Source organism: Botryllus schlosseri, chromosome 7 (genome assembly GCF_051294905.1).
Source record: "Botryllus schlosseri isolate E-star chromosome 7, Bs_hap1, whole genome shotgun sequence".
NCBI lineage: Eukaryota > Metazoa > Chordata > Ascidiacea > Stolidobranchia > Styelidae > Botryllus > Botryllus schlosseri.
Genome location: NC_137242.1, coordinates 8722145 through 8866323, shown reverse-complemented (window position 1 = coordinate 8866323; position 144179 = coordinate 8722145). Strand labels below are relative to the sequence as shown.

At 41.0% G+C, this 144179-nt stretch overlaps 7 protein-coding genes and 3 pseudogenes across 14 annotated transcripts; 5 read left to right on the top strand and 5 right to left on the bottom strand.

Annotated features, from left to right (window-relative positions):
• Positions 1-1182: 1182 nt before the first annotated feature.
• On the bottom strand, positions 1183-16066 carry LOC145442592 (large neutral amino acids transporter small subunit 2-like). 4 transcript variants are annotated; one of them, XM_080320546.1, is made up of 14 exons: positions 15906-16066; positions 14867-15051; positions 14742-14799; positions 12319-12532; positions 10526-10668; positions 10340-10465; positions 10046-10157; positions 7715-7759; positions 5558-5681; positions 5013-5116; positions 2278-2374; positions 2069-2218; positions 1819-1999; positions 1183-1501 (listed from the first exon to the last, which is right to left on the bottom strand). In XM_080320546.1, exons 2-14 carry the CDS (start codon positions 14960-14962, stop codon positions 1443-1445), a joined length of 1509 nt encoding a protein of 502 aa, XP_080176672.1. In that variant the 5' UTR covers positions 14963-15051; positions 15906-16066; the 3' UTR covers positions 1183-1442. The 4 variants fall into 4 exon arrangements, with proteins under 4 accessions (XP_080176672.1, XP_080176671.1, XP_080176670.1 ...); XM_080320545.1 differs by lacking the exon at positions 15906-16066 and adding an exon at positions 15527-15662; XM_080320544.1 differs by lacking the exon at positions 15906-16066 and adding an exon at positions 15404-15531.
• A 769-nt stretch (positions 16067-16835) lies between these two features.
• On the bottom strand, positions 16836-18479 carry LOC145442593 (uncharacterized). Its single transcript, XM_080320548.1, has 3 exons — positions 17330-18479; positions 17154-17247; positions 16836-17043 (listed from the first exon to the last, which is right to left on the bottom strand). Exons 1-3 carry the CDS (start codon positions 17389-17391, stop codon positions 16906-16908), a joined length of 294 nt encoding a protein of 97 aa, XP_080176674.1. The 5' UTR covers positions 17392-18479; the 3' UTR covers positions 16836-16905.
• A 4276-nt stretch (positions 18480-22755) lies between these two features.
• Positions 22756-23409, top strand: LOC145443480 (glutathione S-transferase pseudogene; annotated as a pseudogene).
• Positions 23410-32254: 8845 nt separating this feature from the next.
• On the top strand, positions 32255-33464 carry LOC145443029 (glutathione S-transferase Mu 1 pseudogene; annotated as a pseudogene).
• Positions 33465-36019: 2555 nt separating this feature from the next.
• On the top strand, positions 36020-36688 carry LOC145443479 (glutathione S-transferase 2 pseudogene; annotated as a pseudogene).
• Positions 36689-54741: 18053 nt separating this feature from the next.
• On the top strand, positions 54742-55125 carry LOC145443478 (glutathione S-transferase 2-like). The gene has a single exon (XM_080321442.1). It carries the CDS (start codon positions 54742-54744, stop codon positions 55123-55125), a length of 384 nt encoding a protein of 127 aa, XP_080177568.1.
• Positions 55126-59840: 4715 nt separating this feature from the next.
• Positions 59841-62317, bottom strand: LOC145443382 (uncharacterized). 4 transcript variants are annotated; one of them, XM_080321356.1, is made up of 9 exons: positions 62156-62317; positions 61980-62099; positions 61105-61236; positions 60926-61045; positions 60736-60864; positions 60558-60677; positions 60375-60494; positions 60199-60315; positions 59841-60137 (listed from the first exon to the last, which is right to left on the bottom strand). In XM_080321356.1, the coding sequence occupies exons 1-9, from the start codon at positions 62175-62177 to the stop codon at positions 60052-60054; spliced, it is 966 nt and encodes a 321-aa protein (XP_080177482.1). In that variant the 5' UTR covers positions 62178-62317; the 3' UTR covers positions 59841-60051. The 4 variants fall into 4 exon arrangements, with proteins under 4 accessions (XP_080177482.1, XP_080177484.1, XP_080177485.1 ...); XM_080321358.1 differs by lacking the exon at positions 60375-60494; XM_080321359.1 differs by lacking the exon at positions 60736-60864.
• A 5658-nt stretch (positions 62318-67975) lies between these two features.
• LOC145442506 (cytosolic phospholipase A2-like) lies at positions 67976-91229 on the bottom strand. The gene is made up of 19 exons (XM_080320440.1): positions 91059-91229; positions 86908-86989; positions 86683-86837; positions 84383-84496; positions 83079-83119; positions 82880-83015; positions 82174-82310; positions 81892-82029; positions 81738-81831; positions 80268-80382; positions 79977-80198; positions 73895-73932; positions 73757-73835; positions 73002-73071; positions 72807-72940; positions 72571-72740; positions 71672-71888; positions 69852-69982; positions 67976-69778 (listed from the first exon to the last, which is right to left on the bottom strand). The coding sequence occupies exons 1-19, from the start codon at positions 91122-91124 to the stop codon at positions 69713-69715; spliced, it is 2205 nt and encodes a 734-aa protein (XP_080176566.1). The 5' UTR covers positions 91125-91229; the 3' UTR covers positions 67976-69712.
• Positions 91230-111465: 20236 nt separating this feature from the next.
• On the top strand, positions 111466-129611 carry LOC145442657 (uncharacterized). Its single transcript, XM_080320631.1, has 16 exons — positions 111466-111763; positions 113858-114008; positions 114224-114332; positions 117044-117223; positions 117925-118112; positions 118169-118353; positions 122588-122853; positions 122922-123110; positions 123198-123412; positions 123508-124199; positions 124268-124509; positions 124918-126167; positions 127585-127697; positions 128351-128480; positions 129042-129147; positions 129229-129611. Exons 1-16 carry the CDS (start codon positions 111551-111553, stop codon positions 129452-129454), a joined length of 4455 nt encoding a protein of 1484 aa, XP_080176757.1. The 5' UTR covers positions 111466-111550; the 3' UTR covers positions 129455-129611.
• A 377-nt stretch (positions 129612-129988) lies between these two features.
• Positions 129989-134031, bottom strand: LOC145442658 (uncharacterized). 2 transcript variants are annotated; one of them, XM_080320633.1, is made up of 5 exons: positions 133068-134031; positions 132161-132362; positions 131639-131760; positions 131376-131494; positions 129989-130252 (listed from the first exon to the last, which is right to left on the bottom strand). In XM_080320633.1, the coding sequence occupies exons 1-5, from the start codon at positions 133117-133119 to the stop codon at positions 129989-129991; spliced, it is 759 nt and encodes a 252-aa protein (XP_080176759.1). In that variant the 5' UTR covers positions 133120-134031. The 2 variants fall into 2 exon arrangements, with proteins under 2 accessions (XP_080176759.1, XP_080176758.1); XM_080320632.1 differs by having other exon boundaries at positions 131636-131760; positions 133068-134030.
• Between the last annotated feature and the right edge of the window lie 10148 nt (positions 134032-144179).

Genomic DNA, 144179 nt, shown 5'->3' with positions numbered 1-144179 from the left:
GTATATTACGTTGTATGATAACTGCAGTGAAGAAACCTTGTATACAAACAGCAAAGTTGTATTTAAGCTCTCATACTCGATTCGAAATCGATGGACATGTTGGTCGGATATATAAATTTGGATCATCATGGCAGTAGGATGATTTTGTGAGATTACACTGCCGTTGATGATCGAGGCCCTTCGCAGTCTGATACAAACGCCAAGCGTTTAAACGCGGGAAAGGAACGTAGCCGCATGGTGGTCAGTTCTGCTTATTGTACAAAATGTTTCGCCCAGGTGGTCCTGCTTCGATCCCGCGTTGAAGGTTATTCTGGGCTCCTCTTCCCCCGTGTCGCTGTTCTTACAGCGACAAAAAAAAGCCCAGAAAAAGACCCCGATAAAAGAGCGCACTCACAGAGAATGGACAGAGCAAGAAAGAGCAGAGGCATCCGAGGTGGATGCCAGCAGTTTAAGAGACCACCACTGCAACCGTCACTGGTCGTTCGGCATCCTCCTATCCGTTCACTACAACGCATTGTACATTTTGTGTGTCTTGTTCAGATAAAAATACAATCTGACGATTATTGGACGAATTCGGACAAAACATCCTTGGTCGAAGCCACCATACTAATATTTCCGTGATCCGCCGTCTCTCGAGGCGAGGTATTCCTATCTCAAACCCGGGCTTTGGAGTGGACGTGTACGTTAAATTGCTCTAGCTCCGGACCTCATTGAGAGTACTGTTCCGGCCCCATCGAATAAATCGGCTACTGGACCAATAAGTAATCAGTAACCTATCATCGGTCGCGGCTATGAACATGCGACTGCTCTGCTGCCAAATCACCAACCGCGTGTTCAGCTCAAAAATGTGGCAACATAGGAAACGCTTCATATCATATCACAAAATGCTACTAGAATGCTTGCAATACCAACATATAGTTTGATGGCATTGATGGTTAACTGTTGGGAGATTTCTCAAATATGAAATCGGACTATACAGAGCAGCAGCTATAAATTGGAGGTAAATCGCGTAGAGCGCGAAACATTTTTTCAGTTGACCGCAGCTTCGCGCCTCCCTTCAGATGCTTTCAAGCCCCAGTTTGAGAACCACTGGTCTTGACACTGCTTCCCGAGCCTAAACCGCGTATATCCCTAACCTATACCCAGCACAGCCCGGGGTCATCCGAAAATACGCATCGCCCGTCACATAAACCACCAAACACCGTAATGTATATTGATAAATAGATTAGTATCGATTTCACCAACAGCGTTTTTGGTGAGCGGCAGACACAAAAATTCGAAAGAAGCCATCAGCGAGGAAGTGATAACGCATAAGGCAAAGAAAGCTCAGGCAAATCAGTGTACACGTAGAAGAAAGACTAACGAAATATTCTCCACCAAAGCGGGGAGATGGCAGCGCCGTAGACGCCTTGGACGCTCGCGTACAAGAAAAGACAGAGCGTTTAGTCTGTTTTCTCCGGCAACGCCAGGCAAATTTTCTGGACGAACACAGTGATGGAGCCTAGAAAGAAAACATTGCTCGGATGATTAATCGCAAAAAGAAATGGATTCACGCACTCATCCATGGGCTGCATTTCAAGGGACATCGGTAACTGCTAGGGCTGAGTACAGCGGGGAAAAACTATAGAAGTCATACATCTCGCTGATGACACATCTAATGGGTAATATAATTTCAGGAACCGCTTGAGCAAGTATTGCAAGTAATAAAATCCGACTGGAGTACTCAGAAAAAGTTAATTACTGAACACCTCTGGAAACGTGCCGAGAAGACGTGCTTATCGGGCGCAAAAATTCAGATGAAATAACTAAGCAACTCACGTTTACACCTGACGAACCACGCCGGGTGCTTGTCTCCGAACTTAACGAAAAGTAAGAAAACCGGAATGCCGGTAAGCGTGATCAGTGTCCCGATTACGCATTCCCAAAACGCGCTCACGAAAGACAGCACCAGGATGAAGACGCATATCAGACAGAACACGATTGGCAGCGCGATGTTCAACTGAAAATCGAAGGGAAATATTACGATGCCGCGTCACTCGCGTATCACGCGAACGTACGAACGCATCACCTTGATCGGTCTCTCCAAGTCTGGAAATTTAAACCTCCAGTACACTTGACCGGCGATGGCCACCCCGTACCAGACCCAGTTGGCGAAGCCCACGTAGTTGATCAGGGATTCGATGTCGCTCGTGACCAGCATCACCAGCGACAGCCCAGCCTGGAGGGAGAAAAAGGTGGGCGGCTGATCTTAAAACTTGCGATACTGGCGATACGTACGGTGCATAACAAAGCAGGTATCGGGGTGAAGTTCTTGAAATTGATGAGGGCCAGGCATTCGGGCATGTGCGATTCCCGAGCGCCGACGAAGAAACAGCTGTAACAAAGAGAACGCAGATTGTGGCTAGGAACGGAACAGTAAACATCGGGGATGAACAGCAATGAAGTTTTAATATTGACACATCGCGGACCGATATTCGGGCCAGATATCTGTCTCTCTCGGCATTGGTCAAGCGCGGCCTATATTTGGCGGAACAGCCGCCCAGCGAGGTCGTCAACACTAAAACTGCATGAAGCATGGGGGCTTCGAGTACTGTTCGATTGATTTGAGATCAAAATTGTTGAAGAATCTTAAAATCCGCGACCACAAAGCAGCGCAAAAGAGCAGAATCACCGCTCTCGCGAGTTTACCGTAAGTCTTTAAGTGCGTGCCGCTGAGACTTAGCGCAGATACCCCGACACAAAGAAATAATAGATGATGTCGTTCAGCGATGTTTAATCAAACAATTTACAAGGTGTGCAGACTGCCGAGTAAGGCAATATTTCAAAAGACATTCCAAATTCCGCTAAAAGCACCCAAGTCCTTTGTGTAATTATTTACCAGGATCGCCCCACGCATTTGTGCGTGCTGCGTGGCCTCGCGGCAGGTCATGAGCAATAAAAGGTGACGAAGTGAAGCGGAGAACAAAATATTTTCGAAATGAACTATTTCGAGTTCGGAATATTTCTCTCGACTTCAATTTTAGCCGCGGCAGCCAAAAAACGACACGCACAATAGATACCAGTGAATTCGACACTACATGTGAATTCGCCATTAGAAATTCAAAAACTATTACTATCACGAAAGCGATGCATCAATATTGTGTCAAAATATTTAAAAATTGAGGTATAGCCGAATATGAGCGTGAATTGTGATATACCGGGCTTCGTGAATTTGCCATCATAAATTCAATAACTATTATTCTGAAAGCGATGCATCAATATTGTATTTATAAATTCGAAAATGACTGTTTCGCATAGCCTGAGCGTAAATGGTGGCATACGACTCTAGGTGAATTCGCCACATGACACTTGGTATGTACATATTACTGTGTAAGGGTTAGGAAACAGGGATAGGTTGGTTTTAGGGGCTGGGTAGCTTGGGATTGCGAATTCGGAGCCGGCGAGTGCCGAATTCAACATGTCAAATTCACTGGTGACGCAAGGGAACGACAGTAAAACCCAAAAACCCTAAAAACCCAAACGCAGCGTATTGGAACGAGACAAAGCCTCTGTGGACGGGAATCCAGACGCCTCGTAAAACCGTACATCACACGGTAACATGCAAATGCTACACATCAGTTTTAACGATCTACGTTCAGGATATGAGTAACCGAGCGATGTATTCACAGTACCGAGCTATTCGAAAGTGACCATTGCGACCGACGCCTGTTTCGTCAGTACATAGCGAAAGAGCACCCATCGGACTATATTCGGCGGACTTCGTAGCGTTTGATCATTCCGTTTTGAAGTTTGATTGCGCAACTACGCCGTGTAATTATTACTTGGAAACTTTTATTTTACCGCTACCTCGGCGGTTGAACACCGCAAGATAAGGGTTTGCCCGAAAGCCACTCCCTTTTTATTGCTTGTTGATGGTATGCCTTATCTTGTTACTTTTTAACCCAGTTTCTCCGATTTTGCATCGTTTTGATTATATCGCAGGCCAGGACGGGTGTTCGATTGATTGACTATGCTAACTCTCTTTGCTATCCCATCCTATGCTATCACGGTGACGAAATTTCACATTTATTGTCATTCGCTACTACCACATAAGTCCAATTTTACAGTTCCTTCTGTTACGGAAAGTGATTGAAAGTAGACAGTACTGCTAACCGGTTGAATTCAAACGCTATACCTAAAATACTATCCAGTCAACCTGGATTACCAAGCTGAGATAACGATGAGAATACATCCGTCAATGATACACAATCACATGCCTATCCTACATCAAATACCCAGAAGCGAGAGGTCGCAAAGATGACGGGGACACACGATGCGTCTACCTTAACCTGTGGATAGATACGCAAACCCGTCGTCATGCTTGCTTGCCCAGAGAAAATTACTACTAAGCAATCTGAACGCAACATAATTGCTAATCCCATAGGTGACGACCCGAGCGCTCAAATCAAGTAAAGTTGATCTCATTTGAAAGCTACTGTCGCGACGATTCTTAAAATCTACATTAAAATTTCATCGAGGCAATGGAACCACGCTGAAATAGCCTTCAAAGTCTGAAAATCGGCATTGTTCTAAATAATCACAGCAACGCAGCATAATGAACACAACAACGGCCCTTGCGTGCATGCGATTGTTCAGAACAATGCCGATTTTCAGACTTTGAGGTTTATTTCGTGAGGGTTCCGTTGCCCTGATCACATTCTAGTTAATATTTTCGAAATGAGTGCGACAGTAGCTTTCAAATAAGACCAACTTTATTTAATTTGAGCGCTCGGGTTGTCACCTATGGGATTAGCAAATATGTCGTGTTCATATTGCTAAGCAGTGATTTACTCTGGGCAAGCAAGCGTGACGACGGGTGTTGCGTTTCTATCCGTAGGTTAGTTATCTATGGCGTTTCCGATGCATAGCAATCTCGCGTCGAACCCGAAACCCAACATGAGTCTAAAAGTCGGCCTACTTACACAGCAGGCTCCAACGCCGGAAGCAATACAGTATCGTGAATAAACGCTTACCGTGACGAAACCAATAGCGATCCATTCACGCCTCCAAACGTAGACATGGCTACGGATATCGGAATAATCCAAGCCATGACGCCCAGCAAATTATTCCCCAGCGTCTACGAAAAGAGAAAATGGATATTACACTTTATCGCTTAGGTGTTAATTATCGACAAGAATTCAACAAGTTCGATACAATATTCCGTACCTACAAGCTTAGGGCCCTCAATTGGTTACATCACAGCATGCATAACACGTTGTACAAAGATACACAAATTAGCGGCAATAAAATTTCTATAAAGTCTAATCAACACACGGCATTGTCATAAACTGCAATGCAATAGGCTAGGTCGGAAAAATACCCAATTACATTTTTTGTACAACAAGCATTATATTCTTTGCGGTTGCATAAAAGGTACATATTGGAATTTTCAACGTCTCCCATACTTTATGACGTCATCACCAATAGTCGATTTGTATCTTAAAACTTGATTCTGAATCTAATCACACCATGTACTAGATTGGCCATCCCTAGTGTTAAGAGCGAAAACGGATCTTACCACAGCGACGGCGTCGGAATTGAGTAAATCGGTCGGAGACATGGCCGAAAAGTAAGCAATGTTGGCCAGGATGTAAATTATGGTCACGAGCGGCATAGATATCAGTATTGCACGCGGTAGATTCCTGGAATAGGAAAGCGTTTATGATCCCACACGCGCACAGCAAGCGGTCGAGCTTCATAGCTTCGCAGAAGTAGATCATTCCATGCTTGCGATCAATGGCAATCACTTTAATCCAATAGAAAACCCTCTCGACAAGGAAAGGTCATTAGTGCGCGAGTGGGGCTGGTTTAGGCCGTATTGTGAGCGAGTTCGTATCGATCGCACAGGCGTAGTTCATTAACGATTGTTTAACCCTATAAATGTAGGACTAGCGGGGCAAGAAGTCAAATCACGAGTCCATGATGACGTCTTAATCAAATTATGTTACGACAAAAGGAGCGTCCCTGAACTACCGTAGCTGGTTATTTAACTGGATTCAACGCCTACGGATATTACGTTTTCGGTGTAATATTACGCTGAAATGTTCTGGACTGACTATCACGTCAGTAATTTCCGATGTCTTCTGATGATTTTACAAGTGATACGGGAATATATCTAGACTTCAACGCCAGTCTCATCGACGGTTGCACGGCCGATTGCTACAGCATCGATAACTCATCGTTGCGGACAAATATCACATTTTAGCTATAGGCGGTCCAATGGTAGTAGACAGTCCACATATCAGGGCCTCGGCGTTCATGACCAGGCACGTTCCATTAAATCTAACAGGCTGTGATTTACCTCTATTGCGGTAAACGCATCAATAAGGCACTCGTGCTTCGGGCCTGTGGATCAAGTACATACGCAACACGACAGAATCCCACGAGAGCAATGATAGATGAACCCCGCGGGCATACGTGCAACAGTTACGGGCATTTAGTCAAACTTTCAAGGGCGGCGTAAATATTGGGTAGTATTGTCTTATTCAACCGATGGCATTTGCAATTTTACAACTCGATATTAGGGCTGGGCAAAATCGAGTACCTGGGTGATTCGATTCTGAATCACGTAATATGCTTCGAGTCGAGTCGAGTAATCGAGTATCACTCATTATGACGTCACAACAGGATGTACTATGTCGAAGTCCGAATATGAACCTTTTATGCCACCTCAAAGAACGTAATGCCTGTTATCCATCACATTAAAGATACTTTGGTATTTTTTCGACCATACCGATTTCATTGCACTTCTTAACAATTTTGTTGGATGATGATGACTTCGGAAATGTGTTATTTCCAGTAACGTTCGTAGCTTTAAACTGTGCCTGGTATGCTCAAACACGGCCAATCAAGGTTTCACGGCTTCCTCAGTGGAAAATAGTATCAAAACTATAATTCTCGTCAGTAAATTAACTTACAGTTGGGAGGACCGTATAATTTCAGTACTCGAAAAAATCGTATTTTACTACTCGACTCGAATCATTAAAATTACTACTCGATTCAGATTCGAGTACTCGAATCATTTTGCCCAGCCCTACTCGATATACAGGTTAGTATTCGTGACACAGTTTAGAATCGACCGTTAACCCATAAATTGTAGGCAGACTAAGGAATTGCCTAAGGCAAGATTTGAAGGACACGCACCGAAACAACAACAGTGTCGATAACTGATTTCACGCAAGTTCCTTACTGGTAATGCGTGAATCAGGCGGCGAGTATTGACCACCTTATGCCAGCATGGTATGGCAACAGCCGTAGCAGCGCCGTAGTTTCATCGAAATAACGGTCAATTGCGGTCGGACTATTTCCGTCGGGACAGCACACTGTGTTTAAAGACTTCTAAACAGCGGGCAGCCAGATTTAAATCAAGCCGTAATGCCCCTAATCACGTAGTGCAAGCTCATTAATAGTAATTGCCCTGCGATTGAGCTTTCCCATGATTATCTCGCGCTGCATTGATTGCCAATCTCGCGCATATGCGCAAATTATGACTAATCAATGAATCGATGGCATGCCCATTCCACTAAAACCAGATATCGAATTTAGAAACAAAGTGTGAATAAGCATAATATGCCATAGGTATCGGGTAAATAAGGTTGAAAAAGAATAAATGAAGAAAGGCGACCAATGCAATGATCATCCGATTGTCAGTTTTTACTGCAGCAAAAACACAGACCTGTAAGGGTTGATCATTTCTTCCGTAATGAAGTTCAAGTAGTTCCTGTCAACAAGAAATAGTCGTGGGTTATGTAACATTGGCAAGGCGATTTGATTGAAGCGTGACAACAGCGAAAAATACACAACAATTCAGGTTGACACAGACGCTTACTGAGCAGAAAATCATATCGTCTCTGCCTGCCGTATCAAAGAGGTTTTGCTTCCAGGACCACATCCATTGCAGCAGAATTCAACTCTCTGCGAGAATATTCGTGTCAAGAGGTAACGGCGCGGTAACGGGCATATATGAATAGAGATTACTTTTCAGAAGAGCAGGAAATACAGCACTGCGAGGTTTTGCGTTACGGTATTAGCACAGAATTGGACCCCAGTAAACAAACTTGAACAAAGAACATGTTTCTAAGTAGATTACGTAGCCCGTGGTTAAATCTGAGTTACTTTGCGAATGACACGGTCAAAAACAATTGGGCTAGGTTATATTCCTTTCCAGTGTATATACTTTCGGTCCGCTTTGGGTCACGGACATTCATTGACCATTGTGTATTCGACATGAGCCGGCCACTATATTGGAATCACAAGCCGCCAGGGCGATTTCATACATGCACTCGTACTATACTTGAACGCTGCAAGGAATGATAGTTTTTGACGGCCCAACACTAAAATTACACATCAGTGTGTCAAGTAATGGATATCGCTTCGGCGTTAATTGGCAAATGGACATCCGACACGGTCGCGGCCTGTCGTTGATATCTTATTGACAAACGGAAACGACCCAATGAAACACACGGCCGGCTTTTGTGCCGTATATGGTACCTCGTAAGGCTCGCATGCATTCGGAGCATGCTCGGGATCACTGCTCAGGTGCTCAGGCGGCGATAAGAGCAATTCAACTCGACTGTATTTCATAATCGATATGAACAGAAGCGTTTGTAGTGTTGTGTTTAGCACTTGACGATAGCTGACGCTACGCGATACAGCCTTAATCCGCGACGAAGCCACTATAGACACCGCGTTTTCCCAACCGATTCTACCGGATCAAAACCCGAACAAAAAGCATATTCCCAGGACTGTCCATAAAACCCGTGACGCAATCCGTCGGTTTATAAAACCTATCACAAAGGGGACGAGTCGTTTGCGTATCGAAAGATTACCCCGCACGAATGAATATGCCTACACAATGAGGCACGTATGGATTACACTGCATAAAATATGCATAAACAAATGAATTACAAACGACTGCAACAAGGATTGGCATTTCCTGTCTTAGCAATCCGGTATGCATATCCGCGCTATGCCAGACAGTCTCACGACACATGTTAACACCACGAGAGAAGACCATGTTGCATATTGCTTATACATTGCTTCGCGGAAGAGCGACTGTACGATTTCAACCCAAGAAAGGCCGATTAATTGCAAGATATACGCAACTGAATTCAAAATCTTCAGAATTGGTCATTGCTTACATACAAAAACGCGTTGAATAATGACACCTCTTTACGAAATCAGGGAGCGTACGCATGATCAACAGCCAATACGGCAGCATTTGGTGGAGAGCCCACCCTAAACCCAATCCGACCAAGCATGGTGGAAAAGTGGATCACGCGCTGTCACCCGCTTTGATCACGTGATGTACGCGTGCCCTCACATCTGTATATCATAACTTACTCTCGCATTGAGTGAGACATTCGTTTTCAAAAATATTACTACGTTCACATTCAGTGAAATATTCGTTTCAGAATTTATTAATACAATATTTTTGCATCGCTTCCATAATAATGGTTTCTAATTTTTAATGCCGAATTCACTGGAAATCGTACAGTAAGTACACATTATCGTTAGTATACCATACATAGGATGTGACCGATTCTACAACTCTATGAAATACGCTTCTTTAAAATTCGGGTTGAATCTGTGTCTGAATATTTCGCGAAGGGAAGGCATAGATTTGCCAGGGACTGAGCACAGGTTTGGAATTGAATCAGGGAAAAAATGGACTTTGAGATTTTCCTGGAATTTGGACCGGATAAGAATTGACGAATTTTGAGAAGATGGTGTTGGATCTGGATACGAGAGTTATAATTTTCAATTTTTGTGTTGCTTCCGTGTACATTCGAGTTACGACCGGGTTTAGAAGTGATATGACTAAATGTTCCGCAACTACATTTTAAGATGTTATTCTCGATCATATCGGATGGATTGAATATTTTTATGGCACGTAACGGCTGTGAGTTGGTATCGCTACACCAAATGTAAATAAATGCACACTCGCTACGCTACAGAGGTAAATCTTCATTCTTGTATAGTCGGTACAACGCAAGGCCAAGCTTACCATCCGGCGTACGCGAAAAATCCTTGGTAAGCCGCAATCGCGATTTTATCGGCACTCACAGGTTCGCCCACAGGCTCCATCACCACCGCCGGGTCCAAGTATTTGGCCTCGCCTAAATTGAAAAGTCACGTGATAGCCAAGTACACCCATTCAGACTTGGCCAAATAGATAATTCTGGTCGAATTACAATAGCAAGAGCCAAATGCCGGTAATTCTAATCTAATTTTGAAAGTTTAATATGTTCCAACTTCAATTATAATCCAATTTTTGTTCTGCGATATACCTTAACCTTACCTTTGAATATTTGCACGAACCCGCAAATAATAATAAGAATCAGCGCTCCGAGTTTGGCAAACGTGAAAATGTCCTGCACGAGAGTGGCCCACCGCACGCTCTTGCAGTTCACCCAGGTGAGGATACCTGTATTTTCGCGAGGATGTCAACACGTGGCGGCGGAATCGGCGGAAAAGTCAACCTTACAAATGCATACGGCCGCCAGCAATCGCACAGCGGAATCGGGGGCGTCGCAGGTTTCAAAAAACGGGAACACCGCGTACTTCGAAAAGGTAAGTGCGATCACGGCCTGGTTGGTGGGGTAGATGATGAGCACGGCAATCCATAGCCTGAACACGAAGGTAAACGATTATATACTTGAATTAGGGATGGTGTGAACGCGAGTTTCACGTTCGCGTTTTGTGTGTGAACCTTAGACAGTTAGAGGTTTACGTTCAAAAACGAACCTTGGTAGGTTCTGCACTGTGAACCTTTTTCAGATATTACAATTTTCACTTAATTGTAACATCTTTGGTGGAAATTTACTGCATTTCAACTGCTGGCAGCATGAAAAAATCAACACTAAACGAGCATGCACCTTGACAATCTCGAAAATTTTACTTGCTATGTTTCAAAAGTTTGCTCGAAATATCCACCTTTCCGATTGTGAATATATAGTGACTCTCTGCTGTGAGCATGACCCGTAACCGTAATAACGCAACAATAAGAGCGAAATACACTAGATGTAGTAAGTGAATGATGCTTATTCAACCAATCAATAGAATTGACTTCGTTTTCTGATGTAAAAATCTAGCAGGTGTAGGGGTCAATCTTGACTACATATGTTTATTGTATCTTAAAAACAAAATCTGTGCGATTGGGGTGTTGGCTATTGCAGTATAACTTGTTTATGGGGTAATATCGGTAGCAAGTATAGAAACGCGATTTACACTCTTCTCAATATCAACATCGCAATACTCAGACGCTGAATACATTATCCGGTGAGACCTAGACCGTTAAGGCGTAAGCTTATATTCCCTTGCAAGTCCTCGTTGAAATTGTTGGCAAAGCGAAGGAAGATATGGATTTTATGGGATTATTATATCATTTGATTGCCCCAATTGATACATTTAGCGACGATTAAAAGGTCAAGATGTACTTCGGCATTGTGGCATTATGTGGCCAGAGTCGTCGCAAGGTATTGTGTACATTAATATAGGCTATCACTTCACTGAAATGTAGGGTTGGAATTAGCAATATGACATCACGTGACGTCATGAGTTTCACGTTCGCGTTCACACGAACCTGAAACTTTCAGAGGTTCACACCATCCCTTAACTCGAATATCACTCACAACAGTATTGATGAGGTTGGCAAGTTCAAATACGTACCGATAATGCGGCCATAAATAAAACAATGTCAGTTCTGCATCGCAGTAAAGATAATTTCATATTTTTAGACCATGCCTATTTCATTGCACCTTTTGATAGTAATTTACACTAACGCGATATTATCTTCGTACTATATATTTTAGATGTGACACGATAATTCGAAGTTCCAGGACTTCCACGGCCTATCATTTCTATAATCGGAAAAAATCGTCGACTAGGATATCAGCGACATCGTCTCGGTTAAAACGTCACGGTCAGCCGCCAGCCTCCCAAGATTATGTCGCCACATGATCAAACGTTGTCTTGCAAAAAGCCTAGAACGACAACACTAACTGTCGACATGTCCCAAATCGTTATAATATCGGCCTGGTGTAAAATGACCATGTTGTATAAACACCATGAATTCTTAAACAACAAAATGACACAAGTTTGATATCGATATTTTCCTGGAATGTGAGCAAGATGTGCACATAATAATTTACATCAGTCTGTTACCTCGTGTGCGATTCATGAACTGTTCCAGTGCCTCAACTTGAAGTACATTAACAGTGCAAATCACGACAGAGCGCTTTCGGTAACCGGGAATTTTCCCAAGAAAAAGCACATTACCTCAAAAACGCGAGGAGAGATCCGAATATCTTCAATATGTAGGCGTAGTCTCCGCCAGACTCTAAAATAGTGGTACCGAGCTCGGCGTAGCACAGGGCCCCGATCGTGGACAGAATTCCGCACACTGTCCACACGATCAGGGCCATGCCCACGGACCCGGTGCTCTTCAGCACGCCCTTGGGCGAGACGAAAATACCAGATCCAATGATATTTCCTGTGAAAAAGGACATACTTTTATATTTGTGAAAAGAATAACACCCTACCCGCGTATTACAAAAGCTTAGAACGAAAGTGGGCCGTGCTACAAGTCAATTGATGAGGGATCATGATAAAGTGAGTAGGCCTGGTGTAAAATGACCAATGCAGTCGTACCACCATGAATACCAAAATAACAGCAATCGTACCGGTCTCGTGAGTGACAGAGACAGCGATGACATGGTCCAAGACACGCGACTGCTCACCATTTTGAATTCACCCGCTAATTTTTGAGGAATGTACCGGTTATTGCAATGAATGTAAGGTGTAGGTACCACACGAATTCAATTCTGGAGTTGGACTATCCTCTACCTCACACGGATGCGATATTTCATGTCCGCGAAAAAAAACATTTTAGCACGTCTTATAACATTTGGCCTCGTTAGACACGCGAGAAATACCGTTTCAGCGATACCGAGCACGCTAATATTACCAGCGGCAAAATAATACCCGGGGAATCCCAAGACCTCACGCGCTTGTTGTAAGAGAACTCGCGGGAATACACCACCGGGACAGGGCATAGGAAACCGGCAGGCAACGGCGAACGTTGAAACATCTGTCGAATTCGGATATCGGTAGCAATAAGCGTATCGCGGTCACGAACCAAGCAATCCCTTTGATTTAAAACTTCGCTGCCTCCGGCCAACACAATGGAGGTTAATTACGGTGAGAAGACGCACGGTGTACTATCAATACTGAAAATCTAAATTACAGTCGAAACTTCAATGTCACCGTGTAAACTTATCATAATTTGCGAATTTCGGATAATACAGCGCGTTGCAATCCGTTAATGTTTGATTCCTCTATGGCATCACAGGCGCCTAAGCATTATGCGCCACTTCGTATATTCGCTCACTTTGCGAGGTCACGAGGTCAAGTGTTCGTCACGTGACAGTCATCGGATTTCCACGTAGCGTGGGCCAGCCATAATGAGAATACGCTGCGAGCAACTGTCACAAACATTTGTGTTGTAAAACGCGCCAACCTTGGGTCGCAAAGTTTGCCATGTCGTACCAGTGTGATCATATATGCTGCCGTCCGCCGATTTCATTAGCCTAGCGATTTCGGTCATCGTTTATGCAGTAACAGTGTAACTAACGCATGAAAGCCAGCATAACAGTTTCTGGATGAAACCTAAGCGCGTGTGACATTAAACGACACCGAATTTCCTAATTTCTTCACCAACCTCAATCGATAAACGAAACGAGACCACCGCGTGTACTGCACTTTATAGTTTACTAGAGACGTCAGTCAGTAAGAACAAATGGAATGAATACGACCAGCTGGGTGACATTGACAATCCGAAATTTGTCACGGATCATTTGAAAACAGCATATTGCGCAGACGCAGCAGGGACTGCGATACATTATTTCGTGATTCACGCACGAAACGCGAAACAGCTGGAATTTCTTATCGCAAAACTTGGACTTTGAGCGGTGATGGCAGTGTACGGCTACTTGTCGCATATACATTGAATCAAACAAAGTATGCAGGTCACTCCAAAATTTTCAAGTCGAAACTATAAGCGGCTCTTCGTCGGGAGAGCAACAAATACCACCATTTCCATATCATCAACGGGGAACTTATGATGCGCACTCCCTCGATTGAAAAGTAGTGATATCTGGGATTATCCTTCTTAATTCCTTGAAGTAGACAGCAAACGATGTATCAAAGCTAGGGTAGCGTCAATATTACTGATTACTCGATCGTTTCATGTCGCCTGGGGGCATCTCCACGGGCACTGCATCAAGCAGATGCACTTGCTAGCGGTGTTGAATATCTCGTTAGATCCACATCACGTTAGGTATAGCGTAACGGTGGGAAAGCGACGATTATTCTTTGTCCGGGTTGAAAAACAACAAATACGTTGGGACATTGTTCAGAAAATGCTCTCGCTACTTAGCAATGGCTACCAATTCGCTAGAGTCGAATGAACGCATACTATCAAGAAGATCTACTCCACTAGATCTTTGGTCGAGACGATGACAAGAAAGTCATTACTGCCTAACAATCACTGAGGTTGTATTGTCGCAGCATCGCGAGACGGGGTGAACGACCCTTGAGTATTACATCGTGAATACTGTGTATTCACGAGGTCACGGTGGTAACTTGAATGGCTAGAAGAGCCCTGAAGGCGAGTGGAATGTAATACAATGCACGTCACTCACCGACAATTATGCCAACTCCATTCATCACAGTTATGGTCCTTTTAAGCCTGATGCCATCCTATGCGATAGAACATATCATTGAAACTTGACGTAACACGGATGATTAGAACTAATCAAACTCTTACATCACTGCTGTTATCTAGTGCGTCAACCTTGCTCGGCCTTTTCGGGGTATCTTCCACTAGTCCGTCACCAGCAGCGTTTCGGCTGCTCTCTGCCATTAGGACAGTTCGCTCCCGAACCGAACAATTTCGACTAACTGTGACACGCAGACCCACAGAACGTGACGCGACTGTTCGCTACCGTATAGCTGCAACAGAAATCCTTTTATGATCCAGCTAGCGATCGAATAGCGGTCAGCAAACCCGAGGGAATAAGTTGATTTCACCTAGACTGTGTTCGCATATTTCGAAAAATGCTTCATAATAACAAGGTTCTATTCATCTGATAGATCAGTACCGCAGCAATTTGGAATAGATCAACCATGACCTTAGCGTAGAATGAGAGACTCGAGTTGACGCCTGACACAACACTGAGCGTTGGAACATTCTTTTGATGCTAGCGTTAGAACTACAAGGATTGCAAAATATAGACGATCAGCCTTGCCTAATATAATATTCCACGTATTCAAGTCGTTAGCCTGCGTCTATTGACCAACTCACATTAGCTATTCCTCTTTCACAACATACCATGGAAGTGCTAAAACGCATGCGTCGTTACTGGCGAGACTTCACGTACCATTTAACGTAGCTGCGACAAATATCTTGTGTCGTACCCTTACTAACCAGGCTATGAAACTCGATCCGCTGTGAAGATCCTGGCCTGATAATGATACATGTCGAAAGATTGCGTCAGGCGAATCAACATACTGACATACTGACTACTCTATACGAACGAATGTAAAGCAGTCGCTGGATAGCAAGCTGAATGCGGGTGGCAGGCCGAGATCGTAATGTGATGATAATGAGGCTCTCGTAGCGTGTTTACGTCACTTATTACGTGTCAATGACAACGCGCAACAACACAAGTGAACTCATTCATAAAAAATTCAAGCAAAAAGGAATGGCGAAAATGTCTTGTTAAATTCTGGTCGGAATCCGTATACAACTATCCAATCCATACATGCGTTGTAATAAGACGGCACGACGACTAGGCGAAACTTACCGTTGCTTATGCCACTGTGAGCTGTTTCTAACCGAAGCCTCGACAAATGAAATGTCGAGTTGAGCTAGATAACAAGGCATGTGTAGCATTCCGATGGGACAGCTATAAATGTACTAACAGCTCTGATGACAATACTATGGTGCATTTAAGTTAGTTGCCGAAAGTCCGAAATGGCGCGAAAAGATGTTAGAGGCCTTCCAATATATCGAATCGGCACCACATATATTATACCTTGAGTGCATGTACCATCGTAACTGTGACTCCTTAGTGTGGGTATGAGACATTTCAGCACGCGATACAACGAAAAACCCCAGTTGAGCATGAGTCATTTGAGCACATGGCCTTCTGAACTCCAACCATAACCCTGAGGTGATCATGCAGTAACGAAGTACTACTTTTGCGAAGTATTCAAGTAGATTTTGCCTACTTGATTCTAGCGATTATGGTTTTAGACTACTTCTACTTCACAGTTCTCAGATTTTGGACAAAACTTGGCCTATAATACTTTTTACCTTTCTTGGGAATTGCTACACTTCTACTTGTATTTTAGTAAAAATTAGCGACCATATTAGTGCCAAACTGCCCAATGTTCTCAAAAGCAGAATATACTACGTTATTATACGAAGCTTCTGTCGTTTTCTCCCTTCGAAGTTGCGCGGGACTGGTTTACGATCATGTAGTATCTAGGTCACCAGGATTACATTTGCCAGATGCTGCTGACGGAGAAGATAGGCTGTGCGCCAGTACGCATTGATCTAGCGCGAAATTACACCGACAATATTTACTGCTCGCAAGTCGCAACTCGCAACAACGCCGATGCAGAGTCACGCAGCACGTTCCAGGTTTTCGAAGATCTTTGGCGTCATCTACCGGCACCACTGTAACTTGTCTATGATGGGTGGTCTCGTAAACTCCAAACTCCAAACTTGATTAACCAAAGAACTCACAAATTTATTGCTCTTCAGTAAATAATTCCAACAATGTAAAATTACCATCGCCATCACTTTATTTGGCTTAAAATATCAGCATCAGCGGCAAGCTTTGCAACTATGTTAAGAAACTCTACGAAGTCCACGGAGTCACTGTTATCTTCATCGAATTTGTCGAAGAGATCATCAACTGAGGCATCTTTACTGCGCTAAAAATCAATATATATGCGTTCATAAGGGCACAAATTTCAATGAAGTTTGGTAGACGTTATCTTATTACCAGTGAGTTGTTTTCACGGAGAGATTAAATCTAAGCTACCTCCAAATATCCCTTGAATTGTTCCTCCAGTAGCTTTTTCATTTCGCTCCTTTCCAACCTATTCGCGCAGCCACCGTTTCCAGAGTTAGCGTATCTAGATTTGAGGATCTTATTAGTGAAGCGACGATTCATACATGCACCTGTTAGTCTGTCACTCGTTAGCATATTTGTCTTACCTTTGAAAGGTTTTCAATATCATATTAAAACCTGTTTGGAAATCATTATCCGACCGTGACATTCTGTGGATCTGGTTTTGATAGGCTGTTTAAACTATAAACTGTATGAATGAAACGAATGGAATTGTCTGGAATCCAATCAGTAGATTTCCGCACCCATGCTTAGAGGCTGCTTTATACATAGTTGAACAATGGAAAACGAAGCAATGCTTTGGCAGACATGATGGAGGCCTGCACTATCTCACCGATGGATTGGTCGTATGTTGGTCAATCAAACAACCCGAATGAGTTGATGAATCCGACAATACAATTATACATTCTTACAGTTTATATCAACGACCGTGAAGTACGTCCATACAGATATAGCTCCTCTGACCAACCAGACTGCCTTTTTGTACCGTACTCGGATGATTACATCACAATTTTTCTCGGGTAATCCAACCTGCACAGGCTTAAAACAACGAGAAGTGACTTTTATTCAAGCGGCGACAAGCCCTTCAAATATATAGGTACACTGATCTCTCTGCGAAGCCGATTAATTTGCAGATATTGTCATTAGGCCAAACGCAATCGACAATAAAATGTTGAATCAATCGCCTCCATTCTGTCAATGATATATTTATGACGTACTGTATCAAACATGCCCATTTCGACTGTCATAACGGATATGCAACATACGACACACAAAGGGACAGGTTCCCTTAATGATATATGATTAAAACATGGAGAGATCAATGTGGAATAGGACAGTATTCACTCCAGCGAATTTACTGAAAAGTTTGAAGTATATTTTTAGAAGTTAAACGCGAGATGGCGCTGGATGGATGACATATATGCTCCTATCAATATATGTTCCAGGCGGCGAAATTAGTGGTGGTTAAAAACAACAGTGTCAACACCCAACCACTCATTCCCCGGCGACGTTTCGAGCTTAATTTACAGTCCAGCAATTTCTAGTCCACCTTACTTCTTTTTTGTTTTTGTTTAGTATGCATGCTGTGCCGACATCTTCTATGGTCAATTAGTCATTTGGATTCCTGGACGGACTGTCTATAGCACGGCCCACTCCCGTTCCAGGTAGTTCTAAGAAGCGGATCGGATGGCTATGAGAAGTACAACAGCTCTACTTCCTATCTATACCGAAGTGCATGATTTGCAGGACACTTTTTCAATTTTCAGACTTGCAAAACCGGGGAAGAATTCTCAAAAAACGGTAAATTTTACGGACTTTGTGGTCGGTTGCCTATAAAAAAGGTCAACTTTCCGCCAAGCTCCAGAAATACCCGCCGGAGCGTCACTTCGGTGCTGATTTACGGCATATCAGTCGCATTTTGCTGTAAATATGACCTAAATTCTCGAAAAAGAGGACAAAATCTCAAAAAAGAGGACAAAAGGGCGTCCTCCGAGGACACTTTCAAAAAAGTAAAAAAGAGGACAAATCCTCTTAAAAGAGGACGTATGGTAACCCTATCCAACACGAGCCTCTGAGAAACATATATTTCGGATATATTTATGGAAAATCATTACATTCGATATTCCGCCTTAGTTCTATGGTCATGGTCAACGCGTGAATCACCAACGAGATCATAGTCACGATAGCATAAGGACATACGCTCAACGCCTCGATATCTAGATGATATCGCTCTATCAACCAAGATTACGAGTATTCTGGATCAAGTCAATGTGTATCCTTTTAAAATAAGATGATTTGCCCCTTAATAATACTATTAACTTGATTATAAGCATTTACATATATATATATCTTACCTAACATTTTCACTATCATTTCCAAAACTCACAAGGCAGGTCCGAATTAGGACACATCCACCATCGCAAACCTACCCGCGCCTAACTGAATGCGGTGACTGCGAAAGGTGTTATAGTGACTTTATATATGCTAAACCGCATAGTAACTAATCCGTTGCCTTATAATATGTAACGATCCGCGAAATTCACTCTTTTAGCAAGCTTTTAGTAACTAAGTTACCAATATACCGGTTTCACGTCCAGTACGAATTTGTCTGAAAACGCGTCAGAGCTTTCAGGTGTGAGTTGCTATAGAAATCGATATGCGTTGTACGCCTCAGCACAGAGTTGTCTGAAATACTGTACAATCAATACAGTCACTTTTCCACTAAGTCTACGGAAAAGTGAGATTTGGCTGGTAATTTTTCCGATTCATCTGTATCTTTCTCACTGTTATGAATTTGAAGCAAGTCAAAACCGCCGTAATCTTGTCAAATCCGTGTAGCGTTGTAGTCTGATGCAGTGGCTGCCAACCTTTTCTGGTGTTGGAGACGCATTTCAAACTTCAGAATACGGTATAGAGCTTCGTGCTAATACGCAAGTACTTATGAGGAACATTTTAAAGCATGTCAATGCACAATGGATATAGACGTCTATAAATTCTATTTCGGTTATTTTAGCATTGACAGACGCAGATTGATGGGTCCTATTCAATGTCTGCATGCAGCTGCAGGTGAATATACGCGGAGTTATATTGGACTTACTGCGATTTATACTTGACCATTAGCCGTTATTTTGATGTAAGTAAAATTGTCAGGGCGCATAAACAATCTATAAATATCTATTACCAGCAGAACTCTAGATATATCGCGTTATGTGACAGGTATTCGTCCATGCCTCTTGACGTGTGTAGGAATTCTCTACCCAATTTTCACAAGCGGCTTAGACATAACTAATACACAGGCATGATTGTTTTGGCGAATTAGTCATATAAAACGCTACATGGTCAATAATATCAAACGAAACCACAGAATGTGCAAACAAACAACAAGGAAAGGCGTAAGAGTTTCATATAGGGTTGAATTTAAAACAAAAAATCAATTTAAAACAAACATGTTTAAAACAAGGCCCTAATTTAAAAGATGTTTTTTATTGTGTTTTTTTTGTGTTTTTTAAAGCCATGACATGACGAATATTTAGTTGTGTCGTCATAGTGGCTTGACATTGACAATTGAAAATATAGGGTAAACATAGCTCCTCCGACGAAATATCTGTACTATTAATGTTGAACTGACTATTTTAAGGGTTCCAACCATCCCACATCATATACGTCGGCTATATCGGGTGGTAATTGTCCGTAGGCTCATACAACATGTTTTTTGGAAAGTATTCACACAATTATGGCATAATTTTACAACTTGAAAAAAACACAATTTTTTTTAAATGCCTTTGTTTGGAACACTGTTTAAAACATGTTTTAAACAAAGGGTTTTAAAACACCGTTTGCTTTAAATGCAACCCTAGTTTCATAGGCTAATATTATCAAACGAAACCACAAAATCTGCACTGTGCAGTATCCACTCGGGATCAGTGTCAATAAGGTATAAGAAAAAAACACTCAACAACTGATTGTTAATAGAACTACCTTGTTTGCACTGTATCACTGCTTCTAAACGCAGGTCAGTTAAATTTCTCCTGAATTCAATTTCTCCTAACGAATTATGGAAAAATCAGCTTCACCAGTAAACCAATCCCTCCGGCTACGACTGGCACTTCGAAATTCAGAGTCCGAAAAAAATCCGGCTGGTGAATTGACGATTCAATGTCCGAAATATTCCTGCTTGAACCATAGTGATTGTACACATTCCAGTGGAACTTTCCTGCTAAAATCCAATATTCAATGCAAATTCAAATCCAGATAATCCGGCTCTGGAACCAGATCGTTACCACTAGATCGTGATCGGATCAGGATTCGTATTTCTTTTGCCCAAGTGCCGTATCCGGATCAGGACAGGTTTCTTAATTCTGGCGTATACGAAAGTGACTTTGCAGTTTTTGTTGTTATGTTTGTTTGTGGTATTCATGGTGTTTGTCGACTACTATACTTATTTACACCAGGCCAATTTTCTTCATATTTATTCTGTAGCTGCCGACTTGTAGCACGGCCCACTTCTAGTCTTTTTATAAGACACCGATTGCGCGGATGAGATCTCGAGAAGGAGCCTAGATAAAACTTCAACACTCAGGTATAGGAATTCTGGAGTCGACCTGTTTACTTTGATGTTTGTATCAACTTGAACTCGGCTAGTTTCACCACAATTTCGGCAAACTTATTCAAATTATTCGTCGTTTGTACTGAAGTAGAAGTAGGAGTACTGTCGCAAGTTTATACTCAAGTAACTGTAGAAGTGGCAATTTCCAAGTAATAAATAAATGAGTTTTTTAGGCCTAATTTTGCCAAACTGTTGAGCAGAAGTAGAAGTAGTATAAAGTCGTGATCACTTGAGTGGCCTACGTAGTGCAAATAGTCAAAACCGTCAGTACAAAATTGCAAGTATAAAAGGTAAGTAGTTTTGGATAAAGAAAATGGAATACAAGTGTAAGATTGCTTGTTTCATCCACATTATTGGCGCTTTTTACAACTTGGGTCATTCGCGCCCAGCACGGAAGTTGCGGTCTTTTTTGCCGCAATCGTTCCAGACTTCGGCTCTTCCTCTGGTCTTTTCAAGGCGTTGTACTTACATCGGGATCGGAGGAGCCAGATAAACTCTCGACTCATAGAAACATTGCAGAGCCGAGACTAGAACCAGCGACTTTTGGTGCAGTGACTGCAGTGTTTAACCAACTGCGCCACTCGCTTCCCTCGAGAAAGTGCTCGAAACATGTAAGGACTTGAGTAAGTAGGAAAAACATTATTGAGTAGGCTACTCTGATAAAGTAGAAGTACTTCGTTACTGACCAGTGACCACCTCTATCGACGACAGGGGCAATAGATGCCCCTTCATGCTCACCCTCTAACAGGATTTTCTTTAGATCCGACTCACAAATAATCATGATCCGTACCTCTCTATGGATTGCTTTCTCTTGCGCCCATCAGGTGTCCATTCACCATACTCAGTGCTAGACACTTGGTGGCCATGACAATACTTCATAATATATTTGCACCTCTAATGGGTGTCGCTCACTGATCCCAGATGAAGAACCCTCGCTTTACACGCGTGCTTTTCTCGCTTGCAACGCGGTCCTGTCGAGGTTTTTACATAACAAAATTATTAAATCAAGTTTTCAAAATGTCGTATTTTTGGTATTAAACATTCTGCAGCGGTTTTGCAATAATTTCCAAAAATAATCATGACTGATAATAGCCGTTATTTTACCATTGATATTCAGAAATTGACGGGAATTATTTACAGAAACAATCAACAACAGACTATTATATCTTTGTGGAATTCACAGGGGCCAATGAAAGCCACAAGAAGTCTAGCTTCGAGCCATGATTGGGAATCGGTCCTGAAGCAACGTTACCCGAATGATCACGCCAACGCCGCCCGCAGTCTAGTTAAAAACAAGTTTGAACAGGATTCGACGCTCAATAATCGTGACGCGTTTTCCATATAAATAATACTCGCTTAGCACGCGATGATTGATATATTGTACTGTACAAAAGCAACAGCTTGAGTATGATACTTGGTTACTGGGATTTTCGTGGTTTGGCAGAGCCTGCGAGGCTGATGCTTAATTTCAAGGGTGTGGACTTCGAAAACAAAAGATACAAAGATGTTACCGATTGGAAAGCCGAAAAATACGCTCTTGGATTCGATTTCCCTAACTTGCCGTATCTCATTGATGGAGATATCAAGCTAACTGAGAGCGTGGCAATATACAGGCACCTCGGCCGGAAGACGGGACTGTTCCCAAGAAGCGAAGCGGAAAATCGCGATTGTGATGTTATAGAAAGTGTTGCCAACGACTTGAGGCTGAGAATGAGCCTGATGGCGTATCTCACACCAGACATAACTAAGAATCTACAAGACACCCAATCGTTCTGTATGGAGAGAACTGGCCAAGTTGATCGTTTTCTTTCGGGAAAGCAATTCGTAGCCGGCGAACAGTTAACTTACGTGGATTTCATGCTGTTTGAGTTCCTGACTCGAATCGAAATCCTGTTCAGTGGCATTTACGAGGACAAGACTAACGTTAAACGTTACGTGCGATGTTTCAGCGCTTTGGATCCGATTGACCGATACCTAAAATCCGAGTCATATAAGACATTTCCGATCAACGGACCCGAAGCCAATTGGGGCGGAAAATGTTATGACGACAGAACGTGGTAGACAGCTTTGTCATCAGTACATTTTCACGTCATTGATTGTATATCGCGTGCACGACTGCACGTATTGCTGTCATGCGCCTTTCTTATGCCTTCCGTAACTCTTAATGTCGATTAAATAGCATACACAATGCATAAAACTGTTCATGTTAATTTACGGGATCTCTTTAAGAGGATGACGTGTGAGACTTCTAATTGCGGGTAACCTGAGCCACGGCGTCATTGCACCATCAGTCCAATACCCAATGTCACATGTTATGACTTGTGAACACATCTTGCGATAATTGCTGCCTATAAATGCCGCAAAGTTCGCCACCAGCATACAATTTGTTTGGCGGCTTGGTCCGCATCATCATTCAATCTATTTGTACCACAAGTCAATTATACCGAAGTGCATGTAGAAAAACAGTGAAGAGAAGCGGTAGGTTGGTTATAGGGTGTCGTGGTGCTGATGATTTATGAAAATATGCAGCTACGTTACAATTAGGTGATAGGCTGTTATCACTTGGTTCATGCCAATCAAACAAATAAACATTATACACCATCGGTCAATCATTGTTGTCAATCAATCTGTCAATCGTTTGAAAATCAATTATGATTGACATTGCATTGTATTGTATTAATAGGGCACAACACAGTGGAGCTTATCGCCTTTTAGGCCTCGTGCTCCACGACACAAATTTCATAATATTCAAGCATAGTGTCCTATATGGTGTCGACACAAGCAAATCGCACGGTTCGATGAAATTGTATCACGTCACAGTTTCCATTTGGCTACAGGCAATTTGACGGTGATTTTTGACCGACTTGCCGAGCATCAAATTTGATAAAACGGGTATCAATCGAAAGCTGCCGCCGCACTGATTACGAAAATATAAATTTTATTCCGCTCGCGGCCCTGGAACCCCCACAATCAGCCTCTAATTTTTCATTGTTATGGAGATTGGCATTGGGACGCAACAATGCTGTCTGGCGAAACGACAGACGCAACAATACTGTCTGGCTCCCTTTTTCTCGAGCACCTGTCTCGTTTCGCTAGACAGCATTGTTGCGTCCCAATGCCAATCTCCATAACAATGAAAAATTAGAGGCTGATTGTGGGGGTTCCAGGGCCGCGAGCGGAATAAAATTTATATTTTCGTAATCAGTGCGGCGGCAGCTTTCGATTGATACCCGTTTTATCAAATTTGATGCTCGGCAAGTCGGTCAAAAATCACCGTCAAATTGCCTGTAGCCAAATGGAAACTGTGACGTGATACAATTTCATTGAACCGTGCGATTTGCTTGTGTCGACACCATATAGGACACTATGATTCAAGGGTCTTTGGTGTCTTATGTTCTCGGGAACGTCTTTCAGTTTCAGCCTCTCTCGCACTATACTCGCAGTGATTGTTCGGTCGCTCTCACTCCGATGGGTCCCGATGGTGGTCGTTGCTGCCGACTTGTAGCTCGGCTAACTTTTTACGTCGGCGACGAGGAGCTCAGATAAACCTCCGACACGTAGAAGGTTGCTAGAACAGGGATTCGAAACCACTTCCATTGGTGTCGTGACGCTGGTGTTTAACCAACTGCGCCGCTCGCTTCCCCAATTATGATTGATATAATGCCATGCTCTCTTTATATATATATTATATATAAATCGAAAAGTAAATGGACGAGTTCGTCATTATGTTTTGAATTCCGACTGTCATTATTATTGTCGAATAACGTCACTGCAGTGTGTCGTTCACGTGACTTTAAAACAGTGGTTCTTAGCCTTGCCACCGGCGCCCCCCAAGGGGCGCTGGCGATTTTGAAGGGGGTGAAAATGCTCAGGGGGCGATATGGGGGGCGCTGGGCTCAGGGGGGCGATAAGGGGGCGCTGAAGAAAAATGGCTTCGCAGTAGATGACGTGGTAGTAGGACATATCCTTAAGGAGTATTCAGAACAAATTAACATCACAGAAAACATGTCCAATCCCGACATTTTTGGTCGCGCTACGCGACGATGTTCGCTACATATGTTTTCATAAATGTACTGGGTTATTATAATTCATATATAACAAATTGCGCGTACTTTTAGATCGCCAATTTCCCGTTATTTAAAACACTGCCGTCATGCTTGCTAGGGTTATTTTCAACAAAATGTTTCGAATTAGGTATTATATTCCACAGCGCACAGCGTATGAAAATCGAAGAAGGAGGCACTGTATATGACTTTTGATTGAGAGTGAGAGCCCCTTGTACATAACATAAGTTTTGAAGCTTTGTGCACGAAATGAATAACTAAATATATTTGTATTTGAAAGCTACAAAATTAAATCGTCAGAATATTTCTTCAACGTATCATAAAGGATGATATTATTTCGTGTTGTGGTTCACAACCTCACATGAACGTTATATAATATGAGTTGCTTTGTTTGGAATACATTTATGTTAAAATCAATAACTGGGTACAGTACTAAATTCAATGTGAGCAGATATACGCATCCCATTCTCAGTTGACTTACTTATAGTTACACAAAGCACTAAGACAAAATCCGAACCACAGGCTATATGAAACCGTACCCGATTGTTGTTTTAACAACCTTGATTAGACCCTGAATATACCAATTATTACATATTATTATATGGTTTATTATAGTCGAATGGTCCTCGAGTGCGATTAAAGCGCGAAATATTTCCAATACTAAAGTCTCAGACCTACTGTACTTTGACCTCTTACCAAGACCGAAACTGCTGCAACCCAAACCCCCGATCCGTTAGCTCGAAGGGTGCCCTAAATTTTTTCGGTGAATGAACATAGATCATGTTATGGCGACTTACCCACGGAAGAATACGCATAATTATAGAAAATAGAAACACGCATTTCGGCGTCGGCAATTACCACGCCACGATGTACGAAGACATATGAAGTTCCGGTGGATATGGGACTCCAAGAAGTTGGTCAAAAAGATCGTCAGCGAGAAAACTTTAGCCGAAGAGGATTGCCCTTATGTTGAGCATAAACTTCGATGTAGATAAGTCTAATTGTCCATATGTGATTAAATCGCTCGTGCCGAATTATCATGTCGTCGCAATCTGCACCCCACAGGACAAATAACATCCATCACAAAAAATTGTTTGCCAGTGACGAAATACTAACTTTAGTTTAATACGTTTATGCGTTTCAATATCTTTGACTGTATAGCGGACAAGAGGTAACAAAATAACATGTAACGATTTAATTGTACCAACGGGCACGCCCGAATATGTTAAATTATCAATTACGTGGCCTTCATTTTCCAATACAACAGCTCACTCAGCGCTACTGGTAAATCTGATTACGTGGGCTGAGAGGATAGAAAGTTTATAGTGACATATATATGCATTATGCAATTACAACCTATTTCAGTCAGGCATTATATAAAATTTTGGCTCCTAGGGCGACCAGGCCACATAAACTTTGCTTACCATTGAAATCACGCGACAGGGTTCTTGGGTGCGAAGACCACACGAGTTTGGTTTATCACGCTATGGGTGACCAAGATAATCATTTGTTTAGAGGGGCTGACAAAGTGCTGTTACGGCCCTCCATCTGACCCATTGTCTTTATTACAGTCCATACAATATGAGGTGGGGGGCGCTGGAGCACGATAATTTTTGAAAGGGGGCGCTGGAAGAAAAAAGGTTAAGAACCACTGCTTTAAAACGTTTGAACGGACAAGGATATTTATAATTATAACGACATCAATGTCATACCTAATTCATATCGCTTATATGTAGATATCTCCAGTTTGGTGGTTTGGCAATGGAAGCACTTCGTAGTGTTTATATCAGTGGTTTTTATCTTTACTAGGGTGCGGAACACTACGCTAATCTGCAAGCAAAAATCTACCACAATACACGTTTAACTACAGATCTAATACATTACCATACCTACCGGTTCACGGAATTAACTTTGCAGCAGCAGGGTATTAATAGAACAAAACCATTAATATATAATTTTCACACAAAACCAAAACATTGTTATGAATATTTATTGGGAATCAGTGTGACTTCGGATGATCCTTTTCAGATACCAGTTCAGTCACGCGTGGTTTCACCAGAGAAGTGTCATCGCATTGTTCGGTCGAAACGCAACAGCGTAATCCCAATTACAAATTAAGTTATAAATCAGGGGTCTCCGACACGAGGCCAGCGACCTGATTCGAGATTTCAGAAGAACGCTTAGTAAAGCAATTTGAAATGATGAAATTGTTTTTTCTCAATATTTCTCACTAGCTGATATACGGCTTCGGCAATGGCAAAAGCATTCCATATGGAGGAAGAATTAGCTGATATGAATGGGCAATTGGGCATATTGCCTTGACGTGTCGGCAAACCACCGTTTGTTGGTTATTTATGTTGTCGCAAAATTAATTGTTAAATCCTATACGTTCTTATAGTTCTTACTTACTTAGCTTACGTTCCTTTTTTACTTAACCTACGTTGTTATTACGTTCCTTCGGTTGTATGTTGATTTTAGTGTACGACGTGCCAGCTATGTACATTTCGTTGTATGTTGATATCACCGTACTACGTGCCAGCTATCTTCATTCGGTTGTATGTTGCTGCTGCTGGTGTCCGGTCAATACCGAGAAAACCATTACCGAGAATGCCATTACCGAGAATCGACACCACCGAGAATGGACATTACCGAGAATGGACACCACAGAGAATGGACATTAGCGAGACTGGACACCACAGAGAATGGACATTACCGAGAATGCAATATATGCAATGCAGGCATGTTATGCATATGAACAGGTCGTGTGTGTGCATCACGGCGTTGCCACATTCGGTATCGATGTTCACTTGTTCTGGTATAAATTTATTGGCAGCGTCGGTCCCAGTAAGCTATATTCTTGACATTAGCCATTCTCGGTAATGTCCATTCTCGGTGGTGTCCATTCTCGGTAATGTCCATTCTCGGTAATGTTCATTCTCGGTAATATCCATTCTCGGTAATATCATTCTCGGTAATGTCCATTCTCGGTAATGGTTTTCTCGGTAATAGTATAGAATCGCTGCTGCTGTACTAGGTGTCTGCTATCTTCGTGTAAACTGTATGTTGCTGTTCTACGAGTCAGCTATCCTCATTTGAATCCGACTTGAACGTGTTATTAAACTGGTGGGAAACATGTATGAATAACAAGGATTAGGCATTAGAAACCGTAGATAATCCATTAGACAGGCTTCTGCACCTATAATTGACAGCAGAGGATTCAGACTGCCGCGCAGAAACAAGTTTTTCAGCAAATACCGTCTCTTGCGAACCCCAATATCGATTCTTTTGTCGCTGAAAAGTGTCGTGAGGTATTGTGCGCAGCTCATAGTTCAAAATAGAAAAGGGATGAGCATGATATGTTTTACATGTATTTCATGTAAATTATTATTTATTTTGTGGTGACTATGCCCGTCACCCATGTTAGAAAGCACTGTGTTGTATTGACGTAGTAAGGTTTTAAAGACGTGGCCTATTGAAATCATGCGGCCCGCGGCCTCTGCAAAGTTTGAAAAGTGACCCGCGACCCGTTTCGAGTTGGGGATCCCTGTTATAAATAATGGAGATAGAATAGGATGAGAATTGGATTTCGAACCCAAACATCGCTTGCGTACGCCACTGCTGCACACTTGCACAGTGTACAATGTACAAAATTGTACGTACATACATGCACATCGGACACCAGTACCACTACTGTACCACTACTGTACGAGTACTACCACTACTCGACTACTCGGGCCTAATTATCTGCGACCAATTACCTGGCCAAGACAGGCGTGTCATCACAAATCATATGTACGAGTTTGGTGTTTGTCACTGCCTTGACTTCCAAGGAATCCCTAAGAATGGCTCAGTGAACGCGTAATGGGCATGAAATATAAATATATTCTCGTTTGACGCCGTTTCCGCCTAAGCAATTCAAGGTCATGTTTCTGTTGACCGTGTAAGGAAGCTCTGTCAGCGTCACTTAATCATTTTACTTCCTATCCAGCCGCCGTCTACACAGCACATACCACCACGATTTACCGTAAGATTGCTGAGTCAGTACGCTTTACCAATCTACCACATAGTTTGATTGTTGTCGTCGGTAACATGCGCCGAAACAGACAATGTTCACGGAGAGCAGAAATTACGGTAACATTCCCGAGAACAGGTCGTGTTCACACCTATTTAGAGTTGCCGCGAACATATGTTCATTAAGTCGCTGTTCCGGTAAATTCGCGGGGAATCTTGGCCAGTATGAGCATTGAACATGCTCCCCCGTAAATGTTGATAGTTACGAAATCATGTCAGTGGGGTGTTCCAGTTGTTATATGCTTCGACTTGGTGAGGAGCTCAGTGTCACTGATTTGTAGAAAGCGATATGTCTATTGTCAACCGAAGCTTACAAAGACCATCGGGAGGCGTCCTGGAATGAATAGAACTGCAGATCATCTGCGTATGAGGAAGTCGGGTTGTCTTTATGATTGGTGTATAAGCTATAACTAGTTTGAACTATGTAATGAAAATGAATGATGCTCTTGCTTGACCAGACTGTGTCTGCTCTGCTGGTTCATTTTGTTCAAGAAAGAAATAACAACTCAATGCACAGTACCACCTATTTTCATCAGGATCATCCAGGCGGCCAGCAAATAGATCAGATATAAGTTACACTTGCCCAGAGTTGGTCAGTAACGAAGTACTCCTACTTTTTGGAAGTACTCAAGTAGTTTCCCTCTACTTCTGGCACTTACTCAAGTAGATCTGATTTTCTCTACTTCTACTTCGTATTATTTGTGATCTACTTACTTACTTTTCGCTATTTTCAGTTTGTCAAGTAGAAGTGGTTTATTCCCCCAATACGAAAGATAGCCTGAGGAATTTCGGGGCTGTTTTCACGGAGTACCAACATTTAATATTGATATAAGTCAAGTAAAGCCCAGAAATTTTGTTGCTATTCGCGCACAGTATAGTTATGGAGTGAGAAATATGTTTTCACGAAAGTACCAGTGAATATAATTTAGGTACCGGCGGGGCCTACGATAACTTATCGTTATCGTTATCGTAGGCCCCGGTACCGGATTGCTTGGTTCCGCTGACACCGCATTGTCGCCCATATCAAATATATTTCATCACAGTAAATATGGCCCACCATAACGTTTGAAACTACCGTTTTACGATCCAGAAATTACCTATCATATCGTAATCTAGCAGCCCGTTACGTGTCTTGCTAATCTGGAAAATCCAGCCTTTTTGAACGTTACACCTGTTTTAGCAGATCAACTTTGAAGCTTTATGGACAAAAGACATGAAATATATTTCCAGCTTCTTAGAAGTGGTATTTGTATTTCACTTTCAATTACGAGTATCACACTTTGATTTCTAATTATTTTCAGTTCTTTCGTCTGCAGAACATGCATGTTGAAGTCAAAAAGCAAGTGTAGTAATGCCTCTATTTTCCGAAAATAAAGCTACACTAAATATAACTTTTACGATCCACAATATTTGTTATTAACGTATACTAATCGCGCAAAGTGATGGAACCGTATTCGATACAACTTCTACGTATAGCTCTTCTCCTAAACTTGGGGCCTTATAATATGGGGTGGGGCGCCATGCCATGATATTCTCTAAAACGGGGTCTTCTAGTAAACAAAGGGTTAGTATCGCATTTTCATATAAATACTATAATTTGCATCCCATGATTCGAAAGAATGCTTATTTTGTCGGAAATTGCTACCTCCTGGATGCATCAATACGAATCAAGCTCTTTGTACCCTGTGCATAGCTCAATTCTCAGCTTTGGACAGTCCATGCGAACGAATTAGGACTGTTTTCAAAACTACTTACTTACTTGAGTAGATTTAAAGTCAGTCAATTCTACTTCTACTTCAAGTAGTTTTAGGTGGCTTGTTGAAGAAGTACTTCTACTCGTACTTGAGTAGATTTTTCGTCGCTACTTCTACTTCTGCTTGAGTAGCTTTCTTGACTACTTTGACCACCTCTGCACTTGCCTAACGTTGAATAACAGAGCAAGGACTTGGTAGTATAGCTTCATGAGAACGTACTTTAAAACCAAATAATGATTCATTTCCATCCTTAAATTAGGAAGAGTGAAGGCAGAGGCGAGAACGCAGTTATGGCTTGGATGAGTGAGTACTGAGTAGTCATGGTTAACCAATCCGTTTGTACAATTTCAATTGTGGTTAGTGAGTCAGAGCTAAATACATCATTTCTGCTGTGTTGCCGCTATCAATGCAGATGTTACCAAATCCTATATTCAGTATATGAAGGTGACTAACCTCCGCACAACATCTCCCTCACATGCCTGTAACGAAATTGCCATGAGTTTAAATTAGCTGCCCAATTAGTGTTAAGTCATGAATTTTCCAGGCAACTCGCCCAATTAGTAACTGCATCATTTGGAGATCGTGTTGCCTTTTTGGCCCTGCTCTCTTTACAAAACCAATAAAAAAAAGCTGGCTATGATGTGAGCAATGAGCAATGAGCATAGAGAAGAAATATTCAAGAAAAATGCCTCCCCATTTCATTAACCACGAAGATCTAAGTTTCTGCAGATAGCCGACTTCGAAATATACGCAGCTTGAATGAACAGACTGTTACCGTAAGTAAGTGAAAGGTTTGATTGACAGCATTCTGGGAACAAAGCTGTTCACTGTTCAATGTTCAATGTTCCTCTTCATTGTTCATACTCAGTCCGCCCGTAAAATTTCCGAAAATAAGCGCGTTCATACCGCCTCGGAAAACCAGTATCATATTCACATAAAGGGGTTCCGCTAAGCATTTTTGAGAAAAGTTATTCCCAGAACCACGACATGAATAGTTACGGTGGCGTAGAGTAGTACACAATAAGTAGCACCAAGGATGTAATATCAGCTAATGGATATATGTCAATTGTGTAAATGTATGTTTTACTTTGGAATAGTGTAAGACACTGTTGTTTTCATATAAAGTATGAACGCATTGCCATATAGCTGATCCGTTCATGTGCTTTACATACTTGAAGCTAAGCCAGCTTCGCGCGCCTGTTTGCCTTGATTGCCCGCGGCGTCGTTTATTTTCATTTTCATCGCTACACTTCCTATTTCGATCAGGTTCGTGCCTAGGATACCAGACCAGGCAATTATACAATCGAGCAATTTTCTAATTAAAGAAGAGCGGCAAGTAATCCTATACCTACCAATATGAAGCTTGGTTATTGGGATCTTCGAGGCAGGGCTGGGCCAGCACGGCTAATACTGGCATACAAGGGAGTCAATTACGAAGACGTGAGGTACAAAGTCAGCGTTAGCGATCCATCTCAAAGCCCATGGTTCACAGTGAAGGAATCGTTCGGATTCGCGTTTCCCAATCTACCATACCTTATCGATGGCGAAGTGAAGCTAACGGAAAGCTGGGCTATCACGCGATACTTGGCCCGTAAATTTGACCTGGCGCCAACTAGCGATACTGAAGAGCAAAATTACGATATGGTAGCTGGGGTGATTCAAGATCTAATTGTTTCAATTGCTACTCTAGCGTACGGCAAAGACATAGCCGATAAGCTGGATAACACGCTGATTAAGCAATTGGCAAAATTCAAATTGTTGGATAAATTCTTAACGGGTCGGGTTTTTGTGGCAGGCACTAGATTGACATACATTGACTTTGTGGCGTACGAAGCCATGGACTGGCATCGTCTGCTGTATACGGATATATTCAGCGACCTCAGTAATTTGCAATCTTATATGAAACGCTTTGAAACTCTGCCAACAGTTGCTGCTCATTTTAATTCTGACAACTACAAGAAGTTTCCGATATTTTCTCCACTTGCAACTTGGGGAGGCAAAGATCACGACGACAGGACCTGGTGACGAAGAAAGTAGAATCATTCTCGACTGAATGGGAATGAATCGTCATATCCTTTGATAAATACGCGAAATCGGGACGAAAGTCTTCAATGCAGTAAAATCTGTACGCATATACGAAACAGTTGAACGTCAGCATTGTGAAATGAATAATACATCATGCCAGATAGAAACTATTTCCTTTTCCCAATAAATTATACGTACGTCATATCGCGAAATATATGACTATGTGCAGGGTGCACGGCAATATAGTACAAAGAACAAGAGAATATCATGCGGTCCTACCACAGGAGTCGAGTGTAGGTACGACGGTAGAATAATATAACGAGGTTGTCAGTAAGGAAGTGTCTGATTCTACATTTTCGGAGTACTCCTGCAGGTTTTATCTACTCGCGCTACTGAGCCCAGTGATAGGGTGTAGAATGCGAACACATTTGAGTTTGAGACCTCTGACTTAAATGATATGTTTCGATTTTTGAATTCCCACGCGCTGCTGCAAAGCGAAAGTCACAATTTATTCACCAGCGCTTTTAGAAGCACTTACGACGACGAGGTGGACTTTTTGGAGTTGGCTGCGAAAATTGTCATGCCACATACTTTCGAATTAGGGATCATATAAATCAGAAGATTGCTAGCTTTTCGTACAAACCAATATGAGGTCTCTAGGACGTACAAAAATTAGGATATGATCATATGAAGTTGTTCAACTTGAGATTTTAAAAGGGTTTAAGAAGCTGCGGTGCGGAGCGTTTGATCGTAGTGCAACAGCGTTTGATGTTTTACAGTGGTTAGTCAATGCAAAGCTACTTGATTCGACACCACATTTAAGCTCATGTCTGAAACTTTATCTGACCATTGGTGTTTCAATTGCGAGCTGTATGAGGAGCTTCTCAAAGCGCAAACTGATTAAGCCTTATTTACGTTCTAACATGAATGATGATCGGTTATCAGCTCTATCCATTCTGTCTATAGAAAGAGACTACGTTCAAAAACTTGAATTTAAGGATGTTATCCCTGATTTTGCTTTGAGGCCGCTATTGAGTTTCTATTTGCACAATACATTCGTTCGCTATTTCTTGTCTTTATTATTTTTGGCCTTATGAACGTTGAGACGGTGAGGCTGAGACGCGGCATACTATTTGTAATTATTTTTACTGACAAGATTGCTTGAACATGAATCTATGTCGAAATTTTCTGCGGTCTACTTATTGGGGGCGGCATTTTTAGCGAGAGCCAGGGGCGGCAGCTCATGCTGCTACGCCAGTGCATATATAGGCCTAGTAATATGAATTTCCTGTTCGAAACGGAGCAAGAGGGCATACATTGCGCTATATCATGAAACTAGGTTACTGGGATCTCCATGCACTAGCGAAAAACTTACTACAGTCTTTTCAAATCATTCGATTGGGCAACATCGCAATTTCTACCACAGGCGCTATAATGAGCAGGGTATAAGTAAGTATTTCGGGTAGCCCAGAAGAGCCATTCGCGATTCGCGAATCAAGAGACCGAACGTTATTTTTCCTTTTACGACCTTTTTACCCCTTTGATTTTGATTCGTTGTCGCTTTGTGGCCTCATCTGCAAATCTAAACACATTCTTGGAATCGGCAGGTTGCTTTCATCTCAGGAAGTTTTGCTGATTGCGGGCCTTCGGTAAAATCTCAATATATATGCTACGTGGGTATTTGATAGCGTTATTTACCTATTCCGAGTAATGATCATAAACCCGATAAATATCCGGGTTTGTATATTGAAACCCGATCTGTAAACACTAACCAATTCCCGGATATTCAGAAGCAACATGAAAACAATTCCCGGATATTCAGAAGCAATATGAAAACAGAGTGGAATGCCGGCTATCATTGTGATACTATATTGCAGAATAGAATCACTAAGCCGTTCACCGTCATTAAAAATGATCAGGCAGATAAGGATATTTATAGTATCAATTTGATCAACGCTATACCTACTTGGCATGGCGTGTATGTCTTCAGTTCCAGAAGCTGCAGGGCACAATGTGAATATTCATAAGGATTATATTTGCCTATATATTATTTGACCATTTGGAAATGATCACACCTCGGAGTATTTAAATACATTGCAGCGGATTCGCAGATATTCGCAGAAGTCTGTTGAAGTGGGCATGTAATGTTAATATATGATCTGATCTCTTTTGATATTATAGATAACAAACCTACCGCAGGTTAGTTATCGATTGATTGATATCCATTTACGCCTGGACAAACAAGGTTATGCTTCATTGACGATGCGTCTGAGCGTTGTCGGCATCAGCCGTTTTTTCCTTACGTAACGTAGACTTGTAGAGCACCGGTTCAAATCGTACGCTTTATTATTGTGGTATCACTCGGCGTGATTGAATTCGCTTTTATTGAAAACGTAGCGAAACACTTCTACCTAGTAACAAGCAGACTGAGGTTATGTAATAAGCGAAGAGAATATCCTACCAACCAGGATATATGTTTTAATTTGTAATAGTGTAGGGTCTGCTACTTCCAAATAGAGTATAAGCAAAACACATTCCAATATCACAGAGACAGTCGTGTGCTTTATATATTTGTGACGTAACTGCTGCTAAGCTCAGATATCCTTGAATATCTTCGCCCGAGGTGTAGCTGTAGCTTGTCCACCTTCATCTTTAAACTTTATCTCTATTCCCACCAGGTGACCTCGGAAAATAGCAGGTAATAGGGCAATCGATGTGACCTGTGATTTAAGAAGAGGAACAAAAATCCGATAAAGTATGAAGCTTGGCTATTGGGATATTCGAGGCAGGGTTGGGCCAACACGGCTCATGTTGGCATACAAGGAAGTCGATTATGAAGACGTGAGATACAAATTCAACGTTTCTGATCCAGCTGAAAGGCAATGGTCTAAAGAAAAGGAAACGTTCGGATTCGCATTCCCCAATTTACCGTATCTTATCGACGGAGACGTGAAGCTAACCGAAAGCTGGGCGGTCATGCGCTATTTGGCTAGAAAGTTCGACCTGGTGACAACTAGCGATTGCGAGGAGCGCGATATTGACATGGTGGCCGGGGTGCTTCAAGATCTAATCGCCGCAATTGGTACTCTGGCGTACGGCAAAGAAGTAGCGGAAAAACGGGAAGGCACGCGGACTACGCAACTGGCAAAATTCAAATTGCTGGATAAGTTTTTGGCGGGACGGGATTTTGCGGCTGGCGCCAAATTGACGTACGTGGACTTCGTGGCGTACGAAGTCATGGATTGGTACCGCATGCTATATCCGAGTATATTCACCGACCTGAATAATTTGCAATCGTACATCAAAAGATTTGAAGCTCTGCCAACAGTAGCTGCTCACATTAGTTCTGATAAATACAAGAGATTCCCGATATTTGCTCCAATGGCTTCTTGGGGAGGCAAGGATCACGACGACAGGACCTGGTAACGAGTAAAATAAAATCTCCATCGAATGGCTGCGAATGAACTGACCGCTGACCTTTATAAAAATTCGGCATTTTGACTTACAGTGTTCAACTCAGTAAAATTTACTACAACACAAAAGCAGTTTACCGTCGGCATTATTATAGATTTTGCACGTCATGCCCGCAAAATGCATATCTCCGTTTCCTTTTCGCAATAAACAATAATCTGTACAGATTGTCGTGAAACGTAGGCTACATATTAGTGCGGAGCATGGACCGGAGCCGGATTGGATATACGGCCGCATTTTTATCAATTTTGGCTGGAGCCGGATCAGTACTGTTTCTGATACCACCGGAGCTGGAACAGTACTTTTTGGATCCGGGTATAATCTTTATTGATAAGCATGACTTTTGTAACTAAATAACTACTAACCAACCACACACAAGTAACCGCCAAGCTAGTCCGAAAATAAACGAGCCATATTTATAAATTCACGGAACCACAGTACCGTGTAGGGCGGATCCGGATTTTATGTCCGGCCAGAGCTGGATTAGTACTTTTCCTGATAGGGCCAGAGCTGGAGCAGAGAATTTGTCGATCCGCTCCGGACTACTATAGGCTACTATGTATACCAGTGGTCGGGAACCTTTTTTTTTCAAAGAGCCATAATGGACCTAGTTTTTCCATTTGAACTCCAAAAGAGTCATGCATGCAAATCAGCTGTTACGTCACAATTGAAAATTCGTGACGTCATGGTAGCACCAATTCGAACTCACTACATGGGATCCGTCGAGTGCGCCACATTTTCTCAGAAAAAATGGTATTTTTATTGTACGAAAATAAAGCTCGAAACGAGAGGTAAGGCACAGACGGGCCAAACCCCACTATTGATAACGCAATCCATCGTAAATAGCTCAGAATTTATTATAACTGATATTAATCGAATGTAACTGATACACTGATTCCGAAAATCAAAATACTGATCGACTTCTCCATTCTTAAAGTATTCGACCAATCAAGAACGTGGATAGCTATGGCGTTGTTTGTCATTCGAGTTTGTAATTGTGAATGTCACGTCCACGGCAGTTCATCTTTCACCGTAGATTAGAAACACAATGTGTATTTGAAAACTGCGTTGTGATATGGACGTTGCCATGTCTGTTATGCTCTTTGATTATTCAACGTATTGCACAATCCAAGATTTCGAGTCGGGTACCTAGAATTCGCCAGAGGTTTTGGTCGCTGGCGCGACAGTAACTTGAATTTGAGGATTTTCGAAAGAGGGGGTCCGAGCCCCTAAACCTGAAGACAGCATTGTCTTAAACTCTCAAGGACGTGTTTAATTGTTTAAACTGCCTCGAGAATAATTATTCTGGCCGTGATGAAAATTTACTAACAAGTCAATACGGTACAAAAATAAATATATGACAAAGAGCCATATCTTATACCCAAAAGAGCCATATATGGCTCGCGAGCCATAGGTTCCCGACCACTGCATATACAGTGTGCTCGTGGGAGGATTAAGAATGACGCAATACAATCGAATGTGGTGCGGCCACACCATGTAGCAGTGTTGAAAAGACTCCATCATGACTCGCCTCGAGGCAACTTTTTCCTATGACTTTTTTTGATTTGACTCGGCGTTTTAGAATAACGGATTCACTCGTGACTCGGAGTGAAATTTACGAGTCAATTTCAAGTCATCAAGTAATTATTGTCGATAAAGTCGCTCCACCTTGTATGCGTTCGGTTTCGTAACTTATATCTGCGCTGGTGCGAACTGCTAGAGCAACCAGTCATCAGTGGTGGTCCGTTATACTGAGCCTCCATTGGTATATCTTAAACTTGTTGACTGCAAAGGAAGTGATCAGAGCTCATAGTTTACGTTTTCGTAAAGTATATACATAGTAGCAAAGTAATCTAACAGAAATGTTAGGCCTGCCATATTTTCAAATCCCCATGAGAGGACAAGTAAAACGGAAGCAGTATTGTCAGGTTTGAGTTTCATAAAGTTTGCATTTTTTTGGTAGTTACAGGCCAAAAACTTTACAATAACAGACACAACAACAATAAATTCAAACTTATTTTTAAATGGATTATTCGTATCTGGCAGACAAGCGCGGGATGCGTCTCCCATAAAAGTCTCATTAAAGGTATAAGCAAACTAACCGCATGAAGACATTTGAGACAAATCCTCAAAGGACCATTCACTTCTCCTGAGAAAATAGAATAAATCATCCTAAAAGAGGGCATATGGTAGCCTCAGCATTTTTCGCATTTCGAGTTAGTTGCTTATACACCATTCAACAAAGACTTTTAAGTGAGACGTTGTATATATTTACCGTAAAATACTGCATAGCCATGAAACAAGCTGAGTTGATGGTTTTCCAACGAATTGCCCTGCCTGCTCTACCTTCTTGATTGCTACTGCTGCATACAGTTTTCGACGTTCTCTGTAACGTGTGGGCCTTTATACATGCGAGTGGTGTTTTAAAACACTTGTGTTTAGTAGTTTTCAAAAAGCTGTATAATTATGTCGCAATTGTGTCAATACTTCCGAAAAGAAAACAGCATTCAGTATAAGCCTGAAGACGATTTGCACCAGATCTAGTTGACCTATGCGATATGGAATGGTTAGAACCAGCAAAATCATCGTTGGATGTTTTGATGATCATGACCACCGATCATAAAAGTGCTGCATACCGACAAATTACTGGTTGAACATATTTTTTGTCCGTTTTTTTCGTCAAGGAACCATATTTTCTCTATATTTTCAATTGTCAATATCAATCAATTATGACGTTAAAATTAAAGATTCGTGACGCTGTGACTAAAGAAACATGTTTTCAACATGCTTGTTTTATATTGTTTTCATCAAAGATTTAAAGTCAATCGTAAGAATCATACTTTCGGGTCTGAAAGGGTGGGGTCACCACCACAGATGGGGATCTGAAAGTACGACTTGCCACCGCGGGTTTTCGATACGACATGCCACCTCAACATAAGACACGATGGCGTCATGCCACCGATCGTACTAACTACTTGTGTAACTTTTGTTTTGCTTCATTTTTGTAGCTTTTGCTGGAACTAGGAAGGAAATGTAAAACATCATCAAAGTCAATCGTAAGAATTATACTTTCGGTTTTCTTGCCGACAAAAATGTCCTCTTTTTGGGAACCAAAAGTATATGGTAAGCCTCGCAGTTTTGAATGCGATCCATGTTTCATATAATAATATCTACGTATAGATAAATATTGAATTGGGATATCACTTTCTATTGTCATTAGTGTGTTTGCCGAACGACTTTAGTTAGTTTGATCTGTATCCACAAATAGAATTTTCAATCATGACGGGGCATTTTAGTGATGTACGTAAGGCAGCGACTTGGGTAACATTCAGTACCATATAGTGTTCGTTGGAACGTACCAAGAGTGCTTACACTGCGCTATATCATGAAACTAGGTTACTGGGATATACGTGGCCGCGCTGGATGCGCGCGTCTTATGCTGGCGTACAAGGGAACAAAGTACGAAAATGTGCAATATACGTTCAACAAATCTGATATAAATCAATGTCAGTGGTTCAAGGAGAAGGAATCTCTTGGACTCGCGTTTCCGAATCTTCCTTACCTGATAGACGACGACGTAAAGCTGACAGAGAGCGGGGCAATAAACCGATATCTGGCGCGTAAATTGGACCTGAGTAGTATAGTAGATCTCTCGCATGACGCAATGGGTTCTTATGGGCGGGGTGGTGACTCGTATTGAAAACCCGGGGTGGTGACTCGTACTTTCAGACCCCCCTTGTGGTGGTGAGTCGTAATGGGTTCTTATGGACGCGGTCGTGATTCGTACTTTCGGGTATAGGCTGCGGCGGTGACTCGTATTGAAATACTCGTGGTCGTGATTCGTACTTTCGGGCATAGGCTGCGGCGGTGACTCGTATTGAAAACTCGGGGTCGTGATTCGTACTTTCAGGTATAGGCTGCGGCGGTGACTCGTATTGAAATACTCGCGGTCATGACTCACCTTTTTTGCTATAGGCGGTAGCGGTGATTCGCCCTTTCGGGTATAGTCAACCCTCGCGCTGTGTTGAAGAAGTATCAGGAATAGTAAATAGTCACGTGATTGATTCTTAGTTAATGTGTATATTACAAATTATTAAATATGACCGATTCGAGTTAATCCCAACGTTTGCGGTGAGTACGACAATGATATATCGTTATTCTTATGGACGCGGCGATGATTCGTACTTTCGTTGATAGAATGCTAGCGGCATGTCGTACTTTCACCAAAAAGGGTGTGAAATAGTTTGCTAAATCTAGGAATCAGTCGCTTGGTTTACCACGGAACCGGCGTAGACGGCGATTCTAATACCAACAATAGCCGCGTTCACATATTAACACTCCAAATAGGTGTGAAATAGTTTGCAAACCCTGCGTTCGCTGACAAGATAATGTCTCAGACATACGCGACTTGATGTTACAGGCATATCGATCGCTCACGCGGTGAAATTTTCGTAAGCAGTTTGACACAGAGCTTGATTTCACTCGTACGATTTAATAAGTAACGAATAACAGACCGCCAGTGTCGGTAACTTGAATAGCGACAAATTGTCACTTATTTCCGCTCTAACCCTAATCCTTTGTGAAGTGAACGCTTATTCAAAAGGGTGTGATATCATTTCAAAATCCTACGACACTCACAGGGTAATGCTTCAGACAAAGCGATCCCTCATGCCCGCTCACAAGGTAATATTTCCGTAATTAGTTTGTCACAGAGTCGTCGCAGACGGTGATTCGTAAACCAACAATTTGACACTTTCTGGTATGGTCGCTATATGTTTTTGACACTTTGTCCGTGTTTGACTTTAGTTGTATTATAAGAATCATGCGAATATTCAAGCAATGTATCAATTGAATGAAATGAAACTCACTACACAGCTCAAGTTGATTCGTATTTGAATGTGTTGATCCGGTACAATTCTAATTAATTTGAGAAATCTTTTTAACGTGATCTTCTGATTCGACCGTAACCTGAATATTACTGACGCCGACTTTCAGTCACATTGAATTATTCACACATTCCACGCCGCTGTTTTAACAGTTATAGAATCAATACCAACTATCTCTAACCCGATAATATTCAATCATTTTGGTAATTTACCAACTTTAAATCCATTCGCGGATGTACTAAAGGTAAATCCAAATAATCCAAAATGAAATATTTGGACTTTGACATAGTCTGAATTGAAATAGATTGACAAACATGACTACCAACTTTCCCGCAGTCCCATTTCGATATTATATGCACATTGATTTGAAACAAGTAATGAAACATTACAACTCTATTCGCGATCCCGCTTTCCGTTTGTCAAAGAGATATTTTAACATCTTACCATACTCAAAATAATTCTTCACAACATTGACAATTGTTAAAAATCTAGTTTTCACTTACTTGATTATATCACTACAACTCACAAACTTGAATTAATTCATCCTGGCTGTATTCGTATGATCGGTCTTTTTTATTCGATTGTAAAGGTCGTTACTATTCTGAAGACAAAGTATTTACTAATCGGTACATATACGATTTGACTTGGACATATTATATTTTGAGTATACGAGATTTGAATGTCCGAACAATAACTGAGAATTAATTTATCACAATTAAATCCGTATATTACAGCGTAAAAGATATTGGGGGGTCAGCAACTCTGTACGGTCGTAGTTACAACCACATTAACTAATCTACCCAGGCAACTCGTCATGATCATTCCTGAAATCAACACAAACACGACCACTGACTTGAGTTAACCGCGAAACAGCATCAAGTTTTAAATCCGCTTGCAGCTGACGGATTATTCGAATGCATCGATGGAGAATATTATTGAACTCGTCGGTATTGTTACTTCAACAAATTACACCGACTGCGAAAGTTAATATCGAAAGACTTGATCACATATTTGTTGATCACAGACATGACAAAAAAACATTACCGAGATTTTATAAACTAGTCATATTACTCTACACATCTATCAATATCAAAATGCGAGTCATCCAATTTTTCTACTAAAGTAACATTGCACTTTCGGATTCGGTATAGTCATACAAATTGTATTAAATCCAACATCAAAACAAAAGGATTTTTTTTTAGTTTATTGAAATCAAATCATTCGTCTTCGACTTGTGCTTTTCTAGATTGCACGCAACAATTCGTTACGAATGAGCTGTAACCAAAGTTAAGAATTCTTTGTGTCCACAGATATAGAAGATGAATATAGCTAACACAATCGCGAATCGATGTTTCAGAGTATTTCACGGATGTAATAAACTTGTTAGTGTCGCCTATCTAAAAGTATGCATGCGTTCGATTTTCATACCGACTGTTGCGATGTTTAGGATTCGTTTACAATGATCAAGAGTGAGGATTTAACATCAATGTCGTTACTGGAGGTATTCACAACAGAGAATCGAAACATTACACAGTGTGAAAATATATCTCTGATATCAAAGCACTATCCCAAGTACACGATTAATACTCAACTCCGTTCACGCTTTCTATAGAACGTGCTAAATGTAAAATATCACGAGGTTGCACTCTAAGACTTTGATCATTACAAAAGTAAATTGAATATGTTTGCTCGACGCATTCAATTCAACTAGAAATGTCTAGTGCACAACAATCGTAATATTAAGGAAGTACTTGCTACACTGTAATTCACTAAACGTGTTTTGCATTGTTGTTCATTTGTAGCATTGATTGAAATTGAACCCTCAAATAATAATTCCCGACACGAAACCAAACCGCTGAAAGTCGTTACCAACACAAAGAAACACTTTGTACGATGTTTGCCAAATGTACCCTATGGCTAGGTGTACTAGAATTATTTGTGTAACACATACACCGACAATGTAATCGAAAATTTTTCCGTTGTCATTCGCTAAAGTAAATGTCATCACAATACTCTGTCACTAAAGATCTTACTTGTATCTGATTGAATCACCGATAATTAACTCGCTAAATCAAACCATAAGGAAATTTCACTCACTCGACGGATATGAAACAGCGTCGCTTAATCGGTCTATATCGTTTTTCTAAATGCAAATCATATCCACCCAGCAGAGAACAATTTTCACTCGCTTGGTAATGAAACCGAAGTCTCCATTTGATATTTTATTTTTGGTCAAATACTTTGCAATGAACACATTTGAGTGGCTGAGCTTTACATCATCAAGCTGCCATCTGTAAATCAAGATTACATCCAACTTGTAACTGTATCGTTTAACTACCAGGTTGCATCAGTTTGCTATTTTTGTCATTCAGTGACTGCTGAACATACCAAACGATACACATTCACTTACGAAATACTGTGTTGATCGTAATTTCCATCATCGTGATAATCGCAGTACATTTGTTTCGAGTTCATAACAACCGACTACTTCTCTATGACATGACGAATTTTTGAAAAGTTAAACTTAGAAGATTGGTGCATCTCGCGAAAAATAATATACCACTCATATTGATACTGTTACTCCATTGACCGGTATTTTCAAACGAGTCGATTTTCAACCGTGCAAAATTTATTACTTGAGTTGTCCCGCTTACTATATTTAAATGTAAACTCACCCGTCTTTCAACAACAAACAATGATAAAAAAGTACACAAGCAAACACAACAAGTTTTACTTTTGTAGGACACTAATTATTATTCCACGCATCTCATTTCACACTAAGTGTATATGAAAGATATTCATGGTACACGAATATATTCGCTCATGCTACGAACATCCGCAATGATTGGTGACGCTTTCACACTATTTCGATTTAGTGTAACAAAAACAACAACAACAATTTTCACTCTCTTGACTTATGAAAACAACAGACGAACCTTCATTCAATATTTTGTTTTTGTCAACTAGTTACTTTTTCATGAGACCCCCACTACTCTTACAAAAATACGAAAGATATTTACATCACACAAAGTAATCAACTTTACTCGATATTCCCACATTACGAAACTAAAGAATGGGAATGGTTGGTTTGGCTCTACAAACTGTTTCGTTACCTCAAGACCTTTATTGTCTGAATGGTTGTTCATGTGTCTTAAGAACCGAATAGTTCAACACAGCACTAGTATTAACAGAAACACCAGAGTTGTTTACACAAAAGTTGTATGTGTGCAGTATACAAATATCATGTGTAAGTCCAGCACAATTGTGGTATCCATACGAGTTAAGTTAACACAATTTACGACACCGAGGTCGCCTCATCTTTCGTAAGGCAACAAACCAAGGCTTCAGGATATGTCCATGTCATAGCAATAAATCAGCTACGCCAACAACAGAGTACATATGTCTTCTAGTTACGGTGCTTACATCTTACACACAAATCGACCTACTTTGCTAACGAAAAGTGCTGAGTCATCACATGGTTGTCCTCACTAGTAAAACATATTATCATACAAAATGATCGTTATAGTTTGCACACCAATGGTACATCGTACAAGTAACAAGTCTCGAGAATCCAGTTATTCAAAAAAACGTGAAAGTGTTCCTACGCCAAGTCGGTATGTTGACGAAAGCATATACTGTAATATCATGATCGATTTACATTCGTTGGTCACAAAATGTCACTACTCTAAATAATTATTTTTCGCTCAAAAGCCTACTTGTCACCATGTGTTTCATTAAGCACGAGTTCAAGAAACCTGCTACGATATGAATTGTTATTTTTATGTTGTGTAAATAGGTAATAATTTTAGTAACATTATATCAACATCATCGAGTTGTGCGAATAGATTTACATGTGGTCTTGTGGTTTTCGTCGAGACATACAGCACGAACTAACTGTAGACTCCTCTCTGTTGTACAGCTACTCGGTAATCGAAATGCATTAACATGTAAACAGCGATCTTGTTTCGTCGCACCAAAAATATGTTCACTGTCGCGATAATCCTTTTCACACTCGTAATAGTATACCAACGTCAAGCGATAACGTTTAACAAGACCAACGACACTGAACCCACGACGTTTACCTATGTAAAATTACCACTTTCACTTGCCAGTCCATCGTTTACCTGACTAAACATATTATTTTCCTTTGGAGATCTGACGTTTACCCAGAGTAAGAAACCATTTTCACTTGTAAATATTTTTTTCCTCAGCTAACAAACCTTTTTTCACTTGGAAATATATTTTTTCTCTGGTTAACAAACCTTTTTCCCTGAGCAACACACCATTTTGACTTGGTGGTCGTCGTTTACCCGAGTAAAAATATCATTTTCTTTTGGAGATCCGGCGTTTACCCAGTGTAACAATACATTTTCACTTGGCCATCTAGCTTTACCTAGAGTAACTAATCATTTCTCCTGGGTAACAAACCCTTTTCGTCTGGAAAACTATCATTTGCCTGAGTACCAATACAGTTTTCACTTGGAAATCTATCTTTCACCTGGGTAACAATACCATTTTCGTTTGGAAAACTATCATTTACCTGGGTACCAATGCCATTTTCGTTTTGAAAAGTGACAACTACACCAGTCAATTTGATATTTTTTGTATATTGTTACAACAGACAGTGACAAAATATACACCAACAACGACTCCGATACATTTGTGTAATCGCATATTCACTTGTTCTGGTGCATCCCATCAAAACCCTCAGTTACCCACATGTAATGCGCTGTACATCGATGTGAATGTTTTGGAAAATTGGACAATAGGCATCGATAGTTCTGTGATGTCCGGGTTCGTGCTTTGGATTTTCCAGAGTCAAAATGTCTGAATAAAACACCTCCTTGACGACGGTTGGTATGTGGATAACGGTGTTCGGAAAACGGTTGGATTTATGTCACCCATCGCGATAACAACTCCAGGTCGAGTTTTCCTCCCACATGTTTACTATATTGTGTCTTTATTGGTCAATGTATGTCTCGACATTCAGTTTGAAATCGGAAACCCTGATAAAGTACGTAACCGGATCCGGATATCAACTGTGAATCGATAAACCAATGAACAATATTCAAAGTAAACATGTTACATTCCACGAAAAAATACCATCCAGACATACGTCGCGCTTGTTTGCCCACAACATTATACGCGTAAATGGAGGTGTGTGACATTGCATGCAATGTGTTGGTATACAAACATCGGGGAGTAAGCCTTCGATCCACAGACATTATCATAGCCGGTAATTTTGATGCAGATCGAATGTCACCCGATAACAATACCAATAAGCCACATTGCAATGACTCTGAGTCAATCTGAAGCGTGACATACAGACACACAAACACCGAACCGTAACATGGGTTATTCGCACGACGGTGAAAGTGAACTATACAGCATATACCAATAGAGCGTTCACAGTCAAATATGTGAACCATGCACAATCATATACCCAGATTTTTGTTGGATACGTACGAAACCAATAAATCGATACATTTCTGTTCCTTCTACATCAATAATACAAGCGTCATTCCAATGCATCGCTCGAATGTGAGGTTCGTCGGGTGTAAAATCCATGTCAAATAACACCAAAGTGTGCTTTCCGTGTTTTATTATTTCCACCGACGCTTCTTGTCTGTGTCGTAACACTATGGTGCGGGGAGTTGAAAAACGATGGATTGCGAAACGGTTTGACATGTTCTTCGATATGACCAGCAGAATTGATGTCAATACCCTTGTGATGATGTCGTTTCAAAATGTTACCGAAATGACGAGCGCAACCTCGATCTCTTGTGGCGATGACCGTTTCGAAATGTCACCGGATGAACTGGACCCTTACAAAAGTGTGTTTTATGATTGCGTGTGAAATCACGAGGTAGTGTTCTATTGTGGTGTACGATTGCAGATTCCACAGAAACACACCTTATTGGATCGCAGTATCAGTCCGGGATTTGCACGATATTTATCTGGAGTCGTTATGTGGGAGTAGCGACATCCATGCATCGTGACTGAAAGACTGATCGCAATCATTTCGAGCACCGTACTTCGATAGTTCACCTAGATCAAACGCTGTAGTCTCAGCAGAAAACTTCGGTGTCGACAACACGATGGATATTGACCGATGATTCCAATTGATCTGGGTGGTCCGTCTACAGATAGGATCATGACTATCTTGTAATGTTACAACACGATAACACCATCGAATAAATCAGTGAACGGTGTCGAAATATCGATGTAATAGCGCGGACTCAGAGTCATTGCAATGTGGCTTATTGGTATTGTTATCGGGTGACATTCGATCTGCATCAAAATTACCGGCTATGATAATGTCTGTGGATCGAAGGCTTACTCCCCGATGTTTGTATACCAACACATTGCATGCAATGTCACACACCTCCATTTACGCGTATACTGTTGTGGGCAAACAAGCGCGACGTATGTCTGGATGGTATTTTTTCGTGGAATGTAACATGTTTACTTTGAATATTGTTCATTGGTTTATCGATTCAGAGTTGATATCCGGATCCGGTTACATACTTTATCATTTCCGATTTCAAACTGAATGTCGAGACATACACTGACCAATAAAGATACAATATAGTAAACATGCGGGGGGGAAAACTCGACCTGGAATTGTTATCGCGATGGGTGACATAAATCCAACCGTCTTCCGAACCCCGTTATCCACATACCAACCATCGTCGAGGAGGTGTTTTATTCAGACATTTTGACTCTGGAAAATCCAAAGCACGAACCCGGACATCACAGAACTATCGAATCCAAAACATGCATTTCGGTGTACAAGAGGATATTGCATGCGGGTAACCGATGATATTGATGGGTTGCATCAGCACAAGTGAATATGCGATTACACAAATGTATTGGAGTTGTTGTTGGTGTATATTTTGTCGCTATCCGTTGTAACAATATACAAAAATATCAAATTGTCAGGTGTGTTTGTCAGATTTCAAAATGAAAATGGTTTTGTTACTCTAGGAAAAGCTAGATGACCAAGAGAAAATGTATTGTTACACTGGGTAAACGCCAGATCCCCCAAAGGAAAATGATATTTTTATCCAGGTAAATGACGGACCACCAAGTGAAAAAGGTTTGTAACCCAGGGAAAAATATATTTCCAAGCGAAAAAGGTTTGTTACCTGGGGAAAAAATATATTTCCAAGTGAAAAAGGTTTGTTACCCAGGGAAAAAATAGATTTCAAAGTGAAAAAGGTTTCTTACTCTGGGAAAAAATAGATTTCCAAGTGAAAATGATATGTTTAGCCAGGTAAACGACGGACTGCCAAGTGAAAACGGTATTGGTACTCAGGTAAATGATAGTTTTCCAAACGAAAATGGTTTGTTACCCAGGGAGAAAATATATTTTTAAAAGAAAATGATTAGTTACTCTAGGTAAAAGTATTTTTCCAAGTGAAAATAGTTTTTTGTTGTAGGAAAAAAAATAGATTTGTAAACGACAAGGGTTTGTTACTCTAGGAAAGGATAGATCGCCAAGTGAAAATGATAATTTTACACAGGTAAACGTCAGTTGTCCAAACCCGTATGATATTTTTGACTTGGGTAGGTATCTTGCGTTCAACGCTGGTAGTGTGATTGGTCTTGTTAAACGTAGTTGCCGAGTTGTACAATATACTTTTCGTGCGTGTACAATTACGAAGGGGTGGCAAATGAAATTGCTATTATGATCGTCAGAAGATTGTTGTTGTTTGTTGATTTGATTTGTCGGAGTAGCAAACCTATCATTCTCATACGACAAGAAAAATCATTACCGCGAATACATGTAACTGGCTCGCTCGGTCTCGACCAATGCAAAATAGATGATTCGTTTTTTGAAACCGTAGCGAAGACCACATGTAAATCGATGCGATAGACTTCTATCCCCTTACATTCAGTCGTGTCGTGTCCGTTTTAATATTTCTTGACTACATCGGAATGTCTATGTTGTAGAAAGTAAATACTTTTATGGAGTTGTGTGTTTAATGAAAGCGATTGGTTACAAGTATGTGTTGGGGAAAGAAAATTTATTTTTCTGTATGTGATGAAATGAAAATAGATTCGTGGTTTTAATTGAATTGTGACTGTGCTGTTTTAATGCACTTTTCAACAGGTAGACTTGACACTGAACAACAATTCGACTCACAAAAAATGTTTGTTGTATGATTTGTCACCGGTGTGCAAAGGGTTAGGAATATTTTTGATTTACTGCTATGGCATTGACATAACCCTCTGAAAGTGAGTATGCTTTTCTTTCACGAAAGTTTACGTGGCTCTGTTGTAATAAATTTGTGTTAACTAAACTCGGATGGATACCACAATTGTGCTGGCCTTGCACCACCAATCATTCTACAGGTTTGTAGCATGAGCGAATATTTTCGTGCATCATGAATATCTTTCGTATACACTTAGTATGAAATGAGATGTGTGGAACAATAACTAGTGTCGTACAAAGTGTTGTGTTTGATTGCTTACTTTTTATCAATGTCTTTGTGATGTTAAAAGACGACTGAGTTTTCATTTACATTAAGCGGAGAAACTCATGTAATAAATTTTACTCATTTGAAAATCGACTCGCGTGAAAATACCGATCAATGGAGTAGCAATATCAATGTGGGTGGTATATTATTTTTCGTGATATGCACCAACCTTCTAAGTATAACTTTTCAAAAATTTATCATGTCATAGAAAAGTTGGTTTTTATGAAATCGAAACAAATATACTTCGATTATCACGACAAAGGAATTGAGATCAACGCAGTATTTCGAAATGGTATGTTCTGCAATCGCTAAATATCAAACTGTGCATACAACTCGGTTAGGTAAACGACCCAGTTACAAGGCGGATGTATTCTTGATGTACAGATGGCAGTCTGATGATGTAAAGCTCAACCACTCTAGCGATTCGAAGCAATTGTACTTCGATTATTATGATGATGGAAATTACGATCAACGGAGTATTTCGAAGTGACTGTGTATCGTTCGGTATGTTCACCAATCGCTAAATGTCGGTTAATTAAACGATACAAATGACAGCTTGATGATGGCAAAGCTCAACCACGCAAATGTGTTCATTGCAAAGTATATTTGACACAAACAAAATATCGAATGGAGACCATCACATTGGTTTCATTTCGAGTGAGTGAAAATTGTTTTCTGTTGGCCAGGTAGGACACATTTGACAAACATCGTGCACATTGTATCTTCGTGATGGTAACGACTTTCAGCGGCTTGGTTTCATGTCGGGAATTATGATTGGGGGGTTCAAAAACAATCAATACTACAAATGAACAACAATGCAAAACACGTTTAGCAAATAACAGTGTGGCAAGTACTTTTTCGATATTACGATTGTTGTGTACCAGACACTTCTAGTTGAATTGAATGCATCTAACAAACATATCACAATTTACTTTTGTAATGATCAAAGTATGTGAAATGGTGCGAACGGATTAGGTATTATTCAAGCGGCGGTATGTCAATTCACCTAGTGTGATATCTTGACACCGGGTAATGCGCGAAAGTGTTTCAATTCTCACCGCGGATTATGATGATAAAGTATTGTACCGGTTGTTAATCAGCAAACGAAATTGTCGTTTCATCTTTAGTCTTGGGTACTGGAAATATTTTCTGATATCCGCAATACACAGAGTGATTTTTACCAAGGTGGAGTAATTTTCCTATCAAGAACATTTCAGACATACATAGTTTTACAGCTTAATGTGTTAATAACATTGGTACTGAAAAGTTTGTTGCTGTCATAACATTTACCATAACGCCGGGTCTAATTAACGCAAATAATTTAATAATAAAGTAATGATCAACTATTACAAATCTCATATGTCAAATCAATGTGTCAATCTTATGTTCACAGCATGATAACTTTGAATATAACACCATTGTTCGATTGTAAGAAATGAATTCTCAACTACGTTGGTCGGACTTTCAAATCTCGTATACTCAAACATATTATGTTAATCTCAAGTCGCCGACGCTGAGAAGTAATTACTTTTGTCTTACAAAATATACCGAGTAGTAATTAGTTTGTCTTGCAGAATATACCGCGTAGTAATTCCTCTATCTTACAGAATAGTAACGACTTTTCAAGCTGAATAAAAAAAGATGTGTAGGGATATGAATACAACCAAGCTTGTTATGGATTTTAGGTTTTAGTGATTGTATGGATTCGTGTATGTTTGGCTGTTTTTCATACTGATACTGTTTGAGTTGGTTGGGTAAGTTACAAACGGATTTACTTGACAATGTTTTCGTGGTTGACTCTTTGAGTATGGTAAGATGGTGAGATGTCGAGACGTAATACTATTTCCGTACACTCAATTACAACAAAACATAACCCGCATTCAAATAAGCCGTAAGCTACAAGTGGATTTAAAACTTGATGCTGTTTTGTGGTTGACTCAAGTCAGTAGTCATGTTTGTGTTGATTTCGGGAATGATCATGACGAGTTGGTCGGGTAAATTAGGTAATGTGGTTGTAACTATAACCGTAAAGAGATGCTGACATCCCAATATCTTTTACGCTGTCGTATATGGATTCAATTGTGATAATTTAATTCACGCTGTCGTATATGGATTCAATTGTGATAATTTAATTCTCAGTTATTGTTCTGACACTCAAATCTCGTATACTCAAAATATAATATGCCCAAGTCAAATCGTATATGCACCGATTAGTAAATACTCTGTCTTACAGAATAGTATAACGACCTTTACAGTTGGATAAAAATTATCGGTCCTATGAATACAACCAGATGAATTAATTCAAGTTTGCGAGTTGTACTAATATAGCCAAGTGAGTGAAAACTAGATTTTAAACACTTGTTAATGTTGTGAATAATTCTTTTGAGTATGGTAAGATGTTAAAATGTCTCTTTGACAAACGGAAAGCAGGATCGTGAATAGAGTTGTAAGTTTCAAGGATTGTTTCAAAGTATGATCTTGAAATGTGACTGGATCAAAGTTGGTAGTCATGTTTGTCAATATATTTCAATTCAGATTATGTCAAAGTCCAAATATTTCATTTTGGATTATCTGGATTTACCTTTAGTACATCCCGCGAATGTGGATTATTTGGATTTACCTTTAGTACATCCCGCGAATGGATCCCGATGCGGTACTATAACATTTTTGATAATAATGACTCAAGGATTTTCAATCAACAATACTGGAATTTTTTGGTAATGCTAGAGTTGCCAAATGATTAGTTGCGTGTTTTTGTTATGTGTTTGATTTCAAGTTAATAAAGACAATAACTGTGTAATGCACATACTTGTGATTCTTGATTCTTGTAGAGTTATAGTTGGTATTGATTCTATAAGTGTGAAAACAGTGGCGCGGAATGTGCGAATAATTCGATGCGGCTGAAAGTCGGCGTCAGTAATATTCGGTTACGTTCGATTCAACAAAAACGCGTTAAGGGATTTGTCAAAGGATTAGAGTTGTACCGATTTAAAACATTCAGATACGAATCGACTTGATTTGTGTAGTGAGTTTCATTTCAAGTTGATAAACTAACACATTGATTGCATATTTTCATGGATCTTATCACGCAACTAAAGTCAGCCACTATTCTGGAGGCTTGAAACATATAGCGATCGCGGGCGAGTGACAAATTGTTGGTTTTCGAATCACCGCCTGCGACGGTTCTGTGACAAACTAATTACCGAAATATTACTTGTGTGTAATTCCTATCTTTGTAACATCAAACCACGAGAGATGACTATTCTGATGTGTTATCTTGTGAGTGGTCGTAGGATTTTACAAATATTTCACACCTTTTTGGAGTGTTAGTATGTGAACGCGGCTATTGTTGGTATTCGAATCGACGTCTACGCCGGCTCTGTGGTAAAGTAATTACCAAAATATTACCTTGTGAGTGATTCCTAGAATCAGCAAACTATTTCACACATTTTTTTAAGTGTTAGTTTGTGAACGCGGTTATTGTTGATATTCGACTCGCCGTCTACGCCGGCTCTGCGGTAAACTAATTACCAAAATAGTACCTTGCAAGTGATTCCTAGATTTAGCAAACTATTTTGCACATTTTTGAAGTGTTAGTTTGTGAACGCGGTTATTGTTGCTCAGATAATCGAATTCCTGGAGCCGGATGAATTCTCCGTGACTGGGAAACAGCTACAGAGTAAAACTTCGGATGTGTGTGGAGATCATGCTATTGCATTCTTGATAAAAAGAGCACAAGGACTTTCAACCAAGGAATACTTGAATAATTTTGGGGATGATAAAAAAGTGAATGATACGATTGTGCGTGCTTTTGTGAAGAGTTTGATTTCAGAGTAATAAATTCAACGAATGTATAATGTGTATACTTGTGATTCTTGTTGCGACTGTGAACAGCAGACTATTCTGTAAGTGCGAAACAGCGGTACGGAAGGTGCGAATAATCCGAACTGAAAGTATTATCCAGCTAGCAATCAATAGCGAGGAAAGACTTAAAACACGATCGGTCATTTGTCACGACTGAACTATGCCATCATATGTAATAATTTTCGATATACACATTAACAAAGGCTCATTCACATGACTATCTACTTGATACATATTCAACACCGTGCGAGAGATGCCTGAAAGGGCGATTCACGGCCGCACCCATAAGAACACATGGCGAGTCACCAGCGACCGCGTAAGAATACATGACAGGCGAATCACGGCCACTGCCTATAGCAAAAAAGGCGAGTCACGACCCCGAGTTTTCACGGCGAATCACCGACGCAGCCTATACCTGAAAGGGCGAATCGCGGCCGCACCCATAAGAACACATGGCGACTCACCAGAGACCGCGTAAGAATACATGACAGGCGAATCACCGCCACCGCCTATAGTAAAAAAGGCGAGTCACCAACACGAGTTTTCGCGGCGAGTCACCGACGCAGCCCATACCTGAAAGGGCGAATCACGACCGCACCCATAAGAACACATGGCGACTCACCAGCGATAGGGGGGGGTCGAAAAGGGCGAATCACCAACACGAGTTTCGCGGCGAGTCACCAGCGGGCCCATAAGAACCCCACCCACCTCACGAGCGATCTATATAACTACTGACCTGGCGCCAACTAATGATGCCGAAGAAAGGGACTGCGATATGGTAGATGGAATCCTTCAAAGTATGCTTTTCGAATTTGCCACTCTAGCGTACGATGCGGACATGGTGAAAAAGCTGGATGAAATAAGAGCTTCGTTTTCGAGCAAACTGAAGATGATCAACAAGTTTTTTGAAGGACGGGATTATGTCTCTGGCAGCACATTAACGTATGTGGACTTCGCTCTTTACGAGATCGTAGATTGGCACCGACTTCTTTTCCCAGACATATTGAACGATCTCGGAAACATTAATCAGTTCATCGAGCGATTTGAAGCATTAGATAGAATTGCTGCTCATATCAACTCTAAAAGCTACAAGAATTTTCCTATATTCTCTTCGTTCGCAACGTGGGGAGGAAAGGACCACGATGATAGAACGTGGTAGCAGTCCGACGAAAAAATACCTCAGTCAATGACCGACGCTATGACACATAACGTTTGCATCGTGCACTCTTACGTGATAATAAAAGAACCATGATATCTAAATCATAGTTTCAATTGACTACACGCGACGGAATACTGTAATATTGTGAGCCATGTAAGGGTTAGAAGTTCCCTTCACGCGGAAATGATTGACTTAAATTGTCAGCAGGACGATGCACGCTGTAGCCTATGTCAGAGTCACAACCCTGTAGACCAGTGGTCGGGAGCCTATGGCTCGCGAGCCATATATGGCTCTTTTGGGTATAATATATGGCTCTTTGCCAAATATTGATTTTTGTACTTAATTTATCAATATTGAAGCAACTTGACGACTGCTTGGTATATTTTCCTCAGGACCAGAATAGTTATGCTCGTGGCTGTATATTGTATAAACATGACTCTGACAGGTAAAGACAATTGCGTGTTCAGTGTTAGGGGTTCGGGCACCCTTTTCAAAATCGTAAAATTCAAGTTGCTTTGGCGTCGGCGACCAATGTCACTCGCGAGTTCGACGCACCCGACATCGCACGCTTTGAGATCTCGGATTTGCACGATACGTTGATTGATCAAATGATCAAAGAGAATACCAGGCATCGCGGCGCCTGCATTGTCATACAGGCTTCAAATAAACATTGTCTTTCTGATCTACAGCGAGAAATGAGCAATTTCAAATTACAAACGACGCCATAGGTTTCAGTGTCCACTGTCCATGTTCTTGATTAGTAAGTAGCTTTCAAGCTATTTATGATGAATTGCGCTATCATAGATTAGGCTTGATATTTGGTCTCACCTATGTGCCCCGTGTGAGCTTCACGTGTGCCTTATTTCCCTTTCGCGCTTTGTTTTCGAACAATAAATATGAAAATTATGTGATCTTGGGAGTAAAAATGTTCAAAATCTGGTCATTCATACACATCAATAGAAAATACCGATGCAATTCCTCACTTGCCTTCTCTGACCCCATGCCATCGACGCATCACAGCTTACGGTGGTTATGTACGGCTGAAGTGACCATTTTTGGCTCCACCTACGCGTGTGATCATGGGTCCTCACTTCTCACAATAAAAAGGAGCATCAAGACGAGCCTACGATGGTATAACTGACGAAAGTAGATTAACACCACTTTAACTGTTGTCTACATCTTTTGTAAATGGTAGTTGTCTCAAAGTTTCGAAAAATATCATATGGTTCTCATTGTAACACAATTAAAAAGAGGTCACTTGCAAAGGATCTATGTAACTCAAGTTTCGCATGCTCAAATAAAGCAATCAGTAAGATTAAACTAAGATTTTACAGAGAAAATGTGACACACACTGCGAATCCCATGTAGTGAGGTCGAATAAGCGCTACGATGACGTCATAGTTTTCAATTGTGACGTAATAGTGGATTGACATGTATGGCTCTTTGGAGGTTAAAATGGGAAATATAGGGCCAATATGGCTCTTCAGACGCAAAAGGTTCCCGACCACTGCTGTAGACATTCCGCGACAGAGACATTCAGCGACCAAAATCGTGCCAGGAAAGTTCCCTTCCAAATTCATCGCACTCCATCGTTGTGCCGTGTAAGCGCTATAAACCATTCTTCGCCATTTTCGTTTTACAGGCGTCTGAATTCGGGGTCGTGTACCTCGCAGGCTAATAAGTCTGTTCAGTGAGTGATTACTGGGTTAGAAAACTATGATTGTTACATAACAAGGAACATTGAGCGTTGATGACAATTTCCAATTGAGTGCGCTTTGCACAGCCGTGAGCCACGTGACCACGTATTCTTACATCTTATTTTGGTGCACAAATAGAGCTGTTAATTTCGTATTTTAATACAGTTTTCTAAATAGTCCATAGAAGTCCCTTTTACGCATTTTGGTGTTTTTTTTCGACCATACCTAATTGTGGGAATGCTATGGGTTGATCACAACTTCATGGAGATGTCACCCATGTTTCTAATGCCGCGATTCGATCAATCGTGGTTTACATAGGGTTACCACATGTTCTCCTTCAGCAGGATTGGTCCTACTTTTTTTGGGAAATCGGACACTATAGTCTTCTCGAGTCATTACAATATGTACTAGATTCAGATTGAGTACTTGAATAATTTTGCCCATGTCGCGACAAACTGTCAACCTACAGCTGCGTCCATGCTGGCTTCACCGTTTGAATACAATAATAGACGAGATTCTGCCGTGAGAGTTTATAATGACCTTACTGCTGGAATTAAAACATTACAATTGTACCCAGAGGTGGTCTGTACCTAAGTATTTCTACTTTTTTGGAGTACACAAGAAGGTTTTACCTATACTTGCAGTAGTACCAAGTGGTAGACTACTGCCACTTCTACATATACTTAAAAAGTATAAAAACAGCTTCAAATATTTATATATCACCGTAACGGAATATATTTTCGAAGATTTTCATTATTTGCAGTGTCATTAATCATTTCGCATGAGTCGGGAAGGCACATCTTTTAATTTCGGAAGTAGCCAGCTCCGAATAACTGCTACGTATATGCGACTTCTTGACTACTTATTTACCTGATTGTTTTTCAGATCTTGATCTTCTTTCTAATTGAATTGTTTTGTCATGCATGCCATTGAAATGACTACCTCTATCTCTAATTGAGAAGAGATTTTTGCCTGACTTCCGCTTGAGTAGCAGCGCGGACCATTGTTTCCACATCAACACACTTGTGAAGACCAGTGTCACATCATAGTGTCCTATATGGTGTCGACACAGGCAAATCTCACGGCTCAGTGAAATTGATTCACGTCACAATTTCCATTTGGCTACAGGCAATTTGACGGTCATTTTTGACCGGCTTGCCGAGCATTAAATTTGGTAAAACGGATATCAATCGAAAGCTGACTCTGCACTGATTACGAAAACATAAATATTATTCCGCTCGCGGCCCTTGAACCCCCACAATCAGCCTCGAATTTTGCATTGTTCTAGAGATTGACATTGGACGTAACAATGCTGTCTGGCGAAACGAGAGAGTAGCTCAATAGAAAAAGAGCCAGACAGCATTGTTGCGTCCCAATGCTGTATGGATAAAAACTTTTTGGGGAGTATTTTTAAGACAAATCTTTTCTATATAAGCAAGCCCGTCAAGGTTCAGCACACCTTCATCCTTCTTGGGCACCCACAGCTTTAGTGCGAAATCGTCCGTTTTTAGGTCGAAATATAATTGTGCTAGTCATAACCTAACGATAAGAATTGCGACCCTATTCGCGAATTAAGCGGATGATTGTGCGAATTAATCGTAAATAGTAAATAAAGCGGAGCAGACTATATTGATAATACTATATGCGTGCTACTGTTGGTTGTGCAGCGAGTTATAGCGTAGTGGTGTAAAATCCACAGCTGCAACACCAATGGGTTTCGTGTTCGAGTCCGAGCGAAGTCCACTCCAGAATTCCTAACTAAGTGTTGGGGGTTGATCTAGGTACCTCCTCGCCATCTCCTCCGTGTAAGCACAGGCATTCGTTGTCTAATCGTGCGAAGCGCGACAGTTGTTTCATATTCTTGAGTGAATTTCGTCATCAATACAACTAAAGTGTCACGTATTACTATCAAATATTTATCCTTTGTCAGCTCATATGTGATCAAATTCATCGGTAGAGTTGATGCAGGGGGTGTGTTCGAAAATTTAGGGAAGTTATTATTGCTGTGCCTCATCTGTGGGTGGGCCAATCAATCGTTATTAGTCCCCTTTGATGCATGCAGTTATTTCTCAACATCCCATCAGAATTGTCAGTATAGTGGAAAGATATTGGATTGACCCAAACGTAGGCCTACCAGAAACAAATTTCCTTCGTAATGAGGAAGGAGAACACGATTACAAATTGGTATATCTTTATGGGGCGCATCAATTTCCTCTGCTGTTCGCATCTGTACTGTGGCGATCAGATTACAAAGGAAACTACTATATTAAAATCAAACATCAACTCGCCTTGAACCGCGCCGAGCGCGAAGAAAATTTCACGAATAACTCAAACCTCCCATTATTTACGGAGCCATTTTATAAATTCAATTTACATATTGACGGCCGCAAACACATCCTAATTGAAATAAATGTCGACGGCCGCATAATTTTCCTTCTACTGCCGCAGATGGGCTACTCCTGGACTAGAGAATCGATGTTGGGGTTAGCTAGACGTGGTAGGCCTACTTGCTGGAAAACTATCTCCTCGTAAAGCTTAGTCTTTTTGGGAGCCAGAAGCCGTTTTCTAAGCGTCTCGGTCTTGGCAGTGGATGGGCGATTGCACGTCAAGGCAATATGCCTAGTCATCAGAAAATTCATCATCCATGGAATGATGTTACCATCGCCGAAGCCGCATCAGCTAGTGAGGAATAGTGATATTGGGCACGTAGTAATGGCTTATTTCGAACAAGAACAACCAATGTGTTTCAACTAAAATCAATTATTCCAAAATTACAGAATCAGGTCGCGGGTCGCAAAATAGGACCTCGCGAGCAGCATGCGTGTTGGACTGTTGGTGTCCCCTGTCTCAGACAATTTGAAAATAGGATTTCGAAAGTATGCTGCTGCTAATAACTGCAAAAATTCGTGTCATACCGCTATGGCGGAACTACAGGAGCAATAATTCCTACGTCGCAACTGTCCGCACTCTGCACAAAATGAGCTCGAGGGCCCGCATGACGGAAGAAAGACCAGACACTTAGATTCACTCGTCAATGATATATTCCAGAAATAGACAACGCGACATTAAAATATTCCCGATCGTGGGACAAACTTGCAATGTTACCAAAAGCACGCAATACAGTATGGACTAAAAACAATTTGAGGCAATACAGCAGTATGGATTAAAACAATTTGAGGCGTCTGTTGACTTGCAAATCTTTTTTTACGGCACTCATATAACCCAAGGCTCAGCACACCTTCACCATCAGGCAGCCACAAGTGATCTGATCACAGCTGCAATCCGGGCAGTTCATGCACTGACATTTTCCAGACGCTGTGAAACATGGTAAAACTTAATAACATCGCATGGAAACGATAATTATGTGTATACTCACTCCTGCAAATGCATGGCGTGTAGCAGCAAGCCTTGTTCGCCGACGAGCACTTACAGGCGAGTCCACAATTGCAGTTGCTGCAGTCGAAGCACGTCTCGCATCGGCAATTGCCTGTTTCTGTTTTAAGAGGGTACCATGCTATTTGCTGTATTCAAATGCGCACGACTTGTACCAACCTTTGCAATTGCACGGCGAGGCAGAGCAGCAACCTTTATCGGAAGAACATCCGCACTTCGCCGGATCGCATTTGCAGTTGCTACAGTCGACGCAGTTAGCGCAGCGGCACACGCCTGTCACTATTAAGAGCAAGTATGGTTGATGTCGCGCGGCATTACACGAACGCTTCAAAAATATTGTACCTTTACAGTTGCAAGGCCCGGAGCAGCAAGCCTTCTCCGAGGAAGCACACTTGCACAACGAAGGGTCGCAGTTGCAGCTACTACAATCAGAGCAGTTACTGCATAGGCAGTGTCCAGTTTCTATTCAATGCTGCAATTAGTTGGTTACTTACATCACCGCATTTTATCACTATTTTACCTTTGCAGTTGCATGGCCCTACGGCTTCAGAGCAGCAGGACTTCTTTGCCGAAGTGCACTTGCACAGATTCGGATCGCAATTGCAGGTGCTGCAGTCAACGCAGTTAACGCAGAGGCACTTGCCAGTCACTGTGAAAAGGAAATTACGGTAATGACGCCAGACTACACGTGCACGTGAAAAACGGTCTACCTTTGCAGTTGCATGGGCCGGCGCAGCAAGCCTTATCCGCGCAAGAACACTTGCACAACGAAGGGTCGCAGTTGCAATTACTGCAGTCAGAGCAGTTACTGCATAGACACTGTCCAGTTTCTATTTGATACAAGGATTACTTTAGTTACTTACATAACATATGTAGTAAGTATTTTTACCTTTGCAATTGCATGGCCCTGCGGCGTCAGCAGAGCAGCAGGACTTCTTCGCCGAATTGCACTTGCACAAATTCGGATCACAGTTGCATTTGCTGCAGTCTGCGCAAGTTTCGCATTGGCATTTTCCAGTTTCTGTGGACATGTTAGAACAAATGTCATCCTACATTCGATCTCATCGCATCGAATTATTACTAGGGCTGGGCACAATGATTTGAGTACTCGAATCTGAATCGAATATTAATTGTGATGATTCGAGTCGAGAAGTATAATACTATTTTTTCGAGTACTGAAATTATACGCTTCTCGGCACTGGAAGGTAATTTACGTACGAGTTTCGCCAGTAATGTTCACTGTTCAAGCCTTGAAACCTTGATTTGCCGCATCGCAGCATAGGAAACATAGTACAAAGCTACGAACGTTATTGGAACTAGCACATTTCCGAAGTCATGATCGTCCCACAATATTGTCAGTTGTCACCAAGTGCAATCAAACCGGTTTGGTCGAAAATATACCAAAGTATCTTCAATGTTATGGATAACAGGTATTATATTATTTGTAGTGGCATAAAAGGTACAGATTTGAACTTTCACATATTATGACGACATCACAGAACGTAATGAGTGATACTCGATTACTCGACTCGTAGCATATTAAGTGATTCAGAATCGAATCACTCAGGTACTCGATTTTGCCCAGCCCTAATTATTACACAGCCGACGGACTATTATTTGACGCCAGGCGACGTTTGACTGTGATCAAAATCAAAAGGTAACTGAAATCAGCGATTCGTAATAATTCACGATAAGATAAGTTATGCCAGAAGGTTCATGATTAGTATTCAGAAGACAAGATTCCACCAAGCCATATAAACTTACCTTTACAGTTGCATGATGGGGCGCAGCACGTTTTAGCAGATGTGCTGCATTTGCAGAGCGCGGGGTCACAGTTGCACCCGCTACAGTCGCCGCACCCGGCGCATTGACAATCTCCCGTATCTGAAAGCACGACACTGGTTACGTAGTCGAGATCGCACATAGAGCAAGATGCTCACTTTTACAGTCGCACGGATTCATGATCCTTCGTTGGTTCGTAGATATCGCACTACCACACGGAAAGTTAAAAGTTATGTTTGCTACCTTTAGTCAGATTTGATGACGAGGATTTCAGAGCGTGTATTTATATGTGACGTTTTTGCGCACGGTCACCTCTCGGTCGCGTACGTGCGCAAAACCGGCAGCAAAATTTGCTCACTGCACTCTGGCTGGAAGACTTATGCATCCGTTACGCTGTTGCTGAGACACTCTGGATTGTCAATAAGAGACAGATTACGAGAGGTCATTGTTGCAGGATTCAAGGGTATGGGTTCCGTTTAGAAAAAGCCTTCTACCCCGACCCAGTAAGCGATTGATTTGCACACGGACTGCACTTGAGAACCGTCGGCAGTTTTCCGCACCGTACTCATGATTGACGCGATCACTACGTGATGACGATTGTTTACTACGCGGAACCGAGTGATCCGACCAGAGTGTCGTGCGCAAAACAATACTTATGAATCTCATTGTTTTTCCATTAGGGCTGGTCAATATCGAGCATCTGACTATAGAAATTAAACATGGAACGGCAACGACCGCTTTTGCAGCTTCGTTCCGCTTCGCCGGGGCTGGAGTGGAGAATCGTTTTGCGTAAGCGACTGTAGGATTTCTGGCAATCCAAAAGCTATCTTCCCGAGCGCAGAGATTATTGAATCTGGTCTTGATCGAAAGCTACTGTTGCACTGATTCCGAAAATATAAAGTAAAATAATTATCAGGCACTGATCCACCTAGAATTCGTCCTCCAATCTGAAATATCGGCATTGTTCGAACAATCGGAGAGTCGCAACGGTTCATTGTTATGGTCATTGTGTTGCGGTTACCCGATTGTTCTAAACAATGCCGATATTTCAGACTTGGAGGACAGATTCTAGGTGGATCAGTGCCTGATCAATATTTTAATGTATATTTTCGGAATCGGTACAACAGTAGCTGTCGATCAAGACCAGATTCAATAATTTCTGCGCTCGGGAAGATGGCTTTTGGATTGCCAGAAATCCTACAGTCGCTTACGCAAAACGATTCTCCACTCCAGCCCCGGCGAAGCGGAACGAAGCTGCAAAAGCGGTCGTTGCCGTTCCATGTTTAATTTCTATAATCTGACCTTTCGATACGAAGCTTCGAGTCAAGTATTATAGTACCATTCATTTTAATTAATTTGTTGAGTCGATAACAGACGATATAGAAAAAAGTAAGACCTTGGTAGCGTTCTCGCCTTATATAGCGTACACTTACAAATGAATAAAACTCAATTGGTTATACGGGCTTTCGGAGCCCTATCCTTTATCAGGTGTTGAAGTAAATTTAATAGTGATTAATGTACAGTAAAAATATGTTGAAAATTTGAATATTAATATTTCACACAATCAGAATGACAATACTGCCAATAAGTGAACGTACCGAAATTGTTACTGTCGTATTTGCTAACCATCTATCAGTGAAGTGCTTCTTTACAATTTCGCTACGCCCCAGGATCATTTTTATGAACACCGATCGCCCTGCGACGTGTTTCGATGTTGTGATAAAGCGGTCCCAGGTCTCCAGACCTAGTTTTCAAGTCTTCCAAGGTGAAAGGGAAGTGTAGAAACTGCTATTCCTGGTGATAATATATATTCTTGTCGCACAGTTTTGGTACTCCACGAAAACTACATTTTCTGCTGAACTCGAATTATTACATTCAATACTAGACTCGGACGGTTGTGTCTAGCTGTGGTAGAAAGTAGCAAAGTGGTATGCTCTACGTCTACAGCTATAACAACACCAACAGGTCCCTTGCTCCTACCCAAGATTTGAGGGTTTATCGGCTCCTCGATGCTCGCAAATTTGTTGAAGCTTTGTCCTACAAAAGTTTACATCTAAAACGAAAGTAGGTCGTAGTATAATTGGGCAACTCAGGAATAATACAAGGATATTTCTCTCGTGGCCTGGACAGCAAATAAATTGTAAAAAATGCCTGATTTGTAACTGTGATGTTTAGTTATAAACCAATAGAGAAACCACAACGGACACTTTTCTTTGGAGAGAGTTGACTTCTATTTATACTACACACACTAAAATTATCCATAGTTATATCGATAATAATCAATGAAATGTGTTTTGATCCGTTAGGCTTCGACATGTCCACGGTGCGCAGTGATTGGTTGGTAGAAAGAGCTTGAGAAATGCACTGCACGCCAACTAAGTACACATGACGCCGCAGCCACTTCATTCACTCGTGCCGGAATGAATGAAGTTAGCTATTTCACTCATGCCATGTCCGCATCGGGACCACGTCATCACTAAAATCACGTGATCGAATTTCGATTCGTTGCGCATGTCGCCGTAGTGACTGCGAATATTTGTGGAAATTACCAGAGGAAGTTTTGCACACGATGCTGCGAGTGGTGCGCAAACAATTTCATTTTGCGCTCGCTCAGTTCTGCTGCCGGTTACCGGCCGCGTCGAGGTTACGTAATAGCGTGCCTAGTGCAAAAATGAATGTCAGCATCTACGACAGAAGTTCCAGATTTGGGTCGCGACCGCACCAGCGCGAACGTTTGATATGTATGTGATATTTGTTGAATTTCATAAAACAACAAAAATTTCTTCACGCTCCGCGGGATCTCCCGTAAGTCACATTTGGTGTCCAACGTTATTTTAGGTTTTTCTGAACACCCCGAGTGTCCACGAATCCATCTGTCCAATTGCTAGGTACATGCCCAGAAAATTGGTTGCGCATCAACACGGTCCCATTAGGACAGTGGTTCCCAACCTGTGGTACGCGTACCACTAGTGGTGCGCGAAGGTGTTTCAAGTGGTACGCAAGTAGATTCTGTTTCTTTTTCGGCCGAAGGGATAAGGGTAAGGTTTATTTCAAAACTGGGGTCGTTTGTCCTGAAGTTGGGCTTCTGAAAGAAGAACGTGGAGAGCAAGCAATACGGAATGTTTAAATACTTGAAAACTGTAACGCAGAGCGAATAATTGATTGGATGACAAAAATAAAAACTGGCTATTTCATGTAATCTGCGAAACAGGCGGATGAAATATGGATGGGTGGCTAAAGTGAGATCTGCATTCAATATAATTTGTTATTAAAGAAGCTGAAGGGAAATTCGAAACGTTATAGATGACTATTATTTCTGTATGGGTGACAGTCCAAGGTTCGGAGTAACTAAAAATGACTTTACATTGCATATCCTTCTATGCCGTCTACTCTTGAGCATCTGTCCCGTATTGCAGTAAGTTTTCACGGCCCAAACTATCAGACTAAAAATCTCCAGAAGACTCTACAGGGCTTAAAGATACAGAAAATGACTCCGATGACGACTTCAACATCTCCCATATAGATATCAATCCAAAACCACACATTCGTAACCAACACGAACTTGATGATTTAGTCGGGACTCACTAAATTAAATGCGGAAATTCTGACTCCAAGGTTGAAACTAGGGAATGATGTCCTTCGTCGAGAAAAGGGCATGAACGATTTTCACGGTATTCCATAATACCAGCAGATTTCTAAGTCCATAGACCCAAATCATGCAAACAAAACCACTTCGGAAAATTTTTGAAGTGTTACCATCCTTTTATAATATATGGCAGACACTATTTGTGCTTTGTACTTCCGATAAAGAATTATGCGTATTATTACAGGGCAATTTTGAGTAAAACGAGAAATCACAAAAAAGTGATCATTTCTCAAAGACTAGGGACACATCAAAAGAAATTTTTGTATTTTAGTGATTGGTTTGGAATAGCAAAACACAATACATAAAAAATTTAACTCAAATAAAATTTTGTTACATGGTATTATTTTTGGTCCCCAATAAGAAAAGATTTCTCATTTTACAGACGTAAGTCACGCAAACAAAACCACTTCTGACGATTTTTAAAGTGTTTATTTTTACTTCATAAATGAGTAAGCTATATTTGTTCATATGAACCTTTTCATTAGCGTTTTCTTACCTCCAATAAAGAATCGTTGTGATTAATACGGAGCAATTATGAGTAAAATGAAAAATTTGAGTAATTGACATTTCTTCAAAATTTGTGACACTTCAGGAAAAATTTTTGTATTTTTGTAATTAGATTGGAATACTAAAACACAATACATAAAAATTTTTAGCCAATTAAAACTTGTGCAAAATTTTGTAATGCTTAGTTTAACTGAATTTGTTATTACACCTCGCATAGGTCATATACGTGATTATGACGTCATAAATGGTGTAACTTATGTAGGTGGTACGCGAGCACTGCATAAAACCTTGAGATGGTACGTGGGTGGAAAAAGGTTGCGAACCACTGCATTAGGATGTGTAGGTATAATTATATTTCCTAAATTTCGAAGAGTCCTCCTTCATCAACGCCTCCGGTATATATTAGATCACTTGTGTTTAGAGATGATTAAAAATGATAGTAATTAGAGCAATTATTGACAAAGTTCATTTATGAACTTTATAGGTTTTGCGCTTTGCGCGTCTAGAGGATTAATGCCGACTTATACTTCGTAACAATACTCCTGTGATTTTGGTGCGTATAGCAAGCCAATAGAAACAGTTAAATATGTCTTACGTTTGTCGCTCGGCTCATCTCGGTCGCTTCTTGTGTGTGAGTGTTTGTGAGTCATATATAGAAATGCGCTTCAGTACTTGATTTTGTAAAATTGATCACCAATTTCAATGATGAAGGATATATTTGATGTGACATCAACCTCGCTGAATCAATGACTGTTTTGTAATGTATGTTTCATAGAACTGTGTTGCGTACCTTTGGTCATCTGCACCTTCTCTATTTCATAAATGCCCCGTTAAAACGTAGCAAACTATCATTAGAAATGTATTCATTTCAATGTGTGGAATTGTGCTAACGAAACTCAGCCCGTTATCGCTAACAATCCAGCACAATCTAAATGCATATATATTTTCAATGCTGCATCCAGACTATTCACTGTTCCCACTCAGGGACTTGAGTACGACATCATGGGCCCCATGCGACTTCCGTTGCGACTTGGGTTGCATTTAAAACAGTAGGTGCTTTAAACTCAATGTATTAAACAAATGCAATGTAACAAAATGTTTCATAAAACATGTAGTATGAGCATTTGGACGACTGTCACTATATATAGTCGACGTATACGATATGAAATGGTTGGAACCCTATTTAATATTAGCCCTATATTTTCAATTGTATTTCAAGGGAGCCGTACAACAATGTGTGTCCACTGTGACGTCATGTCTAAACACCAAACAACAACATAACAATTAAAACATGTTTCAAACAAGGACCATGTTTTGAACACGTTTGTTTTAATGTGCTTCTTTTTAAACGAACCTAGCTGCGACTGTGAGATGCAGGAATAAGGAATAAGTGGAAGTCCGATTTAGTATATCCGAGAGCAAATCAATCTATTCAAAGTAATCATGGCAGTTTTGATGTAATGCTCAATGACTGTTTTCGTCTGTAAATGTACGTGCAGTGCACCCCCTTCCCTGAGAAATTCGTAAAGCGCCCCAAACTGGTACGATGCGTTGAGCTGCCTGGCTTCAACAATGTATCGAGGTGGAGGCAGAGTGATCCGTAACATCCGATAAGTGGCAGGTTATTCATCGAATAAATATTGAATTCGCTTGTGCTCAATATATTGTTGTCAACACGATATACGAAAAACAGCAGGGTAATCTGTACCACGGCATGGCTTCACAATCTACTAAACTCAAACATCTCTTCGTGTTTTTTCTTTCTGTCATTTATTACTAAATATCTACAACTACCATACGGTATAAGCCAGTGACTAAGTTTGAATAAGTTCTCCGTAGCTTTCAGACATAACTTCTTCGAAACGAGACGGATACTTCTTTTAAACAGTTTCACTGGCATCATTGTGATGCTGTGTTGGGATCATGTCACTACCTTTGAGTCACGAGTCATATTGAGTCATTGCACATTCTGACTCGATTCAAGTCAGGTCAATAGATTTTAGAAGGCGACTCGAGTCATGTCAAGTCAGTCGTTTTTTGTAGGTCACTCGAGTCAAGTCGAGTCATGTCACGAGTCAAGTCACGATTTAGGTCAAGTTGAATTTTCGAAGAATGAGTGATGATGCAAAGTTATTACATTTTGCTGGGTGAAAGACAGATTAATTGGCCATTTATCGTGAATCAAATAACGAATATGAAGTTAAATACTCAGGTGTTCTATCGCCCATGGACACGTAGAACTGCCAATAAAATACTGTATAGCTACACATGCTGCAGTCTGTTATCATCAGCCAAAATAGAGGATCGAATACGAAACCTCGAGAAGTTGCAACAAATTGATATGGTACGATACACTACCCATCTACACATCCGTGAGAATAGAAAGGCAGATTTAAATTATGCGAGAGGGTTGGTAAAGGTGAGCACTGCACAATGTAAGCACTGAGTCGTCTCTAAGAAACAAAGATACGTTACTATTAGATTAATTTACTACCACTAATCGATTCGTTTGCGGTCAATTTATTTGTGATGTAACAAAGGAGGATTATTGAAAGTTGCAATCAGTGAATGACTGGCTGCTCTCAAAATGACACCGGCGTTTCGCGAACATACATAAGATAGGATGATTTAATCCACACCGTTTACTTGATGACTTGAAATTGACTCGTAAATTTTGCTCCGAGTCACGATTCAAGCCACATTTCTGAAGCGCCGAGTCAAGTCAACTCAAGTCAAGTCATTTTTGCAAAGTGACTCGAGTCAAGTCAAGTCACACGAAAAAGTTGACTCGAGTCATCCCAACACTGTTGTGATGTCCATCCAAAGTTGACCATGAACTCTCTATTATGACACGATGCAGAAAATTTCGTTCAAAACTTCTCAATCGTTATATTTATCTGATTAATGGACAAGGGTCAACTTCTTGCATTTTGGAATTGTAACATATAAATTCTAATACATTTCACGGACCGGCAGGACACTCCGGACCGGCACGATTAGAACCACTGGTATACGGATACACTATATATAACATATATGTTGAGTTCACAACTGTCAATTTCAAAGATAATAAGACTCAAATATAGTCATTTACATCAGTGGTATGCAACCACTGCCACTTAGAAATAACAGAGTGAAACCGCAAATGCCGACGTGCATACTCCATTTCATACTCGAATCATGCTGATTCACTTTTCTGTTAACGGATGTAAAGTTTACCACCTTTGGCGAAATCGTTACCATGCGCATGACCCGTAACGTTTGGGATTTTATCCAATACAGGACGCTTCCTGATACGTGGGCACGAAGAATGAAGAGATACCCTCACGCCTTTCAATAGATCTCCGCATGTACATAGCAGTTGATTTTTATGCCGCAAAATTACAGTCGTCATGATTATTAGTAATTATTATAAGGAGAAGGAATGCATTAGAATATTATTTTTGAAAAGAAACCATGCATAAGAGAACTTTTGTCATTTTCCCGAATTATACCTTTTAAATAATGTACACAATTTATCAATCAAACCGAATAAACACGTCAAACAGCAAAACTCCGGTAGTCATTTCGGATTGCGCTTGAGATCTTTTAAATACTGCACTTTTTGGCCGATCTTTTTTTTGATGAGCTAGAAACAAAGAAAACCAGGTGATATCTAAACTCTAGGGCGTTTTTCAATACTGAGCTTTCCTGTTACTTACGTCCACGTAGCTTAAAACGTTAAATTTCGCAAGCTCTCGGAGGCGGTCGAAATTTCTCTCTGTCAACGACAGTCGTAAGGTCCCGAAATCGGAACTTTCCGGAAAGATCGAGAAGTCATTGAATTTGTCACCTGGGAAAGTCACGGTTCATCCTGTTAAAGTTAGTGACCTGATCCCACTGCTCGGTCCAGACGAGTCATTTCAATTTGTTAGATATCGAGTCATTTTCAAGCCACGAATCAATTTCAATATGTTTCGTTTGATATAATATACGGACTAAGGTTGCCATATTTGGAAATGACTCGGATGTTTGTCTCCGAGTCATATCATAATTCTCATACACGTCGAGTCAGAGTCAAGTTAAGTCATTGTAGGGCAGTTACGGGAGTCAAGTCAAAGTAATTCAAAAAGGTAAACCGAGCCATCCCAACAGTGCGCTCATGACGATTTGAATCAATCATACGATTCTCATTATGCGCCCACTCGCCATCGCATATAGACTCGTGCATATCATATTTCACGCACTCTAAATGTGGCATGCAATATTAGAGACCCGGAAGAGATGGTCAAAGTAATCAGCGTTGATACGCAAGTAGAAGTAGAAGTAACGCATTAAATATAACCACTTGCATCAGCATCAGTAGTGCATGCTGCGTATGCAAAACCTATTGTCTATACTCCGAAAACGTAGAAGTACGTCGTTACTGACCAGCACCCTATAGGACGGGGTGGGCAAACTACGGCTCAAGGCTCAAGAAACGTTGTAAGGACATTTAATAAATGAGTACTAAAAATCATATTACTGTAGGTACTTGAATAAACTCTTTTGCATGATAATGATAAGTTATATTCTTACCATGGTATTTTTTATTTATTTCATTGATAGCGCGATAGCCCGACCTCGAGGCCCGTGTATCATTTTGAAATCTTTCAATTGTTAAACAGCATATAAAGTGAACCGTAAATGACTTCGGACCACGGGTGTGATTTTAGATTGGCAACACTATCAAGTTTATTACTTTTAATGTCGTTGTTGGAAAAACCGTTTCGCAAGTGTGTTAGATAGATTCGTTTTTTGTATGTGTAGAAGTATTTATATTTATTATATTTATATATTGTAGAAGCGTATTTAAAGGAATCATGATTGTGATGCTATCAGCATTATGTGTCTTGGATTGAAGCCAAAAGTACAATCAGCAAATCTATGTACAGATCGCTGCTCACATACTCAAATTTCCAGTTCTAAGAACCGGGACAACTGACTTTCATTCATCCCTACTTTTGACAATTGGGACGACCAGCTTATAAATTCTCGTCAGTCTTTCTGACGCGTATTATGTTATCATTAGATAATCAATGTTTGGTTTCTTTTAGATATAAAAATACATATATATTAGTTCCATGCCGTCGGTCACTTATATAATCGAATAGCAATACTGAATTTTGGCTTAGTATACCATTTTATATAGTGTGGCCCGCGAATGGATTAAAATGTTTAATACAGCCCACGAGCTAATAAGTTTGGTCACCCCTGCTTTAGGTAGTAACAAGCAGACCGATTCTGCATCTTTCATAAAACCATAGAAAGAAATAATCTTAAACCAGGTGTTTCCGAAACAACCTAGTCATATCAAGCAAAAATTATCTTCGTGACTCGAAACTTCTGACTAAAACGCGTATAAAAGAAATCCAGATTAGAGTCACGGGTTCCGGTACCACTTTGAATGGCTTGCTTTCGTAATATATCGAAGGAGTCGATCTGGCAATAATCTATAGGTTATCTATAGGTTTCTTGCCGTACGAGGGAACAGATACGTTACCGAGAGACTCGGCATAGCTCTCTTTTTCCGGAAAATTGTCGAGCTGCCGAAATTTCGTGTTCGCCAGAGTGAACCACAGCACGACCGGACATTCCGGGTCGTCGGGATCTTCGAAGAGATACAGCTCTCGGAAGGGGTCGAGCAGGATTTTTTCGATGCTGATTTTCGGAAACTTGATCCCGTGATCGTGAATCTGATTTTGCACTGTAGCGAAGAGCTGTGGTATCGAAAATAGAATTTATGCACTGTAAGTCGAGGGGTGAAATAAGTTTATATACTAGATTTTCACCATATAGCGTGGGGTGGAAATCAGGGCAACGGGACTTTCTGTAACCAAATATTGATTGCACAAATGCACACCCGTTACAATTACTGAATACGAGTCAAATAACTCAATCCTTATGGATATGTATCCACGGGTGTATAGTGTATTCTGTTTGCGAGTGTCAAAGTTTTACGCATTTTGATTTCCCTGGAGTTGATTGTAGCCGAAGCATAGACAAATCTGTTTCCTGGTTTTCTAGACTTATTACAACAGAAATTCGGCTACAATCAACCCCGAGAAAATAGAGGGACGTAAAAAATGGTGATATACTTGCAAACAGGACCAGCAACACCCAAGGATATATACATATATATATGAGGATTGGTGTATTTGACTCGTTAGCGACCATTGAAATAGGTGTGAAAACAATATTCGGTACCGAACGGTGCCCTTACTTTCCGTGACCTCATTTGTCCCCTACCTATGGTGGCAATCTGTGAAATATAGGAAATACACGATTGTAGTTTACAGTGTACAAGTGTATTGTGTGTACAGTGTATTGTACACTATATAGGAGAATCAAAGACTCGAGGACTCCCCAAGTCCATCGAAGCAAGATCAATTCAAGTTACACCTCCACCGAAAGCCTGTCTTCCTCGAGATAGTTCGAACAATCCATCACAATCAAGACATCTACAGTTCTCTGCGGTCTCATCAAGTGTACCGTTGGTAGATTGCATCCTATGGCCGAATCGCACAGCAGGATATTCTTGTTTTTGGAAGACACGTGCCGTTTGAACCTGGCTGAAAGCGGGAACAGTCAGATTACTGCGCCGCGTTTTAACGAGCCGAGCCTCTGTTTCTGTATACTTGCAGTTCTCTGCTTTGCCTCAACTTGTTCCCCGTCGAATGTGTACTTGGGTAGGAGACGGCAATGCCTCGCCACGTTCAAGGCTTTGGCGGTTCTCTCGAGGATGAAGGATCTTCCGATCGTCGCGACTGTTCTAAACGCCGGAACAGCGATCGTACTGTGAACGCACTGCGACGTAAAACGTCGAGACTTACCCTTCACTGGAATCGGCTTCGATTTGGTCGATCCACTTGTCCTCGGTGTCCGCGAAGTTTTTTACCTTCCCTAGTGTGCATGAATGAATCGTTATAAGATATATCCCCCGCGCGAGTCGGATGTACACCTTGCGGGTTTATAACGTTAACTTCAATTTGTCATACCTCTACCTTTTCGGAGCACTAATATCAGTTTTGCATACTTGCACTACACCCCGGTGACTATGTTTTAGACTTCTTCCTCTTCTACTTGAAGTTTCCAGTATTTAAGCAAATGCCTAGAATATTTACTTTGTTACCTACTTCGGGATCGCCATTTATTCTTGTAGGCTACTTATACTCTGACCCCCTATGCTGCTCACTCAAGTAAAGACGTGGTCAAAGTAGTCACCGTTGGTAATCAACTAGAAGTAAAAGTAACACATTAAATTTATACTAGAGTAGAAGTGGGCATATAAGTGCTCAAGACCTAGTTTTGCCTAGGAAGCTGAAAACTCTCAAGATCGACCAGGAGAATCATTTCTAAGCAAATAATTGGGTTCTAACAAGGATGAACGATGCCAAATCTTAATTGCGTAAATCGATTCGGTCCCGGCAGATTCATTTAAAAAGATCCAGTCTTTGCACACGAGATGCTAGGATGCGGTAGGATATCTTCATTTTAGGGAAAATACTGCCATCTCCCGGCGAAATGAAAATTAAATCATTTTTATATATACCGCCAATGAGAAAGCGGTAATTTCGTATGCAACTACCTCGCCTGGTACTCGTGGACGTCGTATTGCTTTGTAGCAACTCGTCATCGCTATCGTCGCTTTCCACCAGCAAATATTCCTTGTAATACAATCAGTTACACTCAACCAGAATCAGTTAGAAAAGGAACCTCAACACACATTTTCACCTCTCTCTTTATCTTTAGCGTGGCTCCGTTCTGAAATGATATTTCGATAAATTAATGAGAGTGAAATATATTTTACTGGAATTTGTTAATTCACTACGCGTGTTATGTGGTCATAAAAAGAGGGCTGTAATGACTCACGTCGCAATTTTTGTTAATTTCTGTATTGACTCGACTTGTACCGAGTCACTGCGCATATGACTCGACACATTCTATATGACTTATTCAAGTCTCGTATATCAGGCAGTGTTGGAATGACTCGAGTCGTGACTGGACTCGAGTCAGACCCCGAGTCAACATTTTCGTATGACCTGACTTGACTCGAGTCACTTTGGTAAAATTACTTGACTTGACTCGGAACTTCAGAAATGCGCATTGACTCGGACTTGGAGCAAAATTTACGGGTCGATTTCAAGTCATCAAATAAACGGTGTCGATTAAATCACTGTATGTTGTGTATGTTCTGATTGTTCGAGATGCGCCGGTGTCACTAATGAGAGCAACCAGTCATTCACTGATTGTACGTTACACTGATCCTCCATTGTTACATCACAAATAAATTGACCGCAAACGAAACGATCGTGTAGCACAGGGGTGGGCAACATACTGCCCGCGGGCCGGATCCGGCCCGCGATGGCATTTTGTCCGGCCCGCGGACAGATTCTCGTCTTATATGATAATGTGGCCTGCGGCCCATCAGTCTGCCGAGATATCCCACTTCTTGCTTACTACGTCAAATTTTAGTGACTGTGCGTTATTATATCCTGGTGTGCGCCCTGCGCAGCGTGCGAGAGTGGAGCTTACGGGCAAGTTCGTTGAAGCGAAAAGACTTGCACTGTCAGCATTAACTATGTACTCATCCCTAATGTTATTGGTGGTAATCATGGTGTTAGTCGTTCACAATGGTCATTTACACCAGGCCGATATTTCTTATTTTTCATTCCGTAACCGCCAACTGCTGGTAGCACGGCACACGTCCAGGCTTTTGTGAGATACAGCTTAGTAATCATGCCGATGAGATGGCGAGGAGGAGCCTAGATAAAGCTCCAACACTTAGGTAGGAATTCTTGAGTCAGACTCGAAGCCACAACACATCGGTTTTGTAGCTGCGGATTATACAACTGCGCTATCTCGCCACCTACTAAATTGGCGGTACAGGGCTTATCGAACGTCTTAAAATCATAATTTAGGATTGCACCTTGTGTTGATTGATGAGAGAGAAACAGATATGGCGGTGCATGCATGACAGCGGTTCTCAACCTGTGGGGGGACGGGAAAGTATCTAAAAGTGGCGCGAAGTCACAGGTAACTGAAACTTTTTTGCGCTCCGCGCGATTCACCTCCAGCTTATGGTGATTACTATGTCTAGTGTACGAATTTCATATTTGAGAACTCTCTCATCAATAGCCATAACCTTTAATGCCATCAAACTACCCGTTGGGATGGCTAGCATTCTGATTTATCTCTTTAATATATCATGATAAGGAAGGGGGGCGCAGAATTTTTCACTATCAAAAAGGAGGCGTGCTGTTTAAAAAGTTTGAGAACTACTGCTGTATGACAATACGGTTCTCAACTCCTCATTGTCATCGTCATTATCGGCGAGAAATCGCTTGAAATGACATTGCTCTCGTTAAAATAGATTCTTTAAATACGATTTATTCCTTGTATAACTGAATAAATGGGCGAATAATCTATCCATCAAGCAATCCGGCCCGCCAAGTGCTTAATTTTCCTATATCCGGCCCGCCGACTGGAGAAGTTGCCCGCCCCTGGTGTAGCAGTAGTAAATTAATCTAATAGCAATGTGTCTTATGTTTCAACTTCTCGAGGCTTCGTATTCGGTTCTATATTTTGGCTGATAATAACTGACTGTAGCATGCAGCTGTACAGTTATTCGCGTATTTTATTTGCAGTTCTACGTGTGCGTGAGTAATACAGAGTCTTTTTGCATGTCTATTTAACTTTATATTCGTTATTTGATTCAAGATGAATTGTCACTTAATCTATCTTTTACACAGCTAGAAAAATGTAATGACTTTGAATCGTCACTCATACTCAATTTCACTTGAATTGTGACTTGACTCGTTACTTGACTTGACTTGACTTGACTCGAGTCACCTCCAAAAATCGAGTGATCTTTGACGCCTTCGATGTCACCTATGAGTTTCATAGAAGTGAGGTACATTTGACCAGAACGCGATACTGTACCTTAGACACTATAACTTGGGCGCGAACTCGAGTCTTAACGCCATGACTTGGATTACGACTTGACTCGGTGGTGAATTGAAAATGACTCGACATGACTCAAGTCAAAACTATATAACAGTCAAATTGACCAGTGATTCGAAACTTTGTGAATTGGTTACAATCCCGCATAAAAGTGACTATTGACGGCAGAGTCCAGCGATACCCTCTTTCATCAGATCTCTGCGATATACCACGGGTGCGACATCACTCATTTCAAACCGTGATCAGTGACCAATGACCACTGATCCCTGTGGTCATCATCAACAATTTACGTAACGGCACATGATTGTTCCACACTGATTTAGTTTTAGTGAATAAAGACGTTACTATGTCGTAGTTCTGCTCTATATTTTTCGTGGCCAGAACCTCTATTGTGATCATTTGTCTCCTCTCCTTATCTTTTACTAGCAGCGTCTTGTTTTGGGATTTCGTCTATCCGATTCTGGATTCGATTGAAATATCCAGATAATGAACTCTCAAATCTCGATTCCAAAACAAACCCAGATTTTCATCTTATGATTCGATTCATTTCTAAATTTAGACTTATACTTTTGGCGGAGATCATAAAGTTACGTGATCCGGAAGAATGCTAATCGTGTGAATAAAAACTGCTAATCGCGATGCATAAGTTGGTAAGGTTTCGCGCGATGATTACTCGAGGTGTCCCGAGTTTTCAATTAAGTGTTGTTATCTATTGCATCATAATTCCAAAACGCGGTTTGGGCTGTCGGTTGTCAAATTGTTAAATGAAACGAAAGGCTGCTGATGAAGATAGTGCGACTATAATAGGTACATTTACGATCATCGCGAAATGAAAGTGTTGCGTAATCAAGCGAAGAAACGGATTATAGAATATTGATCGATAAATAGCTCTGCAATAGTGGGCTTGTTGATTGTCGGATTGTTTAGTGAAGCCATTACCGGAAACATTTGCGCTTAGGAATGCTACGCAGTGTACGCAGGTTGTTACGGTCTATTAAATAATGAGAATAAAAATAACTCTATACGCTGCAATCAGCCGGTTTCCTTAATCCTGGGTTGTTAAATCCTGTTGAACACAATAATCAACTTCATCGATAACACTGGTCAACACATATTTTTAGGCAGACTAAGTAAGAGTGGTTCTGGGGCTTCTGAAGAGCACCGATTCCGAATTTAACTTCTTTTTTTTTAAATTGGCTTATGTTTGGGAGATAACCCATGGGGCTATTTTGAATAAAATCTCATATTTTCGCTGTATAGGCTAGCTATATAGAAAATCGGCTCAATTGTACTATAAAGTTCAGAAATTCAATCTACTTGTTATTTTTACACACTGAAAACTGTTCTACATCAAAATACAACAACATAATTATATTTCGGGCTATTATAGATTTATGATCGTAAGAGACTTTCACGGATATCATGTACATCAGGGGCGGGCAACTTCTCCAGTCGGCGGGCCGGATATAGGAAAATTAAGTACTTGGCGGGCCGGATTGCTGTATCGATACATTACTCGCCCATTTATCCATATATACAAGGAATAAACCGTATTTAATGAAAGTATTTTAACGACAGCAATGTCATTTCAAAGTCATTTCTCGCTGATAATGACGAATACAATGCGGATTTGAGAACAGCATTGTCATACAGCCGCCGCCATGTCTACTTCGCTCTGATCAATTAACAAACGGTGCAATCCATAATTAAGATTTCCAGGCGTTCGATAAGCCCGGTACCCCAAATTTACCAATATATCAATTAATTAGGGTTGAGTACATGGTAAATGCCGATAATGCAAGCCTTCTCGCTACGACGAACTCACGCGTAAGCCAGGGGTCGGCAAACCTCGGCACGCGCGCCACCTTTGCAGACAAATCTAGTGTCAGACCAACCTTAATGTGACACCAAACTGGATTGAATAATACAAGGATGGGCACACTTTCATCATCATCAGACCATATCATCGTAACAGCACTGATTGCCCCGTCACTTATTGGATATGGTACCGAAGACAGTGGACTTGGAAACGACCAAATCCAACGCAGAAGATCGATCATTGCGCGACTGAAAATAAGTTATGTAAATACTACGTACTAGGGATGGTGTGAACCTCTGAAAGGTTCAGGTTCGTGTGAACGCGAACCTTTTTGAAAGGTTCTGTGTGAACACGAACGTGAACCTCGTGACGTCACGTGACGTCATATTGCTAATTCCAACCCTATCTTTCAATGAAGTGATAGCCTATATTAATGCACACGATACCTAGCGACGACTCGGGCCACATAATGCCATAATGCTGAAGTACATTTTGACGATTTAAACGTCACTAAATGTATCAACTGGGGCAATCATATGATATATTACTCCCATAAAATGAATATCATCCGTCGTTTTGCCAATAATTTCGAAGAGGTGTTGCCAGGGAATATAAGCTTACGCCTTAACGATCTTGACCAGACCGGGCAATGTATTCGGTGTATGAGTATTGCTACATTGGTATTGGGCAGAGTGTAATACAGGTTTTCATACTTGCTAACGATATTAGGCTACCCCAAAAGTTATACAGCTGTGACCAACACCTCAATCGCACGGATTTGGTTTTAATGATACAGTAAATATATGAAGTGAAGATAGACCCCGTACGCTAGCTAGATTTGTTACATCAAAAAACGATATCAATCTCATTGATTGGTTGAATCGCTCTCTACATGTTATGTATGTCGCTCGTGATGTTATGTGATTGCGGGTCAACTCACAGCAGAGAGTCACTATATATTCACAAACGGAAAGTTGGATATTTAGAGCAGAATTTTTGTAACAAAGCAAGTAAAATCTTTGAGATTGTCAAAGTGCATGCTCGTTTTGAGTTTTGTTTATGCTGCCGGCGTCATTCATAGAGTGGCCCGAAGTTGAAATGCAATAAATTCGAACCAAAGATGTCATTATGAAGTGAAAATTGTTATATATGAGAAAGGTTCACAGTGCAGAACCTACCAAGGTTCTGTTGTGAACGCGAACCTACAAATTCCCGAGGTTCACACACAGAACGCGAACGTGAACCTCGCGTTCACACCATCCCTACTACGTACATTAAGCGAAATTTATTCCCTTCGCGACCAATAATTCAAGCATCTCTGGCGTAACGGATGCCAGCTCCAGAAAAATGGTTGGTTGTACTCCTTGCTTGAAACGTTAAATAATAATAGATTGAATGTTTGGCACGCAAGCTGGTAAAAATTTAACATTTTTTGAGATTTTGATACGCTGCACACTAAAGGTTGCCGGCCCCTGGCCTGAGCTCTACTCTCGCACGCTGCGCACTCACGTATGTAATAACATACAGTCACTAAAATGCAAGTAGTGGGGAATCTCGGCAGACTGAAACCGCGGGCCACATTATCATGTAAGACGGGAAACTGTCCGCGGGCCGTATATTGCCCGGCCCTGTACAATGTAGGCCTACATAAATAAACTCCAATAATGTATATAAGTATTTACCTAGATATTCAAATAACGTTGCATTAATTGAATTGCTTTTATGTCAACCACCTATTTCACATTCAAAATGATAATAATCGATCGATTGAATCCGACTTTATGATCTCGGCCCTAAGTAACGGGCTTTTCACTGGATTCCAAAAGTGATTTTATGGGGACTTCGGCTTTTATATATGTGCACAGACGCAATATAATCTGAATTTATATTTAGATTAACTAGTTTCATTAGATTTATACGTTTCATTAACATCATCAGTCTAATTAGTTTCAATAGCTTCATCAGTTTCATCGTACAAAATAGAGGCACTCCTTCTCTACCGACCATCTCAGCACTTGTCACGTACCTATGTACGCTTGCAGAGCGTCCGGCACTTCGTTCATGTCAGTCAGCTTCGCCCACAATATCGCGAACGCGCTGCCGCTGGCGCCCATAGCGAACGGCAAAGTCGGAGTGGGCAGCTCTTGCTGCAAAACTCCGCGTCCCCACCTGGAGTTGAATCGGTCCGACTCGACGTTGATAGCGTAGCCGGGAATGGAAACTTCGTGCGGCGTCATTTCGACTTCGTCTGTGATTGTAATGAGATGGTGGGTCTCGTTGGGAATTGTGTTCGTAGGAAACAGCAACTGCGACGAACCCCAATATTGCGACATCGGCAAGTAATCGTGGACGTGAGCGCAGGATATGATCGGATACGGCACGTCGGCGGTGTCGACGTATTCTCTTAGCGATGACAGCGTAGCGTTGGTGTGCTGTGAAGGTATGAATGAATGCATAGGGTGGTGTAAGGAATTCAAATGTTCAAGTAGTTGTTTGGTGTTTCGATATCAATGTCATTTTACAACGTGTTGTGGTTTATGATTTTTGATCCCTCATTGTATTTTAGGAAACTATCTACGACACTCCTGTGTGGTGATTTATAGGGATGGTGTGAACGTGAGGTTCACGTTCGCGTTCTGTATGTGAATCTCGAATATTTAGAGGTTCACGTTCACAAACGAACCTCGGTAGGTTCTGCATTGTGAACCCTTTTCATATATTACACTTTTCACGTCATTATAACATCTTTGGTTGAAATTTATTGCATGTTAACTGCGGGCCACTTTATGCGTGCCGCTGGCAGCATAAACAAATCAACACTAAACAAGCATGCACCTTGACAATCCCCAAAAAATTACTTGTTTTGTTACCAAGGTTTGCTCGAAATATCAGCCTTTCCGTTTGTGAATATTTATTATTTAGTGACTCTCTGGTGTGAGCTTGACCCGCAATCACACAACATCAAGAGCGAAATACGGGAAATGGTGCTTATTCAACCAATCAATGAAATTGAAATCATTGTCTAATGCACAAAATCTAGCAGGTGTACGGGGTCCATCTTTGTTTGTATATTGTATCATAAAAACCAAATCCGTGCGATTGGGGTATTGGGTACTGCTGTATAACTTGATGAGGGGTAATAGTGGTAGCAAATATAGAAACCCATTTTACACTTTGCTAAATATAAACATAGCAATACTCAGACGCCGAATGCATTGTCCGGTCTGGCCTAGACCGCTTAGGCGTAAACTTATATGTCCTTGCAAGTCCTCGTCGAAATTGTTGACAAAGCGACGGAAGATATTGATTTTATAGGATTATCATATCATTTGATTGTCCCAGTTGATATATGTGGCTACGTTTAAAAAGTTGGCATGTACTTCAGCATTGTGGCATAATGTGGCCTTAGTCTTAGTCCTTAGCCTTAGTCTTAGAGGCCTTATATGTATCGTGTAGGCAACATAAATATATCACTTCACTGAAATCTAGGGTTGGAATTAGCAATATGACGCCACGTGACGTCATGAGGTTCACGCTCGCGTTCACACAGAACCTCTCTAAAAGGTTCGCGTTCACACGAACCTGAACCTTTCAGAGGTTCACACCATCCCTATGATTTAGTTCCTTTTGACCACTTGAGGGTGTGTATGCTGATTGCTTTCTGATTACATTTACATTGTGACAATTCATTTTATTGTGTACTAGTCGGGTGTGGTGTGGCATGTATCAAACTAGGTTACCAGTTGATCGCTGTTGCAGTATTTGACTACGACAAGTGCAAACTCACGTCTTCACCAAGATACGTTTCCCCGAGGCACAGCCCGTAAAGATCCACAAACGTTGACCCTTGATGGTTCATGATCTTGAAATTTCGGTACTCCCTTGAAATGTATGTGTATGAATAAAACAGATGCTATACATTTCCAGCATATCATATTCACCTGTAACGCTTGTAAAATGAGATATCGAACAAATAGTTGGTTAGACTCGTTTTCATGCGCTCTCTCAGCCAATCGTGATGCTTCAAAATGCTGTCTTGGTCGACGAGTGCTTTATGTAAATACACAGATGAGATGTACCTGTTTAATATATCAATGTTTTATATTCTGCAGACACCGCACCGTCAAAGGTACACAAGGACCTTCAATGCGTCCAGGATGCACCATAAGATCATACCGAATCAAAACGCACATGCGTGTACTGAGTACTGTATACTGTATTACCATGATGATCCAGACAGTCCCGATATGTACATTAAAGAGTCGAAAAGGCCAGTCTCGGTCAATGCTTCAATAACGCCACAGCTGTTGGCGACTGCCCTGTAACCCCCACCGCTGATAGCCAAGGCAATCGTAGGAGTCTGAAAATGCAGATGACGGGAAATGAAGCGATTCCAAACCGGTTACATTGTGAATCAATCGTATACGTAAGCCTATATGGTGAGATTAATTACAGTGACGCAAACTACTACAATGTCAGTTATGAACACGATAGATCAACTGAATTATTATTAGATGAGAGGCCGAACAAAAAGACAGCCGCATGCACTAGAAAAATCACAAACCCAAGAATAGGTAAATGCGGTTCGGTTTGGAAAACAGGAGGTTGATACATTTAGGCCAATTTTAAATTAAACGCCAATTTTATTTCTTGTAATGAATCTGTGTGAGGCCGTCAGACCCACAGACATTCGATGGCTTGAAGTGCACCACGATGACCAGTGGTTTTAATGTTTCACTTAAAAGCACTATGCTCTTACAGTCTATTGTAAATTCATATACTGTGTTTTACTTATAACGTACAAATCCGAATCCATTCTTAGTTGCTCATCTCCAACGACGACAATGAGGTGATAATGTTTGATGTGTAGTTATCCAATCTTATGATATCTAATCCCTGCTGTATTGCATATTTACTGATTCAACTTACCTCTTCTAAATTGTTTGGACATTTTGATTGATCCAGAAATTTTCTAATTGCTTCCATCGTCTTTGGCTTCCTTTTAACGCGAAATTCCCTCTCCTCAACAGACAATCCCAGCGACAGTCTGTAGTCGGGCGATGTCCTGAAAAGTGATTCCATTCCAGATAAAGTGTATTGATGTTTAGTAGTCAGTGCGAGATCTTACTTGTATTGCTTCAAAACTTTCAAGTCAATTTCGCCACCATTCTAGAAATATGAAATCGTATATAAGCAATGATGTCGACGACATGGATTTAAAAATTAGGACAGCTTAAAAAAGTCAATTTCTATGATAACAATGACGAAATCATTACGCTTTGGGGAATTAATGTGGCGAATTGGTGAGCAATCAATATATCCATATAGGGCAGGGGTGGGCAAACTACGGCCCGAAAAACTGTTTTGTGTGGCCCGCGAAAGCTTCATGAAAGTTTTTAAAAATATTGATAAAAAGCGTACTGAAAATCAAGTTACTCTAGGTACTTGACTAAATTTGTTCCTAATATATTTCAACATGATAATTTCAACATGATAATAATAAGTTATATTCCTACCATAGCATTTATTATTTTTATTTTATTGATGGCGCGATAGCCCCATTTTAAAAGGTTTCAATTGCTAAACATCACGGAAAGTGAAACGTAAATGACTTGATTTGGACTATACAAGTGTGATTTTAGATTGGCAACACGAGCAAGTGTATTACTTTTAATGCTGTACCTAGAAGAACCGACTCGATAGTGTGTTAGATGGATTCGCTCTTTGTATGCGTAGAAGTATTTATATTTATGATATTTATATATTGTAGAAGCGTATTTAAAGGTAACATGGGTATGATGCTGTCAGCATTGTGTGTCCTGGAGTTAAACCAAAAGTACAATCAGTTCTAAGAATCGGGACAAGCGACTTTCATCCCTAATTTCGACAATGACGACTAACAGCTTATAACTTCTCGTCAATGTTTCTGGCGCGTGTAGGCCTACGTTATCAAGTCAATGTTAGGTTTGTTTTAAATCGGAATAGATAAATATTATTTCCCTGTCGTCGGTCACAATGATCAAAAAAATATATATTGAATTTTGGCTTAGTAATCCAATTTTATATAGTGCAGCCCGCGAATAGATTTTATTGTTGAACGCGGCCCACGAGCTAAAAAGTTTGCACACCCCTGGTATAGGGCTTTTAGACTTCATAGGGGGCGTGAAGCGCATCGGTTAGCTGAGTGGGGTGCCTGAGAGAAAGTTCCGCTACAATTTATTCTGTGCTTTGATAACCGATCGAACGACTAGAATAATAGGTATGGGCCGCAAAATTCGCATTACCGGGGAAGATAGAAGTTTTCAAATTGTTGAAAATAAAACAACATAAGAACTTCAGTAATATATAGGAACATATCTGTGTGATAAGACGATACTGCAGCTCCGCATATAAGCCATGCAATCGGAACAGATCTGGGAAAGAATGCTGTACCTCCAATTTGATCGTGATGTTCTTCGCCTGGTCAAACTCCAAACTTTGCAGCGAAATGTTCTTCGCTCCCAACTTCGGGTCAAACCACCAAGAATCACTTTCGAACACGCCTACCTAAAAAGCCCAGTGAGATTGCGTGATATGTGACAGTGAAGATTCCGATTGGTGTGTCATTATGTGTGTTTCTCCAATGCCCGCCCACTTGCAGCAAATTATTCTAGCGATACCAATCTTGATAGGGTGTTAGCAGAGATAGTCGTGATCAGTAACCCAAAACTTCTGCTTTTTCGGCCTACCCAAGTATGTTCGCCCACTATACTGCTCGACGAGTCCAAGTTTTTGACTTTTTCAACTTATGCTTGAGCAGGCATTTAGGCAAACTACTTACTTTTAAATTTTGGATTATGAACAGTAAAAAGTAACCATGTGATGATTTTATGAAGTAAGTTGTCAAAGAACTACATGAAATAGCCTCTGTATTACGGTAGTTGAATATATTTTATAAGATTGTACCTATAATAGTCATTTTGCACTATATTCTCGAAGATACATCTTGCAATCTGGGATGTCCTAAAATATGGGATGCCTGGACCAGATCTGTATTTTAATACTACTGACTTTAGTACTTTTCAGACATTCCTTTCTTCTATTTTTACTTGAAGTTTTGGCATGTCTGGGAATTTGCATCGTCTACTTATAATTGAGTATACATTGAGTATTACTCCTATTTCTGCTTGAGTAACAATGTTCAATACTTTGATCACCTGTATAGGGCTGGGCAAAATCGAGTACCTGAGTGATTCGATTCGGAATCACGTATTACGCTTCGAGTCGAGTCAAGTAATCTAGTATCCCTCATTATGACGTCACAACGGTATGTACTATGACAAAGTTCAAATATGTACCTTTTATGCCACCGCAAAGAATATATTACTTGTTATCCGTCACATTAAAGATACTTAGGTATTTTTTCGACCATACCGATTTCATTGCACTTCTTGACAATGTTGTCGGATGAAAATGACTTCGGAAATGTGTTATTTCCTGAAACGTTCGTAGCTTTGTACTATGTCTCGTATACTGTGACACGGCCAATCAAGGTTTAAAGGCTTACTCAGTGGAAAATAGTATCAAAACTATAATTCTCATTAGTAAATTAACTTTCAGTTGCGAAGAGCATATAACATCCGTACTCGAAAAAATGGTCTTTTGTTACTCGACTCAATCATTAAAATAAATACTCCAATAAGATTCGAGCACTCGATTCATTGTGCCCAGCCCTACCTGTAAGTATGGGATTATGGGATTACAGAAACACCGGCTTCGGAAATGATATCACCCGGAGGATGCGAGAGGCAAGGCTATTCCTGGCGAGATTTCATGTGTACAAGTCTACACAAGTCACAATGTTGACTACTCCTTACATTGCAGTGGTTGCCAAACTTATTCAGCTTGTTGCACACTAGAGAAATGATATGACGCCTGCGGCACACTTACAAGAGAAGAAAAATTGCTCATAAAGTAATAAAATTATTCTCGTATGTTAACGCGATTGATGCGTTTGTTTATATTAGAGATATCTTCAACCGGTTACGGATATCACTTGTTTATACCAACGATTGAACATATACGACTGAAACGATGTTGTATTATTGAAAAGCTTTACCGAATTTGGTCGTCCATTCCTGTTAATTTCAGTGAAAACAGAAAGGTAATGTTCACGTAGTCATGAAGATCAAAATTGCAATATAATTATGATTGCTTTTGCACCGATCCTTGAATAGGATATGACAACCAAAGCCCATCCAGATTTTTGCGGTAACAGGGCTTAAAAACGGTTCGCTTCGTAAATCAATAAGGTGTTATTTTTTCTTCAGAAAAATGACTTAATTTGATTCATTGCTTCCAAATGGTTTAACAAAAGTTCTTGAGCAACTTTGGAAAGTAGTGTTGTAGCGCAGACAATGTGCTTATGGTTTGCGGGGTGAATTACTGTTTATGAGGTGATTTATTGCATTATAAGACAGGAAAGTAATCAATGACTTTTTTCGCACCATAGTTCTCCACAACGAAAAAAATTTGGTCCAGTGATCCTAGTTTTGATGTTCCTATAATCGTATTTTCGGATGGACCCCGGAGTCTAAAATTAACTGCATCAGGTAGTAAGCTTAAAAGTCGCATATGCTTTTCTGTTTGCTGTTCATACCGTTTGTTTTCAAAATCCAGAAACTGGGAATCTCAAGCGGAACACAGTTGGGGAATCGCTGCTTTATAGAGCAAACTTTGTTCTAATTACTCACGTCTATTTTAGCGTCGCCTACATCGGGCGGGAAGACGAATGTGAATTTTTCGCCCCAAACCGGGTTTCGTTGATTAGCGGCCACCTTCGTTTCGAACGACTTCCTGCAAGACGCGTCGATGCATCGCAGCTTCACCTTGGGGTCCGGTATATCGGCTGATGCAGGATATAGTGCAGGTTAGTGATTGCTATTTATTGGTCAGTTTCAAATTAGACCTATACCTACCAAAGTCGTGTAGCGTGCCAACTGAAATATTCCGACCACGCAAAACGTTTACCGCAACTGTCACGCATGGTTCATAGGCAATCTAAAACAAAAATAAGTAATTGGTTTTAAAACAGAGAACCGTTTTCATATGAACAGGGCCGAAACAGCACTTCGTCACCCCCTAAAAAACATTAACCTCGGGCCCCCATAGGGTGATACACCAAACTTCTGTGGGGCGAAGTCAGGATCTACGGTTTCGACCCTACCTGTGAGCGAGATATATTATCCTCAGTAGGCTAATTAGTTACTTTCCCTGGCCTACTTTTCCAAAATTCATGATTGAATCGATAACTAATATTGGTAATTTCATTTATATTGCTAGAAATTGTTCATCCTCTCCCAGTCCACGTAGTGACATTAACGGCAGAGCTGACTGAGGGGCTGTCTTGGATAATTTAGGACCCTAGAACACCCCCTCTCCGAAATTAGCCTCGAATGACGGAGTTTGGCATTGTGACGCAACAATGCCCTCTGGATTACCAATGCCGCAGTTCAGGAGTTAGTAAACAGCAAGGTCGAGAGTGAGAGTGCTCACTCGACCGAGTGGCAGTTAAAGGGGCACTGCTCTCCAAAAATGATGTGGTCTCAAATTGAAGGGCAAAACGAAAAAAAAATTGGCCGTAGCCGTTTTCTTCGGAATGTTATCGTAATGGAGCTGCAATTTATTGAAATTTCCACAAGAACTTCACGCTCCAGCAGTCACGCAGAGATCGAACTTTATATAGTTGTCAGCCGATGTTATGAAGGAGATATGTCGTACACGACAGAAATAGAATACACTAGGCCCGATTTTGACATAAATCTCCTAACTGAACATCTTCCGTTGAACGCGGTATCTTACCACCTTGGCGTGTGCGTGTGCAGCGCCTCGGTTAATCAGCGAATAAACATTATCTGCATTTCTTTTACTCGGACGTAATTGGTTCACAGAATGCATTAAGGTCCTAAGAATCACCGCACATTCTTCTGTGAGTAATTGGGATCTTTCAATTTAGGTAGCTATAAATATGTCTGATTATGATGTCGTGTGGATTAAATCGAGAACAATCCAGGAATTACTGATGATTGAAGGCAAAGATGAGACAGCATGTTCCGCTTTGCCGTCTGATTTATCAAATTTCACGCTCGGAAAGCCGGTATCAATAGTGCATTAACTTGCCTTTAATCAAATGGAAAGAATGGCCTAACCCAATCGCGGTGAGCCGTGTTATACCATGACTGTAATTAGTAGGGCAAGTTTTTGTTGCACCAAAGTCGCGAGAAAGTTGCATTTAATTTTAACAAAAGTTGCGATTATAATTTTTGTGAAATTATTAGGGTATGAGATACTCGAAAGGCTCCGTTGTGTAGCCTAGTTCCAGCAGAGCTGTCAAATTTGTTACTTCGCCATTTAACGAACGGTCTGGCGACACCGCTAAAAATAAGATTCTTTCCCGGCACACAGCAAGAAAATTACGCAATGCGCGAATGATTTTCAACCCAAAAGCCAAACAGCATACCGATAACCCCCTCCCCCAAAACAAGTCAAATAACACATCCAAAACCCCATATGTCTGCAAACTTGACCCACGGCATTACAAAAAAACTCACTCTCAAGTCAGCGACTTTTAACAGAATCAATAGCCTGGAAAAGGTGATCCAGTGAATATGTAATTGTAGGTGGTCTCGCCTGGTCTTTCGTGAAATGGGAAACTATCTCAAATTTAAACGACAGAATTAATAACGCGATCTATTTACATATTGTTCGGACACGGTCGTGCTTGGTAGGGGTGTAGTTGCACCTCTTGCTTGCAAGCCATTGTCTCACAGATAACAGAAAGATGTAGCTAACCCATCATATAGCTCTTGGTTATGCAAATCAAAGAGAATAGAACCATACTAGAAGTAGTTTATAGCATGTTTTTAGATCAATCCTGATTAAGGTTGCGGTAAACTTTGGCATGAAAAACAGAGAAAAGTTCTCAAAACTTGCACTTTAAAATCCCTCGAAACACCTTAAAACATCATTGTACATATAGTCTGAGTATCTAGGACAAGGGTGGGCCATTATTTTTCTCCGCAGGCCAAATAAGGAGCAGAAATATGTTGGCGGGCCGAGTCAGAAATTTGAGCATATCCAGCGTATTGATTTTATTTCTAAATTGGAAGCAGTGTATTACACGAATTGGTGCTCAGTGGATGCGTTGATATTGAGGAATGACAAAGTGATGGTTAACTACCCCAAAAAATATCTATTTGACGTCATATTTTTAAACAATGTTAAACATGATACATTGTGAACTCTCTTTAAACCCCTATCCGCGTTTTTCTATCAATACCAGCTCCTATCGGGATGCACGATGTACGAGATGTCTTGTATGCCCTAATCGCGCGGAATTTTTTCATGATTCATGATTCAATCGGTCAATAATATTGGTAATTGCAAATATATTGCTATATTTTTTAACCTCTCTCAGCCCACGTAGTGGCCTACTCAATTTTACCGCTAGAGCTGAGTGAGGTACTGTCTTGGAAATATTTAGGAGGGCCCGTTGGTATAATTACCTCGTCAAATGTTGTTATTTCGTGACCTCCCGTCTGCTATGTGAAAAGATATTGAAATCGCTGACGCGTACCAAACTAAAAAGACGACCCCGATTCCCGATTGGTATTTCTTCACTGGCAAATATTGCCTATGGACAATTGGACTTTGTGGTTTTCGGTCAACATAAGGGCAGTCCTTTTTGGCCAAGGTTTTCTCGCTGTCGAGCTTTATTCCCTTTACTTAGTTAATTTGATCAGCAGCTGCAATTATAGTGCCTTCTCGGAATCCCGTGTTGGCCTAAAGTTCATTTATCTTGGTGCGTCGTGGCGTGGTAATGACTGACGCCGAAATGCCCATTCTAAAAACTATCGAATGAAGTTGCATAAATTTTCAAAAAAATACCCCATAATTTATGTTCACTCATGAAATAAGTTTGGGCGCCCGTCGAGCTCGCCACGCAATCGGGGGGTTTAAGGTGCGGTAGTTACTGTCCTAAGGATAATATATAGCTTATTGTGTCAGTAGCTGGTTTCTGAAAAGTGTGCAGCTTGCCGAAATGGCCTTGTTGATTAGCGAAGGTTGCAGTTATTGACCATCTTTGAATTTCAACTTTCGGCTTTCTTTTTTTGACATCCTTTATGGGTGGTGATATATTCATAGAAATCATGGGCATTGATTCACTTGTTTCATGAATTATGGATTTGGAAACACATCACGTAACAATTTCAAACACAGACCGTGTACTGCGTAATGTGGCAATGGCACCAAATAAGGTTTGGTGACTTCTTGTGACTTTAATTCTAAAGGCATTACTTGCTACATTGACTTTAGTTTTAATCTGGATTAGGGATGTGAGGTACGTGTAGGCTGCGTAATCACGGTATGTCAATGAACAGGCTTAATACTAAACGAATTTCCGGTCCCGTTTATACATCGTATGGTTTTAGTCCACGCAACAACACTAAAAAGTAGGTTTGATATTTTAAATTTCAAGCGGCCTTTCGCGGGCCGCACGGAATCGCTCGGCGGGCCGCATTTGGCCCGCGGGTCGCACTTTGCCCAGGCCTGATCTAGGAAGATGTCGGAAGCCGTAACAAAAAGTTGCAAAAGTTGCAAAAACTTGCCCTAGCAATCAGTTTTTGCAGTTCGCGATTCTGTGTACTTCTCGTTTTTCGTCACAACGACAACATTCTTTCTTTATTCCGATTTTGGCCATATCAACATGTTGTTTGTTGCAATATTAAAGTTCTGAACTTCCAAAAGCCTATTTAAGTACTTTTATTAACGGCACAGCGACCAACAGCTAAAATCTCATAAACGAGTTGTTGGGCATATTGTTTGTTGCCATACCAAACAGGTTTAGTTTATGAAAGTCTGCTATATATATTTATATAATCTGACGCCGCCTTCCAATTAGGTCATTACTCAGCATTTATTATTCCTTCAATGCATACCTGCGGCGTGAACACCCTGCAGTTGGTAATTGGCAACGGGCTGACTATCAAAATTATGTTTGAGACACAACAAAATACTTTCATATTTGGGCAGCAACGTACTGAAAATGATTTCAATTACTGATCGATACCTTTCCGGAGTTGAATCCGTCTTGAAACACAGTTTCTCTGCTAATCCAATCGCACATTCCGTCCATTACCAGCAACAATCGACTTATATAAGATCTCGATTGTTCGAATTCAGGCTTAACACTATTATACAGATAGCTGTCGATCCGATACAATGTACAGAGGAAATATGATTATTCACACCGGAAATAAATTGCATCGCACCAATTGTATATCCGTCGCTCTGTTGAGCAGCATGATAGCCTTGTCTTGATAATTATCGGCTGTCGTGAGGGTACTGCGTCAAATTGAATCATACGTTTCAATATACATATGATATATAAACTTGACAGTGATAGGTTTTGAGTGAGCACCTTCGAGTCACAAGTCACTTTTATTCAAAGCAAATTTTGACTCGAGTAAAGCCTAGTCATTTTAAATTTTTCGAAGTCAGGTCATATACAAAGTATAGAATTGACTAGTCGAAGCATATCAAGTCATCTCCAATTTTCAGATTCAATTATACGTCACCAAGTAGAACTAATTTAAGTTAATGTACGGAGGTATATGCAATGTGCAATATTCATAGACTACAGAGCTTGATCGCGTCAAACTTGTCAAATTTGGTAGCATGCCATTTAACACCAAGACGATATGAGTAACGGGTTATTTATGCAAGGTGCTGAGAATACTGCTCACAGGATATCTCCAGGCTGTGCGAGTATAATTTTACGTAAGTGACTGGAATGCTGTAAGAAAGCTCCATGCTATAACGCCTATCTCATAATCTCATATGTTTCTGCGTGAAATAATGTTCGCGGGTGTAGGACAAAATTTCGTCGAAATGGCGCAGAAAGGATCAACTTCAGTGGCTTGTAAAGCATTACATTTTAACCATTCCACTGAATGTTCCAACATTTTACGGTTGGGGTTGTATTAAATCACTTGAAAATTTGACTCCGAGACGTGTTTCATTTCTAATTTCTTCTGCGTCGCTTCCGAGTGAAGTCAAGTCTTTCGAAACTCGTAAATCGAGTCATTCCAACACAGGATATATATTTATCAAATAATTTGAATATATATTAGTGTAGATGTAGAAGGAATACGGAAATAAAAGCAGGCCAATAAATCTCCACCTCCCCGTCAGTACAACAACTGATACCCAACTTCGATCCTGCATGCTCTCCGAAAACCGCACATAAATATCATTCTGCGGGGGCAATAGAGCTGAAATGGTTCATGGACCGTAACAGGATTGGGTATTGGGTAAATTCCGATCTCGAAGGCACTCATAATTATAACGCTGCAATGGTGTATTCCGACATGAGACTGTGACATCATAGTGATCACAAAAGTCCTCCAGAGCAGTGCTTCGCTAATGCAAGCCTTTGCTATTGTCGCGCTATCGAGATGATCGAGCAAAATGCTGTCCGTAGAAGCCGATTCTTACCCACAAGCTCGTTGTACTGGCAAACATGTAAGGCATAACTTTCATCGAGCTGAGACATGCCATTCACGCTGCCTAATAATTTGTATCTAACGATATATCCAATAGCACATGGGAAATTCGGTGTGCTCGCACACGCTTTGACAATTACTTCAGATCGCGATAGCCATGTTTCATCCAACTAGAATAGGCCATTAGGGCCACTGCGTGTGGTAGTCGAGTAAAAAAACTGTAAAACCAAAACAAGGCGTCCGTATTCTCGCTGTACTACCGCAATTCATTGTTACCAAAATACGCAGCAGAAAAGGTACGATTCTGTTTCCCTTACACGCACGGTTGCATGGACTAACGTAGAATTTCTAGGCTGATAAGGTCCTAATCTCTTTACCTCTGGTTTGTGCCCTAAAGGCAACTGTGTAAACAGTGCAAGGAAACAAAATTCAAAGCGAGTCATGTTATCACCCGATAAAGATCAAAAACACCTGAATACCAATCTACATAACCTATACCTACCTAAGTGGCGTATAGGTTTATCTAGGCGGGCTCCTCGGCGTCAGATCTGCATAAGCCGTGTCTTAACAAAAAGTCGAATCGAGAGTCTGTCGTGCTAACCGCCGTCAGTTCCGAAATTATAATAAAGAACATCGACCTGGTGCAAAATGACCAAAGTCATAGAAACACCTTGAATACTAAAATAACAACTGTATAGCTAAGTACAACAGACGGTTTTGTGTATAGCCCACAATAAGAAAGGTCGACTGCATATTTTAGACAGATACTACGACGATTTCAAGCTCATACACAGAAAACATTTTTCTACCATAGGTTCACGAGAAAAATAAATGGGGGCAAATCCAAATTTGACGTATCTCCGTACTAATGTCTCCGAGTTAGATATATGATGAAACAAACCATTATTTCGTTGTTGCTGCAAAGTTTTGAGTGGCTACAGCTCAAAAATGAGTGGATTTAATAATTTCAAATGCAAATCTTCTTTTGCGCTTGAAATAAAATTCCGAATCCAAAATGACCTTACTTAGATCATGTCCAATTCCATGTCCCTATCCGGTAATGGAGAAAATTTATCACGTGAAAATTGAAAATAACTAGAAATGCTTGTCCGAAACCGAATCCAGCTTTAACATAATCGTAGATCCATGCCGATATATATATACGACTAAAGTCATCAAATCAGTCTATTTTTCAAATTCATATATCTAAATCAATTTTCATCTCCGGGTACATGTATAAATTACCTGCTAATACACAAAGTGCTCCAATACACAAATCGCATTAGAACAAATGTCTGTCGTTAAATCAGTAACAAATAACTTGCTCAGTTCCGATGCTGACAGTTTACCAATATGCTCTTTTGATCCGAGGCGTTTCATGAGTACAAATAATTTTCTATTGCCCTGTACAAATTATGAAAGTGCATAAAAGAACCTGTCAATCTTACTCCAGTATTCCTGTTTGATGACCGAACAGTAATATGCCCATAACATTGATGTAGCACTGGAAAATATACTGCTTGGCGTCGAGACACAAAGTTGTTGCAGTGGCATGACGGCTGCCTCACGAAACAGGTTGTGCATTGTGCAATTTGTACATAAGTTCAATCATATCTGCTAATTCACATATGGTTCATGCGCATCTAACAACTGTGTTATGAATACGGCATATTGCATACTTGGAAAACGTATACTGTTCTTTTGTATCGTTCGCCGAATTCAAATTTTATACATACTGGTATCAGTCGAGTGTTTCGATTCTGTGCCGGCTGATATCATACCGTACATACCAAACGGAATACCGCATATCGCTCAGTTCCGTACGGGTATCGAAGTAGACTACACGAATGAATGCTTAATAAATTGTCACAGCATGTTAGCTAATAAGCCAGGGGATCAAAATCATGGCTTGCACAGATTTTTGTAGGCTATGCGGCCGCGGAAGACATAACGGTTGCAGATGAATGGTTTCAAAATGAATATATCTAAAACCTTATGTTCGACTCAAATAAAATTATTCACAATTACAACGAAACTCACACTCTAATTGTCCAGACTCTGGTCAGCAAAACGGAAACGTGAACATTAAACATAAGAGTCATATCAAACGACCATTGCGTAGATCGAACATTTCCAATATACACGCGAAGGCGGCAAGAGACTCTGAAATATATAACGATTGCAAATCAAACAACCGTCTTGTCCATTTCTATTGACAGCCTAAATATTGGTATTTCGGGCGAATTATCATTGGTTACTGCTCTTGTCTCGCTAATTAGAGACATTGCATTGAATTCCCACGGTCGCTGGCGTGTGACGTGACTGTCGTAGTGTCGGTGCCTACATTTGTTAAGGGGTTGCTACTTCTCTAAAGGTACCTGTTAGAGATTTCTCTCTGGCATGTAGCAGTTTGGGAAGTTGCTCTTTTTTCCTATTCTTTAGATTTCTTCCAATATTTGGTCGAGAATTTCTTCCGCTTTAGGTTGCTGTTCTTGCCTTCTTCTTCTTCTCAGTCTACTTGTGCATGACCTCAAAAGCCAAATATGCGTTATTGTTTTACCCTCGTGCTTTTTCAAGTTCCTTGCATTCCATGTAGTTTGTTTGAGCGCCGAGATAATCTTGATGTAGGCCAGGAGTTCGTCTTGTGTCATTGGCGATGTTGGATCCATATTGATGATTTCTTGAAGGCCTGGTCGCGTTGCTGCCCGTCCCGTGACTTGGTTCCATGCGTCTGAAAATATAGATATCATCGGTTTGATCTTACCGCACTTTACGAACAGGTGCTCGTGATGTTCAATATCTGTTTCGCATAGCGGGCAGTCTCTTGTTCTGGATGCCAGAGTCGCCTGGAGTTTTTCATTAGTGGGGAGAAGTCTGTTCGCTATATCCCAATTCAGCTTCCTCTGGTCGTGAGTAAGGTATGGGTTTGCTATATTCTGCCAGTTCGGTCCCTCCATTTCCGATATCTGTCTTCTGTTGTTGCTGGCTACGAGCGGTCTATATCTTTCACTCCGCTTGATCTTGATGTGCTTTTGTTCGAGACCCAGGCTTTCCATTGTTTTTGCTGTTTCCTTCTAGTGTTGAAGAGGCTGTAAGACATGAGGTATAGCGTTAGCAAACTTGCGTGTTCCATACCTTTTCATGGTAAGGGCTAGTTGATTTTCTAGCATTCTCTTCCATTCTGTGTTCGGCTCTTTGTCGTCTTTTTGCAGGTACTTCAAGGCTGGTTTTATGAAAGCGAGGTCGGTTATTGTTGGGATGTCCACCAATTCCAGTCCTCCGCTCTCTCTGGTTAGGATGATCTTTTCATACTCGATTTTGCCGTCGAGGCCCATGACGAAAGCCGCTGTTTCCACTTTTATTTTTTTTCTGATCGGTGCAGACATCCTGTTTTTCGACGCTGTGTAAGTAAAAAGAGGGAGTATACGTTAGTTCGAATTATACTAACCTTTTCGTGGCGTTTCAGATATAAGGTTCTCAGTTCTTGGAGCTTGTCCACCGTTTGGTTGATGGCCTCTATCCACGTTTCCTCCTGCGCTTTTTTGTCGTGTGCTATTATATGACCGACAATCGGTAGTTTGTTTGTCCATTTGAACGTGGTGGGCTCTCTTCTTCTTTTCCGTTCGAAGGTTATTCCTCGCGTTTTTTCTTCATTTATTTGTAGCCCGGTCGCCTTGCCAAACTCCCTTATGACATCGATTGCCTTGTTGGTCTCGTTTTCCCTGGCCAGCGTGATGGAGATATCGTCGGCGTATGAGGGCGTGGTTATTCGCTCCTTCACACCGGTGACTTTATAGCCTGTAATTGTACAATTCAGCTTCTGGAGAAGCGTGTCAGTTACGATGGTGAATAAATACATTGAAATCGGGTCACCCTGCTTGATGCCCTCTTGTATTTTAATACTTTCACCTATTTCTCCTCCTATAGATATGGTGACTGTCGTGGTGTCGGTGCCAAGACACGATTGCGGTAGGCAGGGCATCCATCTTGAAACTTTAGTCAAGTGATTGTGCGAATCACTGATCAAGTAAATTCGCCTGCGCCTATTAGTTTCGGCGACAAACAAGCTGCGGCCCATGTTTCAATTTGTGTGTCGCGTCGACAGGAGATCAATAATAGTGAAATCATATTGAACACTACGAGGTAAGTCTACACGTGCTTGGTCTGAAATTCCACCGCGAGTAAAGGCTTACTGATGTGCTCGATGCCTTACGCGGTATACCTACTTCTTCCGGTGAGTGGAGTGATTTGTGATAACTAGTTTTTGTTACAGTTAAATCCGTGGAAAGTTGTATTTATTTTTGAAAAAAGTTGCAGTAAAAAGTTGCATATATTTTTTCACTGAAGTTGCACCAAAATACCACATTTTGCTCGATTGACGAAAAAAAAGTCAGTTTTCCGGCTCAGCTCCCGAAATACCCGTAAGAGCGTTGCTTCAGTGCTGATTTACGGTATTTCAGTCGAATTTGGCCGTGTATTTCACCATCACCAAAATCAAAGATACTTTCACGAAAAATCGAAAAAGTTGCAAATTGTTGTAAAAAATTGCGTGAAACAAAATGAACAAAAATTGCAAAAAGTTGCACTATAAGATTCCTTTAAACAGCTTAAAACAGAATTCTACATATCTTACGAGTATTTAGGAAGCTTCCGGAAGCTGTAAAACAAAGTTGCAAAAGTTGCAAAAACTTGCCCAACGCTACCGTATACAAACATCGTTGAGTCACAATTCAAAACTCCGCTACAATGCAACATTCGAGGCTGATTTCGGGGGGTTCCAGGATCAAGAGCAGAATAAAATGTCTATTGTCGCAGTCAGTGCCGCGGTAGCTTTCAATCAACACCAATTTTATCAATTGTCGCGCTCGGCAAGACGCACAAAAATTACCGTGAAAATGCCTTTGGCCTAATGGAAAGGGTGAAGTAAATCAATCGCAGTGAGCCGTGAGATTTGCTTGTGTCCACACCATAGGCCACTACAATCGACAGACATGCTACGGAATCCTCGATCCACTTTCTTTGTCTGATGTCCAATCCCCGACGAATAGCTCAACGCTTGAGAAGATGGAAAATCCCAAGATCATCCAAATAACGTATCCCATACCAACTGGACAACTGCGATATCGCAGAGTCCTAACAAAATGCCAAAGTATATGCAACATCAATATCATGGAATTGAGTCACTGGCAGTGTGTAGGCTAAAATTTTCGAAAAGCCGTGTGCAATGCCCGGGAGCACCGCTAACATGTAGGAACAAATAGAGAGCCGGATAACGGTATCCAGACAAGAAAGATGGTACAATTTGCTATATCGAATGAGGATCCTGTGACAGTAAGTGATCGCACGGATAAGGCTTGACCTAAGCGTGTTACGACAGCTGATGCCATAGCGGACGTGAAATTTGCTTCAAATATGACCAATCCTACTTTTTGAACGCCGAGTGTACACGACACATAGGACCGAGTAAATTCCGACCATAACATCAAAGTGATTAAACCGAGATAGAGTTGTGATGGAAAGAGGAACAGTTGATTGTCATGTATGGGTATGTGGGAGTGGAAATGGATAACATCTGGCCAATATGGCTCTCCGTACGAAAATGGTTCCTAACCCCTGCACATCAGATTACAATGAGAAGGCCTCGTCAGTAGTTCGATTACTTCGACCTGAAAACGGAAGATTTTGACCTATAAAATGAAATGTTGGCATTTTATGACGTTAAATTTGTTTAATTTGACAAAAGTTTTGCCATAATGCAGTGGTCGGGAACCTATGGCTCTTTTGAGTATAAGGCATGGCTCTTTGCCACATTTTTAATATTGCAGTTAATTTTATCGATGTTGCAGCAACTTGTTATAAATTTTCTTGACGGCCAGAATAATTATTGTCGTGGCAGCATAAACAAAGCATGTATTTGAGAGGTTAAGGCAGTGGCGTACCCAGGGTTAAGGGTGCGGACCCCTTGACAAAATCCTCAAATTTAAGTTGCTGTAGCGCCAGCGATCATTATCCCTCGTGATTTCGATGTACCCGGCATCGCGCGCTGCATAATCTTGGATTGCACCATACGTTGGTTGATCAAGAGAATAGCAGACATAGGGATCGCCTATATGACAATCTTGTTTTCAAATACACATTGTCTTCCTGATCCACGCCGAGGAATGGACTGCCTTGGAAGTGACACTCCAATAACAAATCCAAATTACAAACGACGCTTCACTATCCACGTCCAAATTGATAAGTAGCTTTCTGCCGTTAAAATGTAAGAATGTATTGCAACGTTTATGTTATCGCCAAATTGAGAAGGCACTGCCTCACTTGCCTCCCTGACCGCACTTCACAGCTGTATAGCCAAAAGTAGAAGTGATAAAAACTATATGTGCTAAACCGCTATTTCGCCATGTCATATTCCATTTTTAATTCGTAAAACTGAAAATAGAAGCTTTAACGTGGAAATATATCAGATTACGAAATTTTGCTTTCAGGTGATCGGCAAAGTCGTCATTAAAAAAGTTGGATGATATTGCGTCACAAGACTCATTGCTTAAGTTAACTTAATGTGGCTAAACGCGAGACATAGTCAAACCTATTTACGTGAACATACAGGATCAAATACTGCTTACTAAGTACTTTTTATATAGAATTTCTTTTCGATATATATGAACGACTCATGACGGAAGTATTTTTTCCAGTCTGTTGGAAAACGGATATGTTACAAAATTTATTTCGCTTCGTATTATGCGAGTCGTTTGTCCTCGAGGAAAGCTTTCAGGATGCCATTACGGGTGATGCGCGGTTGGATGCGGTGCAATATTCACGTCTCGCAGAGATGGGGAACGACTCCTAACTTATTAAACCTCCTGTTACGCAAGATGTTCACACTTCACACTCAAGGAATCATTCTCGGGACATAATTAGAAGTAAAGCAGGAAGGACCCCATGAGCTTGACGAGGTTTAGGCCCGACCGTCAGAATGTGAATGGTTGAGTCGCTATATTTTCAATTTGTCCTCGTGCCCACTAGAAGTCCAAGTCAGGTATGAAAAATCGAACCGGAGTCCAAATGTGTAAGACATGGCCTTCACGCAGTCATGGGTAGCCTACTGTGAATTATTTTTATGATCTGAATCTGGCGATACTGAATATGTTACGTTCAATTTGCTGCTTATTTATTGTGAACTTGAGACAAAACAAATGACATACGGATAACGTTTTGACGTCGACAGCAGCCTTACGGCCATTATTGCCCTTACTACCCATTCCAAGCACACGTTAAGTATTTCCGATATCGTATTACCGTTACGGAAATGACATGAACACAAACGGAGAGCTCGAAAATTCACAAATTGTTAAATGGATGATTGTGTTCGTTTGCCAGATGCATGTTGTCAAACTTTGCTTCAAGTTCATGCCTGTCCCGCCCAGTGGCAATTTGCCGTCAACCTGTTTTTCGCTGCAAGTGTGATTATTCGGCCACGAATATCGCTAGAGAGAGAGAGAGAGAGAGAGTGGCGCAGACGGTGTTAGCTACTTTTGTCACAAGCAGCATATAGTGGAGCGTACCCCGGCTACAACACCAAATTTCGACAGACGAATCACCTCTCGTGCATTTCATCTCTCGTGCATAGTGCATTTCATCTTCAAACCATTAAGAATGATTTGATAAATATCCTTCTTTTTTCATATTCTATAAGCTTTCATAACATGGACTCTCTAATAACCTAATATGCATGAATCATTCAAATATGACATATATCCAATCCTCTATCATTAAAATGTAGATAAAAAATCCAAGTGTAGCTTTTGCACATGTGTATGAGTCAGCAACTATTGCAGAGATTGAACTTACTAATTTTCTCATAACACACTGTACTGATTAAAAGCACACACACTTTTACTACTAATAGACATTGGTCATAAATGAAATATAGTAAGTATAGTGAAATACCATAGCCCATGTCTAGTCTTCATGTACTTAGTCAAGTATTCAAGGACTAGGACTTGTAGTCTTTCTTAATCATTTGTTCGACCCAAACAGCTAAAGGTATACTACAAATATTTTTAATTTTGTCACGTGGGAAGCATCGTTTGGTTATATTTACATCAATTTTACAATTTTACAAAACCAGCCGATGCATTTTCTCTGTCACAGTATCATGGTATAATTCCAAAAATTGCATCAATTTTGGCTGCATCGCGAAAAAGCATATTGCGATTTTCTTCCTCTAAGCAACTGAATTGCAATTTGCAAGTAATGTCTAATTTTATCGATACCGGAGGTGGCCAACTTTTCCAGCCAAGGGACACATGGTTGGTACATAAAAATTATATTGAAAATCCTTTAAAAGCAATTGTTTTCATGATAGAGATAAGTTGGAGTCGAAGTCAGGGTCATTTCCACAAACTCCGACTCCGACTCCAGTCAGTATTTTTCTCACGACTCTGACTCCGACACCATCAAGCGAAAATTAGCCAGACTCCGACTCCACAGCCCTGCTTGGAACTGAACACTGAACAGTCAACACAATGACTTGGACTCGGACTCGAGTCATATTCGACACTCTACTCCGTGACTTGAACTCGGACTTGACTCGGTGGTGAATAGAAAATGACTCGACTTGACTCGAGTCAGAATTACAAAAGTGAGATTGACTTGTGACTCGGAACCTTGTGACTTGATTACAGCCCTCGTACTATAGTGTTACTGAAGAATATGCAGTTGATTTGCACGTCTGCTGTTGTCTACGACTGTTATAGGTTTTGCTTTGAAATGCACATCTTAATTGCCTTAAAATAACGAAAAAAAAATGTAGTTCACAAAAGGTTCCCGAGCCCTGTAGCTAGACTAAAGTCTCACATGCTCAACTGTCGTTTTTCACTGTGTCGGATGCTCAAATGTTACGCAACCCGCTTGATTAGTGGGGACGTTGTAACATCTCTCCCGTGTTTACGCAAGAAATATGGCGCATACGGTGAATCCCATGTATAGTTATAGTTAACTTTGATCGGGTGATCTTCGATCGTGACATAATAGTTGGCATCGATGTATGGCTCTTTGAGGATTACAATTGGAAATTTAGGGTGAATATGGCTCTTTTGTAGAAAAAGGTTCGCGACCCCTGCTATAGTTCATTCTACGTCCGCTGGTCTGTGATAACGAATAGCGCTTTGGAGCAGAAAGTTGTGCGTAGCCAGTCTGAAATTGCCAGAAATATTTAGCAGCAACCGTGTTTCTGATAAACCGGTGGCGTTGGACAGTTGAATAAAAAAGCATTCAGTCTCTTAATATTTGTTTTGTGTAATAATTTTCGGTTGGTTTGTGCGGGTGACATTTTTGCCTCAAAATAAGTGCGGATGGTATTCCAAAACGTTGAACAGCAGTGGAACTGAAATGGATTGTGTCAATCGTGAAACTATATAGTTTGTAATTGACACGGTTCCGAACTTGACAAGTATAATACTCGCTTCAAATGCTGTGAAGTAGTCCGATGGAAATGGTCACTTTAGTAATTTGTCATATAGTACCAGTACTTTATTGCCTTAAGTTATACTTTATTTTAACAAAATTTGCAGTATAAAGTTATAATTTTTAGGGTATGAGATACTCGAAAATCGAAAGGTTCCGCTGAACAACCCTGCAGTTTAAGATTTGCAGGGTATCTACGTGTTTCGTTTCTTTCTTCGCTATTCAATCAATCATGCATACATCCATGCACACAATCATGTTCTTTAGGTTTGAAACCTACATTTCAGCATTTCGCCGCCAGCACCCGCTGAGCTGTCAAATTTGGTACTTGCCTATTTCAAAGACAGCCTAGCGGGACCACCGGCGATTCAAGCAAAATCGATAGCCTGGACGTCACTGAATGGGAGAGGACCTCAAAGCAGACTTGGACAACTAGAAAGTTTCAGCTTTTTCAGATTAGAATAGAATTAGAACTAGAGCTACACAGCTTTTTCCAAATTAGATTAGGATTACAATTCGCAAAAACTTGGAAATTGAATGAAATCGTGAATGGGAATTGAATACAGCAAAATTAGTTCATAGCAAATCACAGCGCATTCGTATAACCACGAGAATGATTAACCTATGTACACCAAGCTTGGCTCGTTTTGTACTATACCACGGGTCACCACAATCGCGGCCGGCGATCTGATTTGAGATTTTGGAAATACACGAATAAAGCATTTTGAAATGCTAAAATTGATTTCAGTCTCAAATTATTGTTGTTGGCTCAAAATAAGCCATTCGCCTGTGCCCAACAACACTCTTCCACACTAGCTGAAACGGCTTAGTTTAGGCGATGGCAACAGCATTCCATTGATGGAGAGTCTGCTGATATAAGCATATCGCCTTGACGTGCAATGACCCAGACACTGCCAGGATAGAGACGCTTGAGTCTTTTAGCTAGTAACATGTCTGGCTAGCCCCAACATCGATTCATTAGTCGTTGGAAAGCGGTGTCGGGTATCGTGCGCAGCTCATACACTTAAAAATAAAATGACATTTATGATCTTGATATTTCTTGTTGTATTTGTACTACTTTATTAAAATATTACTTCTTTTGTGGTCACCACGAGCATCGCCCATATTAGTCAGCACGGCGTTCTACTAACGTAAAGTTTCAAAAACTAGAACGTTGTGCGCACACTACAAGCCACTATGCTAGCTGGTTATTATTATTCGTCGTCACAATAACTACTATGAGTGCACTGCACGATGTAAGTAAGGCGATGGCGGCTTGGCACTTGGTTTCCCTGCACGAGAGGGATATTCTTGTGAACTCGCCGGCAAAGAGGTATTTTCAGGAAAACAATAAATTAGATTAAAACTAAAATTAGAGCATAGAGACATTTTACAAATAAGATTAGATTAGAATTAGAGAGAGAGAGAGATGATATTCTTTTTCGCCTGCACCATCGAGATGCTTTGACGACGTAGTTGCGATACGGCACCATGCGGTCATCTAGTCTGCACCCCCGTTTTTTCTCTCCTCCATGATGCTATCCGTGATTGCTGAGCGCCGAGCAGGATAGCTGCGGATACCAATTTTCGAGTCTTTGGTATGACCCGGCCGGGGATTGAACCCACGACCTACTGCTCGAGAAGCCGGACGCACAACCATTGCACTATCTCGCTCGGTGAGAATTAGAATTAGAGCATGGAAACATTTCACAAATTAGATTAAAATTAGTTTACCGGCATGTCGCTGTAATCAAGTGAAATTTGACAACTAGAATTATTTAGTTGTCCAAATCTGCCTCAAAGGCTCAAATTTAAACCACAGTGAATCAATCATGCGATCTATATGCTGCACAATTGTACAATGTGCATATAGTTCAGGCATTGTCGAGCTTGGCTTGGATCGTTAAACTTTTAGCTTACAAGCCTTTGCGTAATTGTAACATTGAGATGCAGATAATACATTACATAACTCTTTGTTAAGCAAATCAAAGAGATAACCATACTAAAGAGCTTCTAAGACAGGAGTTCTCAACCGTTCATTGGCTTTGACCCATTTTTCCGGTTGGAAAATGTTCCGTGGCCCTTTTTTTATTATAGAGTCATAGTTGTATTAAATGTGTGGTGATCGCGGCCGCCGATATGGCTATTACTCCAAAATACGCGCATTTTTCTCTTAGTAATCATATTTAAAATGAGACCTGTACAAACATGAAATCGCGCAAAGCGCCGCAAAAATTTTCAAGTCAAGGATATCCCTCCAACAAACAACCCACGAAATAATTTTTGGGGTTAGGAGTGCCACAGTTACGGCCCTGGAAGTTTCTATAACTCTCGTGTACATCCGCTGCTCCGCTCACGTTGCGAAACCCAATGATCCTATCCCCGCATCCACTGTGTGATTAGGTTTTGGTTCCACTCCGGTGGGGAACAATATAACCATTCCGGGCCCACTTCAAACAATTCTTTGGTGAATGGGATATTACAGAGAACTGGAGAAATAATTTTTAATATGCTTCCTGTACGTCAGGGGCGGGCAACTTCTCCAGCCGGCGGGCCGGATATAGGAAAATTAGGTACTTGGCGGGCCGGATTGCTGAATTGATACATGTTTCGCTCATTTATCCACATCTACAAGGAATAAATCGTATTTAATGAATGTATTTTAACGAGAACAATGTCATTTGAAAGCCATTTCTCGCCGAAGATGACGACGAGGATGTGGATTTGAGAACAGCATTGTCATACATGCGTCGCCATCTCTGCTTCTCTCTGATCAATCAACACACGGCGCAATCCTTAATTAAGATTTCAAGGCGTTCGACAAGCCCGGTACCCCAAATTTACTAATATATCAATTCATTACGGTTGAGTAGGTGACTATAGATAGCGTCGTTGTTCAACCTCTTTTATCTCGATATTGAATTCATGCGGTCCGCGGCCTGTACGATATTTGAAAAGTGGCCTGTGACTCCTGGCATAGGCGGTGTTTACAAAACCCTAGAAAGTGTGCCGTACTACAAGTCGGTGGTTACGGAATCAAAAATAATGAATATCGGCCTGACTCAAATGGCCATTTTAGTCGACAAACACCATGATCACCACAAACGACATTAGGGTTGAGTACAGCATAAATGCCGATGATGCGAGTCCTCTCGCTTCGACGAACTTACGCGTGAGCTCCACTCTCGTATGCTGCGCAATGCGCAATTCGCATACACGTATATAATAGCATACCGTGACTAAAATCTGACGTAGTAAGCAAGTAATGGGGAATCTCGGCAGACTGGGGCCGCGGGCCACATTATCATGTAAGACGGAAAACTGTCCGCGGGCCGGGCAAAATCCCTTCGCGGGCCGGATCCGGCCCGCGGGCCGTATGTTGCCCACCCCTGCTGTACGTTGTACCGTAGGGATGTTCAAAAATAACTCTTTTTTCTGGATTTCAGCAGTTCAGTGATTAAATTGTCAGTCTACCCTAAAAACGCTGCAAACCAATTAACATTTTTAATTTATTAGGAAAATTTTTAAAAAATTCAGATTTTTCTGTCAAACCAATAAAATTGTTGAACTATTTTCATAGAGAGTTCAAAACAAATTTGCATCAATCTCAACTTATAGAAGCGGATTTCTCGGAGTTTTTCGTTGATAATCCTCGGATTATCCCCCAATCAAGGATAATCTGTGAATTGTCAACGATAAATTCAAATAACTCGGCTTCTACCATAGTTGGAATTGAGTCAAATTTGTTTTGTATCGTCTCTGAAGACAGCTTAACAATTTCATGGGGCTGACAGAAAAATTAGGAATTTTAACAAAAAGATGTGGTACTTATCGTCTAACGGCCTTTTGCACCACGGTCAAAGACATACTGTAAATGATACGAGGTCGTATGAAATAATGACGCATACCAAACTGAAGTTAAAATCGATCAAATAACAGAATAGCCTAAAACTTTGAAGTTACAAATAGTGGTTACTCACTGTGGTAAAAGTAAAACTAGCATCGACGAATAGCTGGTTAAGAGGTCAATCATCAATTGGTTCTGGATATGATAATATCGTCGGTCAATGAATAAATAAATTAATATTAAAATACTAGCGAACAATTATAGCCTACATTAAAGAAAGATTAAATTGACAAGAGTATGATACTGGCACAGCAGTGACGCAGTAATACCCGGTGTCTAATAATGTCCAATATTGGTACTTTATCATCAACAGTATGGGGAAAAGGGTGACTGTGGGTAGAATGGACTTACGCGAGCCGAGAAAAAGGGAAGCAGTGCTACAGGAATGACAATACAAAGTAGGACATAGGACATTCACATTTCTATGCGATACCGGTAACGGTTATATTGCGTAATGACAATGGTTACTGACGTGCTCGCAGAGTCGCAGCCTAGTTAGGAATCGGCTATAAAAGGATGTATTGATGACTTCATTCAGCAAATAGAAATACACCAATAGATAGGTCAAGGGGCTGGGGTTGGCAGTAACCTGCTACCGAAACACATGCATGAAGCATTTCATGTCGAAATTAACTGTGATGTCGATCATAGTTGTAATAGGCTACCTATATGACTGGTACACATTTGCTTAATAGCGCCACCTCTGAGCCGAAAGATGTGATCGACCGATTGACGGTGGATCACTAGAGTGTATATCAGGGGTAACATCATTCCTATTTCGACTAGAATGTCTATCAGTAGGAACATCACTCATATGTATTTCAACAATGGATTTCTTCAACTGTTGTACAACAACAACTTTCCGTAGCGGCAATTCAAATCTCCCTCTTCTTCGACTTCTATTGTTAGAAGCAGGTGTTGCAACGAGTGAAGGCGCTGGGCTTCTCACCAATGGACTGATCGGTAGCGGTCCGCGGCCTTGGCAATTTTTGTCTTGTGTACTGCTGGATGTTGCTATGTTCTTTTCCGTCGTTTTATGTTTGACAATAGTATCTTTCGCGTAGGTCGAGACTCCATCATACCGACAGGCGTTGTTTCTGCTATCGAAAATACTGCTTCCGTTTGAAGTGTCTGAATCTGGGTTATCGCGAATCGAATTGTGCCTTCGATGACCAGGAACGAAAGATTTCGCCCTGTCCACTGCTTCTGGTCTAACAATAGGTCTACGAACATCACATCTGGTAATGGCTCGATCGGGGCGACTGGAATTTTGCATGCTTGAACTGATGCTGCCCACAAGCGGTGAACGAAAATGCGGAAGAATGTCTTCGGCACCTTGGGATTCGTCGGTTTCGCTCCTTTCTTGGGGACTGATGGACGCAACCCCTTTAGCAAGACAATTCTTGTCCCGTCTTGTGTAACGAACATTCCCGCTCGCTTTCCGTCCCCTTTCTGATGCAGATCCGCCCTCCATCGTGGCCAGTATATTTCTGCGACTGAAAGTTGCACCGATATTGGATGAAACGTAATGTAGGTTATTAGTAGAATTCGACAAGCTAAAAGTACAGAAGGCTGAATTGAATACGGCCCGTAAACTCATTCACATCGCAACTTATGAAACTATAACCGACTTGATCTCCTAAGCAGAAAACTGACAAATCTCGTCAGGTGCTCGCATAACAGGCTTACAATTGGAAAAGAAAAAACGTCTTGAGCTCCTCATATTTTCGCAGTTTCCAATGCATATGGTTGATATGCTGAGTGATCCCTTTCATGCGTATGAACATTCACCTGGTACACGTCTAATTACGACTAAACTAGACTTGTCAACTTTTCTTTATATATATATGAAATATAGGAGAGAGTTGGAGTTCAGTTGGTCTGCCAAATAGTCGTTTGATCTGTTAGTATATCAAGCGACAAACAATACCGACAAGGATATTCGTCGCGCCTGGACTTATAACTTATCAGATGTAAAACACTTGTGAGACTAATCCTTAGTCCGCATCTCTAGGAAGCGCCGATAACGACACGGCGGGGATACGCGCGATAATGCCCGTCTATAGGTACTTAATTATTGTCTCAAATTGATGGCCGAGGAGAGGACTTATCGCTACATGCAAGGGCCTCGTTAATGTGGTAATACGATAAAAAGCCGGCTAGGAACAAACCAGAATTTCACACATGTAGTTACATTTATTCCGTAAAAATGTTTTATAACATACGATATCACGATACAACTCCGAATAAAATAACGAAATAAAAAGTGATTAACAATCGTCGATATATATCACTGTTGCCACTAACATACAACATTACAACACATTTGCAGAACCTTCAAACACGAACCATAATTGAAATAAACGACATCATCCAGCCCTTTATGCTCATCGATCATTTATTTCTCATCTATCCTCATTTACATCGGTAAGTAACATTAAAATTGAACAACGTAACGCGTGGAAGCCAATGGTCAACTGGAATCGTACTTCACTTTGAAGCGGGGAATCATTGGATAGCATGGTAATTAAATGGATACTACTACCAATGTGAAACGCGAGTTCTGAACGCCCACGCAATGCGATTACAAATATACAAATACATTACAATACAATATAGTACAATACAGTACCGTACAAATACAAATGCAAATACAAAAATACAAACCTACCATACTTCAAAAAAGCGTAAAATGTACTCAAGCCGCGGAAAAGAGTTACCGGCCACATTTTAACTAGAGTGTCGCATATCCGTCTGTAGTAAACTATATTTTGGCACGCTGCCATTTGATTTATCAAAGAACAGAAGCTTACATTTCATACATATATTTCATGTCAGAAACGCGGGGAAAAGAATCGCAGATTGTATTGCAACTTGATTTGAGTCGAAATTTGTAACCCATGCAAAAACTGAAGAAAAATGTCGCAAATCCTTAGATATGTGACGGTTATTTCAAAAAAGCACTACCCAACCGGAAGATGCAATATGAGGGCGACAAAAGTATGGTACATTTATATTATCCCGATGTTGATTCGCGTGCCATTTCGTTAAATATTCTACCAATAGCCTTGAACAGCTCTCTCCGAAGCACTTTATGCCGGAGCGGCTCCTCCACCTTTCTTATTCTGAGTGAGTTATTGAGCGATAATTGAAGGATCTCGGTTCCGCGGTTCCCTCTCGCCGCCAGAGAACTTGGCGTGGGCCGGCGCGACAAAGTCCTAATGCGTGTTATAGTTTCTAGTGACTGCGGTTGTACTATTCTTCTGCGAGCGAGCCGCATCGCGGGTCGAGGTGGCTTGACAACACTGCATTCTAGTCTCCTCTTTTTCGGACTGGGTCCAAAATCAATAAACCGCCTAGCTTGATTTTCTGGGGTATGCGATCGTTTAAGATCATTATTCTTCGCTGGAGTCTTCGGAGAGCACGAAAACGCAAGCCGCCTCCTCCTAACTGTACTGTAACTGATGGTCATCCTGCCAATATCGGCTATAAGATTCAAATTCCCTTCGAGTGATCTGGAAACGCAGCCAGACTGGGAAATGGCATTTGCCGAGTCTTGTCCATGCGTCGTCATAGAACACCGCGGTTCTATCACCACATCTCTGTCGTTCGGACGGACTCCAAAATCGATGGAACGCGCAGCTTGATGTCCTCGGGTATGCGATCGTATAGGAATCCTCGACGGGGTCTTCGGCGGGCAAGATAACGTACACCTCCTCCTCGGCATCCTCCGCCCAACTTGATGTCCTTGGGTATGCGATCGTATAGGAATCCTCGACGGGGTCTTCGGCGGGCAAGATAACGTACACCTCCTCCTCGGCATCCTCCGCCCAGCTTGATGTCCTTGGGTATGCGATCGTCTAGGAATCCTCGACGGGGTCTTCGGGAGGCAAGATAACGTAAGCCTCCTCCTCGGCATCCTCCTCCCCGCTTCACAGTCTTTTAAGATATTGCTGGCAATGTCGTCTATCAGATTCAATCTACAAACACCGCTGGACTTGGAAATGCCATTTGCTGAGTCCTGTCCAGACCTCGTCATAGAACATACCGGTTCTACCACCATATCGCTTTCGTTCTTGGAGGATACAGGGTGAACGCGCAGACTATCAGCGTCAGATTTCGAGCCTAATGGGGGCTCCTGGTCACGCTTTTTATCACTTATTAACACGGCATGTCCGGGTGACGGATAGTCAGTTTCCATACACTCCACTTCTTTGTCGTCTAGTGCAGACTTTTGTTGATCGTCTACCGCGTCCTTAGAACCACACGCCTTTTCACTCCCAAGATTCCGTTCCATTTTACACAATTTTCAGTTCTGGTCAGTGGAGACAAGTAGAAACCAGCGACACGACGCTACAATGAACCAGATCTGAATGAACAGAATGGAACCTAAACCGCATCTTTGAGATGAGTGCTGATCAGTGTCGCTCTCGTTTTTATCATGTATGCATCGAACAGGTTCTATATTTCATTAGTGGTTGGTGAATTGATAAGAGCCAAGTTGATATTCCAGGTCAGTGAATGGGTATTACAATGCTTATCATGTGAAAACACAGCGGGAAGCGATGTCTACGCCGTATCCGCGATCCTTATCAGCTATAGACGACGTTGAATCGCCGCATGAGACCGATCGTTGAAAATTAGGCCATCAAGTTCGTAATCACAATCAGCGGTTCTATTGTTTGCATCCGCCAAAGACTCGCATTGTACGGTGCCATACATAATCCCAATCTCTATATTGATGCTTGGATCGGGAATCGCTTTTACGACACTGCAAATGACAAAAGTAATTTGTCAGAAGTCCACCCAAACATTGAATTTGAACACACATCGACTTAGGTGTAAATTATGGTCTCCGTTATTGTCGCTGGTGGCAGGCACATGTCTACTGTACAGATAGTGTAACACCTACTTTCTCAACAATATTATTTTATTAGTTTTCTAATGTGTAACTTTCTACTGCTTGTTAGTGGAGTATACCGGCCAAAGTAACATTTCTACTTATCTACCTGTTCTTGGCTTTGCGGCATTGTTTCAACTTTGCTAAAACGAATGGTCATTACTGCGTTTTTATACCTTTAAAAATCACGAAAGGGGTGTTAATTTGTGCATGATTTCGATGCGCGTCCATTCTGCACTTATGCAGTTTCGACCTTTGGTCTCGTTCTGCCAATATTAATGTGTGGTTTATAATATGTACGTGTACGTTGATATTGCGCAACAGGCTTTAATGTGAAAAGCGCCACTATATTTTCCTATTTTGTTTTAATTATACGAATAATAATTATAGAAAATGTCACAGTCGTACAGCGACGAGGAAACACAATCAACTTGCAAGGGCTATGTTGCCATCAAGTGGATTTTCGCGACAAACGTTTCAAGATTTGTCAATTCACGGTCTGCAAATCTTAACTCGGAATCACTAAATACCATACACCCTCCATGATCCTGTGGCCATTCGCTCAGAAAAATTAATGTTGCTACAGTTTGATCACATAATATTGTTTTCATTTACATTCGTCACTACAGCTGAAGCCGGAATGCCGACCTTCCCTGAATAGCCTCGGGCATGGAAATCGTTGAAATCACTTCAAGCCATTCTACAAATCCAGTTAAGCAACCATTCATTGATCATTGGCGGAGCGGTAGTTTCGAGTATATTATAACTTTTTCGCGAGTGTTACAATGTTTATAAAATACGGTTATGTCTGGATTGAGTTGATCATAGTGGCAATTTTGATAAATGATGTATCCACTACCGTTGTACCATGCGTTTATGAGTTAGAGCAGGAATGGGAAGATGGATTCCTTGCGAAGATTTCATTACCAATCGCAAAGAGATATGATTATGGATGGCTTTTGTACATCAAATACCAGAATTCTGTTGTTGATCTCGACGTGAGTATTTACATATCAGAATAATCTTAGTGATGCTACAGAACAGTGATTCCCAACCACGGATCCCAGGTAGCCTTCTTGGGTCTCAAATTTACCTGTAAATATGCCACAAAATATAATAGACTAAGTTGTTGTTCGTTTCGATGAATAGTTATAGTCAATTTATGTATATGAATGCTAAAATGAGGGACATTGGTTATGTCTCAAGCCGTCCAAAGGCCGCTTCTGAAAACCGAAAAAGAGAATTCATGTAAGACTGGCGTCAAGAGCTAGACATATATCTTGAGTTCTGCTGGTGATAGACCTTCATCTATCGCAGGGGTCTCCAACACGCGGCCCGCGGGCCGCATGCGGCCCGCGAGGTCCTATTTTGCGGCCCGCGACCTGATTTGAAAAAAATTCAGAAAAACGCTTAGTAAATCATGTTGAAACGCTAAAATTGATTTCAGTTGAAACATAATGTTGTTGTTTTTCAAAGTGAGCCATTCTATGTGCCCACTATCACTATTACTCACTAGTTGATACGGCTTCGGCATGGTAATATCATTCCATGGATGAAGAATTTGCTGGTACGAATGGGCATATTGCCTTGACGTGCAATGGCCCACCACTGCCAAGACCGAGACGCCTGCAAAACGACTTCGGGCGCTCCAAAAGACCATGCTTTACGAGGAGATAGTTGTCTAGCAAGTAGGCCTACCGTGTATAGCTAACCCCAATATTGATTCTTCAATCCATGGGTGGCTAATCTGCAGCAGTAGAAGGAAAATTATGCGGCTGTCGACACTTGTAATAACAACCCTAAGTTTTCACAGATACCCCCTGCATCAGCTGTATCTGGGAATCTGATCACATTGGCCGAGAAAGGATAAATATTTTATAGTAATATGTGAAACTATACTAATATTTATTGACGAAATTCACTCATGAACATGAAAAATTTTTCGCGCTTCGCGCGACTACAGATTGGTTCTCTGTGGCTCTTTACAACATAACTACTAACGATTTGGTGCGCATAGTAAGCCGATATGTGCATATAGATTAGTTCGGAGTGTACCGGCAATGGACATGGACATGATAACGTGGGTATTTGGCCCCAGCTAGTTTATCACGACTAACCACCGGTATGCGGCCGCAGGCTACATGAGTACGCGAAATGCGGCCGTGAATTACAAAAATGTTGGCCACCCCTGTTTTAGCGGCTAAAGAGTGTTGTCATTGTCAGGTATCGTGTACAGCTCATAGTCCAAAATATAATGACATTGATGATCATGATACTTTTTGTTGTATTTGTGTTTGTTCAATAAAATATTAGTTCTTTTGTGGTGACTATAACCGTCGCCTATGTTAGAAAGCACAGCGTTGTAATAACGTAGAGTTATCAGACGTGGTTGTTGAACTGCGTTGCCTACTTTTATATCGATATTGATGTAATGCGGCCCGCGGCCTCCAGGAATTTGGAAAAGTGGCCCGCGACCTATTTTGAGTTGGCGACCCCTGATCTATCGTCTCTGTGAAGAGTATATCACGACACCATTTTACTAACATCAGAGTAACGGCTCATAGTCAGGTATAAAGGGCAATAAGTCCAATACTACTCAGAGCATAATCTCCGCAAACCTGTGCAGAGTGTGCATTAAGTGCTGGAATGTATGGGGACTGATGAGTGATGAGCTATCATATAACGACATAATGGTATGTTGTAGTAATGATATGCATTTTCCGTATATTTCAATTTATTGTATAGATCCCGCCAATCTGCGTCTATCGACGCCAAAATAACCGATATAGAACCTATAGAAGTCTATGTGCGTGCACGCTTTTGAATTAGCTGGATGGTCAGACCAGAGGTAGGCTATGCTACCTTTAAATTTTCGTTAGCCTATTCGAGTGTTTTTATGAGGCTCCATACGCGCTCTGAAGTTTGAAATGCGGCTCCGACATCCAAAAAAGTTGGGAACCACTGCTATATAATCGGAAAACATGTGTATCGCTATGCATCGATACTCATAATTATGCAATATCAGCATAATATTTTGCATGTGCAGAATCAGAGACTCGCCATGGACGCCAACTATTTACTTATCCATTCAGGTATTTGAAGCCGAACTTGTCGACGCTCATCCAAATAGCAAGGAATATGTATTTAGGAACAAGGACTACAACACTGTGATTTATTACTACAAAGATAAGATATTCCATCTTTACCTACAGGGCAATCAATATCCCAGCGGGGATAAAACAGGTGAAAATTCACAGTGACTACAATGACGTGTACGGTTGCATTGTTAGCGCCTAGGATTAGCTGTAAGCTTGCGGTCGCGGAAGCGGTCAATTAATTGGTACTTGAATAATGCAATGTTATAGAGCGATATCGAAAGAGGGTGAACCTCGTAGTTAATTTAGACTTGACATGTCAATTTAAGATGGACAGTTCCAATGATAAGCGTTCCTTTTCAGTATATCAGCCTCCACCCGACGCGGAAGTATTATTCGTGGCTTACGAAACGCCAACGGAGACGGTGGCTGAAGCCCTAAGCAGAGTGGATGATTTGCCTGCAGATCAAAGGTATGAAAAACCGAGATCAACACTAATCACCACCAATAAATTCATTTCGTAAATACTATGCACACTAGCAATCAATCAACTGATGGTTTACTGCGAAATGTAAATTCTGTGCCCAAACACAGGAGCGTTGGTGTACGATACACCGAAATATGGGAATCAAATTTTCAATTACTTTAATGTGACATTTTTCATTATATTCATGTCAATCCGTTTAGTTATAAACTGGTGCATCGAACTGATACGAGGTTTATACTTGCTTTAGATCAGGGGCGGGCAACTTCTCCAGTCGGCGGGCCGGATATAGGAAAATTAAGTGCTTGGCGGGCCGGATTGCACATTATTCTCCCATTCATCCACATATAGGCTACAACGAATAAATCGTATTAAATGAATGTATTTTAACGACAGCAATGTCACCTCAAAGCCATTACTAGCCGATAATGACGAAGACAATGTGAATTTGAGAATAGCATCGTCATACAGGCAGCACCATGTCTGCTTCTATCTGATCAATCAACACACGGTGCAATCCTTAATTAAGATTTCAAGGCGTTCGATAACCCCGGTATGCCTAATTTACGAAGATATCAATTCATTAGGGTGGAGTAGGTGATGAGATAACGTCCTTGTTCAACTGTGTGGCCAGATTATTCTCGGTATTGAATTCATGAGGTCCGCGTCCTCTACGAAATTTGAAAAGTGGCCTGCGACCCGTTTTGAGTTGGCGACCCCTGGTATAAGCGGTGTCTTACTAGGGTTACCATGCGTCCTCTTTTAAGAGGATTTGTCCTCTTTTTTGACTTTTATGAAAGTGTCCTCGTAGGACGCCCAAATGTCCTCTTTTTGGAGAATTTTGGTTAAATACATGGCAAAGTCGACTGAGATACAGTAAATTAGCACTGAAGTAACGCTCCAGCGGTTATTTCGGGAGATGAGCCGGAAAGTTGACCTTTTTTTTAGTCAATCAACTGGTAATGTGAAAGGAAAAACTGTATTTTGGGCGCTGGGCGAGAAAGTTGACCTTTCTTTTTTAGTCAACCGACCACGAAGTGGGAGAAATTTACCATTTTTCCGGATTTTCCTCCGGTTTTGTAAGTCTGAAAATTTTTAAAAAGTGTCCTCTTTTCAGATTTCTAAAATATGATAACCCTACGTCTTACAAAAGCCTAAAAGTGTGCCGTGGTACAATAAGTCGGCGGTTACGGAATGAAGAATAAGAAATAACAGCCAGGTGTAAATTACCATTGTAGTCGACAAACACCATGATTACCACAAACGACATTATGGTTGAGTACATCGTAAATGCCGATAATGCAAATCTTCTCGCTTCGGCAAACTTACGCGTATCCTCCACTCTCGCATTCTGCGCATACAAGTATATCATAACATACAGTCACTAAATTTGGAGGTAGTAAGCAAGTAGTGGGAAAGCTCGGCAGACTGGGGCCTCGGGCCACATTATCATGTTAGACGGAAAACTCTCCGCGGGCCGGACAAAATCCCTTCGCGGGCCGGATCCGGCCCGCGGGCCGTATGTTGCCCACCCCTGCTTTAGATTCAACTATAAAATTTGCACATTATTCCCATTCATATTTTGAGCGGTGCAAGGCGAGTTAACCCTCGTGAATGTGTAATTATAGTACAGGGGCGGGCAATTTGTCCAGTCGGCATGCCTGATATGGGAAAATTAAGTACTTGACGGGTCGGATTCCTGAATCGATTGATTAAACGCCGATTTATCCACCTATACAAATAATAAATCGTATTTAATGTAAGCTTTTAGTTTAAAGCATAGACACCAAAGGCAGTGTTCAATCAATTTATTAACGTCATGTAGGCTACTTCAATCGCTGATAAAGTAAATGAAACATCCGTGGTCGAAGAAAGTTGCCAACAGGTTCTTTGAACTCTGGCTGCATGTCTGACGCAGAAACCCTTAGTAAATACTGCACGTTAACAACAGTTACATTGGAACGCAGATTTGTCTTGTTAGTGTTGGTGGTCGTATGTTGCCCGCCCCTGATATAGTATGTTATTATTATTATGAGTTTGGAGTGGCGCCTGTCGCCGTTTCCGGCATTGTGGGCCACGACAATAATATTTTTCTCTGTATAGTATTTGCTTTATATGCTGAGCCTGTCAGGATATGTAATCAAAAACAATTTTATCCTCATATCTCCTTGTCGCATTAAATGATAAACTCGGCGACCGGTGTAAAATATTGCGGCAGAATGAGTAAATTAGTTAACGTAGGCGGTGCGTCGAGCTTCATGCAGGCGTCGGCAAGGAAACCCCGGTAAACGTCATATTTTTACAATGCATCAATCTATGGCCAATTGTTTCGGAAACATTACACGCGCATCACATAGTGGGAAATATGCGCAACCACGTGCAATCAGATTAACTAGAGATTAACTGATGAAGACCTTGATATAGAAATTGCAAATAGCAACATGTTCGATTTGATCAAACATCGTATGATCCGTACCATGGAAAATATCTTTCACTCATACCTGTGAGAGCTCTTCCTGCCTGACATATCTTCACTGATGGTGTGCTTCGCATTTTTATACGGAATTTGAAACTTAAAAAATCATGTGGTGCGCTAAAAATCGTTGTGCGAGTCATGTGCCACGCAGTACTCAAAATGTTCCCTGCATTACGAGATGGTGTTACGCTTATTCTAAATACTTTATTCACTATCGCTCCAGGAAACCCATCAGTCTAAAACCAACAACGACGAGTACGACACCAACACCGACCCAACCTACTATAAGACAAACTAGCACGACAACAACAACTACCCGGCTACCATGGCTCGGATGGCGCACGCCGCCCATCAATATCCTCCTACGCACGTCTACAACAGCGATGCCGCTCACTACAAGAAGGTAACATCTGGATGTCATTTGTGGTATGGAAATATATTGAATTGCGATTGAACATTTTTATTCGTTTTCAACCTAACTCCTCCCGATGGAAGCCAAGCATCAGTACAGAACTTGTTCGACCTATAGTTATCGTGTCGCCATATACGCAGGACCGTAACTTCCGCACCCCATGACCGACTCGATCATGAATTATAGAATTTTTTCGCGATTTCAGGCGGAACAAGCTCACACACTAAACTGACATCTAATGTAGACGATAAGTTGCGGCAAAATGCAGATAGCTTGAGAGGGCCCGGGGGCGGCCCCCAGAAATTCGGTTTATCACCCTGTGGGCGGGGGGGGCATGACCAACTTTTTTTGTGTGGGGAGGGGCTGACGAAGTGCTGTTACGATCCTCAAGGTGCAGTAGAAGGTACCATGTTTGTGAAAACGGCATGAGTCATGTCATTTGTGATACAGATATTGGTGATTATAGTATGTGTATGTATTTATGATATACCTTTCTTATTACCAATTCGCATGCATAGGCTCGGCGTTTCAGACGTCCCAACGAGAGTTGTGCAAAAGATCGATCGAATCGGCATCCTGCATTAACAATACGAGTTGCTCAATATTAATCAGCTTTCAGTCCATATATGCATATTGTATATATAAGACTTTGTTTGAAAACCTAGGCCAATGTTATCCTTTTTGCATTCTAGAAAAACTCCAGCAGTTTCCAAGTCATTCCGACACAACTTAAGAGACGTCATTAAAAAATCACTACTGTTTTATGCGGCACAAAGATCGGGTTATCTACCAAGCAACTACCCAATTCCATGGAGATCTCATTCCGCTTTGAGAGACGGCAGTGATAAAGGGGTTGACCTGACAGGAGGATACTACACAGGTACTATTTTACAGTAAGCTCCTATTTCAACCTATTCCTATTGTATTTTCGTACAGACGGTGGCCATGTGAAATACGGCTTCCCTACAGCGTCAGCATTATCGATTTTATCTTGGGGCGCCATCGAATTTAAACGGGGATACGTTGCGTCGAAGGAGTTGGGTAATCTCCTTGCGGCAATAAAGTGGGGCACGGACTACATACTGAAGTGCCACACAAGCCCAAATCAATTCTACGTCCAGGTAAAGTTCATGTCTGGAATTATATAGAACAGGTTGAATAATTTCGTGTAAAAAATGTAGAGTATGAGCAAAGTATTGATTGATTGACTGTACGTGCAGTCGTGCATTGCGCATTAATGCACAACAGTGACGTGCCGTGAGGTTCATGGCTGGTGAGGCACGGACCCCCCCCCCACACACACACACACAAACACACACGCACGTAAAGTAGCCTACCTGATAAAGAGATCCAAAATGTGAATAACAACAGCAGCGGGTATAGAGAGCATTTTCTTTGCACACTGATAGCCGTTGCAATTCCACATTATACAATACATGTAGGACTGGTCGCTATTGTGCTAAATGGGCAAGTTTAGACGGATAATAATTACTATCTCTTCAAGTACCGGTATAAATTATTCGAAGCATAAAGCAAAGACAATGCAGCCTGTGCAAGTAGCTATCACATACCACAATTTAACGGAAAGTAAATAACAGCTACATAAGTAAGGGAATGTATTAGCTCCGCATTACGTATTGGCCGTCGCTACTATATATAATTCCTATGAGACAGTCAAGACCAGAGGTCTCAAACACGCGGCCCGCGGGCCGCATGCGGCCCGCGAGACCATTTTGTGCGGCCCGCGATGGCATTTTGGCTTTCGAAGTATTCAACAATATTTAACTACCGATTTTCTTTTTAATTTGAGAACTTGAAATTCGCTCTAAAACTACTTCGGAAGCCTGAAACTACATTAAAACTTCCCTAATACATCACTTTCAAAAGTTACCCCGCAGCGGAAGATCAACTACTACGTGACATTACTTGTTTATGATGGTAAGACATGACTCGTTGATGATTCGTGACTTAAAATTGTGATTTGGACTTGGGCGCGACCTTCTGCAGAATTACGCGTACTCGTACTCGTCGCGTTTAACGTTACAATCAGAGAAGGACTTTTGTGACTAGGAATGCCGTGACTTGGTACAACCATGCACGCAACAAACCATGGTGTCCTATATGGTGTGGACACGAGCAAATCTCACGGCTCAGTGAAATTGGTGTACGTCACACTTTCCATTTGGTCAAAGGCAATTTGACGGTAATTTTTGACCGGCTTGCCGAGCATGAAATTTTATAAAACAGGTATTAATCGAAAGCTACCGCGGTACTGATTGCGAAAATATAAATTTATTCTGCTCGTGGTCCTGGAATCCCCCCAAAATAAGCCTCGAATGTTGCATTGTAAGAGAGTTTGGTATGGTAACGCAGCAATGACGTCTGGGAGCCGGTGAGGAGCACCGCATGTTGCAAGTGTATTGGCCATTGTTGCGCAAGCGATTGAGCATTCACACTCTCATTCTCGTGCGCATTTGCTCCTGAGCTGCTCAGACGGCATGGTTGCGTCACAATACCAAACTCACTTACAATGCAACATTCGAGGATTATTTTGGGGAGTTCCAGGACCACGAACAGAATAAAATTTATACATTCGCAATCAGTTGCGTGGTAGCTTTCCATTGATACCCGTTTTATCAAATTTAATGCTGCGCAAGCCGGTAAAAAATTACCGTCAAAATGCCTTTGACCAAATGGAAAGTGTGACGTAGACCAATTCCACTGAGCCGTGAGAGTTGCTTGTGTTCACACCATATAGGACACTATGAACAAACTATCAAACTGGTAGGAGAAATAGTAAAATATCAAAAGGTCGTAGCTTGCGTTGCTTAGCTTATTTAGATATCTAAGCATGTAGGTATGGCAACCGCCATTGTTGCCCCTTTGATGTAGAGTCGGATACATCTTGTGTCATCTTGGGTGTCTTTATATATGATATTATCGCTAATTAAATGTGGCGAGTATGAACTAGTCGTAGTCAACGCCTCACAGCTGTAACACTAATGGATTCGTCGGCGATTGCACATTTCTATTGCTATGGCACAGTATCCATTATGTTCAAGTTGTTATTGATCTGTTCCAACATTCGAAGGTAAAATTAAACGCTGATTCTATTTGACTTTGGTAATGACATGATCAACATAGCCTAGTAATCAGGAGTAGGCCTATTCCCGAAACCCGGAAATAAGGCCTACTTTGAAATACATTGGATTCCCCTAGTATTGGGGCTGCGGCCCGCGGCGCCATCAAAAAGTAGGAAATTGGCCCGCGAGCACATTTGAGTTTGAGACCTCTGGTCAAGACTGTTGTATTCCGAAATTGATAGCGCGTTTAACTGTGCTGCGATTGTCCAATTGTTAGCGAATAGTGCATGAGGCAAATTCGTTTGTGCCTAGCCTGGTTATTGTTGCTCTGCGACGGCATTGTTCGTAATAAAGCCGAATGTCACCTTCCTTGGCGATTTTGAGGGGGTTCTGGTGGTCTGACACTGTTAATATTTGGATTTTCAGAATGAGTGTGACGATATCATTTGATTGATACCAGTTGTTATGAATTCCGAGCTATTTATGATGAATTGCATTGTCGCAGGTGAGGCGCGACCCGCCCGTGCCTCACCCGTGCCGCAACTCTCCTTTCGCGCTGTATTTTTGAATAATAATTATGCAAATTGATGATGTTGTGTTAAAAAATGTTCAAATTTAGTTATTTATGAACATCGATGTAAAATATCAATAATCACAGAGAGATTTCACAATTTTCACTTATTCGGCCGCCCATGACGACAGGTGAGGCACTGCCTCACCTGCCTCATTGGACCGCACGTCACTGATGCACATGCACAGTACACATTGCACTGCACAGTGCACATGTTTATCGTTTACGCCTGTCACCGTCCATATTCACGAAACAGGAAACATATTAAGAAATATCGGCCTGGTGTAAATGACCATAGAACAGGGGTGGACAAACTACGGCCCGCGGGCCGCATGCGGCCCGTGATGACATTTTGTGCGGCCCGCGAAGGCATCGAGAAATGTAATAGAAATATTGATAAAATGCGCAGTACAAATCTAATTACTAGAGAGACTGGGTTAAACTTTTCCCAATATATTTCATCATGATATTGATTGAGTTATAATCTTCATAATGTATTTTTTTATTTTACTATTGGCGTAGTAGCCAGATCTCGGATCGGGACCCACACACTCAGAACGTTTCAGTTGCTAAACATCCAAGAAACGAAAAACGGAAATCTAATAGTTCGGATACAATTGTTATTTTTGGTTAAAACTCCGACTTTCAGTGTTGTACTTGGAAAAGCTATTTTGCGCGTGTGTTGTGTGGATTCGCCCCCTATATACGCAGTTAGGTGCAAATTGTTCGTAACTTCGGCCTCAATTCATTCATAACGAGTTGTTCAAAAGCGAAAAGTGTAAGATGAATGCATTGCAATCAATCAAAAATCAACTGATAGGCACTTCTGTTTCGGCATCGGAGGTGGCGCAATATGTATTACTTGTCATAATATGACATTATTGTAATGAATTCGCTGCTGCAATTTGAAACAGCACTTCAATCCGAACATCCTAGCTATAGGTGCAATGTATCTAATTAGGAGGTGCGATATATACAACCGAATTAATCAAATGTTTGAGACAACAGTAAATTATGTTGATATAGTCCTCACAAATGAACGTGAAGAAGGCAAGTTTAACACAGTAGGCCTTTTGCTAAATGGTATTTAAAGGTAAGATTCTGGTTATGATGATGTGTCAGTGTTGTGCGTTCTGAAGCATAACCAAACGCAAAATCAGCATATCTATGAGCCGATCGCTGCTCACATATTCAAATTTCCATCCAGTCCTAAGAATCGGTACAACCCAATTTAGTCCCTTATTTCGACGAATTAATAGAAGATGGTCAGCTTTTGAAGTCTCGTTAACGTTTCTGACGCATGTGCGATATCATCAACTCAATGTTTGAATTGTTTTAATCCATATCTATGTATTATCTCCGTATCTCCTTGCATATACTATATAAAGAAATAAAAGTTGGCTTATAATCCCGATTATACTATAGTGCAGCCCGCAAATGGATTCAGATGTTGAATGCGGCCCGCGAGCTGAAAAGTTTGCCCACCCCTGCCATAGAACATTGTAATCGAAACACCACGGATACGAATGACATGCTCAATTCGCAGGCATAGATATCATCATATAGCTCGTTCTTGCTCGACAAATACAGTGAATTTGATTATTACCTGCATAACCACTCGCCACTTCAACTGAGTACCGGTAGTGCGTATAGTCTTACAATCAATGGAAGCTGGTATTCGATAAAGTGTCTATGAAATAGGTCTCAGACGAGAAGACTGACAACACTGGCTGGATGAGACCCGAGGATATCCGTGGAGTTCGTCCATCGTACGCAGTAACGAGGAGTAGACCAGGCTCGGACGTTGCAGCAGAATCGGCAGCCGCACTTGCCGCAGCTTCAATCGCCTTGCGTGCTACAAATCCGGTGTATTCTGCAAAACTTGTGAATGAATCCATTTCCCTGTTACGCTTCGCCGATCGTTACCGCGGGAAATACCAAGACGCTATAAATACTTCGAAATACAAGTAAAACGACCACCGGCGATATGTTGTATTGTAACTACAGTACAGCATACGTCTCTATTTCCGCTCAGGTCATCCGGATATTTTGATGAAATCGCGTGGGCAGCTGGGTGGCTTTACGGGGTGACGAAGGAAACGAAGTATTTGGATTTATCAATAAGGCGGCTGGCACAACACCAACAGTCAAAAAAGATGAATTATCTGGATTGGGACGATAAGCAAGTAGCTGTGATTGCTCTGCTAGCACAAATGACAAACAGGTCGGGGTAGGCCTACATAATGTACTGGTGGTGATTGTAATTATACCTCACTGTAAACATGCATCAATAAACCTGTATTTTACACAGGACGGAATTTCGATTCCAGTTGCTTGATTTTTGTGATTCGATGCTTGTGGGAGGTAGCTTCAATTACACGCACAAGGGTTTTCTGTATATTTCGAAACGGGATTCCACCGCGCTTGCAAGCAACTCGGCGTTCATTTGCTTATTTGCCGCAAATCTTGGATTACGTAAGAATGTCTACAGGAAATTTTCCCAGCAACAACTCAACTACATTTTAGGTGAGCAATATGCACTCATAATAGAGGTATTGCTATCGAGCTTATTTTGCCACAACGACATTCCTTTGTACATGGTTTCGCTTTATGTTGTGTAGGGGATGGGGGCCAGAGTTTCGTCGTCGGTTATGGAAAGAACTCGCCCAAGCGGCCCTTTCATAGGGCAAGTAGCTGCCCGAAATTATCACAGAGATGCTCTTGGACTAACCGGGATGCAGATGCCGACAATCCGAATGAGTTGACGGGAGCGTTAGTCAGTGGACCGGATGTATGGGATAACTACATTGACGATAGAACATCCACCTCCAACCGCGTCAGTGTCTATTGCAACGCCGGTTTCCAAACTCTTGCTGCCGGAGTATTACAAATTCAAGTTGCTATGGAGACATTTTCTGATCCCGAGCCCGGAGAGCTGATGCCAGCCATACTACCAAAGTTCGATAAACATCAAGATTATGGACAAGTCCTCCGATTTTCAAATATGTTCTACGAGGCACAGAAATCTGGTAGATTACCACCAAGCACTCGAATACCATGGAGAAGATCAGCCTGCGTAGATGACAAGTCGTCTGACGGAGTAGACTTGAGCGGGGGATTTTTTGATGGACCCGACTACATAAAATTCAATTTTCCAATGGCGTTTACAGCAACGGTGCTATCATGGGGAATGATTAACTTCCGAGAATCCTATCAGGGTGCAGGGGAAGACGATCAACTGAAATCGTTGCTTCGGTGGTTTACTTTATACTTCATGAAGTGTCACACTTCAAAATTTGAACTATATGGCCAGGTGAAGTTGTTGATTACTGTATATCACGGAATATTCAATCAATTTAACCAAGTATTTGTACGTCTCAGGTTGGCTCCAGTGCACTTGAACGTAGCCATTGGCTGCGACCAGAAGATATAACTTATTTCCGACCTGCCTTCAAGATCACAAAGATCTCTCCAGGTACAGAGCTTGCAGCCGAGACTTCGGCAGCGCTGTCTGCTGCAGCAATCGTATTCAAGACGACAGATGAAAAGTATTACAAGCTACTTATCAAACACGCAAAAGAGTTATACCAATTTGCAGATCAATATAGAGGACTCTATCACAGGTATATATAAAACGTTGTCAATAATCAGGCATGGCGAATTTCAATTCTGGTCATGTACAGTACTATGTCAAGCGATTACGTTATATCATAGCCTAAAATGCCATTGTTCTAAACTCTGATTTAAACTTTAAATTATTGATACATGTATATTTTAAATATGAACAATTCCACACCGATATATCTCCCCAAATGGTGATTTAAAACATATGAAGTTTGCATATGCGCATACCGCATAGTCTAGTATAAATTTGCGCCCTCATCCTTATGTGATTTTCAGACTGTGACATTAAGATAATTTTCGAAAGGGGAATTTTAAATCCTATTCCAATCTTATGAGTACATTCTAGTTCCAGGAGTAGGATCAGTCAATTATAGCCACATTGGAACATGATTACTACTGATTTTCAGATCTATACCCGATGCTGGTCCATCCTACCCTTCTTTCAACGGCTACAAGGACGAGCTAGTTTGGTCAAGTATTTGGCTCCACTTGGCTACAAATGAAACCAAATACTTACGAGATGCCACGTCAAAGTACCAGCAATTCCGTATGAAAAATTACGCCTCTCGCGATTTTTATTGGGACGATAAACTGCCTGGAATTAACGTTCTACTGGCAAAGATTACGAAAAAGAATAAATACCGAACACAAGCCAAAGAGTTCTGTGATAATATCATCAAAAATGGAGATTACACTCCTAAAGGACTCTTATACCGACCTCAGTGGGGAACTCTTCAATACGCATCTGGGGCAGCACTGATATGTCTCATGACAGCGGACCTTGGGATCAAAGTTAAAGAGAATAGGAAGTTCGCCAAGAAACAAATCGATTACATACTAGGGGATGGAGGAGGACGGAGCTTTGTAGTTGGATATGGACCAATGCCGCCCAAACAGCCGTACCATAGGGCAAGCTCCTGCCCGTCGGTACCGAGTCATCCGTGTAACTTCACAGCATTGTACTCAAAGGAGCATAATCCACACACCCTGTACGGAGCTGTCGTTGGCGGACCGGACAAAAAAGATCAGTACGTCGATGACCGATCCAACGCCCGATCCAACAGAGTCGCTTTGACCTACAACGCCGCATTCCAAAGTGCTGTCGCAGGTTTGCGGTATTTGGAGATTTTTCCGCCCGCGACGCCGAAACCGAAAACTAAATCCAAGAGGAACAAGAAGCCTACGAAGAGCAACCGCGGTAATAAAAAATCCACAACTTCAACCGCTGCAATTCAATCAACTACAACTCCATCGCCTACAACCAGTGTCAGTGACACGTCCTTTACTTCGATTGAATCAATCACAGACTTGACCACAGCAAATACGACAGTTACGGTACAGGTGGTGGAACAAGATCTTCCACTAAGCTCCAATCAAACTACCTTTTTCTCTACCGTGGTTTCAACTGCCTCTACTAATTATTCCGATATTCCCACCCGTGCATCTACGGTACATCACGATAACTTTGATCAGACTGTTTCGGATAGCGGCTCCATTGCTACTAACACCACTTCTAGTAGCACGTACCCGAGTATCCCGTCATATTCGACCGCAGTGACAACGGGGAAGTATCTTGCAACTACTAGTGGAACGTTTACGATATCAAATGGTACCACCAGCGCGCATAATGCAAACTACGACTGGGAGAAAAAGCGGTGTAAGTCGGTTGCGATTTGGATTTTATTTTGATTGTTGTCGCGTCTTACTATATTATTAAATAGCCTCCGAATATAGTAGTATCCACCTAGTCTTTTGCTCTTCTCAAATTATTACCAATGAGATGTCTTCGAAAGTGTGACGTTGATCACAGTTACATCGTTCGTTGAAAGATATATAATTTTAATTATGAAAGATATATATAGTTTGTATGACTGACTGTAACTATAGTAGTCAGTAGGGATGGTGTGAACGTGAGGTTCACGTTCGCGTTCTGTATGTGAACCTCGGAAATTTAAAGGTTCGCGTTCACAGCAGAACCTTGGCAGGTTCTGCACTGTGAACCTTTTTCATATATTACAATTTTCCACGTCATTAAAACATCTTTGGTTCAAAGTTATTGCATCTCAACTGCGGGCCACTCTATGCATGGCGCTGGCAGTACTAAAAATCAACACTAAACGAGCACGCACCTTTACAATCTTAAAAGTTTTCCTTGCTTTTTTACAAAAGTTTGCTCGAAATATCCAGCTTTCCGTTTGTGAATATTTAGTGACTCTCTGCTGTGAGCTTGACCCGCAATCACACAACATCACGAGCAAAATTAGTAGTCAGCGAATGATGCTTATTCAACCAATTAATGAGATTGATATCGTTTCTGATGTACAAAATCTAGCTGGCGTACGGCGTCAGTCTTGACTTCATATCTTTACTGCGTCAATAAAACCAAATCCGTGCGATTGAGGTGTTGGCTATTGCGGTATAACTTGTTAATGGGGTAATATCGGTAGCAAGTATAGAAACCCGTTTTACACTCTGCTCAATATCCATGTAGCAATACTCAGACGCCGAATACATTGTCCGGTCTGGCCTGGACCGTTTAGGCGTAAGCTTATATTCCCTGGTAAGTCCTCGTCGAAATTGTTGGCAAAGCGACGGAAGATATTGATTTTATGGGATTATTATATCCTTTGATTGCCTCAGTTGATACATTTAGCGTCGTTTAAAACGCCAATATGTACTCCAGCATTGTGGCATCATGTGGCCCGAGTCGTAGCTAGGTATCGTGTACATTAATATAGGCTATCAATTCATTGAAAGATAGGGTTGGAATTAGCAATATGACGTCACGTGACGTCATGAGGTTCACGTTCGCGTTCACACAGAACCTTTCAAAAAGGTTCGCGTTCACACGAACCTGAACCTTTCAGAGGTTCACACCATCCCTAGTAGTCAGCTGGTTGCAAATAGCTACTAACACCAACATACAGTTAGTATGGGCCTAATCCGTTCCTAATCGAGTTGACGTCAATATTCGATTTTGCCGTTGATATATTAGTTGTCAAGGTTACATTCCTGAATATTTGTTACTAAATACTATATCCATCATATCTGATTATCGATATCCAATTTGATAGATTGCGGCAGGCAGCGAGCTCTGGAGCTATTTGACGCCTGCGTCATTCCATCCAGAACATTCCCGCTACACGAGGACAGCAAAATTTATCGTTGCCGTTACCATGCGTTCCAGGTAGGGTTGTAATTAGGGTTGCATTTAAAACAAAAATCAACTTAAAACAAACATATTGAAAACATGGCGCTTCTTTAAAACATGTTTCTCATTGTTCGTTTGTTTTGTTTTATTAGATGTGACGTCACGAATCTAATTGTGATGTGACAGTGTAATGGCATCGACAATTAGGAATATAGGGTAAATATGGCTCCTTTGTTGACAAAGGCTGCCGATCCATGTCTTAATCGGGTCAAAAATAGCTTTAACCAGATCTACATTGTAATGCAGCATTGTGCAGTAGGCGGTCATCATCATCAGAACATCCATTCCGTACCAATGATCTACGTGCTGTAACTGTTGAACCGACGATGATTTCGAGAGTCCCTACCATTCCATATCGTGTACGTCGACTATATCGACTGCGGATATCGTCCGTGGCGTCATATTGCATGTTTTCGCGAAAGTATTTACACAGTCATTGCATAATTATACAACTTTTGAAGAAAAAAACAATTATCATCTTTCTAAAATGTCATTTTTTTAAAACATTGGTTTAAACAAAGTGTTTCAAAACACCAATTATTTTAACTGCAACACTAGTTGTAATATTTCAGTACATTTGATCGAGACTGGAATAGCATGAATCCGCATGAATCGACATCCATTTACAGGGCTGTGTAGGAGTTCAAACCGATAATTGTGCTGATGGCGTTTGGAGTTACTGGCCGTATTGGAATCATAACGCGAACGATGATATTTTCTTCACGGTTGAAGATAGAGAATGCAAGCATCAGCGTACAAGTTAGTATATATACTGGGTATTTTTTCAGTTTTGACAAGCGAGCTCGCATGTAAACAACTGTAACCACTTATTTACACCACGTCATTTACTTAGCTGCTATTTATAATCTGCAGAAGACATCGGAGTATAGTTGTAACCATACCTAATTAAATATATTTTCTATAATTCACAGTTAACTTCAATTACTGTTACTTCAAATTACATCAATCAAACTACATTCAAATAACCTCTTATTCATTTTTAAATCTAGATTCGAGAGACTTGGTTATTCATAGGATGTTTAACATTTACCAGGATTACTTGTGATTAAGCTCGTGGTGACATGCTATGAATTGATGAAGATTCCGATGGCTTAGAAACTGGTCTAATCGCTATCACTTGCATCAAGGGTACGCAGTTATTGTGTGGAAGGTATCACGGGTGAAACAGTAAACGTTTGACGTCCATGTTTCTCAGCGGTGCCATCTCGAAAACAATGTACACTAGCAATAGCGAAATGATAGCAAGAGGTGCCTAATCATGCAACATTTACAACAAAATTGTCAACTTTCGTTTGACAGTGGACATAGAAAACTGCGAGCTATCCGGTATGACGACCGTATTCCACGAGTGCTTCAAACAAATTCGCGACTGGAACAGCACTCGAGACGACACGGGCAACTGCAGGTAATCTATATTATTCAAGATTTCTATGAGCCGATAATTAATATGGAATATGATAACAATATTTCGAACAAATATGTAAAGGTGGCGAGAATTGCAGACATGCGTTGACACGAGCTTGGATCACTGTCGAAGAACTTGGAAGATGTTTGAAGTGTGGAACATCGGTCGTCCAGCTGAAGAACAATTCGGAAAAGAAGACATGGATTGTGAAACCAGCTCTGTCACGGGTGACACAAGCCAAAGTATATTAACGCTCACTGTCATTTCTTTGATAATAGTCAGTATATACGAGTATTTATCGGAATGAAAGTGAATAGGCATAGTATAACATTCCCTAAGCGGCTTACCGTGCTCTTGAATATATGCAGCTTCTGTTTTCTTTATTAACATTTTTACATTTTATAGCGTGTTTATTTGCATAAAGTTCAGTGATTTGACATGTATTAAAGATATGTTGAACACGATTTATCGCTGCAAAATAATATTCAAACAACAATATCGCACTGCGATATTTCGCGCAACTAAGATGCGATTGCGGTCTGTGAGAATACCTGAAATAAAAATTCAGGTGGTCTTAGTAACCTTGGGGGACGCGTACCGCAGGCGAGTTTGAAGAGACAAAATCTATAAATATGTGGAAATCAGTTAATAATTATTACATTCAACGTCGCACTGGAAAAGGTATCGCCAACTATCCGCTAACAATCGGAGCAGACTAAGAATCATAAAATCGCTGCAGCAATAGTTGTCTGTTCATATCAGAAATTGCAAATATCTGCTGTTTGATAATTATCGGGATCCACCAGTTCGTAATATTCTTGGTCATTTTCGCTTTAGATGCCTAAATGAAAGTCATGTCGCCCGCCATATCGTCATTTGAGCAGCGTTTCATATAGAATTTGAACAGCCAATGCAGCGATCCGACCAGAAATACCACTACCCCCACATTTAGGTAGAATGTTAACATGAATTCGTGAGAGGAAGCAGGTTGGAGTCTTTTGACTTGGTTCAGCGACTTCCATTTCTCTACCGTAGCATTCTGCGCACATTGAATTGCCATATCGAAAATAGTTGAAGAGTTTCTGAAGAGTTCTTTTCTTCCGTCCTACAAATGAGAGGAGCGAAATAGTCCATCACGTGATATCTTTCATTCACGAAAGTAAAATCGATCGCGTATGCCCAAGTCCACACTGCACCGTTATCGAAGCAAAGGGAATATATTTTGCCAGAGGGAATTTGTATTTCGACGGGTAATTATACAAACATTCGTCTACCGCATGTCAATGCGTAGCGGGGATGTATCCGGCATTGATTCGGCGGTTTTGCAGCATGAGACACCAAAATTTACATTGAAATTTTTCAATCAACATTCACGCACAGTCGAGTTATTCTTGTCTCGCAGCCCATCTTGAGGTTATTCTGGGACATGAGAAAATGGATTCATCTCCAATGGGACAGATTAGGAGAGTAGCTCAGGAATTCGCCGCCGTAAATGCTCTCAAATTTCCTGGCACTGACAGCTTCACATTCAAAGAGTTACATGATTGTCTTTTTATTGGAGAAGGAGATCAGTTTTCTTTTTGTCTGTACCATCGAGGTGCTTTGACGATGAAGATAGGAAATAAGCATTAGAATAATTATCGAGTCAATACCGCCATTTGCCTTCTTCACACTACCCCAAAATACAGAGCGCCTATAGCGGGAAATTCGTGGATACCAGTTTTAAGTTCAGGTCTTTGTTCTGACCCGCGGGGATTGAACCTACGATAAAGTCGGACTCTGCACGTTTACGCTATCGCGTCGATGGCTGACAGGCATTTAAAATTAGTTCTCACAGTATTAGGATATTTTATCTGATGTCAGCCCTGAACAATTACAGCAGCTATGAAGGAAAGCTGTTTCACGCGATCTACCCTAGCTTACAAAATCACAAATTAGGTTATCAATCATATTGTGAATTCAGAGGTTCGCAAACCCCCTGTTTCTAGCCACATCCAATTCGCTGCTCCTCAGAAGATGTGGCTATTGCTCAGTATTACTGCTCATTTGAATATAATTATTACAGATGTCTATGTGTATTTATTGGCTTTACAATTATGTTGCCAGGTGAAACTTTTTCATCGAAAATCAGAGGGCTGAGTTATAGAGGAACGATGGCAGGCTATAGGTAGCAAAACAGAAAGCTTCCATAAGTGAAAAGAGTAAACTTGGTACAAACACGAACGAACCTTCCCGACATTCTGTACCATGCAGTCTTCAATGCTCGGAAGACTTCTCAGTTCCATGTCCTGTGAGCTGTTATGTTTAACCCCAACCGCCATTGCAACCCTTGCCAAGTTGGCCTGCGCTGTGTCAAGAAGTTTTTTAGCGGTAAAGACAGACATATGTAAAATAAAAAAGAAAATGCTAGATCCGAACATGAAATCGTAATATATAAATTCCACCACGTCAGACAGTAACTAGAAAAGAAAATGATGCTAAAAACTACTACCAATTGCTGTCACCGATATTTCTTGCCTCGTCTTCGAGCAGTTTGACTCGTAATTGAAATAACCTGGCACTGACTGTAACAGATTCGAGCGTGGCTGTATATATATCTTCCATGCTGTGCAACTGAAAGATAATAGCACGGGGATAAATATTAATGAATGGACGATAAGAAAATGCTGTAATATATAAAATGGATTAAACTTCGTGAGCGTGAAGAAATGCGGCAACACTGTAATATTCAAAGTATATCCCTACGTTTCTCGCTTTTATATATGTGGATAGGTTACAAGCACAATATAAACATTCAATGCACTGTGAATGCTCGAATCATAAAATCTATTTTATTAACCAATGGCGATACTAGACGGTTGCATGTTAAATGGTCATGTCTTCATGCATGATTTTCAGGAAAACAGCGCAACACTCACGAGAAAACGTTTCTAATAATGCTCTTTTGTTATAGAGTAGGTATCAGTTGGTTTTGGGAGACGGTTAATGATAATACATAAAATCTTTCACTTACGTTGACCAATCGAATACGCCATGCATTTCCAAAGTGCAAAAAGTGAAATTATGATAAATATATAAACACGAGCATTCGCTCTGAAGTGTAGAATTAGAATTTTGGCCGGTCGTTAGTATAAGATGTCTCCCAGAGAAGCTTGATACGGAGCTGTCCGCCCTATGTTCCTTTGCGCAATTCGCTGGTCGAATCGATGGCCACACTGAATATATGGGTAATATTCAAGTTAAATTACGGAATTACGGTAAGCTCTTTAATTGATCTATACGCTATAGCAGACTCCTTAGCGGAGGTAGTGCTAGTTGTGTGTAATCAAATTTGCATGATTACACCGCGTACTGCAATGGTTTTGTTTATAGACCGCTTCCACTACGGCTACCGTTACGAGACCAAATTCACCACACTACATGTCGATTTCGTATTTTATCACACAAACAACTTTATTAGTATGTTTGAGTCATGTTGATGAGTGTAATTCCAACAACCATCGACGAGGTTATCCATTTATTTCCATCATGGAAAATTTCATTGAAATATACCTCTATTTCCAGCTCGATCAATCATCGCTCTTCATTAGCCCTTCAGTAGGCTCTCATACTGCATTGACAAAACGTGATGAGATCTTGGTGTCTACTATACTATTGAAGGCCTTTGGCTTGTCTTGGATATCTCCCCTTCTACTTGGAACTAGCTAGAATGTGTCAGCGTTTCATCTTCGAGACTAGGTTTTGTGATTACCGCCACTACCTGTGCTATGTGACACTATAGTCCATCGTTGTTTTGTTATATACAGCAGTATTTGGTCGTTCTAGCTCATCAGCACACCGACTATACTAATTGTACGTGAATTGCGCGGCTTAAATTATGCATATCCCAAATTTCAAAGATAAAACAACGGACTTCTTACTGGAGAATATTAGAGTGAACGATACCATCTTCAAACTCACGGGTCTCTTCATCTCTCCAATCCGATGCTTTTATTTATCCACTATTACATAGGCTATCTATTATAGCACAGTTGACGTGATCATTGCAGATAACACCTGATCTTTCCATCGCACTAGGCGCGCGAATGTAACAATAGGGGCAATTTACTATTAATCTTCTCTGAGCTCTCCCGCGTGCTTTATTAATTCATGAGGAAATGAAAAAACGAATGTAAATTGACAGTTTTTTCAATTTGTTTCTCTTACAAGTTCACGCAACTACTCTAGGTCTAAGATTTGTCAGATTCCATCCGCATAGAATGCCTTCATTCAACGCTGCTTGCCGCCATAGCACTCACTGGACAATCCAGTGGACATTCCGTACAACTCGTTGCGTGGCGACCAGACTCGCTTTATCGTCACAATACCAAAAACGCTAGCTCGAATTAACCACTGAAGACCGATAGGTTAACCATCTCATCAGATTTCTCGTGTATTGCGATCAATAATAATAAGAAATGCCCCCAGGAGCGAAGGTATTGCTAATCGAATAAGGAGATTTCCCTGCGGAATAAAACACCGTACAATTTTCAGATCGTACTGTACCGGTTATTACAATATTTTACCTTCGGATCCTAGTGAATTAGAATTTTGACTTAAATTAGTATGCTGAATAGAAGTGAAGATGTGACGACGCTTCTACTCTTCTAGCAATGTGGCATGGAAATTTAGGGAACTGCAACCACTCCATGAAAATATAGTGGTCTCGCAACAACTATGTAGTGTAGATAAATTGAAGACACACTCATTCAGTCAGTGGCAACGAATTCACGATACTGCAATAAGCGGAATTTCTATGTAAAATCAAGTAGAAGTAGGCCTTCATTATGGTCAGGCGCTATATTTTTCGCTAATGAGTGTACCATACAACTCGAGCCTCGACAGTACTGTTACAAGTCAGAGCCATACGCCCAAAATCAACACAATGTTACAGGCCGTGTTATTTTTGGCATTTCAGGAGCCAGATGCCAAAACTGCCAAAAATAAAAATTTGAAAATGCCAAAAATAAGCAATTTTTGGCATGTGCCAAAAATAACACGGCCTGCCAATAGCGTATAGTTCGTTCATGGTGTTATGTTAACGGGACCGCGATACAAGCGAGAAAAGCGTGTGTGAAGGGCAGGTTTCTTAATCTGGGTCCAGCACACTCATTAGTGGTGAAAGCATGGTGTCCCAAATGATGTGGGCACAGCGAGATTGAACGGCTGACTGCATTTGGTTGACGTCATACTTTCCATTTGTCCAAAGGCAATTTTACGACCATTTTTGACCAGCTTGCCGAGCGCTAAATTTGATAAAACGGGTATCAATGGAAAGCTGCCGCTGTACTGATTACTAAAATATAGATTGTATTCTGCTCATGGATCTGGAACCTCCCAAATCAACCACGATTTTTGCATTGTGATCGAGTTGAACATTGTGACGCAACAAACTGTCTGGCTATTCTGAGCTGCAGTCTCGTTTTGCCAGATAGTGTCTTGTTGTGTCAATGTTCTTAAACAAGCGAACACTCCCAGGACTCTTCCATGTGAGTTGGTAATATTAAAGCCACCTGAAGTGAGAAAAGTCCTCCGAAAATATCTCGATAGACTGAAGGAGATGGGATGGTCGGGCTACAAAATAGAATGTGTTGAGAGACAGGAAACTCCTGGAAAAGTATTGGGAGGAAAATTCTTTCTGCGATGAGATCGATGTCACTAGCGAAGTGATTTCTTTTCATGATGCTTGAAAGCCGGTTCGGCTCTCCAAAAATTTTCAAGCTCTGAAAACCTTTTTGGAGGACTGGCTACATTCTTTCCCTGAACGGCTACTGTTGAAGCCGATATTTCCCAGATTCGACCTGAGTTTGGAAGCACTGTTACAGTGCAGACAATATAAGTCTATTCAACAGCTATAGCAATCAGGTGTTGAAAGTATTTGTTAGGCTTCTCTTTCTTTTTGCCTATTGGCAACGATTCCGAGATGATACTGCAAATTTTGTGATTTCGTTTGATATTATTAACCTATGAAATCGCTAGGATTTTTCATCTTCTTAGTATTGTTTGTTGGCACTGATTATAAGTGGATGCTGCACATTTTGTGGTTTCTTTTGATAAACTGACCCAAATAAAGCGTTTCTATGACTAATTCGAGTCTGAAACTATCTATTTGGTGGGCGATGCCAAAATTGCCAAAAATAAAAATTGAAAAATGCCAAAAATAAGCTATTTTTGGCAGTTTTGGCATATGCCAAAAATAACACGGCCTGACAATGTTATGTAATAACCCTATCGCTATGTCGACATCTAGTAAGTAATGAGCATCAGCTAGTAACTATTGGAGATCAATATTTTTGACATTCCATTGGGCGTGCTTGCTATCGCGTATGAATTGTCCAACGGATGTGTTTATTAGGGATGGTGTGAAACTCTGAAAGGTTCAGGTTCGTGTGAACGCGAACCGTTTTGAAAGGTTCTGTGTGAACGCGAACGTGAACCTCATGCTAATTCCGAACCCAAAGTTTCAGTGAAGTGATAGTAGGGATGGTGTGAACGGTAGCCTACAACTGCATTAATATATAGGCTATCACTTCACTGAAATGTAGGGTTTGAATTAGCAATGTGAAGTCATGAGGTTTACGTTCGCATTCACACAGAACCTTTCAAAAAGGTTCGCGTTCACACCAACCTGAACCTTTCAGAGGTTCACGCTATCCCTACTCCCTAGTAGTAACCATGTCGCTATATCGACATCTAGCGTAAGTATAGTGATCATTATCTCGTAGTTGGAGATCAATATTTTGATATTCCATATGACGTGCTTGCAATCGCGTATGAATTGTCCAACAGACGTGTTCATCTATGTCAGGGGTTCAAAAAATGGGTCACAAAGGGTATAATTTTTGGTCGCGACGGCACCAGTATGTAATGAAATGATGCATATAATATTTGTTGTATTTCTTACTACAAAAATAACTTCGTCGCGCTATCCTGTGTATGATTTGTACATATCCGAGGTCAACGTGTTGCCGGTGTTGGTTACTATAGCCAATAAGCGAGACACGCAAAAAATCGTTACTACGATATGGCTTGATAATGAAAATATGCCCACATTTGTTATACACAAATTTGTTTGAATTCATGATAAGATTTGTCCGACATCGGCTTCTCTGGAGAACATCGTCTGGGACTGTTGGGATGCGTTAATGTGTGCAAGGGGTGTGGAACGAGTGGACGCGGGAATATGATACACATGTATTTCGAGGCCAACCCCTTCCGCGCCGGGACACTTGAAGACATGCTGTTTTGGCCAACATACAGCTGGGCAAAGTGTGGTGCCAAAAAGATGGGTGGCAAAAAAACGTTGACTCGAATTGACCGTGACTGGTCGATATTGATTTATCTGGTCAAAATGGTTGGCATCGAATAGTCCCGTCCTTACAATCCGAGTAGATGCGCAATACAAATGTGGCCATCAGAGGAAAATAATGCACCCCAATTTGCAATCGTGTGCGTAAGACATGTTTCATAGAGTTGAGGTACGTACAACTATTGTCTACGCATTCTCTATGTAATATAAATGCCCGTAAAGACGTAGCTTACTAACTATAAAAATGAATTCATTTTGATGCGTGAGACTTTGGTTGCGAGAGAATTTCTTCTTTCGCTGACAGACCGGTGATACCAGTGAATGTCAAAGCGGATGGTTTAATTCTTCCTTCTCCACGATCAATTCGCCCTTTTATCTACCTTATGTCACAATGCCTAGAAGAAGAGCATACAATGCATACCGGATGGTATCGCATAGAATTTCTCGAGAAAGGCAATCGCGGTTTGCTTTTCTAATATGAAATGAATTCCCGCCAGGTGACGGGCTGGAGCAAGTAATTTACTTGACTTCAATACGTGCAAATCGGCGCGAGATGTGAGATGGTGGCTGCAGTGTTACTTGGCACAGGGATATCTAAAAGCTTTAGACTGGGTTGGCACTATGATTCAATCCTATTTTCGAAGGGACATTTATGGCTACATTGCGCGGGGACATTCCGCGTTGACCGACTCTGGATTCATTGGGTTGCCACAGCTAATTACTGATCCTAACTACAGAACGGTTAAGGTTTATACGCCGGGTGCACCTCCTGCCACAACGGTATTCTTTACCGGGACTTGGCAATTGAACCCAGCTTCTAGACTGTGGGATCAGTGTTCTTACCACTGAGCTACGGAAGCTGACGGCAGTAACTGAATTGTAAAGCTTCGCTAGAGGGCTTTACTTCACAGGAGTAATATATCTAATAATAGCCTATCCCTTTTGTCTCATATCGTGAAACAACGAAGTAAGATCTCATTTTCGCCACAAAACTCGGTTTATTTAGGCTTCAATTGGCATATGACTCACTTCCAATGTGACTTCACAAGAATGATATTCTGCTACTATCGGAATAGGATAAGGCTCGTTGTCCACTTGTCCACTTGCAGTGGTCTACACAAGCTTCGGGTATATATTGAAATGCGACTGAAGATTACTATTATTCATATTTATATTAGAAACCATGTCGAAAGCGATGTGTGGGTATCTTCTTTCTAAAACCTTTCTCAGGTAGAAGCACAGTGATTGTCAAAGTCTTCGGTGTTCCTACCTAAGTAGCGTAGAATCAGCGATCTCCCAGACACGTCAACACGAACTCAAGCAAAAGTAGAAAATGAGATGTCCTATAAGTACACAAGTAAATAGTGTAAAAAGTATAGTTGGTCGAGGGGTAGCATGGAGCTAATCCGAAAGAAGGATACTTTGAAGATTGCTATATTCATCTTTACGACTTACGCACTACACTCTTACAGACAGGAAGGTGTATTCACACCCTAGGAGCCATAAAGGGCAGTACACGAATACAAAACCTAACTCAGAATTACATCGCGGCCATAAATCCTAAGTGCCTACGTGCGTACCGTCCTGCGCTCCTATTTGCATGCATCATTCGAATTAAAATGTTGTACTTGGTTTATACCGCGGTATAAGTCTGAGGCAGGTTCTAATTTCGTGTGCCATTGGTGTATATTCACACTCGTATATCAGGGGTGGTACGCGGGTGGAAATGCAATACCTTTTCGTTAAGAGTGAAACACTTATGACAAAGGCGATTTTTGTTGACACGTATAATTTTGTCAAAATTTTGTCAAAATTGTAGCGTTAGGTCAAAATTTGTCAAAATCGTTTACAAAGGCAAATTTTTTTGACCTCTGCAATACGTTTGTTTCGTAGATTTTGCGCTGTCGGGGAATTTATCATTTGATATTTTACAGCTTTTAGCCTACTTTATAGGCCTACCGTTGTAGACGGCTCATTGTCTGCTCATTGTGAATCATAAACATTCAAATGAAACAAATATGTTTACATGGTGTTATGCTCATCGCACAGCAATATCCTAACTGGAGCAAGACTGCGTGGGCATTGGTTCCTATATCAAGAAGAGCATGCTGAAAAATTGTGATGTAGTAGACAACATTGTCAGAATCGTGCAACACGGTGTGTCACCAGCAGCGTACGCACAACTTCAGTGTTGCCAGCCAACAACTGCTGTTGTTGAACGTTCTTTCTCCATTCTTGGCAAGCTACTCAGTAGGGACAGACACTTTCTACACGAGAATGTCGGAAAGTATCTTTCGTTGTACTACTACAACTTTAAATCATTTCTCCCTTAAGGCATGCTGCAACCATTGGACTACTTCATAGGTCCAGAAGTTAAAATTTGTCAGTTTTTAAGCCAAAATCAGTTTTTTTTTTCAGGCCAAACTACTTCGTAAGGACGGACAGTTCCTACCAGAAATGAAGATAAGTAGTATAATATCATCACTAATTTGCCTACGCGAGGTCAAAATTTGGTCTATATTAAGTTTTTTATGTTAAAAAAAAGTCAAAATCTTGATTGTTTAGGTCAAAATTTTCCGTTTTAAGGTTATAAAATCGCTCTACTTATGACACTACCAATAGGTGCAATATTAAAATATTTCACCTGGTGTTAATGACAACTACACCCATAAAAGTGTTGCAACTTACCATCTACTTTTCAAAATCCATATTTAAAAACCTGATAAGTTTCGCCTTTAAACGGTTCAAGTAAAAAGTGAAAGTAGAATAACTAAACTCATAAGTGAGTGGTCCTGGTAGGACAAACCTATTTTGAGTGCTTCGAAAAAGTAGAAGTGCTTCGTTACAGACCACATCTGGGCAGAGCCTATATGAAACCAAATCTGAGTAAGGGAACGATTACCGCTGATAAAGGTGACCCGCTATGGTAGATTTTGCTGTGGTAAGATCATTGGGATCTTATATCCATCACGGGCCCATCGGTCACAAAGGAGCTGACGACAGCTGCCTATACCTAATCTCTATAACCGTCGCCATTTCTCTCATGCTGTACCAAGAAAATCATACTCGAAATCGCCATCATATCGGCTTTCCATTCATTGCGTATGATCAAACGAGTTTACATAGTCCAAATCTTATCTTAAAATCTGATTCATCCATTTATCGGGCATTGGAGGATGGACTGTTGTTTCAAGGAGAGATCGCGATTATTTCAACCGCATCAAAGTTTTGATAGTCGCCAATTTCACTGTGGCAACATCGCACTCGTGTGTGAGATGTTAGGTGACGAAACCCCTTGAGGAATCGAAATTTATGCTACAAAAACAGGCAAGTAACTTGCGTCCCGCATAGCTAGCATATTGTATGCATTATGCTTGGTAACAATAATTAATAAATGTGGTCGCTCCTTGACCGAGTGTGAGGGTGATTCACAGCGTCATCGTATGCATCGCCGCGCCACCTTGTATTTGCATAATCGCATAGATTAGGTCCGGTCAGACTTGTCACCACGATATATATACAATGTTTCAACAATCATGCTTATCGTTAGCTCCACGAGCTAATTCATTTCAACAATCAACACAACCTAATGAATTAAGTTCTCAAAGCACTATACGCCCATCAAAACAGAAAACTATTGTTACAACTACGAAGTCGGTTACATGGCATGAAGTATTAGCGTCAGTCAATAAATTATTCAAGTCAAATGGGATATTATTTCTTTGTGCCATGTTCCTCAGTATCCAGCGCAGCTTTGCCATGACTGCACAATCAACCCAAAATGATTGAAGTATCGTCCGCACGTTCCACAGTGATTACACAATGGCGATGCAGAACACCGTTTCAATGAGAAATATCCAACAGTTCGTAATCGGAATTGAATAAAATAGATTTCGTCCCTTCGTGATGTTGATCTGGGTATTGTCGTTTCGATATTCGTCTTTAGAGTGAAGAGTAAACGCCTGTGAAAATCTTTTACTTGCAGTTCGAATACGGCGACTTTCTGAGCGAAAATGCCAAAATGTTTGTCACACCGTCCACTTTACTTTGAAACATCATATTTAGAGCGCAGTGCCCCTTAAGCCCTGCATCATTCTGTCGCGAACTTTGTTTACGGACTGTCGCACGCATCAGGCGACTTCGTGTGCATTTATAATTCACAAAACGGCTATTTATTCAAGTCCGAATGCGACAAAAGCCGACGTTGCGGACCAAGTTTTTTCTTGACGCCGAAGGCAGAGGCAGCTGGATAGCGTATGATCGTATACGATCTGCCGCGATCGTAGCAATGTTTGTTTTTCAATGCGATGCCCGCCAGTTGGTAAGTGGATGGCTTTTAATTTCGACTCAAAAGAAGGTAACACATTCTTATCCTGTGATATGATTCATTGTGCGTTTGTTACGGATTTCAGACAGCGATCAAAGGCATATTCAGTGTAAAGTCAATTTGAATTCATGCTTTGATCTAGTCATTAGCATATTACAATGTGATATGCCAACTCTATAGAAATATCCTTCTACGAGACAAGTGTGCTGAGGAGCGTTCAGGCTAATAAGACATATTACATATTCAAACCTATTAGATAGTTTCAGGGCGAAACAGACTGAACTCAGTCGACAAGCAAGTATGTTTTGTGGGATTAGTGAAGTGCCGGGTGTATGACAAAGGAGTGCGGCTAATGTGTGGATAGGATTAGTAGCAGTCATGGAAATATAATCGCTTTTAATGATTTAATACGATTATGCTTGGTGATCATTTACATGACAATAGCATCAAATGGCGGTCTTCAACATAGATTACGTCTCATATTGAAATCCCCTATTGCGGTTATTTCTCAACATATGTAAGTATAGAACAAGTTTGCCCCGTGAAATCGAAGCCGATCGTAGAATGAAAGTGACTACATAAGTCACTTAGGTGCCTCTATAACTTTCTAGTATTCATATCCAGTTACTGATTTCCCAACAAAAGTCCAAATCACATTTCTGACTTGAACCGCGTACGACCGCTGCGTGTGTTTTTACGTGTATTTCATGCTGGTGAGCAGACATGGGGTGATTACTTCATGAATGTAATCGATTGCGATTACGATTACTTCCGAATGACGCGATTACGATTACGATTACGATTACAGCAAAATCAGGAAGTAGTCGATTACGATTACGATTACATTTGAAAAGTAATCACGATTACTCACGATTACATTTATTTTGTATCTTAGAAGTTATATTGGAAAACAATATATGGATTGCGCTCAAAAGGCCAAATGAGAAAACAAACTTCATTTAAAAAAGATGCGTCATTTTTCTTGTTGCGTCATAATGTACCCATTGCCCATTTTTATAGAGAACGATTTATCGCACCCAACGATTTACATTCTTGCCATGTCCATGACTGCCGCACCCCAAATTTCCCAATAGGGCGGGGAGCGAGCTCGAAGGGGACTCAAAAGTATTTCGTACATAATTTATAGTAGGCTTGCATTTAAAACAAATGGTTGTTTAAAACACATTGTTTACAACATGTTTAAAACAGTGTTTTAAACAAAGGTTTAAAAAAAACTAAATTGTGTTTTTTTAAGTTGTAAAATTATGCCATAATTGTGTAGATGCTTTCCACAATCTCCAACCGATTTAGCCGACGTACATCGATATGGGATGGTTGGAACCCCTCAAAATAGTCGGTTCAACAGTCATAGTACAGATATTTCGTTAACGGAGCTATATTTACCCTATATTTTCAATTGTCAATGTCAATCCACATTCGTGATGTCATGGCTTTTAAAAAACATGTTTTAAACAAGGGCCTTGTTGTAAACATGCTCGCTTTAAATCTATTTTTCTTTTAAATGCACCCTAATTTATAGCAATAGGCATTTAGGTTCCAGTCAATACCGTGCCACGACCCACCAAAAGACATATGCAATTTCGACCAATACACGACATTACGGAGTGTGCTACTAATGAAAGACCTTGGCCGAAACTTAGGGCATGTGTCCATTGTCAATAGCCGCGCTGGGTGGGGGTGACTAAGAGTCCGGTCCTTTCAATCCGAGCCCACAATTCAAATGCCACCAGGACACCACTGAGCATTAAAGACATGACAATTTGTGTGTGCGTCTCACGAAAGTTTTTCTTTTAGTCTGCTACGTTTGGGATACAACAATATCTTTTGATGATATAACAGACCGGAAGTCACGAATTACCAACATACACTAAAGTAATTATAACAAGATAACAGGCGTTATAAATATGAATTACGTGTCCCTAGCTCTACAGGTAAATCTGGCCATCGGGGGCAGAGAGAGAGAGAGAGAGGATTAAAAATTATTATTAATATAATGCAATTACTAATATTATTGACGAAATTCAGTCTTCAACTTGAAAATATCACCCTATGGGGGCTAAACACCAACGTTTGGACTGGGGGACGAATTGCTGTTTTGGTCCTGTTTCTAGCTGCAACCCGCGCTAACATGATGTATAAGCCCATGGCTATGGCGGCAGATCCAAATGTTGAGTAAAGAATTATAACATAGCGATTGGGGCCTGTTTCAAGTAGAGTCATATGAGATTAAGATGAAGAGAACATAAAATTCTGCCTTCAACTTAATACAGATAATGTAGGCCTACTGCAAGCTGCCGCTACGAGAAACGGCAAAAACGGCTCGGTTATGATACATATCAGCAGCTGTTGATTTTTATTGCTTCGTTGTGGAAACCGTGATCTTTTATTTGACGAGTACAAAATTTCAAATCTCTGACCGGTGTAATTACGTACTACATATGCCTACTGCTCGCCAAGCAGCAACGCTCAAACTGCGTTTGCATAACCGAACATCAATACACAAGTTACTAGGTAGAGTGGTGATTAATTATCCTGCTGCGGCGTACTGGCGTGTGGAACGTGTTGATAGCCTGGCATACAGCACGGCGGGTGTTCTTACAATCACACGAATGTACGACGTACGTGACGTACATCGAATATCTGTTTACCGTGGATACTTCTTACGCAATGACTAGCAAAGCTAATAGGCTACTTCTGACGTAATAATGAGCAATGGCATTTAAAAATCAGACGTTTGTGCTATCATGAACCTGGTATAATACATCTTCCTTGTTCATGAATGTTCAGTTTATGTCATAGTACTTGTACAAATAAAAAGTAATCGTTCTTTCACAAAGAAATCGATTAGATATGGGAAGTAGTCGATTACGATTACGATTACTTTGGGATTTTTTCGAATGTAATCGATTGCGATTACGATTACTTGAAAATGCTGTAATCGTCGTAATCGATTACAATTACTAATCGCGATTACCCCATGTCTGCTGGTGAGGTCATATTTCGAGATACGATTATTGATATCCAATGTTATTTCCAATTCTCTGCTAGTTGCTGACGATTACCCCTGACGAGTGTCAGCCGAAAATATTCGGGTTCATTTCAATATGAATATACCATTCAATTGTATATTGAAGTTCTGTAACTCCAAAAAGCTCTTTCGCGTACGTTATCTGGAAAACTCAGACTTGAGCAAAGTCCGTACATATATATACTTCGCGCGATTCATTTTCGGATGTGGGCGAGGAAAACTACGAGATGCATTAGCAATGAATTATTCACAAATAACGGGCCTTATGCATGTGAAAGGATATGGCTAAACCACAACACATAAATACT

What these genes read in the sequence shown, in the direction of transcription:
- LOC145442592 (XM_080320546.1), bottom strand. Translation starts at nt 14,962, where the DNA reads ATGGCAGAGAGCAGCCGAAACGCTGCTGGTGACGGACTAGTGGAAGAT. An exon ending in TGGAGTTGGCATAATTGTCG is followed by an intron (nt 12,533 to 14,741) that starts GTGAGTGACGTG and finishes CCTTTTTCACAG; the next exon opens with GAAATATCATTGGATCTGGT. An exon ending in GAAATGATCAACCCTTACAG is followed by an intron (nt 5,682 to 7,714) that starts GTCTGTGTTTTT and finishes TTCCTATTCCAG; the next exon opens with GAATCTACCGCGTGCAATAC.
- LOC145442593 (XM_080320548.1), bottom strand. Translation starts at nt 17,391, where the DNA reads ATGTCACGGTCGGATAATGATTTCCAAACAGGTTTTAATATGATATTG. An exon ending in ATATTGAAAACCTTTCAAAG is followed by an intron (nt 17,248 to 17,329) that starts GTAAGACAAATA and finishes CCTCAAATCTAG; the next exon opens with ATACGCTAACTCTGGAAACG. An exon ending in AATTCAAGGGATATTTGGAG is followed by an intron (nt 17,044 to 17,153) that starts GTAGCTTAGATT and finishes ATTGATTTTTAG; the next exon opens with CGCAGTAAAGATGCCTCAGT.
- LOC145443478 (XM_080321442.1), top strand. Translation starts at nt 54,742, where the DNA reads ATGGTAGATGGAATCCTTCAAAGTATGCTTTTCGAATTTGCCACTCTA.
- LOC145443382 (XM_080321356.1), bottom strand. Translation starts at nt 62,177, where the DNA reads ATGAATCCGTGCGACTGTAAAA. An exon ending in CGGCCCATGCAACTGCAAAG is followed by an intron (nt 60,865 to 60,925) that starts GTAGACCGTTTT and finishes TCCTTTTCACAG; the next exon opens with TGACTGGCAAGTGCCTCTGC. An exon ending in CTCGCCGTGCAATTGCAAAG is followed by an intron (nt 60,316 to 60,374) that starts GTTGGTACAAGT and finishes CTCTTAAAACAG; the next exon opens with AAACAGGCAATTGCCGATGC.
- LOC145442506 (XM_080320440.1), bottom strand. Translation starts at nt 91,124, where the DNA reads ATGGACGGAATGTGCGATTGGATTAGCAGAGAAACTGTGTTTCAAGAC. An exon ending in TGGCACGCTACACGACTTTG is followed by an intron (nt 86,838 to 86,907) that starts GTAGGTATAGGT and finishes ATCCTGCATCAG; the next exon opens with CCGATATACCGGACCCCAAG. An exon ending in AAACGTATCTTGGTGAAGAC is followed by an intron (nt 80,383 to 81,737) that starts GTGAGTTTGCAC and finishes ATACCTTCACAG; the next exon opens with CACACCAACGCTACGCTGTC.
- LOC145442657 (XM_080320631.1), top strand. Translation starts at nt 111,551, where the DNA reads ATGTTTATAAAATACGGTTATGTCTGGATTGAGTTGATCATAGTGGCA. An exon ending in ATGCCGCTCACTACAAGAAG is followed by an intron (nt 117,224 to 117,924) that starts GTAACATCTGGA and finishes TTTGCATTCTAG; the next exon opens with AAAAACTCCAGCAGTTTCCA. An exon ending in CGACTGGGAGAAAAAGCGGT is followed by an intron (nt 126,168 to 127,584) that starts GTAAGTCGGTTG and finishes CCAATTTGATAG; the next exon opens with ATTGCGGCAGGCAGCGAGCT.
- LOC145442658 (XM_080320632.1), bottom strand. Translation starts at nt 133,119, where the DNA reads ATGAAGAGACCCGTGAGTTTGAAGATGGTATCGTTCACTCTAATATTC. An exon ending in GTTCACTCTAATATTCTCCA is followed by an intron (nt 132,363 to 133,067) that starts GTAAGAAGTCCG and finishes CCATATATTCAG; the next exon opens with TGTGGCCATCGATTCGACCA. An exon ending in TGGTACAGAATGTCGGGAAG is followed by an intron (nt 130,253 to 131,375) that starts GTTCGTTCGTGT and finishes TCTCATTTGTAG; the next exon opens with GACGGAAGAAAAGAACTCTT.